Genomic DNA, 144,179 nt, shown 5'->3' with positions numbered 1-144,179 from the left:
AGAGGGTGCAGATCGAGAGGATGAGGAGGGTGCAGAAGAGTAAGGCTGAGCGAGCCACTCAACCAAGTCTGGTGCATCCTTTAAAGTAATTGAACGCACCTTCTGCAACTTCCCACTTTGGCTCAAGCCTGTTGCTCCTGCCCTACCCCTACCACCCCTGCGGAAGGGCCTGCCTCTTCCTCTGCCTGTCATTTTTTAAATGACCCTGTGACAAAACTCTTAGTCCCTATACCGATGAAGGACTGCTGCAGTATAGGGCAGCAGTCAGCAGTGGTGCACGTCAACCCTATCTATTGTGGACCGATAGCGGTCCTTACAGAACAGCAGACTGTACCGCACTCAAGCCTATGTACCGTAGCACCCTATACCAAGTTACCAGTCCTTATAAGAACTTTTGTGGACCAAGCAGGTTGTGTATTAGTGTTTAGCAGACTGTACGTCAGTCCCTATACCGCTGAAGGACTGCTGCAGTATAGGGCAGCGGTCAGCAGTGGTGCACGTCAACCCTATCTATTGTGGACCTATAGCGGTCCTTACAGAACAGCAGACTGTACCGCACTCAAGCCTATGTACCGTAGCACCCTATACCAAGTTACCAGTCCTTATAAGAACTTTTGTGGACCAAGCAGGTTGTGTATTACTGTTTAGCAGACTGTACGTCAGTCCCTATACCGCTGAAGGACTGCTGCAGTATAGGGCAGCGGTCAGCAGTGGTGCACGTCAACCCTATCTATTGTGGACCGATAGCGGTCCTTACAGAACAGCAGACTGTACCGCACTCAAGCCTATGTACCGTAGCACCCTATACCAAGTTACCAGTCCTTATAAGAACTTTTGTGGAACAAGTGAGTTGTGAATGTTTAGCAGACTGCAGCAGAAGGGCAGCAGTCAAGTATAATATCCTTTCTATATTTGGAAGAAAGAATATTATACATGTACAAGCCTATTACTGTACCACTGATACCAGTCCTGAAAAGAACCTTTGTGGAACTAATAATAACAGCAAGTCTTTAAAATTACCCTCACTGCCTGACAACACTGCTTCCTTCCTGTCCCTATACAAATTGGCAAAAAAAGAGAACGATTAGTGGTTACTGGAACAGCTCTTTTGTGGACCTTGATAGTAACAGCTAATGATGATGATGATGATGATGATGATGAAAGACTAATCTGGCTGTCCCTGTAGCATACACCGTCCTTTCCCTTTCTCTAAACTAACAAAAGACACTCAGGCTGCTGCAAGAATCAGCAGCACAGCAAACCTATCAACACCTAACACCTATACCAGTCCTGAAAAGAACTTTTGTGTACCAAATAGCTAGTGGTTTATCTCTCCCTACTCCACACAGGAACCTGTCCCTATCGTAACAGAAGAAAGAATGTAAAATGGCCACCGGATCGGGTGTATTTATAGGTTAGGGGGAATGTCCAAGTGTCCATGTGCTGTCATGTCTCAATTGGCTGTCCTGTATCACATGATAAACGTGTCACCAAAGGTTAAAGTTCTTGTATACATTAAACACGTAAGTCCGCCGCGGCGAACGACGGAAAAAGGCGTTCGAACGTGCGGACCGCGAATGTCGGAAATTCGCCGCGAAACGACCGCCGGGCGAAACGTTCGTCCATCACTACTGCTGGTGCCACCACACTGCAACCTCTTCCATATACTTTAGTTTTATTGCAGGAATTAGCCCTGCTGCAAAGCATTGCATCAAAAATTGTACTTAAACGCCCCTGTTAAACAGGGGCAGAAAAATTGGGCCTTAGGCACTGGTGCTGGTGCCACCACACTGCAACCTCTGCCATATACTCTAGTTTTATTGCAGGAATTAGCCCTGCTGCAAAGCATTGCATCAAAAATTGTACTTAAACGCCCCTGTTAAACAGGGGCAGAAAAATTGGGCCTTAGGCACTGGTGCTGGTGCCACCACACTGCAACCTCTGCCATATAATTACAAATGACATTTGTTCTGCCTATGAAGCAATAAAATATTAATTTAAGTGGGAGTTTAATGTAGTGGTACTGGAGAAAAGAAAGAAGAATGCAATAGGAAAATAATTAGAATGCATAATTTGCTGGATCCATTGGGCTCCCAAAATGTTTTCTCTACCTCTTCATTATTTGACTTAAATACCCACTATCTTTTTCTATTAGGCCTTTTCCCCCTTACTGTGTGAAGCCAGATATACCCACGTAAATCCCCAAACTAGATCCCACATCCCCACTGTTAGGAGTACCACCGACCCAGGGGACCACCAGTCTCCTCCAATCCTCTCTGCTGACGTCTACCTTTTTTTTACCATAGCCCATCCAATAGGAAATGGCTACAACAGGCAGGGGTGTGGATTTTATCTCTGAGAGGGGCTTTAAATGAAAAGTATAACATACAGTGGCAGTGCGTCCGTAAAGGGCGCAGGAGCGCTGCCCCCTCTCTTCTGTCACCGCTCTATCACCATAGATAGATTCATGCCTTGCATGAATCTATTTATAGTCCCCGCTGACACCCCCTATTCAGGTGTCTGGCCCCTTTTCTGGCGCTGGGCACCTGAATTATAGTGATGTTTTTTTTTTTTGGAAGCACCTGATTAGAGCCGTAGACTCTAATAGGCACCCAAAAAGGTGAACAGCGGGTGCAATGCTGTGCGTTTGCTGCTCACTCAATTGTTTGTTAGCAAAGCGAAGGAATTCACTTTGCTAACACTGAACCACCTCTCAGCCAATCAGGTGCTCGGGTCTGTTATCTGTCACCTGATTGGCTGAAACATCAGATGCTGTGATTGGACGCCTGATAGAGAGGACGGAAGAAGACATCAAGGAGCACGCAGGACACCGCCACTGACCCGCTGTGAGACAGGCAAGTGCCGGGGTGATACACACTGCCAGCATTTGATGGGGCACAGTTGCAGCGGCAAATGATGGGCACACTGGCAGCATTTGATGGGGCACAGGAGCGGCAATTGATGGGTACACTGGCAGAAATGAATGGGCATACTGGCAGCAATGGATAGGTATGGTAGTTGGCACAATGGCTGCTCTTGATGGGCACAGTAGCTGCCTTTGATGGGCACAGTGGCTGCGTTTCATGGGCATAATGGCAGCATTTGATGGGCACAGTGGCTTGCGTTTGATGGCACAGTGGCTGCATTTGATTGGCACAGTGGCGGCGTTTGATGGGCACAGTGGCTGCGTTTGATAGACACAGTGGTTGCATTTGATGGGCACGGTGGTGGCAATTGATGGGCACAGTGGCTGTGGTTGATGGGCACAGTGGTTGCATTTGATGGGCACAGTGGCTGAACTTGCTGGGCACAGGGGCTACGCTTGATGGGCACAGTGGCTGCGTTTGATAGACACAGTGGTTGGGCTTGATGGGCACAGTGGCTTAGTTTGATGGCACAATGGCCGCAATTGATTTTCTTTTTTCAGTTTGTTTGCGCCTCCCCAAAAATTTTGAGCACCAGCCGCTAGTGGCACCAGTAGCTGCATTTAATGAGCACAGTACTTGCGTTTGATGGGCACAGTGGCTGCGCTTGATAGGCACAGTGGCTGCGCTTGATGGGCGCAGTGGCTGCGCATAAAGATCAAGTAGGCTTTGTCCATTTAAGGGGTACATGAGACAGCATTTGCAGAGCGATCCAATTGATTGATATTGCAAAATCCTACTCTAACTCAGCACGCATCTCCTAACACTACTGACTGCAAGCTCTATTATAAAAGATAGATCACTAGCTATATAGGTGAGGTGAATATAGCGGTGTATACTGCGGTCAGGGCACACAGACAATAACCACTACACAACAGCAAGATAGAAAATCGGCCGAAAACAATCGGTGTGTACTGTGTTGAAGGTACACAGAACACCCACTGCTTCAGACGCCAACACACTACACGAGGCCGCCGCGATGGCGGCCTTATATAGTGTGGGGCGTGCACTACACAGCCTGAGCTATGATTGGCCATAGGCATCCTGCCTGTGGCCAATCATGGCTCTCCTCGCTGCTGGCGCTGCGATTGGCCAAGCATGCGGGGTCACAGTGCATGCTTTGCCAATCATGAGCCAGCAATGCACTGCGCCATCGCACACGAATTTGACGTGAACGGACCAAAATGTTTGGATTTCGCCGAAGGGACGAACAGCCAATGTTCGAGTCGAACGTACGTTCGACTCGAACACGAAGCTCATCCCTAGCCACAACATTGTAAGCCCTCAAAGTGACTCTTGGTGGGCGCTGGAGCGCACTGCTGTGAACGATTATATCAAGAATTGTAATTACATGCCATTGTTGAACAGTGGTAGAAAAATTGACCTTTGGTGGTTGTGGTGCTGGTGTCACAACACTATAAGTCCTCACAGTTACTCTGGGTGGGCACAGGAACGGGCCCTCCTGTTAAATATTATATCAAGAATTGTAATTACATGTCCCTGTTAAACAGGGGCAGAAAAATTGGGCCTTAGGCACTGGTGCTGGTGCCACGACACTGCAACCTCTCCCATATACTCTAGTTTTATTGCAGGAATTAGCCCTGCTGCAAAGCATTGCATCAAAAATTGTAATTAAATGCCCCTGTTAAACAGGGGCAGAAAAATTGGGCCTTAGGCACTGGTGCTGGTGCCACCACACTACAACCTCTCCCATATACTCTAGTTTTATTGCAGGAATTAGCCCTGCTGCAAAGCATTGCATCAAAAATTGTACTTAAACGCCCCTGTTAAACAGGGGCAGAAAAATTGGGCCTTAGGCACTGGTGCTGGTGCCACGACACTGCAACCTTTCCCATATACTCTTGTTTTATTGCAGAAATTAGCCCTGCTGCAAATCATTGCATCAAAAATTGTAATTAAACGCCCCTGCTAAACAGGGGCAGAAAAATTGGGCCTTAGGCACTGGTGCTGGTGCCACCACACTGCAACCTCTCCCATATACTCTTGTTTTATTGCAGGAATTAGCCCTGCTGCAAAGCATTGCATCAAAAATTGTAATTAAACGCCCCTGTTAAACAGGGGCAGAAAAATTGGGCTGATGGCATCACCCAGAACCAGAAATGTTCTTCCAACATATCAGCGGAGGAGGAAGAGGGTAGACAATCAACATAACAGGACAGTCACTCAGCATCAGCATAGGCAGTCTTGAAGGGATGTGATATTTCAAAAAAAATTATTCGGTTACATCAGCTTCAGGTGCTTGGTAGCTGTGGGTGATCCAAGACTGATTCATCTTGATGAAGGTCAGTCGATCAACTGATTCGGTGGACAGGCGCACCCTGTGATCGGTAACAAAGCCACCAGCAGCACTGAAGGTGCGTTCCGAAAGAACGCTGGATGCAGGACAGGCCAGGAGCTCAATTGCATACTGTGCAAGCTCTGGCCAGTGATCCATCCTCAAGACCCAGTAAGCCAGAGAATTTTCGGTGGGAAAGGTGCCCAAGTCTGACCTTGCCCCTAGGTATTCCTGCACCATGTAAATCAGTCGCTGGCGATGGTTGCTGGAACCGATCATACCTTGGGGCTGCGGACTAAAAAATTGTCTGAAAGCATCAGTCAGACGGCCACCTTCTCCACCGCTCCTTCTGACCGATGCCTCAGCAACACATTGTCCAGGACCAGGAGTTTGTAACCTCCCAGTCTCTGGGAACGCGTTGCACAGACCTTTCTGCAAGGCCTCCCAGAGATGTCTTATCCTCTGCTCCCTCTGCGATGGCAAGATAAGGTCGGCAACCTTACCCTTGTACCGTGGATCAAGGAGAGTGGCCATCCAGTAATGGTCCCTCTCCTTGATCCGAAGAATACGAGGATCCTTCCGCAGGCTTTGCAGGATCAGGGAGGCCATGCAGCGTAGGTTAGCTGAGGCATTCGGTCCGGAGTCCTCTGGGTCACTAAGGACAACATGATCCACAGCTACCTCCTCCCAGCCACATACAAGTCCACGTGTTTCTTGGGACTGTAAATCATCCCTACAAGACTGCTGCTGCTGATGCTGAGTGCCAGCCTCCACCTCCATGCTGACACAATCATCCTCCTCCTCCTCTTCCTCCTCCTCATCCTCTTCCTGTGTGATGGGTGGCACAGCAGGAACACTGTCTGGATAAAGGGGGCCTTGAGAGGCAAGGAAGTCCTCCTCTTCCTGCATCTGTTCTGCCTCAAGTGCCCTGTCCATTATTCCACGCAGCGTATGCTCCAAGAGGTGGACAAGAGGTACAGTGTCACTGATGCATGCACTGTCACTGCTCACCATCCTTGTGGCCTCCTCAAACGGTGACAGGACAGTGCATGCATCTCTGATCATGCCCCACTGGTGTGGTGAGAAAAAAACCGAGCTCCCCTGACCCTGTCCTGGTGCCGTAGTCACACAGGTACTCATTGATGGCCCTCTGCTGCGTGTGCAGCTGCTGCAGCATGGCCAACGTTGGGTTCCACCTGGTGGGCATGTCACATATAAGGCGGTTCTTGGGCAGGTTCAACTCCTTTTGGAGCCAGCCGAGCACAGGCATTAAATGATCAGCGGAAATGCACACAGACTTTCCTGGCCTGCTTCAGGACATCCTGTAAGCCCGGGTACCTGCCCAAGAACCGCTGCACCACCAGGTTAAGGACATGAGCTACACAGGGCACATGGGTCAGTTGTCCCTGTCGGAGGGTGGAGAGGAGGTTGGTGCCATTGTCGCAAACCACCATTCCTGGCTTAAGCTGGCGTGGCGTCAACCACCTCTCGGCCGGCCCCTGCAGAGCTGACAAAACATCCGCCCCAGTGTGGCTCCTGTCCCCCAAACAAACCACGGCATGGCATCGTTTTGCCTGCATACTTGCGTAGCCCCTGGAACGCCTATGGAGCACCGCTGGTTCTGAGGACAGAGCACTGGAAGAAGCCATGGAGGAAGAAGAAGAGGAGGGGGTGGAGGAGAGAGGTGTGTCACAACCAATAGTAGCATTTTGGAGGCGTGGTGGCGGAACAACCTCCAACACTACTGCACCTTGTCATGCATCCTTCCCAGCTGCCAGAAGAGTGACACAATGGGCCGTGAAAGACAGGTAACGTCCCTGTCCATGCCTGCTGGACCATGAGTCAGCGGTAATATGCACCTTACCGCTGACCGCCCTGTCCAGCGAGGCAAGGACATTGCCTTCCACATGCCGGTAGAGAGCCGGAATCGCCTTCCGTGAGAAAAAGTGGCGTTTGGGGACCTGCCACTGAGGAACCGCACATTGTACAAACTCACGGAAGGGGGCCGAGTCTACCAACTGAAAAGACAGCAGTTGAAGTGCTAGCAATTTAGCCAAGCTAGCATTCAACCGCTGGGCATGTGGATGGCTGGGAGTGAACTCCTTTCGCCGGTCCAGCAGCTGGGGCAGGGACATTTGCCTGCTATAATCGGACGTGGGTGTACTGCTAGCAGAGTGCCCGGAAGCACTTGGCTGTGACACACCTAATTCTACACCTTCATTCCTCTCAGAGCAGGTCTCAGAGAGGACTGAAGGTCTAGTGAGGTTGGAGATGCCAGCTGATGAGGAGCAAGGAGAGGTCCGCTTTGTTCTTTGGTGTGGGTCTTTGAGGTACGCTTGCCAACGAGCTGCATGGCAGGTCAACATATGTCTGGTCAAGCATGTGGTGCCCAAGCGGCTGATGTTTTGGCCACGCGAGATACGCTTGAGACATATGTTGCAAATAGCAGCGGTGCGATCTGATGCACTCGTCTCAAAAAAGGCCCATGCCAAAGAACTTTTAGAATAACGCACAGAGGCAGCGCCCTGCACAGGTGGAGCTCTGCGGTGTGATTCAGTCGGTGTGCTGCCCCTAAGCTGGCCTCGTTGTACATGTGCCTCCTCCTCCTCCTCCTCTCTCCTACCAGGCACCCAGGTGGAGTCAGTGCCCTCATCATCCCCTCCCTCTTCATCGCTGTAGCAAACCTGGCAATACGGTGCAGCTTGTGGAACATGACTGCCAGATTGCTGTCCTTCTTGAGCATCCCCTCTCTCTGCATTCACGCTACTGCCTTCCTCTAGCTGAGTGTCATCATCAGAGCCTACAAAACACTGGGCATCCTCCTGGAGCATGTACCCAACACTGTGCTCAAAGAGTTTAGGAGACTCCTCAGGAGGACGTGCTGGGTCTAGGGAAGGAGTCACTGATGATAACATTGAGACGAGGGAAGACGATGCGTTGGCAGCTGCTTTGCTAGTACCCTGAGACTGGGTGAGAGAGGATGAGGAGGATGAAGAGGGCTTGGTTATCCACTCTACCAAGTCGTTGGCATGTTGCGGTTCAACATGTCCAGCTGCCGAAAAGAAGGACAAGCGTGTTTCATGGCCACGTGCTGATGACAATGCACTGCGTCCACGACCAGCACTGTTGTCTCTAGACACAGAGCCTGCTTGCCCTCTTTTATCGGCTCGCGCCTGTCTGCCTCTCCTTGCTGGCCTTCCAGACATGGTAATGGCCTGAAGGGAGTTGGGTAAAACAGCAGTTGGGTAGTGTATATTGTGCTGGAGGCACACAACACCCACTAACTCCTGCAGATGCCTTTATTATAGAACACCAGAGATAAAGGGGTATACTGTACTGGAGGCACACAACACCCACTAAGCCCTACAGATGGCTCTATTAGAGAACAGCAATATTATAGAACACCAGAGATAAAGGGATATATACAGATGTATACTGTGCTGTGCTGGAGGCACACACAACTTCCAATAACTCCTGCAGATGGCAGATGGCTCAAATAGAGAAGAGCTATGTAGGTGGATATAGCGGTGTGTACTGGATACAGAGCACGCAGACAGCACTCACAAGCTCCTAACACTACTGACTGCGAGCTCTATTATAAAAGATAGATCACTAGCTATATAGGTGAGGTGAATATAGCAGTGTATACTGTGGTCAGGGCACGCAGACAACAACCACTACAGAAGAGCAAGATCGAAAATCGGCCGATAACGATCAGTGTATACTGTGTTGAAGGTACACCGAACACCCACAAACTGCTTCAGACGCCAACACACTACACAAGGCCGCCGCGCTGGCGGCCTTATATAGTGTGGGGCGTGTACTACACAGCCTGAGCTATGATTGGCCACAGGCATCCTGCCTGTGGCCAATCATGGCTCTCCTCGCTGCTGGCGCTGTGATTGGCCAAGCATGCGGGGTCAAAGTACATGCTTGGCCAATCATGAGCCAGCAATGCACTGCGATGACGCAGTGCATTGTGGGCCGTGAGCGCCACACGAATTTGGCGCGAACGGCCCATAATGTTCGGAATTCGCCGAATGGGCGAACAGCCGATGTTCAAGTCGAACGTATGTTCGACTCGAACACGAAGCTCATCGCTACTCAACTTCTTTGGTCAACCATGGCGAGGCCTGTTCTGAGTGGAACCTGTCCTGCTAAACCACTGTATGGTCTTGGCCACCATGCTGCAGTTCAGTTTCAGGGTCTTGGCAATCTTCTTATAGCCTAGGCCATTTTTATGTAGAGCAACAATTCTTTTTTTTCAGATCCTCAGAGAGTTCTTTGCCATGATGAACCAATAAACACCTTAAGGACCAGAGGTCTTTTTGCAATTTCGCACTGCGCTGCTTTAACTGGTATTTGCGCGGTCATGCAATATTGCACCCAAACGAAATTTGCGTCCTTTTCTTCCCACAAATAGAGCTTTCTTTTGATGGTATTTGATTGCCTCTGCGATTTTTTTTTTTTGCGATATAAATTGAAAAAGAGCGAAAATTTTGAAAAAAAAGATATTTTCTTCTTTTTGTTATAAGAAAAATCGAATAAACTAAATTTTAGTCATACATTGAGGGCAAAATTTATTCAGCCACATGTCTTTAGTAAAAAAAAATGTCAATAAGCGTATATTTTTTGGTTTGCGCAAAAGTTATAGCGTCTACAAACTAGAGTACATTTTCTGGAATTTACACAGCTTTTAATTTATGACTGCCGATCTCATTTCTTGAGGTGCTAAAATGGCAGGGCAGTACAAATCCCCCCCAAATGACCCCATTTTGGAAAGTAGACACCCCAAGGAAATTTCTGATGGGTATGTTGAGCCCATTGAATATTTATTTTTTTGTCCTAAGGGATTGAATAATGACAAAAAAAAAAAAAAGTTGTCACTAAATGATATATTGCTCACACATGCCATGGTTATATGTGGAATTGCACCCCAAAATATATTCCGCTACTTCTCCCGAGTATGGGGATACCACATGTGTGGGACTTTTTGGGAGTCTAGTCGCGCACGGCACCCCGAAAACCAATCACCACCTTCAGGATTTCTAAGGGTGCAAATTTTTGATTTAACTCCTCACTACCTATCACAGTTTCGAAGGCCATAAAATGCCAAAATAGCACAAAACCCCCCAAAATGACCCCATTTTGGAAAGTAGACACCCCAAGCTATTTACTGAGAGGCATGTTGAGTCCATGGAATATTTTATATTTTGCCACAAGTTGCGGGAATATTACAAACTTTTTTTTTTTTGCACCAAGTTGTCACTAAATGATATATTGCTCACACATGCTATGGGCATATGTGAAATGACACCCCAAAATACATTCTGCTGCTTCTCCTGAGTACGGGGATACCACATGTGTGGGACTTTTTGGGAGTCTAGTCGCGCACGGCACCCCGAAAACCAATCACCACCTTCAGGATTTCTAAGGGTGCAAATTTTTGATTTAACTCCTCACTACCTATCACAGTTTCGAAGGCCATAAAATGCCAAAATAGCACAAAACCCCCCCAAATGACCCCATTTTGGAAAGTAGACACCCCAAGCTATTTACTGAGAGGCATGTTGAGTCCATGGAATATTTTATATTTTGCCAAAAGTTGCGGGAATATTACAAACTTTTTTTTTTTTTGCACAAAGTTGTCACTAAATGATATATTGCTCACACATGCTATGGGCAGAAGTCAAATTACACCCCAAAATAAATTCTGCTGCTTCTCCCGAGTACGGGGATACCACATGTGGGGGACTTTTTGGGAGCCTAGCCACGTACGGGACCCCGAAAACCAAGCACTGCCTTCCGGATTTGAATATAAAATGCTACCAAAAAACCTGTTAGCGATGGCAGGGATCAGGCCTGACTCTGCGATCGCTGCAGTTATGTGTTTAGTGTTTTGTAAGTGACAGTGATCGATCGATACTGCACTTGGGTGGGCTGGGCAGAGGGGCAAAACGCAGGTGCTAGCAGGTATTTGGGCTGATCCCGCTAACAATGCGTTTTTTTGGAACCCTAAACTGCTGGGGACGCTAGTATAGATCTGATCAGATCAGATATTGATCTGTTCAGATTCTATACCACTACGGGAGGTGTATGCTTTGCGTGTGGGTGTTAGCGGTACTGGCACTAACCTAGCGCTGCCTGGGGCGACGCAGGCCCTGACCCTAAAACCTAATTGATATCACCCGCCGGGTGATAGTTTCATAGTTTCATAGTTTCATAGTTAGTAAGGTTGAATAAAGACACCAGTCCATCCAGTTCAACCTGAGTGAGTGTCTACAATTGTCCCCATCCCTGTACCTGTACACTCACATCGGTCCCTACCCTCAAGGAGCCCACAATCCTAGGTCCCCATTCATATACTAGGGCCAATTTTGGACAGAAGCCAATTAACCTACCTGCATGTCTTTGGATTGTGGGAGGAAACCGGAGTACCCGGAGGAAACCCATGCAGGCACAGGGAGAACGTGCAAACTCCAGGCAGGTAGTGTCGTGGTTGGGATTTGAACCAGCGACCCTTCTTACTGCTAGGTGAGAGTGCTAACCACTACACCACTGTGCTGCCCGTGATCAGGGGGTTAAACCTTTATTGGGTAATAAATGGTGGGTGCCCTGATGCTATAAAAAACAAACTAACCAGAGTCACCCGTAACACTTATACGGTGATCAGTGGTGAAAGGGTTAACTAGGGGCAATCAGGGGGTTCAAATTTTTATTAGGTAGTATATGGGGGTCCCTGGCGCTATATAAAAACCTGACGGGGAACCTAAATAACTAACTGGCTAACCAGCGTCACCAGTGACACTTATACTGTGATCGCTGGTGAAAGGGGGTGAAAGGGTTAACTAGCAGCAATCAGGGGGTTAAAACCATTATTGGGTAGTATATCGGGGTACCTAGCGCTATAAAAACCTGGCGGTGAACCTAAAAAAATAACTAGCTACCTAGCGACACTAGCGACACTGATGCAGCGTTCAGAAAAATTATCGCTTAGTGACACTGGCAAAAGGGGGTGAAAGGGTTAACTAGCGGAAATCAGGGGGTTAAAACCATTATTGGGTAGTATATCGGGGTACCTAGCGCTATAAAAACCTGGCGGTGAACCTAAAAAAATAACTAGCTACCTAGCGACTGTAGCGACACTAATGCAGCGATCAGAAAAACGATCGCTTAGTGACACTGGCAAAAGGGGGTGAAAGGGTTAACTAGCGGCAATCAGGGGGTTAAAACCATTATTGGGTAGTATATCGGGGTACCTAGCGATATAAAAACCTGGCGGTGAACCTAAAAAAATAAATAGCTACCTAGCGACACATGCAGCGATCAGAAAAATGATCGCTTAGTGACACTGGCAAAAGGGGGTGAAAGGGTTAACTCTAGGGGCAATCAGGGGGTTAAATCTTTATTGGGGGGTGATAGGGGGCTACCCTGGACCTAACACTAACTGTCCTGACAGTTTTTACTGTCACAACTGACACTGAATGCATTGATCAGTAAAGAAATGATCAATGCAATCAGTGACACTGTGACTGGGGGGGGAGGGGGGGCGATCGGGGGGGGGATCGGGGGGGGGGGTTTGTGTGCCTGTGTGTACCTACATGTCAGTGTAGTGTTGGTGCACACTTACTATTAGTCTTCTCCTCGTAGTCCGGTCAAAAAGACCGCCCCGAGGAGAATGACATCACTTCCTCCTTCCTGTGTAAACAATACACAGGGGAGGAAGCTTCTCATTGGCCAGGAGCGATCCAGAGGGGGTGGCCGAAAACCAACGGCCATCCCCTCATCACGGAGCGCTCCTGGCCAATGTATTCTTTTTTTTTCTTTTTTTTCCCCTTTAACCACTTCAGGACCGCCGTATTGCCAATGTACGTCAACACAATGGCACAGGCAGGCACAATCACGTAGATCTACGTGATTGTGCCTGCCTGTGCCATTGTGTTGACGTACATTGGCAATACGGCGGTCCTGAAGTGGTTAAAGGGGAAAAAAAAGAAAAAAAAAGAAAAATAATATAGCATGCACAATTGCAATACAAGTCATATTGTAATTGAATGTTATTAAAAATTACCTTTCCTTTTCAATCTGCAGCCGCTGTAAATTTCTATATATGCAATGCAATATGGCTACATGGAGTTGTTTTGTACACAGAAGTCTGCGTACGATACAAGTAAGATTTCCGGCATCCCCTGCAACAAAAATGTCATTTTTGGTGAGATATTTCCAAAAGGGACACGTCTCAAGGGATGCAGGGCCAGTAGCTTCCTCATTAGAGCCCTGCAGCTGTCACAGCTGACAGATAATTATGAAACCACTCCCATTAGAACCACTCAGAACAGAGGCACAGACAAACACACAGGGATTTTTTCAGAATAACAAAAGGTAGGAATCTGCAACAAAGGTTGTTATAATCCTTGCCATGTACATAGATCACCCAGGGGAATGTTTTTTTCTCAACATAGGTGGAGTTACGCTTTAAGAAAGGTAGCCTATGACTGCATACATATGTCTGTGTACACGTGACCTCAGAAGGATGTTTCTCATACATTTTAAAACCAAACCCGAAGTGTCCAAGGCCCCTCAAAGTCTAAATCTGGCCCTGTGTGGTACCTTATATTTTTGGTTATCCTGCAACCTTAACCCTCCCTCACAACATTATTCAGAAAATAAAATTGCAACAAACTAAAGTGAGTACTGCTCAATTGGTTTCACCCCAATCCTGAGTGTTAAAGTAGAACTATAAACAAAACGTTTTTCCATTTTGGATAGAATAAGGGAAGGCTATAATCCTAGTCAGTTTTTTAGCCATCTGTGTCTCATTGGGGAGATTTACCTTCACTTCCTGTCACATAGCCAAACAGGAAAAAAGAGGAATAAATGTAACCAGAACTAGTGTCCTCCATTGGAAGAGATACTCTTTAACCCTTTCATGACTAAGCCTATTTTTGGCATTTGATGTTTACAAGTTCAAATCCATTTTTGTTGCTAGAAAATTATTTAGAACCCCCAAACATTATATATATATATTTTTGGGCAGAGAATCTAGAGAATAAAATGGCAATTTTATGTCACACGGTATTTGTGCAGCGGTGTTTTAAAAGCAACTTTTTTGGGAAAAGGGACACTTTCATGAATTAAAAAAAAACGAAATAGTAAAATTTGCCCAATTTTTTTGTATAATGTGAAAAATGATGTTATGCCGAGTAAATAGATACCAAATATGTCACGCTTTATGTCACACACACGTGGAATGACGACAAACTACGGTACCTAAAAATCTTCATAGGCGCCACTTTAAAAAATATTTTTCCGGTTACCAGGTTAGAGTTACAGAGGAGGTCTAGTGCTAGAATTATTGTTCTCGCTCTGATGATCGCAGTGATACCTCACATGTGTGATTTGAACACCATTTACAAATGCGGACGAGACTTCCATATGCGTTTTCTTTGCTGCGCAAGCACGCGGCGACGGGGGAAAAATGTTTCTTATTTATTTTAAAATTAATAAATTGTTTTTTTTTTTTTTATGTTTTTGATCACTTTTATTGCTGTCACAAGAAATGTAAACATGTAAACACCACATAGGTGGTGACAGGTACTCTTTATGGAGGGATCAGGGGTCTAAAAGATCTCCAAACCCTCCTTTGCACTTCAAAGTATTCAGATCACCATTTTCGGCGATTCTGAATATTGTATCGTTTTTTAAAACTGACGCCATTGGCAGCCGAGTAAACGGGAAGTGACGTCATGGCGTTGCTTCCGTGTTCACAATTTAGAGGCTGGAATCAAGCCATTCCAGTCTGTCCCTAGCTGCCAGAAGTGACGGTTTGTTGATCGGGGCTCCCGATGGAACGGGAGCCCCGGTAAGAGCGGCGGGAGGTGGCGGGAGGGGGGTATGTCCCCTCCTGTTCCTCCGGTATAACAGCCGAGCGACTTGTAGCACCATCGGTTGTTATAGCTGGAAAGCCAGCTCTAAAAAATAGTATCGGGATGATGCCTGCAGCTGTGGGCATGATCCCGGTATAACCCCCAAAAGCCGAGTACGCACATCTGCGTACGATCATCGGCAAGGGGTTCATACTTTGTTGAGGACATAGTTACATAGTTGTCTGGTTCAAAAAAGACACAAGTCCATCTAGTTCAACCAATAAAAGGAGAAAAAAAAACAAAAAAAATCATACAATCCTATACGCACAATCCTATACATGCAGTTGATCCAGAGGATGGCAAAAAAACCCAAATAAAGCATGACTCAATTTGCTCCAGCAGGAGAAAAAATTCCTTCCTGATCCCCCGAGAGGCAATTGGATATTCCCTGGATCAACTTTACCTATAAATGTTAGTACACAGTTATATTATGTACATTTAGGAAAGAATCCAGCTCTTTTTTTAAAGCAATCTCCTTGGCTGACCAGAACCAGCTCTGAAGGGAGTCTATTCCACATTTTCACAACTCTTATTGTCAAGAAACCTTTCTGTATTTGTAGATTAAATCTCTTTTCTTCTAGATGTAAAGAGTGCCCCCTTGTCCTCTGTGATGATCTTAAAGTGAATAACTCAACACCAAGTTCACTATATGGACCACTTATGTATTTGTACATGTTGATCATATCCCCCCTTAATCTCCTCTTCTAAAGAGAGAATAAATTCAGTTCCTCTAATCTTTCCTCATAGCTGAGCTCCTCCATGCCTCTTATCAGATTGGTTGCTCTTCTCTGCACTTTCTCCAGTTCCCCGATATCCTTTTTGTGAAATGGTGCTCAAAACTGAACTGCATATTCCAGATGAGGTCTTACTAAGGATTTGTACAGGGGCAAAATGATATCTCTCTCTCTCTGCTGTCCATACTTCTCTTAATGCAAGAAAGAACTTTGCTTGCTTTGGAAACTACAGCTTGGCATTGCATGCTATTATTAAGCTTCTGATCTACCAGAACACCCAGATTCTTCTCCACCATTGATAACCCAAAATTAGATATTTTTTTACTTTCACTTTGGGCAGAAGTAGCAATAAAAACAGTTTTACCAATTCATCTCCACTTCGTCCAAAACAAAAAAAAACAGTTTTGCCATAAATTTTTTATTTTATTTTTTTAATCAAGACAAAGCTTATTAACAAAAGGAAGAACAAAAGAAAAAATATATATTTCAGTGTCTATACAGTACAAGGCACTTTTACTGTTTCAAGTAAAACAGTATACAAAAAGTTTATACAGACTGATATGAATGGTTTCAGAAAGAACACTTTCCCATACATCTGTAAAGTAGTGCTTGTCCTATAATACCAAACCTAACGTCCCAAATACTGCCAAACAAATAATATCCTCTTACATTAGTAGTCTAATACTAAATCCACTGGTGCTACTGTGTTGTACTTGGACGAACAACATTGGTGTTGATATAACACGTTCATATTGCAATGTGATATTCAGGTGGTCAACCCAAACCAAAAGGGGGAGTTGCAGGCTTCCAGTGAACCAGAAAAAGTTTTTGGGCTTAGAAAAGGACTCTGGAAACTGCCTCTCTGGTATGTGTTTCTTGCACCACATCATAAATTATGTCTAAAGCCCCATACACACGGTCGGACTTGTACAAACTTTTCCGTGGACTTTTGTACAAAGTGTGTTGTCCACAAGTTTGTATTGCATACACACGGTCGGACTTTTTGACAACAAACACGAACGTAATGACGTCACAACGTACTGACGCCGCTTCAAAAGAGGACGTTCAATGACTCCAGCGCCACCTTTGGTCAACTTCTGTATTGTAGTCTGATCGTTTGCAATGGTTCTGAGCATGCGTGTTTGTACCTTGTACAAAAGTCCGATGCTTTTGCGTACACACGGTAGGACTTTGCTCCATCGGACTTCTGTTGTCAAAAAGTTTGTCCGTTCGCAGAGCCAACAAAAGTCCGATGAAAACAGAAAAAGTTTGTCCGATGGAGCGTACACACAGTCGGATGTTGCTCCAAAACAGCTAATTTGCATGTTTGTTGTCAAAAAGTCCGACCGTGTGTACGGGCCTTAACATTATCGTAGTCTGAAATGTTCAATTATTGCGCCACATTTAGTGAACAAGAGTGGACTGATTTTAAAGCCATTTCCCATTGTTTTCAAGGTGCCCACCCCAGCCTTCCATTTCTCTAGAGCCGAGCAAGGGGAATTCTCTAAATGGTTAACAAGCAACATCTGGAGATTAATCCTTTGGTAGAGGGAAGGGAAGTTGAAAACCTGAGCTGGGAACAGGTGTAAAGCAACAAAGGGTTTTTGGGCCAGGATCGCTGGCTGAAGTTGTAGGTAATATAAATGCATATTGGTTAACCAAACTGTGATTGTAGTTGAGTGAATTATAATAGTCTGCCTCCACTAAAAATGTGGCACTGGTGAGTGATGCCATATGCCATAGGCCTGCCATTTAACTGCATATTGTAATGTGACCAAATCTGGGTAGGAGTGGTTTCTCCAATCACGACTAAAAACAGTACAACCTTTGACATGTTGAAGCTGCTTCTCCTTAGCCCATACCTAATGCATGAGCCTGTATGTGAGGAAAACCTTACATAGTTATATAGTAAGGTTGAATAAAGATACCAGTCCATCCAGTTCAACCTGAGTGAGTGTCTACAATTGTCCCTATCCTTGGAATCCCATGTACCCCCAAATCCTCCCATGTACCCCCAAGTTCTATCTTCCCAAAATAAACACTAAAAACCAAAACCCCTAGACTGTTTCTTGAGTCATCGGAGAGTGTATGGAAAATTCCTTTTGCCCAGCTGTGGGAACTATCAGGGGAAATAGGCTTGAAATGCAGCGGCTTCAGGGGTAGTACTTACACATGTATGGTCCTTCCTGCATGGTGAAATGTTGATCTAACAATTGACTTCTGTTGAATGGGAACATTGGAAAACTCTTGTCGATCAGCAGCTGCAGCCACTGATCAGTTTATTCTGGCAGCAGAGGGTCAGCTTGTGTGGATGTGAGAATTCATTCATATTTTTTTGATCAGCCCCCTGGTTGATCTAAAAAAAAAGATGTGTAATCTATAGTCAGCTTTATCCTACCACACCATCTTAGAGTTCATTCCAAATCACCATAAGGTTAGCAGTGCTACATGGGCTTTAAAACATCTGTTTAAAAATGTTTGAATGTAAAACAGAATAAATAAAACAAAACTGACCCCAAACCATTATAAATTGTACAATGTGTGTTTATTTTTTTATTTTTTTTTAGTAATCTGCAACAATGGCATTCCCACTGGATACAGCAAATGGACCTGTCACAGTGACTACACATATTAATGATGATACACAATCCATGACCCCACCATTTTACCAAATGTTCCTAAAAGGGCAACCAAAGGCCCTAGGGGTAAGGTTTTGCTTGTTCAACTATGGTTTATAGTTCAACAACTTTATTTTTCCGCTGATTGAATGAAAATTTTTCAACATTTGACAAATGTTGTTGGTTATACTGATTGAATTCTGTTGAGCAGAAATGGCCATAGATGGATTGAAAATTGTCCATTCCTTGCCTTAATGCAACACACGTTAACATGCCAGAACAGACTGCCAAGGTGTGAATGGCCCCTCATTTCCAGATAAGTTGCAGAAAACTTACAGGAGTAGTATTTCAGATCCAGCAGAGTTGTCACCTTGTGGACCCATTAAAATCTTTAAGCAGCTACAGCAAGAGTGTTTTTTTTCTCTTTTGTAAAAAAGATTTAAGCTAAATTAATAAAAGCTGATCATTGTAAGCAACCCCTCAATGTTGTATGGTTTGCCCGAGCCCTGTAAGCAGTGCTTTTGAGGGACAGTTTCGTCTGTTACAGTGGGAACAAAATAGCTGGCAGGATTAATAGATAATATAAAGTATCTATGTTATGGTAGTTGGGGGAGGGGGCTCTGAATGAAAAACTGAAAAATTCCTATCAAATGCTTACCGTAATTTTCCTTTCCTGATAGACTCCATGGCAGCAACGCGTGGGTTAACCCGCCTCCATAACTACCCTATAGGACACCTCTTCCATAAATCTTTGCTCTGGGCTATTATTCGTGTTCTGTAACTAGCCTACTCTTGACATTTGGGAGGGCAGTCCTGCTGCCATGGAGTCTATCAGGAAAGGAAAATTACGGTAAGTATTTGATAGGGAATTTTCCATTTTCCTGACAGACTCCATGGCAGCAACATTTAGAAAATAACTCGCCATACACACCCTGGTGGGCAAAATGTTAAGCAAAGAAACCAAAATGTATTTAACACCATCAACCGACATTACTTGCAAACCAAAATTAACAGATGACATGGCAGCTGGTTCAACACAGTAGTGAGACACAAATGTGTTAAAAGAGGACCAGGAAGCCGCTCTACAAATTATTTCAGTAGCGACATGTCGAGAGCTGCCCAAGAGGTTGAGATACTCCGAGATGAATGTGCTGTTACTGCCTCTGGAGGAGCCAAGCCCTTTGCCATATAAGCCCTTTAAATGGTCTGTACGATCCATGCAGCAATGGATCTAACTGAGGCCCACATTACTTTGTTTTTCCTGTGGAGAAGGATGAAAAGAAAAACTGATTGTCTAAATGGAGCCGTGAACCTCCAGGTAATGTTTCAGATTGTGCCCCACATCAAAAGGATGGACAACCTGATTTTCTGTTGACCTAATGGTGGGAAGCACAATCTGTTTGTCAGGGATACCCTGTGACAAGGCAGGCGCACGGGCGTGCGCGCATGCACACATGTGTTCCTGCGAGAAAGAGCCACACTGGGCAGTGGCGCATGAACGCGCGCAGAAGCGGCAGGCGCGCGCACGCAGGAAGCATGGCAAGCGCACGTGTGCGCAAGCAAACTCGGCTTGGCGCCAGTTCCCCTTTAAAAAGACAACAGCTGCTCCAGTACAGCTCTGTCTGATGTGCAGCTTTACCTGAGTCTGATCCTGTACCTGCTGTTATCTGATCCTTCTTCGTCTGACCACTGCTGCCTTCTTCTCTCCTGACCCGGCCTGAAAGAGGACCTAAGCCACCGGAACCTGTTCTGATTGAGTCAAATGAGGAGTTTGAAGTGGAGACTATCCTGGATTGCAGGAGAAGGCAAAATCAGGTACAATTTCTGGTTAAATGGAAAGGATACGGCCTGGAGGATAATATTTGGGAACCCACATGCAATATCCATCCAAGAAGGTTAGTTTGTGCCTTTTTTCTCGCTCACCCTGAAAAGAAGGGCCTGTTGGGCATCCGGAGGCTGCCCCTTGGGGGGGTAATGTCAGGGATACCCTGTGACAAGGCAGACGCACGGGCGTACGTGAGTGCGCACATGTGTTCCTGCAAGAACTAGCCGCACGTGTACCAGCTACCATGGATCATACAGGCACTCCTACCTCGCTGCGTTCCTGTACCACTGTTACAACCCCAGTGGTCCCCAGTGGTCCCTGAGCCAGGGCTGTAAGGGAGGTCTCCTTCTACAATTGGCTCTGATACCAGGTAAGTGACACTCTTGATTGTCATGGAAAACTGTGGTCAATTTAGGGTTTGACCCCAACATGGGAATCAATACTGCTTGTCTGGAAAAAAGTTAGAAAAGGCTCCCTTGAACCCAAGTTTCTGATTCCAGACACTCTTTTAGCTGAAGTGACAGCTACTAGGAAGGCTGTCTTGAGTGTGAGGTCTTTCGCTGAGAGACCTTTGTCAGGATCTGATCCGAGATTAGAAAGGAAATGCAGAACAATAGGGAGGTCCCACTTGGGGAACCATGGCTTCCTCTGAGGTCTAAGCCTGATAGCACCTTTGAAAAACTGGCGAACAAGGGAACGATTTGTCCTTGAAACTCCTGTGAATGGTGAGATGGCGATACTTGAACCCAAAGTGAGCTTACTGCCTTGTGTTGTGCCTTGAGACAGTAGACCCAGCCTGAGAGGCAGAGGAACTGGGTCTTGATAACTGAGGAGTGTTAAAAATGGAAACCATGGCCTGTTAGGCCAGAAAGGAATTACCGCTATGACTTCCACCATCTCTGTTTTGAGCCTCCGGAGAAACTTGAGTATCACCAGCACTGGAGGAAAGGTGTAGGCCTTATGGAACCTCCCCTGGTCAATGAGAGCATCTATCCCATACGCTTGAGGATCTCGAGTAGTATTTGGACAACTTGCAGTTGCACAGGGATGTGAAGAGGTGGTTGACTTCTGGAGATACTCCCAGGGTCAAGAGACATTCGAACACCTCACCACTCATTGTTGTTCATCAGAAAGGAAGACCGCTTGTACATTCTGGATCCCAGGAATGTAGACCGCTGAGATGTTGGACAAGTTCCTCTGAACCCAGTTCATGAGTGGTTCCACCTCCTGTAGCTGGGACTAGCTGGGAATTCCACCCTGCTTCCTTATGTAGGCCACCACAGTTGTATTGTCCAAACTGAGCATCACTGAAGAGTTCTCTGTTAGACGGCAGAATGATAGAAATGCCTGAAAGGCAGCTTGCAGTTCCAGGATGTTGCACACAATCCCCAGAGAAGGAAAATTCCATCTGCCCTGAGCCACTTCCGATAGGCAAGGAGTGCCCCAGCCCCAGTTGCTGGCATCTGAGGTTATCGTGACCCATGTGATGGGAATGATTGAGTGGCAATTGCAAAGGTTTTTCACCTGGAGCCACCAAAGGAGAGACACTCTCATGACTGGAGTAAGGTGGATGCACTGGCTTTTGCTGGAGGAATTCCATTGTTAGAGGAACCCTTTCTGGAAGGGCCGTGTGTGCCACTGTGCCCACTTCACCACACCATGGGAATAGTAGCTGCCATAGTGCCAATCACCTTCAGACACTGGAGAGGGGAGAGGTGAGACGAAGCGAGGGTTGAGTGAATTTTGCCTCGTACTACCACAATCTTTTCCTCGGGCAGCGAGATAGTGCCTTCCAACGTGTTGAAATGAGCACAGAGAAACACGAGGGACTGTGCTGGTTCCAGGTGGCTCTTCTCCAAATTCAGGAACCACACAAACTTTTGAAGGAACAGGAATGGCTGCACCTTGCTCCAATAAACAGTTTATGTAAGCTAACAGGATCTGCCTTTTTTCTTCTGAACGTGGAAGAGTCGTAGGAATGAATCTGAGTGTTGGGGCACTGTTGAGGACCCAGGTGTGACATGAGGAGACCATTTTGATGGTCCAGAAGTCCTATATTGAGGCCGTCCAAACATGCAGAAAGCAGAGAAGAAGAGCCCTACCTGGCATACCTGAGCGGGCCCAATCTCAAAAGGACTTAGTGGAATCCTCGTTGCCGGAAGACCCACCTTTAGTGGGTTTCTTAAATGAGGACTGCCTAGCTTTCCAGGATCTTGAAAACTCCCGGCCAGGGTTACATATCTAACTAGTCTCATCAGTGCTGCATCCACCAAAGGAGCTGATTTGGATCTTTAACCTCTTCCTCCCTGAAGGGATATAGCTTCAGGATTTTTGACTGCATGGAACTCTTTTGTCCATCTTGCCCCACTCATCAGAGATTATATCGCCCAGTTCGGTGAGAAAGGGAAAGTATTGATGGTCCTTATTGAGCTGCTTGAAAAATAAATTCTGCTTTTGGAGGAGAAGTTACAGGATCTTCCCAACTCAAGGTTTCCCTTACAGAGAGGTACCAAGGAATATTCAAAGCCCATTCCCGGATCCTCTGCCTCCGACTCACTTTCCGAGGTAGGGGTGGATGGACGGCTTGGCTGGGAGGATTCCCATGTTTTGCGGGCCTGCCCTTCTCCCGGTGGAGAGCATAGTGGCTCTGACGAGGGTTCACGAGGCTGATGAGCCTCTCTCTCCTGCAGAGATTCTTTCATGACCCGCTTCACCAAGGATTCAAGGCACAGGACTTCACCCTCCCTCTCATCTGCTGCTTTTGAGAAACAGTGGTCACATAGGGATTTCCCGACAGGGACAGGAGCACCCCCAGCATGATTTCTCTGGCCCTTTGCTAGAGCGAGATGAGGGGGGGAGTGAGGAAGATCACTACTATGCTGTCTGGATCTGGAGGGAGATCCACGGTACTTGGACCTGGAGAAAGAATGGTGTGACTTTGAGGACCCACTTCCCTTGCGGGAACTACGTGGTGGATTGGACCTAGACGGATAGTGAAAACAAAAAACAGAGCAGAAAGAAAGAAGACAGGTATTAAACTGGTGCCCTGGTACCCTACTCTCTCCCCTCTCCCAGCAGGCAGAACACAGGGAAAACCTAAGACATACCTGCTACAAGAGGGCTGGCCACCAGGAGGCAGTAAAGGCTGCATGAAGAAACACGAATCAGCCTACCCACACCATATAGAGCCAGTGCTTACCTGGGAAAGCCAAACCAGGAGTCTGGGGAAGTCGCCATAAAGCCCACGATCATTCCCGGGCTTTACAGGCTTTACTCAGCATCAGGTACAAGAGGCTCGCTCGCATGCACGAACCAAGTCTAGTTATTGTTCCAGGTGTGTGCATGCGCAGAGCATACGCTAGGACCCGGAAGAGAGAGAGAGAGCGGCGGCTGGAACACTGGAAAAACCAGCCGCCATGCACAGGGGCAGGATACACCAGCGTAGAGAAACAGAAAAAAAAGAGCAAAAGGTACAGACAATACATAAATATAAACACTGCTGCCATATATGCTGACATTAGTCTTACCACTCCACCTGCGATCTTCTGGGCCGAGGTAAACATACACACACACCAGACTTTATGGCAGATAATGGCCGCCTACTAACGGCTAGGCAAACAGGCTGTGTGTGCTAGCCTGCTGTTGTCCAGGCTTCCAGCTCTTCAGTGCTACTCTGCATATACACTATGTAGCGGCAACACTTTGGAAAAGGTGTCTGTTATATACAAATTTCGTTTTTTACCTCAGAACAGTAAAGGGGTTCTGTGGGCTGATTGTGTAGGTTTTTTTTTAAATGTATATTTATTGAAAAATTTTTTGTAAACAGTACAAAAATGTCATAAATACGGTACAGTAGTCAATAACATTGGTTAGACATAGTAGGGGCACCATATTGTAGGTTATAAATAGGTTAAGTGATAGGATACACCATGAAGCTGTATACAATGGTGATGGCATAACTGAAAAAGGAAGATAGAACGAGCCAAAACATTGAAAACCAGACGTGTGGGTAAGTATGGGTGTTTTTGGTCTGATACGGTATAATACAGTAAACAGGATATCAAATCTCCCTAAGGTTACTTAAGGAAGGGCTGGCAAAAGGGGCAACAAAGGATTCTGGGTTGAATATGGAGGCATCCCATGGGTCCCATGTCTTAAAAAATTTAGGCAAGGAATCCTGAGCTATTGCCGTCAAATGTTCCATCCTACGCATGTGAGCAATGGACGAGACCACATGTGCTTGCGTGGAAGGTATGGGAGATAGCCAATGAGCCGGTATTACTCTCTTGGCAGCTAGGAGTATAAAAGCCATCAGTTTTTTAGCATATTTAGGGAGATCTAGGATCGGAAGGCCTAAAAGGTAATGTGTCGGAGTCAGTGGGATATCTCTTTTCAATATTGATTGGAGAATGGATTGGACCATAGACCAAAAAGATGTGATACGTGGACAGTCCCAAAAGATATGAAGGTGTGTGCCGATATCCTGTAGGCACCTCCAGCATAAATGAGACAGTGAGGGATCATACTTATGTAAAACTTCGGGGGTCCTATACCAAAACATTAGTACTTTATAAGCAGTTTCTTTCTGTTCTACACATCTCGAAACTTTGGAGATGGAAGTCCAGATCTCCTGCCATTGAGGGAGAGAAATAGTAGCGGGTAGGATTTTGGCCCACTTCCGCATATAAAGGTGAGAATCTAGAGTGGGAGGTAATGAGTCATGAAGAATCCTGTAAATAGAGACCCTTCTGGTGTGAGCCCTGTGTGCACAGAATTTCAAAGGCGTTAGGTTTCTCCAGGCTCATGGCAGGAGATATGGAGCAAAAGTAGTGTTTAAATTGAAGGTAGGTGAAAATGGACCGTTGTGGAATGTCGAATTTGTCTTGTAAGTCTGGGAAAGATAAAAGTTTGCGGGACACTGGGTGAACTTAGTGGCGAAGTTGGAAAATGCCTGCTTGAGTCCATGGGGTCATAGCCACTGTGGACAGACTGTCAGGTATGTCCGGGTTGTGGGTAACATTTAAAAGGGGTGGACAGGGGGAGGAGAGAGAGAATTTCTTGTGGCATTTTTTCCAAATATCCAGAGTAAATAGCATAGGAGCAAGGCAAATACGTCTGAGTTGTGATATAGAAGAGGATAGGTCAGACCATAGCATAGAACAAGGATGGACCGGGTCAGTGATACTCATTTCTATCTCCGCCCATCGACTTGTCGCAAAATAGGAGGACCAGGAGACCGTCGTAGATAAGTGAGTCACGTAATAATATCGTATAATATCGGGAGCTCCCAGACCCCCGTGTGAGCGCGGTGCGAAGACAACCGTATGGGCAATTCTATGTGCTTTGTCACCCCATATGAATTTAGTAAAGGCCCTCTGGATACTGCGAAGCTGGGGCATGGGAATGGCAAAAGGTAAAGTTTCGAAAAGATACAAAAATTTAGGGAGTATCACCATTTTGAGGACATTTATCCTACCTAAAAGAGATAGGGGACATTCCATCCATTTACGGAGTGGACTGTGCATTTCTGAAATTAAAGAGAGAAAGTTAGCCTGGTATAGTGTGCGATAGGACGCTGTTAAATGAATGCCTAAATATTTGAGTGAGTCAGAGCGCCACTGGTAGGGAAAGGTGTTGCGTAAAGCGGCGAGGAGTGGGGGAGGGATGTGAATGGGAAGCGCTTTGGTTTTAGCTGTATTAACTTTGTATCCTGATATATTACCGAACGTTTCTAGGAGGGCATGGAGGTTGGGGAGTGAGGTGTGAGGTTTAGTTAAAGTAAGCAATATGTCGTCTGCAAACAAGGACAGCTTGTATTCTTTCCGTCGTAAAGAGACTCCCCTGATGTCCGAGTCTTCCCGAATGCGTGCTGCCAGAGGTTCAAGGCACAATATAAATAACAAGGGGGAAAGGGGGCAGCCCTGTCTAGTACCATTGCTATGTGTAAACGTTGGGGATTTGAAGGATGCCAATTGAACTTGTGAGGTGGGATGGGAATAAAGGGCTTGAAGAGCCGATACAAAGGAGCCTGAAAAACCGTAGCGTGCAAGTGTGGCAAACATGTAAGGCCATCCAAGCCTATCAAAAGCCTTTTGGGCATCTAGGCTGAGAATAAGAGCAGAGCGGGAGGTTTTATCGAGCATGTCAATTAGATCAATGGTACGTCTGGTGTTATCGCCCGCTCGTCTACCTAAAACTAAACCCACTTGATCGTTATGAACAAGGGTGGGGATTATGGAAGAAAGTCTGTTGGCTAAAATTTTAGTAAAGATTTTATAATCTGAGTTCAGTAGGGCAATGGGCCTGTAATTATCTGGCAGGATGGGGGTTTGCCCGGTTTCGGAAGGACTGTGATATGAGCGTGTAGGAATTGCGAATGTGGAGTGACCCCTTTTTGTAAGGAGGAGTAGAGCTTTAATAAGTGGGGGCTGAGGATGGGAAGGAAAGTCTTATAATATTGATATGGTAGACCGTCAGGCCCAGGGGACTTATGTAAGGGCAGTTCCTTCACTACTGCTGCTAACTCTTCTGTCGAGATATCTGCATTAAGGGTGGCTACCTGTGACGGTGATAGTTTAGGCAACTTTAAAGGGGAGCAAAAAGAATCAAAAGCCTCTTGAGTGAATAAGTGTTTAGGGTCAGAAGCTAAACAGTTGTACAATTTGTCATAAAACGAGCCAAAAACTTTGGACATCGCCAAAGGACAATGGGTCGGCGAGCCGTCAGCCTGAAGGAGGAGTTCAGGATAAGATTGAAAAGGACGCGGTTTAAGCTTGTTTACTAGCATCCTGTGGGGTTTGTTAGCGAACTCATAAAATTTCTGCTTTGCCCAAATTATGGCCTTAGAACATTTTTGCATATCTAGCGATTTCAAACGCTCACGGAGGGTTGTGACTGTGCGCAGACGGGGTCACCGTAGGGGAAACCAGAAGCAGATCTTCAGCCTTACGGAGCTGTAAGAGGGTGTCTTGCCTCTGGGCTGCCGAGTCCCGCTTTAAGCGGGAACCGTCAGAGATACACGCACCTCTAAAAAACGCCTTGTGGGCTTCCCATAGGGTAGACACCTCCGCCACTGAGCCCTCATTCAGTTGAAAAAATTACGATAAATTTTGGGACAGTTGAGCCTCGACAATGGGGTTGCGGAGGAGAAAGTCATTGAGTCTCCAATGACAGGTTCTCGGCATGGAGCAGGCAAGAGCCAAGTCAAGCTGAACCGAGGCATAATCTGACCATGTTATGGGGTTCAGCTCCGACGCCACCGCCGATGTCAGTAAAGGTGCTGATATAAAAAGGTGGTCAAGTCTGGAGTACATCTTATGTGGGGGGGAGAAAAATGAAAATTGTCTGCTAGTGGGGTGTTTGATTCTCCATATGTCCAACAAATTATGGGTTCTAATTAGTTTACGAAATGTGGTGGACTGACGTTCCACTTTAGATGAGGGATTGGAAGGAAAAAGTGTCTGTCTGTCTCTCCTAGGAGACATGACCATGTTGAAATCCCCCCCCCATGATCATGAAGGGTTGAGCGTATTTACCTAAGCTGTCCAATAAGTCAGAAAGAAATTGGATTTGGCCCGAGTTAGGAGCATACACATTAATCACAGTAAGAGAGCGTGAGAGATATTCGCAGTCCAGGAGGATATATCTACCATGGGGATCTATAAACGAAGATTTTACCCTTAGCGGGCAAGATTTCTCAATCAGGATTGCAACCCCTGCTTTGCCAGAGGGGTCAGAAGCCAAAAAAGAATTTGGAAAGTGTTTAGCAGCAAATTTAAGAGAACCCCCGGGGCGGAAATGAGTCTCCTGGACCAGGACTATGTCTGCAGCCGAGGATTTGAACTCTTTCAGAGCCAGCCAGCGCTTATAAATAGAGTTCAAGCCTTTAACATTATAAGTAAGAACCCTTAAAGCCATCTTTATGGATTGGCATTAATGCAATGTAAGCAGAACAAACATGTAGTAACCAAAAATACCCGTAAGAATTAACTAGGCAATATAAACCATGGTGTATCCTGTGGGATAAAAGCAGACGTATGCATGCAACATCAACTATAAGGAAAAAGGCTACACAGTACCTTGAGCAATGGAGGTCAAAAACAGCAAATAGGCCAAAAAAAAGGCCTATAACAAGAAAAAAGAAAGAAAAAACCAGGGAAAAAGAGCCTGGGGGGTAAAAACCACCCAGGAGTCCACGGCCAAGGCCGCGGAACAAACGGAGGCACACAAGGGGTTCCATCTCATCTGGAGTGGCTCCCCTCGCCACCTTCCGACAGCGCCTAAAGATAGCCAAAAAAAAAAACAATTTAACTTGGCTCTAGTCCATAGGAGTGATGAAAGACCCATAATTACGGGCAAGGCTAACCCCAGAACAGGGGAAACATGGTGACATAGGGGCCGAAGTCAATCCCAACCAGGGTTTGGGGAATGGGTCCATCTCAAGGAGGGTGTCTGGCAAATGGTGAGCATTGAGGGGTAGAAAAGTTCTTCTGCGACCTCTGCCGAGCGGGGGTCCAGAGCCGTCCTGGGATGGAAGTGGGTTTAGGCATCACGGGAAGAGGAGTGGGGTCTTCATCTGGAATCGGTGGTAGACCAAGGCTGCGGATAAATGCTTCACTTTCCTGTAAGTCTCTCATGGAGTATTGAATTCCATCTTTTGAGGCGGACAGGTGGAAGGGGAAACCCCATCGGTACGGGAGTTGATGATTCTGTAGGTACGTAGTCACCGGTCGGAAGCTTCTGCGTTTGGCAAGGGTGATCGGAGATAAGTCGCTGAAAATCTGTATCTTCGCCCCCTTAAACTCTAGGCGGGATTTGTTGCGGGTAGCCACTGTTAAAGCCTCCTTACTGTCATAGTAATGAAAGCGTACTATAATGTCTCTGGGGTTGGCACCTGCTGGGGGCTTGGGGGCCAGGGATCTGTGTGCCCTATCCAGTCTCCAGTCAATGTTCGGAATCCGGGGGGCCACCACATTGAACAAGCTGAGAAGATAAGGTCTAATCTCTCCCTCGCTAACGGTCTCCGGCACGCCTCTGATACGTAAATTTTGACGGCGTTCCCTGTTCTCCAAGTCCTCTTGCTGGGATTAAAGCTGGGAGATTGATTGTTTCAGGCCAGCATTATCTTCTTCCAATACGTGAATGTATTGTATCAGATCATCAGACTTCGTTTCCAAGACATCGGTGCGCTCACCAATTTCAGCTATCTCTCCCCGTAGTTCGTGTGCAAGCTTTCCCATTTCTTTAGAGACGTTGCTGGTCAGATCTTGCAGTAGGGCCTTAAGTTTGTCGTCAAGGACTTCTACCGTGACAGGGGCGGCCATTGTTTCTGGTGCGGCGTCTGAGGAAAGCTGAGAAGCGTTTCGCGTCACCCCTTGAGAAGGCGTTTGTGCGGACAGGGTGGCTGTCAAGGTTGGGGAAGGGGATGTAGGTCTGCTCAGAAAGCGATCAAGTGTCTGTGAGGGTCGCAGGTCTGGAGATTGCGACTGAGTGGGATGTTTTGGCCCGTATTTCACCATGAGGCGTTTGGACTAGAAGTCAGACAATTGTGCTGTCCCCCGTTGTAAAGATGCTGGTTATACATTGTAGGGGGAGTAGGAAGGCGGCTTAGGGCGACATATAATAGTTACATGGCGTTCATCCTATGGGACCAGAGGTGTGGCCCCCACAGCAGAGAATGAAGCACATGAGGTAGAGGGACCACACGGGTATAGAGGGTAACGTGGGGCCCCTAAATGAGGAAGAGGATTCCAGGGGGGTAGAATGCGCTGGTGAAGTGGAGGGATCAGGGAAGGAGGTAGGAGCAGAGCTCACTGAAAAGGTCTCGGGAGTCCCAACATGGCCGCCAGATAGGCCAGAGCCTCAGTATGCAGCTGGGGGTAGTGGTAGGGGGAGAGGCAGAGGTCTGTTGCCCTGCCTGTGTGCTCAGAGTTCAGAGCCAAGCCAGCGGGGGTAACTGGAACAATAAACTCCCAGGGCGTCTCCTCACCTTAGGCCCTGGGTGTAGCAAGATGGCCGCCGGAGCTCACCAGGAGCATGAAGAGCTACTTCTCCTCGACACCTCCTGATAGGCCGCTGTGGACGCTTCGCCGTCGGTGCGCTCAGCCTCCGGTATGCGCGGTGGTCTTGCGGTGGGCATATGCGTCTGCCTGCTCGATGGAGCCCGGATCCTGCAGGGCCCATCGGAGGAGGTAGGCCGCAAGATGGCGGCGACGGGACTCCCACTGTGGCGCCGGCCGTGCGCTAGGCCGCGGATGGTGAGAGCGCCGATGGGTGAAAATACCGCCCGCAAACCGAGCCGGGTAGCTTCCCCACTCAGGATGAGCCGTTTTGGGGCCTCGGCAGACAATCCTGAGTGCGGATGGAGGTGGATACAGACGGGGATACACGGAGCTCTTCTCCAGTGCGTCCGTCCACCTCGGCTTCCGGCCACGCCCCCTGATTGTGTAGGTTTAACTTTGACATCAGTTTGGCTAGGCTGTGTTAGAGTTCTGCCAGGTCATGTGTACAGTTAAGTGCACATAACAGGCCCATAACCAGGCCTGGTTGGACGCTTTAGGTATCGGCATTCCCCGGAACCCATCAGTGGGTGCGTCTGGCCCCGCTGAGGAGTCTGGGGAAGGGTACTTAAGATGTTGAAGTCACGTGTTCATGGTTCGTTCGTGAGGCCAAAGCTGCCTGTTCCTGGACCGGGGTAGCCCCACAATATGGATCGTTGGACTACCCCCAATAGACCCGCCTGGTCTGGGGTAAGGATCCATCTGTTCCTGAGTCTCGGAACCGGCTGGTCCTAGGGGCAGTAACTGAGGGAGGATTCAAGGCATCCAGGTGTGCTCTCAGCTTGGAGGTGCACCGCAGTTCATGTAAGTGACTGGGGGAGGACTCTTTGGAGGAGGGTCAACAAGCTGGCATCCCAAGAAGTGCCTGGTTGCTGGGTTGCGACACTAATGAATCCACACTTTTCCAATACTGCCAAGGAGACAGAGAACGTTCCAGGTACCAAGGAAAATGTTCCTGTTCACTTTCTGTTACAAATTATTCAAGGTCAGAGATTTCACAAGTTCTGAATTAAAGTGCTGACTGCCATAATCTCTGGCTAGAGATTTGTTCAGTTTTGAGGCACCCAGCTGTGAGTGGCTACTCTCTGGGTTGTATTAGAGACTTCTTGATGATTAGGAGTTTTTTCACCCTTGCTCTCTGTTCCCATACAAGACTGTGTTTGTTGGATGTTACCCCTGCAAATAAAAACCTTTCTAAAGGACTTTTATGGTGTCAGCATCCAAAGTTGTTGGGTACTAACCCTGGGAACCCCTAGACCTGGAAGAACAAGCACAGCGGAGGTAACCGGTAAGCCCAAAAGTCAAGGCCGCCCTATCAAGGGTTATGGCCGCTACAACTACATACCCTGCTTAACAGTCAAGGCCTAACGGAGGGACGTGACAATCCTGATCTCAGGGGAATCATCTTCAGGTAGGAGAACCAACAATTTGGTCCTACAAAGGAGGACAAAAAAGGAACTCGGATAGTAGCCCAGAGCAAAGATTTAAGGGAGAGGTGTCCTATAGCGTAGTTATGGAGGCGAGGCTAACCCACACGTTGCTGTCATGGAGTCTGTCAGGAAACAAAAACTTTGTGTGAATGCTTTTGACAAACTGCACTATATATGTAATTTTTTTTTGTCCATAGTTTCACTTTATTTAGTCCAGGGCAGCTGTTCGGAAAGTATTATATTAAAACATATGTCCCGGTGTCATATATTAGGTTTTATACTGTTATGACTACTTTGGCAATTTTATATTTTTGCCTTCTTTGTGCATACATATGATTAGTTTGCTTTTGTTTCTGTTTTTTCTACAGTATGCATCCATCGTATGCAGTCAATATTATGTTATTAATGTTATTTATGCATTATAGTCAGTTTTTCTTTTTTTATTGTTACGTTAGTTATTTTTCATATTTTCCGATTTTGAGTTTGTTTGTTGTAATTAGCATGATTGTTTTTTTTTGTTTTTTAATGTATTTAAATTTAGTAATAATTGATGTATGAAACATATTCTCATCTTTAGGGGAAGGGCACTTGTGAATGGTGTTTTATTTTTTATGTTTGTACTGTACATGCATTTTGTATGTTTGTTGGATAGGATATACAGTAGTATACAACATGTTATAAAACCCAGTTGAAGTCTCACGGCTTTTTATTTCTCTTTAGCACCATTCTCTCCTGCATGGTATGATTTGTGAAAGATTTTTGATTGTCAATTCCCCAAAAAAACTTTTTTAACCACCACCTCCCATGGGTATGCTCTCACCTTATCTTATTGACATCTAAAATAAAAGGTCTTATGAGCATATCTCTTTTAGAGCCTGGACATGGCTGTCACTCAAAAGATTTTTCTAGATCTTATCAAGGACCAATTTATATAAAGAGAGATACAAAAGGAAACACCATAGTGCTCTCTGCAAATCAAAATATTTATTAATGAATATAAATGCACTTATATGAAGTCAGACTTTCACTTTACATCACACATGCTGGGGAGACAAACTCTGGGGCAAGACAATGAGCCTGCCACTGCTATACAGCCTTCCTTTCAGCTCATCTCTCTTGAAGCACAGGACAGCACCTTCTCATACCAGCAACCTCCTTTTGCTTTTTCAAACATGTTTAAGCGTCACAATGTCTTATATCTCATAAAACCACCAAAACACAACAAACATCTGTGCATGTGTTATACGGATCATAATGAGCACCCTGTGGTGTGAACCTGATGGGGTTCTAATCCTTCCTAGTGCTATCCAAAAGTTAAAGAAAAAGGTGTTGGCTTGACATACTGGGGTTTATTTACTAAAGTTGGAGGGTGCAAAATTAGCTTCTGCATAGGAACCAATCAGCTTCCAGGTTTTATTGGCGAAACTTAATTGAACAAGCTCAAGATAGAAGCTGATTGGCTACCATGCACAGCTGCACCAGATTGTGAGTGCTCCAGCTTTAGTAAATCTACCCCACAGTGCCTTGAAAAAATATTCCTACCCCTTTGAAATTTTCCACATTTTGTCATGTTTCAACCAAAAACGTAAGAGTATGGCACAACTGCAAACCTACCAAGAGATGGCCATCCACCTAAACTGACAGGGCAGGCAAGGAGAGCATTAATCAGAGAAGAAGAAAAGAGGCCCATTGTAACTCTGGAGGAGCTGCAGAGATCAACAGCTCAGGTGGGAGAATCTGTCCACAGGACAACTATTAGTCATACACTCCACAAATCTGGCCTTTATGGAAGAGCGGCAAGAAGAAAGCCATTGTTGAAAGAAAGCTATAAGACATCCTGCTTGCAGTTTACAAGAAGCTATATGGGGGACACAGCAAACATGTGGAAGAAGGTGCTCTGGTCAGATGAGACCTGAACACACCATTCCCACCATGAAACATGGTGGTGGCAGCATCATGTTGTGGGATGCTTTTCTTCAGCAGGGACAGGAAAGCTGGTCAGAGTCGATGGGAAGATGGATGGAGCCAAATACAGGGCAATCTTAGAAGAAAACCTGTTAGAGTCTGCTAAAGACTTGAGACTGGGGTGGAGGTTTACCTTCCAGCAGGACAATGATCCTAAACATATAGCCAGAGCCACAAAGGAATGGTTTAGATAAAAACATATTCATGTATTAGAATGGCCCAGTCAAAGTCCAGACCTAAATCCAATTGAAAATCTGTGGCAAGACTTGAAAATTGCTATTTACAGATGCTCTCCATCCAATCTGACAGAGCTTGAGTTATTTTGCAAAGAAGAATGGGCAACAATGTCACTCTCTAGATGTGTAAAGCTGGTAGAGGGGGAGGGGTATGCCTATATATCAAGAATAATGTATAAGTGAATGTGAGAGACGTCATCACTAGGGGAGCTAGGGAGGAAGTGGAATCCTTATGGGTAGAGCTCCAAAGGGATCAAGCTAAGGGGAAAATAATACTGGGAGTATGCTATAGGCCCCCTAACCTGAGGGAGGAAGGGGAGACAGATATCCTATCACAATTTGGATTAGCAGCAATGATGGGAAATGTTATCATAATGGGAGATTTTAACTATCCAGACATAGACTGGGCAGAGGAAACCGCACACTCATCTAAGGCTCGCCAGTTCCTAAACGTCTTACAGGACAATTTTATGGGTCAGATGATAGACGCACCAACTAGAAATAAAGTGTTACTGGATCTACTGATTACCAACAATACAGACCTGATCACGAATGTGGAATTATGGGGCAATTTAGGTAACAGCGATCACAGGTCAATTGGCTTCAGTATAAATCACACAAATAGGAAACATAAGGGGAATACAAAGAAACTGAATTTCAAAAGAGCCAACTTCCCTAAACGACGAACCTTGCTAGAAGGCATAAATTGGGATAAAATCTTAGGAACAAAGAACACAGAGGAGAGATGGGTTTGCTTTAAGAGCATATTAAATAAGGGCATTAACCAATGCATCCCATTCGGTAATAAATTTAAAAGAGCGAACAAAAGTCCTGGATGGCTTAACTCCAATGTAAAAATGCATATAAAAGCAAAGGAGAAGGTCTTCAAAAAATACAAGGTTGAGGGATCATCATCAGCATGCAGACTTTATAAAGAATGTAACAAGAAATGTAAGGGTGCAACAAGGATGGCTAAAATAGAACACGAAAGACACATAGCGGAGGAGAGCAAAAAAAAATGCCAAGAAATTCTTTAAGTATGTAAACAGTAAAAAAGGGAGGACAGACCATATTGGCCCCATAAAGAATGAGGAAGGACATCTGGTTACAAAGGATGGGGCGATGGCGAATGTATTGAATTTATTCTTCTCCTCAGTCTCCCCGAGGGAATCGGGGGGCTTCAGTAACCAAAACTGCAGTGTTTATCCTCATGACACACCACAGGATGCACCTCCATGGTTAACAGAGGATAGAAAAAAAATTAGACTTGGGAAACTTAACATTAATAAATCACCTGGACCAGATGGATTGCACCCGAGGGGACTTAGGGAACTCAGTCAAGTAATTGCCAGACCATTGTTCCTAATTTTTACTGACAGTCTACTAATTGGAATGGTACCAGCTGATTGGAGAAAAGCCAATGTAGCACCAATATTTAAAAGGGGCCCACAATACATCCCTGAGAATTACAGACCAGTTAGCCTAACATCAATATTATGTAAACTCTTGGAGGGGATAAGGGACTATATAAAAGATTTTAGTAATGAGAGCGGTATCATTAACAGTAATCAGCATGAATTCATGAAGAATCGTTCTTGCCAAACCAAACTATTAACCTTCTATGAGGAGCTGAGTTGCCATCTAGATAAAGGAAGGCCCGTGGACATGGTATATCTAGATTTTGCAAAAGCATTTGACACAGTTCCCCATAAACCTTTACTGTACAAAATAAGGTTTGTTGGCATGGACCACAGGGTGAGTACATGGATTGAAAACTGGCTACAAGGGCAAGTTCAGAGGGTGGTGATAAATGGGGAGTACTTAGAATGGTCAGGGGTGGGTAGTGGGGTCCCCCAGGGTTTTGTGCTGGGACCAAACCTATTTAATTTGTTCATAAACGACCTGGAGGATGGGGTAAACAGTTCAATCTCTGTATTTGCAGATTATACTAAGCTAAACAGGGCAATAACTTCTCCGCAGGAAACCTTGCAAAAAGATCTGAACAAATTAATGGGTAACTACATGGCAAATGAGGTTTAATGTAGAAAAATGTAAAATAATGTATTTGAGTGGCAAAAATATGAATGCAATCTATACACTGGGAGGAGAACCTCTGGGGAAATCGAAGATGTAAAAGGACCTGGGGGTCCTAGTAGATGATAGGTTCAGCAAGCTGCTTCTAACAAAGCAAACAGAATATTGGCATGCATTAAAAAGGGGATCAACTCCTGAGGAAACTCCTGAGGAAAGATATACCGGAAATGGAGCAAGTACAAAGAAGGGCAACAAAGCTAATAAAGGGTCTGGAGGATATTAGTTATGAGGAAAGGTTGTGAGCACTGAACTTATTCTCTCTGGAAAAGAGATGCTTGAGAGGGGATATGATTTCAATATACAAATACCATACTGGTGACCCCACAATAGGGATAAAACTTTTTCGCAGAAGGAAGTTTAACAAGACTCGTGGCCACTCATTAAAAGTAGAAGAAAAGAGGTTTAACCTTAAACTACGTAGAGGGTTCTTTACTGTAAGAGCGGCAAGGATGTGGAATTCCCTTCCACAGGCGGTGGTCTCAGCGGGGAGCATCGATAGTTTCAAGAAACTATTAGATAAGCACCTGAACGACCACAACATACAGGGATAATCAATGTAATACTGACATATAATCACACACATGGGTTGGAATTGATGGACTTGTGTCTCTTTTCAATCTCACCTACTATGTAACTATGCGAAGCTGGTAGAGACATCCCAAAAAAAGACTTGCAGCTGTAAAATTGCAGTGAAAGGTGGTTCTACAAATATTGACTCAGGGGGCTGAATACAAATCCACATCACACTTTTCACATATTTAATTGTAAAAAATTTTGAAAACCATTTATCATTTTCCTTCCAATTCACATTTATGTACCACTTTGTGTTGGTCTATCACATAAAATCCCAATAAAATAAATGTATGTTTTTGATTGTAAAATAACAGAATGTGGCAAATTTCAAGGAGTATGAAGGGGGTATTTCAAGGCAATGTGCATAACAAACGTGTGCTGGTATTGCATTAGTTGTCACCGTGTACTGCATAAATATTTACAGGGAAGCACAATTACTGTGCAGCACTACTAAGCAGTAGTAGTAGTTGCCACCATGTAAATAAGTATATGCAAACTATTCAGGGAAGCAGTTATTTAAAACGTAACACTCTGTAATGTGATTATTTAACTGATCACATTAACTTTTTAAACTAATAAAACTAAAGATTGCAGTATCACTTTAAACACAATTGTGTTGTAAACTCTTTTCTTTTTTTCATAGGCAATCCAAATCCCTTTGGGTTGTGTTCAGTTTGCAGTGGAAACTATTGTGCTTTGTACACTGAGTTCATTTACATCAAACGTAGCTTGGAGCTTCATTGGATATTGGGGAGGAATATTTGTAAGTTTTGGTCATTATCGTGTTGTGTTTTTTTTGGGTTGGTTGGTTTTGTACATAGCTTTGTAAGCTGGCCCTAAAGATTCAGGCCTGTGGTGATTAGACTTCAGGATTAGCCTGTCTTCAAATCAGTTCGCTTGTATTATTAGTAAGAGATAGGTTGGGTTCTAAATGAGCAGACTAATAAGAGGTACACAGTGCCAACATAATCCAACAGTCTGGGCTTTTTTTCTCAAACAATAGGTGCTGGAACTCAACCACGACCCCCCAAGACCCCTCCACACACACACACCCTCCAAATCACATCAAATAGTGGGTGTGGTCAGTCACATTTCACGAACAGTAGGAGGGTCTTAAAGGGGCATTAAATACCAGGATTGCATTACATACAGAGTGCAGAGTTTATGGGGGTTACACACAGAGTGCAGAGCTGTCACTTGTAAACACAGAAACCGGACTTCTGTGTTTACAAGTGATTGTGGTGAGCAGGCACCCCCCAAGGGTCTGAGCCAGAGGTGGTGGAACTGAGTTCCACCAAGTTCCCCCTGAAAAAAAGCCCTGCCAACAGTTACCATTTTAACAGCAGTATTTAAAATTTTAAATCCCAAAGGGGCTGTTAAATAATACCCATAATCAAAATCCAAATTTTGACCAGAGTGCTGATGGTCAGATATTTTTTTCCGCACCGCTGAAGCTTATTGGATCATGCTTTATTGTTTTTTTCGTTTGCCTTCCTCTGGATAAACTGTGGGTATAGTATTGTATACATGGAGGTTTTCTATTTGGGTTTTTTTCCGTTGGTTGAACTAGATAGACTAGTGCCCTTTTTCAACCTGAATGTGTAATTATGTAACTTAGAATTTCAGAAATACAGCATTCTGTGAATTTGATAGGAAATTGGAGATGCTAGGCTTCTTAAAAGTGTTCTATGGTCACAGCATACACTTTCATTTTATAACATCATCATTGTAATACCAATACAAAAATAGTTATATTTGACAATCCAGTATAAGCTTACTTATAAAATCTCCTTTCACGTGTGAGTTCTATCTGTCTGCTGGTCATCTCTACAAGTTACTGGACTCATTGCTCGCTTTGCAGCTTCCTCTCTGCTGTTTACTTTCAATTTCTAAGGACTACATATCCCATGATACCTTGCTGCCAGCAAGCAGTGATTTCTGTACTAACTCCTCCCCTCAGCACCTCTGTAGTTCAGAAGGCAGGCTCTGTGAAATGTGTAAAACAGCAGTGTCTGCTCACAGAAAGTGGATACAGGCCACGGAATTCAAGAAAGTAAACGTGTGGGGGTCGTCAATAAATATACATACTTCAAGCTCATTCAGTAAAATAGGAGCAGGCTGGAAATAATTAAAACTCAATTTGGAAATAAATATATGATTTTTAGGTTTGCAAACATTTTTGTAAACAATATTGGTAATGTTCGTGTCTGATGTAGAAGATCAGCTGTATTTAATATACTGGGGACTTTTTTAATATTGTTTTATATATATATATATATATATATATATATATATATATATATATATTGATATCTTTAATGTTTTTCAGTACATTATCTCAGGATCGCTGGCAGTGGCAGCAGCAGCAAAAGCATCTCATTGTCTGGTAGGTTCATAGTATATATGTTCGGAAGAAATAGAGGTTGAAAAAGGGAGAGCAGGAAGGAAAGAGAGCATGACAGAAATTTGGAAGGAGGAAAGTGAAAAGAAGAAAAAAGCAAGGGAATATAGAAAGGAAAGAGAGCAGGATGGAAGGTTGAAAGAAAAAAACAAAAAAGGAAGAAAGGGAAGGAAAGACTCTTGGTTGGTTATGGAGGAGTAAAAAAAATTTCCTCTCACTTGAAGGTTCATTTGAGAACTTTATTAAAGGTAACAGGTTATCCTACATGTTTTAAGAAATTGCCTCCCTCTTCCTTAGGGCTGAATTTCTAGATGTTTTTGGAACAGCAAAAAGACTTAATTTGGACTTTTTTAAAGCTGTTGGCACTGGTTGCGGCTGTAGAGTGTTGGAGTCCTGTGAATGGGATGCAGGGTGATCCCCCTGAAACATGTTGGCTAAACGTATTACCTTCAATAAACTTCTCAAATATACCTTTGAGTGAGATGATCTTTTGTTACCAGGCGCTGGTCTATGCCTGAACAAATGTCTCCTGCTGAAATGTCCTCGCTGTCGTATCAGAGAGGAAGCAGCCAAAGATCGTAGAATCCACTACCATGTGGGTATCAAACCCCAGAAAAAAGACCTTCCCCATAAATAAATGTATACATCAAATACCATACTTTGGTTCCATCAGTCCAGCGTTGTCATCCACACACACATCAGGGAAGGAAAAAGGAAGGAAGGAAGGAAGGAAGGAAGGAGTGGGTGGAATGAAAAGGAATGGAGGTAAATAAGAGGAAAAGAAAAGGAAAGGGAGGGAAGGGAAGGCAGGAAGAAAGAATGAGAAAATACGGGACACACATTTCCTCCTTTGTAGTAATAGACTGCATAATTCAATGTTTTATTTTTTTCTCATATATAACGAAACAAACATGAAGTAAGGAGGTAATGGACCCAGTTTCCAGCCAATACTAAGTGGGAAGGTAAAGGAAGTTCTTATTTCAGTTGACATGTTAACTGAACATTCTGTGGTTGACTCTCCAAACAGTAGAAAAGTGCAATAAATAAAACAAGCAAAAACTATTTACTGTACTGTAAATATTCCAGTCACTGAATGAGCCAGATTTGAACATCACATATTTCTCTCTTTCTCTCTCATCATTCCTCTCTCTAGATCAGAGGGGCTCTGGCCACAAATGCAATATCCACTTTGGTTTCTATCCTTGAGATTGGTTTGGCCATTTCTGACTTATTTCTGACATACTATAACATTTACGGGCCCTGCTATACACAACCTTGTTCTCTTTACCAAGACACCATTTATGTGAGTACATTGTCTGTTTTATTGATTTAGGTTATTAACTGTATACATGTTTTTATTGTTCTGGGAACATGCTTATTTTCAGGGGCTGAATGGATTGCAGCAATTTGTCTAAAAAGGGAATGAGGTGTAAATGTGTGGCCAGGCTGGGGATCAGAGCTGGGTGGTTCAGTCAGTGTCAGGTCGTGGATATGTGACATCTTTTTAACATTTGCTGAAGTTTTCTATGAGCTTTCATTTGGAAAACAATCGGTCAGAACTGATCAACTGATTTGTGTCTAAAAATCTGCCACTTGCAATTTAAGCTCTTTCCTGGTTTTCAGTGACAATAATACTGTACTGTAACTAAGCTGATCAAAATCACCACAATGCTAGTCCCAAAAACAATTTCAACTGTATTTTACCCATATTTAAGTGTCTAGTTGCTCAAAGTTGAGAAAACGTTCCAAACAGTTGATGATGGACTGCTGTGGACAAACCTTCTCAATGCATTCAGTTTTTTAATCTTTAAAGCTTATAAAAAAAAACTGGCTATGCAGGTAAGGCGCGCCTCTAGATACAAACAAACCGTGCAGCTTTGCCCTAGCTGTAGGTGTAGACCATTTATGTTCTTATTGATAACTGGCTGTAAAAAAACGGATTTCTGTTTTTACCCCCTTTCCTATCTTTTTTTTACCTACATGGAGGATAGGAAACAATTGCACAAGCTGTCCTCTAATGCAATGGGAACGTGGATACTATTGGTGTATGTTGGATAAATGTCATTTGGCAGTTTGATGCTTCCATTGTATTTTGTTTAAGTGATGCATTTAGGTAACAGAGATCAACAATAGCTTGACCTTTTGACATATATGACCTAGACATACAGTATCTCACAAAAGTGAGTATGCCCCTCACATTTTTGTAAATATTTTGTGTGGCCACCATTATTTTCAAGCACTGCCTTAATCCTCTTGGGCATGGCGTTCACCAAAGCTTCACAGGTTGCCACTGGGGTCCTCTTCCACTCCTCCATGACGACATTTACACACAGCTGGTGGATGTTAGAGACCTTGCACTCCTCCGCTTTCCATTTGAGGATGCCCCACAGATGCTCAATAGGGTTTAGGTCTGGAGACATGCTTGGCCAGTCCATCACCTTTACTCTCAGCTTCTTTAGCAAGGCAGTGGGCGTCTTGAAGGTGTGTTTGGGGTCGTTATCATGTTGAAATACTGCCCTGAGGCCCAATCTCCGAAGGGAGGGGATTATGCTCTGCTTCGGTATGTCACAATACATGTTGGCATTCATGGTTCCCTCAATAAACTGTAGCTCCCCAGTACTAGCAGCACTCATGCAACCCCAGATCATGACACTCCAAGTCATGCAGACCAATTTGATGCAGTGTGAGGCTTATGGTCTGAGCACTGACAGGCTGACCCATATCCCCTTCAACCTCTGCAGCAATGCTGGCAGCACTCATACGTCTATTTCCCAAAGACAACCTCTTAATATGACACTGAGCATGTGCACGCAACTTCTTTGGTCGATCATGGCAAGGCCTGTTCTGAGTGGAACCTCTCCTGTTAAAACGCTTTATGGTCTTGGCCACCATGCTGCAGCTCAGTTTCAGGGTCTTGGCAATCTTCTTATAGCCTAGGCCATCTTTATGTAGAGCAACAATTCTTTTTTTCAGATCCTCAGAGAGTTTTTTTGCCATGAGGTGCCATGTTGAGCTTCCTGTGACCAGTATGAGAGAGTAAGAGCGATAATACCAAATTTAACACACCTTCTCCCCATTCACATATGAGACCTTGTAATGAGTCACATGACACCAGGGAGGGAAAATGGCTAATTGGGCCTAATTTGGACATTTTCACTTAGGGGAGTACTCACTTTCGTTGCCAGCGGTTTAGACATTAATGGCTCTGCGTTGAGTTATTTTGAGGGGACAGCAAATTTACACTGCTTCAATAAAAAGATATAATAAAATATTTATAAAAATGTGAGGGGTGTACTCACTTTTTTGAGATGCTGTATATGACCTATGGCATGTATGATGAAACATTGCCATCTAAAGGTGGAGTTGGGAAATGTTCAGCCATACAAATTTAAGCAAAAAAGGATATGCCCATGTGGGATTGTCTAGCTAAACTTTCCAAATAAAAGGCCAGCAACATAAGCTGAATAGAAGACTCCCTAATGAAATAACACCAAGGAAGGTCTGTGCTAGAAGAAACTGTGATGGATGGCGGTATCGCCCAAATTCCATTAATAACTCATAGATTAGAGTAGAGCTTGGGATCCTGGTTGCCTATGGAGATCGGGAAGCTGCTATAACCTAATCTAAGTAACTTTTATCATATTCTTATTGTACACTGACCATTATTTCTGCTTATTCGCTATGAAATATAGGTATTGTATGCGCATGCTTGTTGTATGTATATCTGTCAGTCTTGTAATATATCCCTATAACTGTAATAGTGTGTATGTACAGCATTTTGTTTAGTAAAAGCACATATGTCAAATTCATCCATTCAAGTCAAGCCCTGGTGACCAGTGCCATCAGATGGAATATGATAAGAAACCTAAAATTTTAGAGTTGACACTTGAACAAGAAGTAAAGATAGATCTTCCATCAGAATGCCTCTTAATAGATGTCTAAAAGAGGATATTGCCTGGTAGAGTTTTCCATTCATTTCTTGTCTTTGGGAGAGTAAGTGTGAGGAAATCTCCTACACAATACACAGAGAGCAAAAAAAATATACTAAAGGTTTTTAACCCGTTTAAAAACCCTCAATTTAAAAGAAAATGTTTGGGCTATACAGTATATACACCACAAAATAAACCTTCTTGAGAAAATTCTAGTTGTTAATTACTGAACATGCCAGTTGCCTGACTGTTAATGTTTTTCAGCTACTAATCCAGAATATGTTCTGGTAACTTTTACATTTATCCATTTATTGATACATGAAATTATATATTTGTTTTTGTTTGGTGGCTTTTAAAATGCTAGAGAATTTGAGAAGCTCCATCCTTGTACTACGCTGTATTCTCTAACGGTATTACCATTGTCTGCTTCCAGGTCATCCAAGTGATTAGTAACATCTTACTCATCTTCATTGCTGCCTTTCAGTTTTGTGTCACCGTGTCATTGCTAGTATTCAGCATTCGCTCCTTGAAGGAGAAGTCTCAGAATGTTCAACAGGTAGAATGTTTAAGATATTGACAGGAGAGAATTTGATGATGAATAACCAATGTAGTGGGTGCACAGGTAACAGGGTACCAGGAGGAAAGGGGTTAAAGTGAACTATGGGTACATTTTCACAGTAGTTTTTGTTTTTCTGAGCCTCTCTGTAACACACTTTTATTACCTTTTGGTCCTGCCACTAATTCTATTTTTTTCACTTTAGCTGGATGACAACTCTGCTTGATGTGTAGTGAATAGTGCAGCAGTGTTATCCTTCTGTGGTCAGGGAACTCTTATGCCGTGTACACACAATCAGAGTTTTTTGTCGGAACAATCTTTGATGGTTTTTCTGATGGAATTCCACTCAAGCTTGGCTTGCATACACACGGTCACATAAAAATTCTCTGAACTTTCGACCGTCAAGAACACGTGATGTACAACGCTAGGAGGAGCCGAGAAAATTATGTTCAATGCTTCCGAGTATGTGTCAAATTGTTTCTGAGCATGCGTAGGAAATTTGCACGTCGGAATTGCTACAGAGGATCAGAATTTCCGATCTGAACTTTTTCCGAGAGAACATGCTCTCAATTTTTTTGCTGGCAGAAATTCCGCCAGCAAAAGTCCGATGGAGCATACACACGGTTGGAATTTCCGACCAAAAGCTCTTATCAGACTTTTGCTGGCGGGATTTCCAATCGTGTGTACGGGGCTTAAGAAAAAAAGAACAAGAAAAACTCAATGGGATTTTCGTTGAGGATACATCTCACTAGACATAACAAAATTTGTACTCGTTAAAAAAAATCTTCACTTTTTTTATCAATAAAAACCATGCCAATAAAAAGCATCATAGCAACCGCATGGATGATGTTATATAGTCCCATTGTATCTCACATGATTATAGTGCATATAGATAAAGAAATTCTTTACAAATCATAGTCCACAATTTATTTGTTATGATATTACTGCCTCTGGATTAGCCATAAAAATCTTCACGCTTGTTCTCCAGCTAGGCAAGTTATTTCTCAATGCGTTTCGTGATGATCTTTATGGGTAATCCTGTGGAAGTACTATCATATTAACAACTTTCAGAAGGAATGGCTCAATTGTATGTTCCATATCCCTTTATGGATAACATATTGTTGAAGAAGACAAAAAATGGTCCCGCCATTCTTTGTCTTCATCAACAGTATGTATCATGTCAAACACATTATGTACTATAATTTGTAAAGAATATCTGTATGAAACCTTAGAAATGTCTGGTGCTAAGCCAAGAAGTAGCAAATTTCGGTGACAATATAGTGCAATAGAGTAGTCCTTGGCTGCTGTTGCCCCTAATGTCATTAAGTGATTGAATAATGACACAAAAAAAAAAAGTTTACAAAAAGTTGTCACTAAATGATATATTGCTCACAGATGCCATGGTTATATGTGGAATTGCACCCCAAAATATATTCTGCTGCTTCTCCTGAGTACGGGGATACCACATATGTGGGACTTTTTGGGAGTCTAGCCACGCACGGTACCCCTAAAACCAATCACTGCCTTCAGGATTTCTAAGGGTGCAAATTTTTGATTTCACTCCTCACTACCTATCACAGTTAAAATGCCAAAATAGCCCAAAACCCCCCCGAATGACCCCATTTTGGAAAGTAGACACCCCAAGCTATTTACTGAGAGGCATGTTGAGTCCATGAAATATTTTATATTTTGCCGCAAGTTGCAGGAATATTACAATTTTTTTTTTTTTTTTGCACAAAGTTGGCACTAAATGATATATTGCTCACACGTGCTATGGGCATAAGTGAAATTACACCCCAAAATAAATTCTGCTGCTTCTCCTGAGTACGGGGATACCACATTTGGGGGACTTTCTGAGAGCCTAGCTGCGTACGGGACCCCGAAAACCAAGCCCCGCTTCAGGATTTAAATATAAAACGCTACCAAAAAAAACTGTTAGCGATCGCAGGGATCAGGCCTGACTCTGTGAATGCTGCAGTTATGTGTTTAGTGTTTTGTAAGTGACAGTGATCGATCGAAACTGCACTTGGGTGGGCTGGGCGGAGGGGCAAAACGCAGGTGCTAGCAGGTATCTGGGCTGATCCCGCTAACAATGCGTTTTTTTGGAACCCTAAACGGCTGGGGACGCTAGTATAGATCTGATCAGATCAGATATTGATCTGTTCAGATTCTATACCACTACGGGAGGTGTATGCTTTGCACGTGGGTGTTAGTGGTACTGGCACTAACCTAACGCTGCCTGGGGCGACGCAGACCCTGACCCTAAAACCTAATTGATATCACCCACCGGGTGATCAGGGGGTTAAACCTTTATTGGGTAATAAATGGTGGGTGCCCTGATGCTATAAAAAGCAAACTAACTAACCAGAGTCACCCATAACACTTATACAGTGATCACTGGTGAAAGGGTTAACTAAGGGCAATCAGGGGGTTAAAATCTTTATTAGGTAGTATATGGGGGTCCCTTAAGTGGTTAATAAAGCTTACCTGTAGGTACATGGAATATCTCCTAAACGTGCACCATTTAGGAGATATTCAATGTCCCTGTCACAAACGGTGATATTTCCGGCATATGCGCTCTGAAGGAACAGCATACCCCTGCAGGGGGTGGGTCTGGTGGAGGCTGTGCCTGAGCTTGTGGTGTGATGTCATGGTGCAAGGAAGCCAGGCGGAGCAGTCGGAGCCTCGTATGCTGGTCTGCAGCAAGGCAAGCCAGGAGTGGGACTGTCAGTGCTGTTTGGACTGGAGTGGATTAAAGGGACCACCTGGTGTGGAGAGAGACTGTTACTGTGACTCAGGAGGGGACGTGTCATGTCGGTGAGGTGTCATCATCATCTGTGCCACTGTGAGAGTCAATTTCATGTGTGTGTGCCTGCCCATTCTAATTTATTGCCCTCCTGAGTAATGTCCCTGAGCTACTTACTATATTGAAAATAAAATAAGAAAAAATCTTTTTGCCTTAATAGCTACCTTAGATCATAGTGCTAATTGCATATTGTACAAGTTTGGAGCCTATATGCTGAAAATCTCACTTAAAACGGTAATTTTGTAACTTTTAGAAATGCCAGCAAAAACTTGGCTGTGCCAGTAAATTTTAGGTGTTGCATCCTGATAGGATGGCAACACTGGATGCAATGGGGGTTATTTACTAAAGGAAAATCCACTTTGCACTGCAAGTGCACTTGAAAGTACACTTGGAAGTAAAGTCGCTGTAGATCCGAGGGGGACATGCAAGGAAAATAAAAAACAGCATTTTAGCTTGCACATGATTGGATGATAAAATCAGCAGAGCTTCCATTCATTTCAGATCTACCCCTTAGATTTAGAGCAACTGCACTTCCAAGTGCACTTGCAGTGCAAAATGGATTTGCCATTCTTAAATAACCCCCAATGTGACTGTGTAATATCAGCCATAAGTTTTCTTAATCATGTTTTTTATTATATTTTTTTGGATTAATTAAAAAATGAAAAGCTTTTAATGAGTAAAAATGTTGTCATGTCTCATGTGATGTACCCTCAGCAAAAGATTTTTATCAGGGGGCTGTAATAGCAGTAATCTCAAGTAGTCATATGTATCTCCAGTAAATGACTTACTCTTAATGCTTGTCCCCAGCCTCCCACAGCTACTATAATCGCCCATCTCCTGCAGCATGTATGTAGTCCCTGACCACCTCTTGTAGCCTGGACATGGACTTTGACTATCTCATGTTGTATATATGCACTCCCTGGCAGGCTCGGATTTACTCCCTTTGCCGCCCCAAGGCCAGGTCCTTCAATAACGCAACCTCCCCCCCCCCCCCACACACACACACACACCACCATTCTCATCCTTTATAGATGACTTCTACAATAGATCAATTAAAAACATATCTCCACACACAAGAACACTGAAAATAACTGCCTTTAATTGTACAGATTGAAAATACTTTGTAATGCAGAAAATGCCTTTTAAAGATTATAGCAGTAAGAAACTCCCTACAATTTTCACCTGCTGCGCTCGCCCCGCTGACCTCCCTGACACATACACTGACCTACCCACTGACATACATGACTGACCTGACTATTGACATACATAACTGACCTACCTCCTGACATACTTGACTGACCTGACTACTGACATACGTGACTGACCTACCTGACATATATGACTGACCTGACTACTGACATAAATGACTGACCTACCTGGCATACATGACTGACCTGACTACTGACATACATGACTGACCTACCTCCTGACATACATGGCTGACCTGACTGCTGACATACATGACTGACCTGACTACTGATATAAAGATTGTTGCGGCTCAGTCTTGCCTGTCCTGTAGTGTGCGAGTACACTCATCCCGGCCTCAGCATTCACCGTCCACATCCATCACTCAGATAGCCCTGCAGGCAGGCAGAGCCAGGATAGAAGAGCCACCCGCCCATTTACACAGGGCGAGCGGCTCAGCGTGGATCTCACAGTGCCCAGCGCAGGCACGGCTATGCAGTGTCATTCCCGCCTCCTCCTGGATCCGGTGTTACAACATATTTGCCCACCTATCGCAGTTTGCTACAGAAGTGATGTTCCATTGCCGCCATCTTGCTACACCCCACACCCGTCCACAGTAAGGATACACTAAGAAGGGGGAAAGCGGACATGTTGTTACACCCACCGGAGTTTTGCATTTTAGACATATTTATACCAGTGAAGTGAAATTCTATAGTGAAATACAGGACTTAGAACTCCGTCTGACTGCTTAGATGTTGAATTTTAAAAGCAGCAAACTTCTGTCAGATTAGCAAAACTTTGAGATGAGCAGGGTTGCCGCTGCTTTGAAAATTCAAGATCTAAGTAGTCAGACGGTGTTGTAAGTCCTGTATTTCACTATATAAACTCACTTTACTGTTATAAATACATGTAAAATGCAAAACTCCGGTGGGTTTAACAACATGTTCGCTTTCTCCCTTCTTAGTGTATCCTTACTATGGAGAAGTGTGGGGTGTAGCAAGATGATGGCGACGAAATGTCACTTCCATAGAAAACTGCACTGGGTTGCTGAATATGTTGTTACACTGGCAGCATCCCAGGGGCTATGTATGTTAGTACGGGGGGGGGGGGGGGGCGGAGGGCGAGAAGTCGCTGCAGGAGCGGCGCCGCCCATGCACCACTGCCTTCGCAAGGCCTGGCCTCGGTGGCCTTGTGGGAAATTCAGCCCTGGTCCCTGGCAGTTTTCTTTAGCATTCAATTCATTGAGTATAATGTGAAGCCTATATCAAGAACATTGACCACCACTGGCTTACAGGTGTCAGGTTGTTCAATACAGTATGTTAACAGAAACTCAGAGAGCAGTCATGCTTTTCCAATGATCATTTTTTCTTTCCTTCTGTTGGGAGAGTTGGACAGATTAAATTATATTGTTGCAGATTTGACCATGCCTTACATCTTATCATGAAGCTGAAGGAAGTAATTACATTGTCTTGATCCTTTATCAGGGCCTTATCTTACAGACTGATAACCTAAACTCAGTGGCCATTCCTCCTGTCAGCACAGCGCCTGTGAGCACAGAGGTGACTAATAATTCAGATTCCATGCCAGCTCAAAACCACTGACAGCCTGAAGACAATAACCAAAGTGAGAAGAGAATTCTGACTTTTCCTGCCCGCCTGTCTGCATACTCAGAGGCCAAGACACCTGGATGGGTGAAGTCATTGTACAAACTTGATATTAAAAGTTCTGACAAAGTTGAATTATGCAGTGTTTTTTGTGACAATTATAGGAAAAGGCAAATAGTTCAGTAATTTGTTTTTGCTATCTACGAAAGTATTTGATATCTTTTACCAAAGTGTTAGTAATAAACCTATATTTGTTTTACAAACATCCCCAAAAAATCTTGCATTAGGGCTGAAACACAGTTTGGTCCTGGGGTATGTTTTAGTAACACATGAGCATTACCGAAATGCACATTATCTCACATACATGCATTAGAGTATTGCAGTGCCATTCAATCTAAATAGCACCCCAATGCACAGTAATGCACCATCATGTATTTTGTAATACTTTGTATATTTTAAATGTATATTTTAAATGTGTGTATGTATGTACTGTGAAGTGATCTGCTGCCCTCTAAGGTCTGCATTTGTAAATAGATGTTGCTTGTTCATTTTTAGGCCCCTTCCACTTAGGTCGGGCTGTGTCAGAGTTCATCTGCTCAGCAGGGAATCTGCCGCTGATCCCCGTTGAGCAGGGGTAAGCTGGTCTGTGTCCACTTTGCTTATACAGATTAGACACAGACACAGCTCGACCTCCTCTATGGGTGGTCGGATAGAAACTGACCGTCTGTACATTTACACCCGCCTACCATCCTATCCACCAGATGCCGTCACTGATCCCTCCGTTCTTAGCGGATTGGATGTTAGCGGGTGTCAACAAACACATATTCCACACTCCCTGGAGGAGACTGGATGGTCCGATTGGGTCCGCCTAAAAAAACTGACAGGTGGAGCCCATCGGTTCGATAGTGTTAAAGGGGCCTTACAGAGATATTAATAGGGCAGATTATTAGGCAAGTGTTTCTGTGTTTAATAGTCTATTATTGTTGCCAATAGCTTCTGAGTGTGTGTGTATATATTGTAGTGGGGTGCCTGTGAAATAAATTTAAATGGCAGGAAAAGTGATTGGCGAGATATATGTTCCTCCACGGATTGTTCAATTTGCAATCTATGTTAATGCCTGCAGAGATTTCTTTATGTTGGAAGTACAACAGCATAGTTGCTAATAAACTAACAATACTCTATGCATTATATCTATCTATCCAGCAGGTGGCACTGCAGTGTTATAGTGTGTTATTCTTTTTTATTTATTTTTTTGCCCCATGTTCAATGCTGCTCCAATGTTCTTTTACTTAGGCTGCTTTCACACTGGGGCGGTATTCAGGCGTTACAGCGCTAAAAATAGCGCCTGTGTAACGCCTGAAAAAAACCGGCCCCTTTAACTCCAGTGTGAAAGCCGGAGGGCTTTCACACTGGAGCGATGCGCTGACAGGACGGTGAAAAAAGTCCTGCTAGCCGCATCTTTGCAGCGGTGAAGGAGCCGTGTATTCACCGCTCCTATACCGCTCGTACCCATTGAAATCAATGGGACACCGCGGCAATACCGCCGGCAAAGCGCCGCTGCAGCGGTGCTTTGCGGGCGGGTTTAACCCCTTTTCGGCCGCTAGCGGGGGTTAAAACCACCCCGCTAGCGCCCGCACACCACCGCTAAAACGACGGTAAAGCGCCGCTAAAAATAGCGGCGCTTTACCGCCGACGCTGCTCCCGCCCCAGTGTGAAAGCAGCCTTAGTGTAATTCTATTCTTGTTGTTCTTTCACCAATGTAGAACTAGGCCCTTAGTGCCTCCGCGTAGCTCCATGTTTTTTTTTACCAAGGATTGTCAATGATTTTTTCCAACACTCCCATTTTTCCTTAACCCCCACACTTTTTTCCTCTATGTTATACCTCAAACATTCCATATTATATGTTTATTCTATTGTGTCTATCCACTCCCAAGTAGATGGGCTTTCCACTTCTCACCATTTCTTGGGGATGAGTCTTTTTGCTGCATTTAGTAGATGTGGTATTAATGAATCTTTATATTGCTCAACCCCTCCTTTCACTCCATGCAGAAAAATAACCCATGGATCGTTCACTATTTCTTTTTTAGTGATTTCTTTTATGAGAGCTGAGATCTTTACCCAGAACTTTTTGATTTTTAAGACAGTTCCACCATAGATGGGCCATTGTTCCTATCTCTTTACATCCTCTCCAGCAATCCGCTGATTTGCCGGGTTGATATTTACAGGTTTGTCAGAAGTTGCATGCAACCTGGTTAGGCATTTATAGCTCATTTCCGCCATTCTACTGTCTACTGCTGAGCTGTGGGTTAATTTCAGTATTTTTCCTATAGTGATTTTATCTATCTGTGAGCCTAGTTCCCTCATTTTTTTCACAGCATACTTGAACCAACATCCTGGGGAGACATAGAAAAATTGCCAAAATGTGAAGCCAATAAATAGAGAAAAGCAACAGAAGAAGAATTATGCCGCATACGCTCGACCGGACTTTGCGGCAGACTAGGTCCGACGAGATTGGTCCATCAGACAATCAGATCGTGTGTGGGCTAGTCTGACCGCTTTTTATAAAAAAAATCAGACGGACCTAGAAATAGAACACGTTTCAAATCTAACCGATGGACTCAAGTCCGACGGACTAAAAATTGGGGAAAACTGTTCGTCTGTGTGCTGGTCCGATGGACCAAATACGACGCAAGGGCAGCTATTGGCTACTGGCAAGGTCTCATTGACATTCAATATTGCCCATCAGAGGAGATGACTGCTGATGCACTCACCAAGCCTTTGTTGAAGGAACGTCATAGTTTTTTTCCCAGAAGAAGCTGAATATACTTCGACAAAGCACATTCTGTTGAGAATGGGTGTTGGGAGTACCACAGCATAGTTGCTAATATACTGACAATACTGTATGCATTATACCTATTTATCCAGCAGATGGCACTGCAGTGTTATAGTGTGTTATTCCATGCAAATGTGATCACAGGATGTTCTGTCTATGTTCATTGTACGCACTTGTATGCTCCTTGTTCTTGTTTTAGGTTTCTAATGCTGTAAGACATAATCTAACATCCTCCATAAAAGTAAAGCCATTTGCTTGTATCTAAGAAGCTTCCAGCACTTAATTGCAATACTCTGCATAACAGTTTACCCTGTGTTATTAAAGTCTGTTCTGGGGCTGGTTTTACTAAGCGTCTGATAAAGATCTGGGTGGGACAGACTCCCAACTTCATGGACCACAGTTTGATGTGGTCTTAGCTCTCGAGGAGAGTGTGTGGTGTCTCCATGTAGGAGGCAACTAGGAGCATGGCTGCATATAACTGAACTTGGATACAATTGCTTGCTTTATAAAGGACACTTACCTTAAACCAGTGTTTCTGAATTCCAGTCCTCATGGCCCACTAACAGGTCATGTTTTCAGGATTTCCCTCAGATGAAACAGCTGGGGTAATTACTAAGGCAGTGAAACTGATCAAATCACCTGTGCAAAATAATGGAGAGCCTGAAAACATCACCTGTTAGTGGGCCATGAGGACTGGAATTGAGAAACACTGCCTTAAACCAAGGACTTTGATGTACTACGGACACAGTAAGGCCGCGTACACACGCGGGGACTGTTCGCTCAACTTTGTCCGTCAAACAGTTTCAGCGGACAGTCCGCTCAAAATTAGCATGGACGGACTTGCCCACACACGACGAACGAACAGTCCGCTGAAACCGTGCGCGATGACGTGAACGGCACGTACGACGGGACTAGAAAACGACGTCCTATACACTGCAATGCAACCTTCGGCGTGTAAATTCTTTCTGAGCATGCGCGAGACTTAGTTTGACGAACAAGCCTACACACGGGCGCACTGTCCGCTCAAACCAAGTTTCAGCGGACAGTTTTTCGGAATTTCCGAAAAACTTTGTTCGTCAGACTGTCCGCTGAAACTGTCCGCTGAAAGCCCACACACGAGCGGACTGTCCGCCGAAACACTGTTCAGCGGACAAAGTTGAGCGAACAGTCCCCGCGTGTGTACGCGGCCTTAAGGCCCGTACACACGGTCGGACTTTTTGACAACAAACATGCAAATTAGCTGTTTTGGAGCAACATCCGACTGTGTGTACGCTCCATCGGACAAACTTTTTCTGTTTTCATCGGACTTTTGTTGGCTCTGCGAACGGACAAACTTTTTGACAACAGAAGTCCGATGGAGCAAAGTCCGACCGTGTGTATGCAAAAGCATCGGACTTTTGTACAAGGTACAAACACGCATGCTCAGAACCATTGCAAACGATCAGACTACAATACAGAAGTTGACCAAAGGTGGCGCTGGAGTCATTGAACGTCCTCTTTTGAAGTGGCGTCCGTACGTTGTGACGTCACCACGTTCGTGTTTGTTGTCAAAAAGTCCGACCGTGTGTATGCAATACAAACTTGTGGACAACACACTTTGTACAAAAGTCCACGGAAAAGTTTGTACAAGTCCGACCGTGTGTATGGGGCTTTAGGCTCAGTAGAGGAGAAGTTTACTTTCTTATGATTTGTAGCAAGAGGTCTTTGCCTTCTGCTTATGAATATCCTTTGGATTAAATATGACACTTGTGTTAAGCAAACTGAGTTGGTCCCTGCTTTGAGTCTGATCCCCTACAACATATATACAGTATATTATCACATGCACTATACCAGATAGTTCAGTCTGTGACACAGGGGTTGATTTACTAAAGGCAAATAGACTGTGCATTTGCAATGGGCAGTTGCACTCTGCAAGCGCAGTTGCTCCAGAGCTTAGTTAGTGAGCAGAAGCTCTGCTGACTTCCATCATCCAATCATGTGCAAGCAAATATTATATATATATATTTTTCTTGCACATGATTTGGTATTCTTTGCAAAGTGAAGCTTTACCTCATTTACTAAGCTCTGGAACAACTGCACATTGCAAAGTGCACAATATCTTTGCCTTTAGTAAATCAACCCCACAGTGTGTGTGTGTGTGTGTGTGTGTAGTGGTCATCTTGCTGTATCATAGTAGGTGAACCTGTTTATTACAATAGAGTTTATATGCAGCTCCTGTTATTATAGTAAACCCTGTCACTTCTGATCTGGGATTCTATGGTTCATTTTAGCTCAGGACTCAATAACTGCTAGAGCCAGGTTGGGCATCCGATGACCCACAGGTAGTTAGAGGTCCTGTTGCGTGATAAATTAGACACTGCTAAGGACTAAGATGAAGATGAAGCGTAGATAGGCAGATTCTGAGTTCCAGTGTTAGATCACAATTTCTTCTGGTGAAAAGCTACATTACAGGCTGGTCATACATTGATTGGAGGATTTCACCATCATCTCAGATTCTGTTTTCTGATTTTTGACACCAAGGTGGCGCATCCGGATCATCATCAAGGGCCCCTGGAACTGGACTTTGCTGCAACATTACCAGAGGTATCTTTATTGATAACTATATATACCCAGGTATATGTGCACAATTCCAACAGCGGTCCTGTCAGACCGATGCAGGTAACACCTGTTTGTACATTCTACTGTTATTAATCTTTTGTTAAATAAAGCTTGTGTTATTTCTATACTGATGTGCATCTATATATTTATGCTTAAAGTTATATTCTGGCTGCAGTAGTTCATCTGCTCCCAGTTACTTTAATTAGATTACTCATTAATTTCACAGGAAGGGAATCCTCTCTGTTCACAGAGGTCCCATCCTGGGTGGAGGCACTGCCACCTTTTTTTTTAATCAAACCCACTATTCCACTCAGCGGAGATTCTGGTTCTCTTGTTACCTACAGGCTTAGCACAATATCTTGTTTGGAAATGGCCATTTATCCTAACCCATTCCTCAAAAGAGGGTTACAACTGTATCTATGAAGGAGCAAAGTTGTCACTTAAGTACAGGAAATGTACTACAATTGTAGAATACCTCCCACTTTCTTCATCTCCATGACATAGGGGAGGTGTTAGATAGCAAGAAGAGAGAAGGACTGGATAAGGCTGATAACACTGTATAAGACAGCAATGCAAATATAACAAAACACAAGACACCACCAGATTTCTGGCAGGATAAACAGGTAATTTTTTGCAATTATTAAAGAGATATAATAAAGTGTTTTTGATGGCCTGGACAGCCTTGGAGTTTGGCCCCACCCCTTTTCCGTGTCACTGATGTACTGGTGTCCTCACACATACACCAAGGGAGTGGCACTACAGGCTTTGATTAAGTGTCACCGAGCCATGGTGTCACCCAGAACTTTAAGGGCTATTTAGTAGACTATAAGCCATTAAAAAAAATAATTGAAAATAACCATTAGTAACTTCTCATTCCCATAATGGCTAGAGAGTGAATAGTTTAACTGTAGTCCTGTGATGTTTAATAATACCTTCTCTATCATCTCCTAAACCAGTGAAAGAAAACAGATTGGCATAGACCATGTCATTTTTATTATTATTATTAACTGTTCGAAAAATTTGAATAATACCACCTTAAAAAAAAGAAGATGGGTATTTATTTATTTATTTTGTTTTTAGGAATGCTGTCTGCATGGTTTTAATGTACTCACAATGCTTTTGTTCTGTAAACTAAAATAATTTATTCAGAAATTATTCTATGCAATTAGCATATTATCACTACATAGTGACTGTAATGGTCATGCGTACTGCATAGCTGTGTGGTCAGTGGCCAATTTGTCATTGTGCAGATCATCTCAGCCATGTTGTCCAGTGAAGGGCACACCACAGTGACCTTGCCCCCACCTTTTCCTTTAAGTTATCCAATACACAAATTGGTGACTGAGGCCAGGACCTTATCAGTCCATTGATCGGACAGAGTTTTCCATTACCTAATCCACAATTTAAGGCTGGAAACCCTAATAAAACTGTCACCCTCTCAATCCAGAGAACCAACAGATCCCTGTCGAAAATAACTCAATCCACATAAATTTCAGACAGTTTAGTATAGTTCTGAAACTTCAGCAAGTTTTATAACTTCCAAAATAAGAATAGCACAGCCATAATATGGACATATTTAGTTTCCTCAGATAATTTGTAACGTTTCAAGTCCAGACACCCCTATGTCAGATCATATGGGGAACTACTGGCACCACTTATTTCTCCCAGGTAAAATAGACATTGGAAACATGCCATGTTTATATTTTTTTAAATCAAATGTCAGGCTGGACCATAATATGGATGCTAGCAGTCTGTAAACAGTAGAGAAGCAGAGATATGAATATTTATCCCAAGCTGTATCTGGCACATGGTCATGAATGTAAAGACCTCCCAGCAACCAACCCCTAGAGAAGATGACCAGACAATTGGCCAAAAGCATCTGTCCACACCCCTTTGATCCCAAAGAAAAGGAAGATGCCAGGACAGTTAGGGAGTTCTCCTTTACCATCAAATAAAGAGCATCTGTCAAGTTTGAGAACCGACCACACCTGGCTCATCGACCTAAGCACATTGCAAGTATACTTCCTCGTTAATTCTACCTTCTTTTTTTGTTGCTGAATTCTCTTTTTTATGTTTTTTCTGTAAATATTTTATTTGCACCTATTTTGACCTTCATTATGAAAACTTTATTCTGAAAACTGTTAACCTTGTCCCTAAGCTCTTAACCTCCCTGGCGGTATGATTCAGTCTGGTTTTTTTTTTTTTTCAAATATAATCTTTATTTATTTAACTCCAGAAGGGGTGGTGCCCCATGATACATACAGGAAAACATACAGAGCTATGACTACAAATATCAGTATGACAACAAATATAACAGAGCAGTGTACAAGTCATGAGAGAACAATCAAATAAACGATCGGTCACTGCTCAGATCAAAAGCAACAGCAACCTACGTCATAGCTCAGGTAGAAGATTTTGAAATGGGGGTCGACCCCTGCGCCCCCCATGCACAGTGTGAGGGGGGGCATCCAGGGCTGTCAAAGAGAAGGAGTGAAGGGAAAAGGGATGACAAGAGGAAAGAGGGAGAGGGAGAAGAAGAATCAAGAAAGAAAGAGAAGAAAAGAAAAAAAAAAAGAGGAAAAAGGGGGGGGGGTGAGAAAATAGAGAAGGCGGGCTAGGGAGAGTCAAGCGGATGTGCGTGGACATGGCGGTGGCCTGAGATACCAACCCTGCAGGGATGATGTGGTAGGGTCAGGTCATCAACAGACGCTGACCTTCGTCTGAAAATATAAACATACACCATATATCCCAGGTCTTCTTAAAGACCTCCTGTTTATGTTGGGCCGTGAGGATTAAATCTTCTAGTTTGCGTACTTCTTCCACTTTCCGCAGCCAATGTGCCACAGTCGGGGGAGAACGCTGTTTCCAGTGAAGAGGAATACATGCTTTAGCTGCATTGAGGAGGTGGCAGATCAGTGATCTCCTGTATCTTTTAACGGGGGTTATAGAATGATGAAGCAGAAAAAAGGCCGCCTCTTCCGGGACAGCATGCTCCGTAAATTTCTGGGTGATGCGGCGAAGATTCAGTCTGGTTTTAGGTGCTGAAAGCGGTACAATTATTTTGCATGGAAATTTGGCGTCTTATATTGTAGTGCTGTAATTCTTAGGAATAACTCTCTTAAATATGTTCAAACCAGAGTCTAGCAGACATCCCGGGTATGATAAAGTTTATAATAAATAATAATAATAAAAATTATTCAATAATGTAATCAAATCCTAAAACACTGAAAAAGGGACACTTTTTGGTTGCTATGGACAATCTCCAAATTTCAGGCAGAAAAAACAGTATTTATAATATAAAAGTGCCTGCAGGGCATTGCACAGACCACTAGGGACAAAGGGGGTGTGTATTTTTTAATACAGTACTGTAATCTGTAAGATTACAGTACTGTGTGTGTTTTGCGTTTTTTAACTTTTTTGAATTTGCCGCCGTTCTCCGCTCCCGTGCGCCGTAACGTCGCAGGGAATGGAGCTTGGCGGCATTCGGCACTGTGAATTGAGCGGAGGACAACTTGATCACACAGCACTGAGGACATCGCTGGATCCAGGGGACAAGGTAAGTAACTCTCCCTGTGTCCACCCCTGCATCCAGCGATGCAATCCAGAGTCTGGCTCAGGGTTACCGCTCCTGTTAGTAAAATCCCAACCCGAGCCAGACTCGGGATTACCGCTAGGGGGGTTAATGCAAAATAAACAACAACCTGTCTCTTGAAGAGTGCTACTGTATAGGATAAATCCTCTGAACGTCCCTGTCTGTGGTGACAGTGTGTGTTACAGACGATTATTCGAAAATCATAATTGGTATTGCTAAAACTACGAGTTTCCTCCTGCTCGATCCAAAAGAGGGGGTGCTGGCAGTTAAAGGGTTAATTTCTTAATTAGCCCAGTGAAAATCGCTCTCAGGCTGCTGGCACTTACATTGTGGTCCCGTACACTGTCAGGAGTTAGTGAGGAGGGCAGGGATCTGATACCCGCGTTTGTCACAGTGACTAAAGCAGGTATACACTGAAAAACATGATTGGGGCTTTTCTTGGTTGGGTGGTCTTTCTTCTGAGATACTCTGAACTGGCTTTTGGTGATATTTTCTGAGGCTTCCTTAGGCAAGATCTTCTGAGATATCCTAATGCCCTGTACACACGACCAGTTTTCTCGTCGGAATAGACTCTGAAGGTTTTTCTGATGGAGTTCCGACGCAATTCCACTGAAACTGTCTTGCGTACACACGATCACACCAAAGTCAGACCATCAAGAATGCGGTGACATACAAAAGGAACGACAGGACTAGAAAAGGGAAGTTCAATAACCAGTAGCCAATAGCTTCCGTCTCGTATTTGCTTCAGAGCATGCGTCGTTTTTGGTCCGTAGGAAAAGCGGACAGAAGAGCGGTTTCCCTGATAGGAATTGGTTCCGTTGGAAATATTTAGAACATGTTCTCTTTTTAGGTCTGTCAGAACTTTCTAAACAAAAATCCGATGGGGCATACACATGATCGGAATATACGATGAAAAGCTTCCTTCTGACTTTTTCTGTCTGACATTCCGCTCGTGTGTACACAGCATTAGATCTGTTTATATGGCACATTTTGAACTTCCATGCTGTTATTTATTAGGTTTGTGAATTAGACGTTTACCCTACTATGGCAAGAGGACCTTCTTATTTAGCCCTTCTGATTTCCTAAGAACAGACATTCTAATCCAAGCCTATAGGTTTCTTGGGAAGAAAGCCAAACTCTTTGAATCACTTAAAATTGAATCCCAGGCAAACAGATTAAAATTCAACCTAAGGAATTAGACAAAATCTACCCTTGCAATGTCCTCCCCCCAACACACACGTACACACCGCAAGAGTAAAATACTCACTGGGGTTGATTTTCTAAAACTGGAGAGTGCAAAATCTGGTGCAGCTGTGCATAGAAATCAGCTTAATTTACCAAGCTGAAGTTAGAAGCTGATTGGCTACCGTGCACAGCTACACTAGATTTTGTACTCTCCAGTTGTAGTAAATCAACCCAATTAGGTCTAGGGAGTAGAGCAGGGGTCTCAAACTGGCGGCCCTCCAGCTGTTGCTAAACTACAAGTCCCATGATGCATTGCAAGGCTGACATTTATAAGCATGGCTCCCACAGGCAGAGGCATGATGGGACTTGTAGTTTTGCAACAGCTGGAGGGCCGCTAGTTTGAGACCCCTGGAGTAGAGGAGTAGAGGAACAGGCAGTACTACTTTCCCTGACTTCCTTACTCTGATGTCGTCCTCTTCTCCCCAAATCTCTGGGCTGTGGGCAGTTCCTTGGTGTCATCATGCACAATTCAGGGTTATTAACAGTTATTGCAGATTCCCTTTCACTTACCGGTCTCCCCACCCTCACCTTGTAACTGGAGTTGAGAAGAAGGAGCATGCTGATGAACTTATCACTCACTTTGCTTTTGTCTCCTATCAGCATACCCCTTCCTTGCCATGCAACATACCTGACTGGCTATTTGTGCCACTAATCCCTCTCTCTGTCTGAGCTCTGCAGCACAGGTTACAACGGTCTGATACCAAGTCAATTTCAAGTACATACACTACTTTCATTAAAAAAATATACTTTTCATGATGTATTAATGATTGCAGAGCTGCATTAATTTGAGACTGTTATATATGCTGGGCGTTCAGCGTTAAAGTGATTGTAAATAATCACCTTGTAAAACAACCCATTCAGTTTAAAAGAGAAATGAAGGCAAAACATTTTTGTATAGATATAGAAAAACATTATAAATATTTTTTTTCCCTTTTTTTTATAAGTGATCTCATATCCTCTGTTCTCAGCTGCATAAGAGCTTGGGGAGGAGAAGCAGCAGCACACTGAGCTTCCCAGTGAATGGCCATGCAGCAGGGGCGTCTCAGGACAAGTCTGATCATAGAAGGAGAGCACACTGAGTTCCCAGCACAGCTAGAGAACTGACCACGATGTGCTCTCCTGCTTAATGTGATCAGTTTTTATTAGGAATGCAAAGGGACTGGCAGGAACACCGGGGATTTCACACAAAGGAAGCAATACAAAGTGTGTTGCTATGGCCAATTTTGTATATTGTCTTGATAGCCCTTCCCCCTCCATTGATATGTAAATAAACCAGATGGATAGGTTTTGGAGCTGAACAAAGGAAGTTGGTGTGTGCAGGAAATGGGTGGGAGGAGCATGGAGAGAGTTTGCAAGAAACTTGTGTTCGGACAACAGATGGTTGTTGGGAGGACAAAGAGGAAACATGGCTGCTGGAAGCTGGAGAACTTTGTGAGTTGGACTGACCAAAGGACCATGGAGGACATCTTGACCCCCTAAGTTGAGTAATTGTTTGGTTTACTTAAAGTGTACATGTTTATATGTGTAGGCATATATTTTGTAAGCTATAAGCTGTGTTGTATTGTTCATCCTACAGTTTGTATGTGCAGATTTTTCCCTGTTTAGTAAAGCATTGATACACGTCAGAAGTCTAAGCTTCCTTGGTTTTACCACAAGAACTTAAAGAGGAAGTAAACCCTGATGAGTTTACTTCCTCTTTTTTTCCCTGCAAAGGTAAAGCATAATGGACTACTATGCATCGCATTAGTAGCCCATTATGTGTCACTTACCTGACACAGGAGCCAGCGAAGTCGCGCTGTCCCCTGTAGTCCGCCGCATCCATGTGGCTTGTGGCGTCTCGCAGCTCCGCTGCTGTCATTCAGCGAAGCCGCGATGACGTCACTCCCACGCATGCGCACGGGAGTCGACAAATGCGGCAGCTCCATTTTTGGAACTGCCGCGTTCAGTGCGCCTGCGCGCCGCTGTCTACGGCGCATGCGCCGTAGACAGCGGTGCCTGTCTTCAGGCAAATATCTCCTAAACCGTATAGGTTTAGGAGATATTGCTTGGACCTACAGGTAAGCCTTAATCTAGGCTTACCTGTAGGTCAAAGTGGTTTGTAAGGGTTTACAACCACTTTATTAGATGGAAAGCATTACAAAAGAGAACAGGATACTTTCCATACACGTACATAATACAGCAGGCACCTATCAGGAATATGAAGTGTTGGAGCAACAAACCCTTAGAGTAAGGTTTTCTGAAGCCAGCAGGAGTATTTCCACATTTCCACATATTTCCACACAGTCTTAAGCCTCGTACACACGACCGAAGTTTCCGACAACAAAACTGTGGAATTTTGTCCGAAGGTTGTTGGCTCAAACTTGTCTTGCATACACACAGTCATACAAATGTTGACCAACAATTAGCGCCACCCTTTGGGCTCCTTCTGCTAATTTCGTGTTAGTAGAAGTTTGGTAAGTGTTGATTCATGCTTTTTAGTTTGCGCTTTTCATTTCATGCTTTTCAGTTTGTTTCTGAACAGCCATTCGTCAACCAACCATGTTGCGGAATCAGAGGAGATAACGTGTTATTTATTATTGGCCTTGGCATTATTACTTTGAAATTTTTTTTTTGGGTTGAATAATGATTTGATTTGGTATATTTTCTATATTTTTGGATGCATAGAATGCACTTTTTGGTTAAGTTCTATTGGCAGATAGTATGTCCATTTTTCTTTTTTTTCTTTTAATGCACAATAAAAAAATTGTGGAGAATAATACTTGGCTATGTGTTTTACTTCAAATGACAGTTTGGGAGTAGGCAGTTACATTTAAAAAAAAATACAATGTAAAATTGACAAGGGACACCAACATAGTTGTATCTTTGATCTTAAAAACTATAGGATAAAGTGTTGTGGTTACTTGCACAAATAAAAATAAATAAAAAAAAAGCATTAATATTATCTGATATCACTAGAAAAAAAAAGCCTTTGAAAATTTGTTTGCAAGAAATCTATCAGTATCACCAGCAAAGCGGCTTCATTATTATCCCATTAAAGAAGAAGAGAATTGTGCGCTGCATTTGGAGATTTCAGAATTTGCCACGTCACGAATGTTAATTCTCCATTCCGAACGCTAGTTTACAAGACTGACCGCTTCTGCTTCTGAGCATGCGTGTTTGTACTTTGGACTTTTGTCTGATGCACTTGTGTACACACGATCAGAAAGTCAGACAACACACATTTGTTGGCGGAAAAAAAAAGAGAACATGCTAGCCAACATTTGTTGGCGGAAAGTCCGCCAACAAATGTCTGATGGAGCATACACACTGTCGGACTTACCGCCTCACATCCAACATTTCCCCTACGGAAAGTCTGATCATGTATACTTGGCATTAGTCTAATTCCAAAAAATTTCCCAATCATGAATCTATTTTCACGTGTAATTTACTATTAGTGGTTAGTATTCCTTCGTAGAGCTGTCATAAACAGGACTCCCATCATATTTTGACATCTGATGAATTGCTGCTGGGGGTCAGAGGATTGTAATTTGGGTTTTCATTGGCTGTTTGTGGCATTTCACAGGATATAAAATACTTATATTCATTGTTTACAGCAAAGACCTGCAAAATAAGAAATAACAAGATGGTATGATCACTATGCGAATAGCACTAGATTAAACAGACAGTATTAAGTATATGCAGAACCCCTATATAAAACAATGTAGCTACCACAGACCAATTTCATTGTACCTCTATATTTGACCACAGTCTTCAGGGTCATACAGTCTAATGCCGCGTACACACGAGCGGACTGTATGGCCTACTTAGTCCGCCGAAACACATTTCAGCGGACAGTCCGCTCGTGTGTGGGCTTCAGCGGACTTTTTCAGCGTGCAGTCCGGCATACTAAGAATTTCGTTTTTTTCGAAATTCTGTCCGTCGTACTCGCATTTCGGCGGACAATCCGGCCGTGTGTATGCCAGTCCGCCGTACTTTTGAAATGAGCGGACTTTTCCCGCCCGGAGAATAGTCCGCTCATTTCGAGCGGGTATCCAGGTAGGGGGGCCCGCGAAGGAGACGTCGCTGGCCCCGCCGCCTGGTATGGACTTAAAGGGGAACCCCAACGCCGAAAAAAATCGGCGTGGGGGTCCCCCCCCCAAGTCCACAACAGACCCTTGTCCGAGCACGCTACCCGGCCGGCCAGGAAAGTGGGGCGAGCGAGCGCCCCCCCCCCCCTCCTGAGCCGTACCAGGCCGCGTGCCCTCAACATGGGGATGCCTTGGGGAAGGGTGGGCCGCGCGGCCCCCCCACCCCAAAGCACCTTGTCCCCATGTTGATGAGGACAAGGGCCTCTTCCCGACAACCCTGGCCGTTGGTTGTCGGGGTCTGCGGGCGGGGGGCTTATCGGAATCCGGGAGCCCCCTTTAATAAGGGGGCCCCCAGATACCGGCCCCCCACCCTATGTGAATGAGTATGGGGGTACAATGTACCCCTACCCATTCACCTGTAAAATAAAAGTACAAAAAAAAACACAACACACGAGATAAAATACTTTATTGCACAGCTCCGGGGGTCTTCCGTCTTCGGGGGTCTTCTCGCCGGACTCCTCCGCTATCTTCTTGTAGCTCTTTTGCTAGCGGAGGAGTCCGGCTTTCTTCCTCGCCGCCGGCCTCTTCTCCCGACTTCGGGGGTCTTGTCCCCCTCTTCGGTTCTTCTGCCGGGCCACCGCGCCTTCTTATAGCTCTTTTACAGGCGGTGGCCCGGTCTTCTGTCGCCGTCGCCGCCGCCGCCTTCCGTTCTTCTTCTTCTTCTTCTTCTTCTTCTTCAGGAGATGTTGACTCGACGATCTCTCCGGCCACAATGCCAGGGCCGTGCTGCGCTGCCACTTATATAGGGACAAGGGGCGGTGTCACATGGCTTTATGTCACATGAGTTGGTGTCACATGGTGACCCCGCCCCCTTACGATGTCATAGTCCCCATGTGACATCAACCCATGTAACCAACCCATGTGACATCAACCCATGTGACATAAAGCCATGTGACACCGCCCCTTGTCCCTATATAAGTGGCCGCGCAGCGCGGCCCTGGCGAAGAAGAAGAAGAAGAAGAAGAAGAAGAAGAAGAAGACAAGACCCCCGAAGTCGGGAGAAGAGGCCGGCGGCGAGGAAGAAAGCCGGACTCCTCCGCTAGCAAAAGAGCTACAAGAAGATAGCGGAGGAGTCCGGCGAGAAGACCCCTGAAGACGGAAGACCCCCGAAGCTGTGCAATAAAGTATTTTATCTCGTGTGTTGTGTTTTTTTTTGTACTTTTATTTTACAGGTGAATGGGTAGGGGTACATTGTACCACATACTCATTCACATAGGGTGGGGGGCCGGTATCCGGGGGCCCCCTTATTAAAGGGGGCTCCCGGATTCCGATAAGCCCCCCGCCCGCAGACCCCGACAACCAACGGCCAGGGTTGTCGGGAAGAGGCCCTTGTCCTCATCAACATGGGGACAAGGTGCTTTGGGGTGGGGGCCAAGGCACCCCCCATGTTGAGGGCACGCGGCCTGGTACGGCTCAGATGGGGGGGCGCTCGCTCGCCCCCCTTTCCTGGCCGGCCGGATAGCGTGCTCGGACAAGGGTCTGTTGTGGACTTGGGGGGGCCCCCACGCCGATTTTTTTCGGCGTTGGGGTTCCCCTTTAAGTCCATACCAGGCGGCGGGGCCAGCGACGTCTCCTTCGCGGGCCCCGCCTACCTGGAGACGCGCTCGAAATGAGCGGACTTTCCTCCACGTGTGTGGGCGAGTCCGTTCATTTCAAAAGTAGGGCGGATAGTACGGCGGACTTAGTACGCCGTATTAGTCCGCTCAAAAAGTGCCGTGTGTGGGCAAGTAGCCCGTTCGGAAATTCCGACGGACAGTCTGGCGTACTTTTCCGCCAGACTAAGTACGTCATACAGTTTGACCGTGTGTACACGGCATAAGGCTTCATTCACACTTGTGTGACTTGTCATGCAACTTTGGAGATCAATGGTGCATGACAAATCATTCCCCATGTTTTCCAATGATAACCATTCTTATATGAACGACTTCAAGTTTCAGCAACTTCAAAGTAGTTCATGCGCTACTTTGGTCCGACTGTCATGCAACTTGAGGTCCATAGACTTCAATGTTAACCCTCAAAAGTTGCAAGAAAGTCTTACCTGAATGTTATACAATGCCACTTGTAAGAAAGAGTTGTCCATTATCACTGGCCAAGGTCAAAATTGTATCCAAGTTGCACCCATATAAATTTGCACTCCAAAGTGTGAATTGAGCCTTACACACTTTACGTGATAGAAACCTGGATGGAACACATATTTTGCTCTTTGGAAATAGCTTGGTAAAAAGGTAAGATGATCCATTCATATAAATCTGTATCAGTAGCATACATGGTAAGATGAACAGTACTGATCGCGGATATGTAACTTGTCACTTCTAGGGCAAGTTTATTCAAATACTGACTTTCAGAAAGTTTAACCACTTCAATATCCGGACATAGTCATACGACATTCGCAGATGGGATTTTCTATGCTGGGTGGCCATTATATGACGTCCCAAGCTTCCTGTTGGAGTAGGGGCCGCGTCACAGGGGAGCTGATGTGCACGCCTGGCGGCCGCAATGCCTGCTGGGCACCCGCGATCACTCTTGACAGAGCAGGAATTTGGATCTGTGCGTGTCAACACTCCACGTCTTGTCAGGGGAGGAGGCAGATCACGTGTTCCTAGTATATAGGAACACAGATTGGTCTCCTCCCCCAGTCAGTCTCATCCCCCCACAGTTCGAATCACTCCCTAGGTAACACATTTAACCCCTTGATTACCCCCTAGTGTTAACTCCTTCCCTGCCAGTGACATTTATACAGTAATCAATGGCTATTTATAGCGCTATATAAATGTCAGTGGTCCCAAAATGGTGTCAAAAGTGTCGGATCTGCCCTCCGCTATGTCGCAGTCCTAATAAAAAACGCAGATCACTGCCATTACTAGTAAAAAAACATTTTTTTTAAAAATGCCATAAATCAATAACCTATTTTGTAGGCACTATAACATTTGCGCAATCCAATCAATATATGCTTATTGTGTTTTTTTTTTTTTTACCTAAAATATGTGGAAGAATACATATCGGCCTAAACTGGGGAATTTTTTTTTTTTTTTTTAAATTTGGGATATTTATTATAGCAAAGTAAAAAATATTGTTTATTTTTCAAAATGGTCGCACTTTTTGTTTTATAGTGAAAAAATAAAAACCGCAGAGGTGATCAAATACCACCAAAAGAAAGCTCTATGTGTGTGAAAAAAAAAAATATCAAAATTTAATTTGGGTACAGTGTTGAACGACCGCGCAGATGTCATTCAAAATGTTACAGCGCTGAAAGCTAAAAATTGGCCTGGGCAGGAAGAGGGTGAAAGTGCCCGGTATTGAAGTGGTTAAATAGAACATTCTGAGTTCCAGTGGCACTATCAGAAGCTTTGCTACTCTAACAAAAGCTTACTCCTGTGTTGTGCAATGAAGCATTGTATTACCTCTGGTGTGTAATCCTCCTTGGCACTCAATGCTCTTTTGCCGATAACCAGCAGGTAAATGGACATTCCGAGCTGCCCCAGACAAGCAATAAATAGGAATGCCAAAGCTATCCCATGCAGCTGTTAAAAAAATTGTAGACAATGTTAATTGTATGCTGATAATATATCCTTGTACTATAGTAGTATTACCTATACATACTATAGATAATTTAGTAAAAGTGGAGAACCTTCCCATAGTTCCCAACTTTGTTCCTGTCTACCTGGGTGTGCTGTATGTCTCAGCTCCTCCTGTTACATGTTCCACAATATAAAAAAATAAAATGTAGCTAAGATGGTGGGAACCCCAGATAAGGTTTGCAAAGATGGGAACTCAGTACAGACATTTCAACTTTAGAGGAGTCCCCAGGAGATAGAAAAAAAAAAAAAAAATGTATGTGCTTTTGTTTTCCTTGAAAGTGGAGTTACCCTTTAAAGCTTTAGTTACGGTAAAAAAAAAAAAAAAAAAAAAGGCTTTGTTTTCTGTTAAAAAAAATGTTGCAAATAAGTAAGTTTTCTCCTTCACTGATGAGGCAGTACTGATTAGCACTGAAAATGATGAGGCACTTATATGCAGCACTGATAGGTGGCATTGATATGCAGCACTGATGGACACTCATAGGTGGCACTGGTGTGCACTTATAGGCGGCACTGGTGTGCACTTATAGGTGGCACTGATAGACAGCACTGATCAGGAGGCACTGGCAGGCATCACTGATCTCTAGTAGGCACTGACTGGCACTGAATGGTGTTCTCCAGTGTGCATCCTCAATAGGTCTGCACTAATAATCAATGTGCTGATTATCAGTGCAGACCCCCCCCCCCCCCCCCCCCCCCCCCACCAGGAGAGCAGCCACAGACACAGATGTCAAAGGAAAAACCTGACAGGGGTTATAACTCTCTCCAAAAATGAAAGAAAAACGTTTTGCCTTTAGTTACACTTTAAACATTCAATCTGTATGAAGTTTGCTTTGGTATAGTATATCCCTTTTGGACTCAAGCACTAAATGTTAAAGAGTCCCAGGAGGTAAAAGCTATACTTGGCCCTAGAAAAAAAATAAGCATCAGGTTTGCTTTAAACCCCGTCCCCTGTATCCCCATCAACATATACGCAATAATGATATATACTCATATATATAACTTTCCTTCACTCTTCCAACACTCTGTTGAGTTGCTGAAAATATCCATTGCATGGAGGAGCATGTCACCTTTCCTTATTATGACAGCACAGGGGCAGATCCCCCCGAAATAGCACTGACTGATGTGACAACAGTGACATGACATGTCTGAGTCGCACTTCAGGTGCTCTACGGCTGCCGCTGCCTCTGCTGAGTCTCTCTCACATCAGCCGATCAGCGGGGTAGAGAGAGAGAGACTCGATAACAGCAGGAGGAACAGGTGGGTGGAGCCTCTTGCCCTGCACTCATTGCAAATGCCTGGGCCGCCTGTCGTCTAGCAACGAGTGACGTCAGTGAGTCACTTCGGACTCCAGTCTCACTTTCAGAGCCGACGAGACTCACAGTCACTGTATGGAGCGTTGGAGCTGCTGGATAACAGGCCAGGGAGGGAGTGGAGAGAAGTTACTTGCAGTCACATATCCAGTGGCTGGTGTCCACATGAGGCAGCACGCTTGAGGCAGCACTGATAGAGCCGCACTGGTGGTGACTGATGAGGTCGTACTGGGGGAGACTGATGAGGTCGTTACGGGGGGAGACTGATGAGGTCGTTACGGGGGGAGACTGATGAGGTCGTTACGGGGGGAGACTGATGAGGTCGTTACGGGGGGAGACTGATGAGGTCGTTACGGGGGGAGACTGATGAGGTCGTACTGGGGGAGACTGATGAGGTCGTACTGGGGGAGACTGATGAGGTCGTACTGGGGGAGACAGATGAGGCCTCACCGGTGGCGACCCATGAGGCCCGCACCGGTGGCAACCGATGAGGCCCGCACCGGTGGCGACCGATGAGACCCGCACCGGTGGCGACCGATGAGGCCCGCACCGGTGGCGACCGATGAGGCCCGCACCGGTGGCGACCGATGAGGCTGCACTGATGGGCACTGATAAGGCTGCACTGATGGGATCTGATAAGGCTGCGATGATGGGTGGTGATATGCTTCATGTTAATATTGTTAAAGTTGTTAATATTTATTGTTGGATCTTAATTCTGCATAAAAACATTTAACAGTGCAATTTCATGAGATAATTTAAGATTGGACTTAGGGGCGGAGCATGGGTAGGGGTTGGGGGGGGCAAGTGGTGGAGAATAACTCTTAAGGCCTGGCTAGTGGCTAAGGACTTGAAATTTTGAGGCCTGCATTGTACATTCGCAGTCTCAGCCCTCAGGGAGCTTACAAATAGGCACTCAGTACCCGCTTTTAATGTACAAAAAGGAAAAGGTGGAGCCTAAAGAGGAAGGGGTGTGGTTTACAGATGATAGGGCGGGTCTTAAACTGAAATGGGTGTGGCCTTAGCAGGAAGGGATGGGTCATATTTAAGTTAAGGGGTGCACGAGTTTAGTCAGGCCTAGGGCAGCACAAACCTGTAAATACACCACTGCAACCAGCCCTGTGTTCCGCAGTGCAGAATGTTCTAACATTCCCGCTTGCGCCCGCCCCGCTGCACTCTTGCCAAGTCCCTCTTCTTTGGCTCCAGCTAGAGAGCGTGTTTATCTCCCTAGCAGGTCCTGCCAAGACTGAGGACAGGTGGTGGGAGAGGTGGTTGTAAGCAAAGAAGGAGTTGAAGAGACACCAGCGGCGGCTGACTTGGATGGAGGTGAGGGGAGGGGAGGAGATAGGGGAGGAGGGGGTAAGACCAACTCACAGAGGAACAGAAACAGGAAGGACACAGAGTTCGGAGGCAGTGGGGAGAAGGCGGGTCTGTGCACCAGGAAGGAAGAATGTTCCCCGTAGTACTGGTTATAATTCCACGCAGTACATGACCCGCCTCCTCCATTCAGCAGCCCCGTCTCGCCTGTGTGAAGGGGAGGGGAGTGGTCTGTCCTGTCACATACTGGTATCCAAGGTTATCCCCGCCGCCAGCACAGAGACACATTGACATCGGATCAAATGTGAGAGGGAGGCCGCACCGGCTCCCCTGGAGCATGTACTGAAACTGCAGCTGAGGGTCACCACCTTGGTTGTGTTGTCAGAAGCCTCAGCAGACACAGAGATATCTTTATATCATATCCCCCTCCTTCCTCCCTGGGTAACTAAAGTTACGCCAGTACAAGCATTAATTAGACACTCTGTCAGACTTTGCGTACCTGACTGACGAGCCCGAGATAGCAGGGTAAGGTCTCCCTTACGTGTCTGGTTCGCGGCCCCTGGCAGTATGGACAGGACGCAAGGGAGCACAGACTGGTATGAGAACCTGGCGGGTTAGATGCAGGAGAAGAGGCCCAAGGGCCTGATGCAGATGGGTAGGAGGTATCCAGACAGCTGGATGTTGGCAGCGGATGCAGAGTAAGAGCTGGTGAGTCAAGTCCAGTCACAGGCACGGTCGGCAACAGGCAGGTGGTGCAGTACAAAGGGTCAAGCAAGTTCAAAGTCCAGGTCACAGGCAGGGTTGGCAACAGGTGGGCAGCGCGGTACAGAGGAGCAGGCAGGTCCAAGGTCACAGACAGGCTGAGGCCAAGGGCAGGCAGCAAACAGGACGATCCAAGGGTCAAGCCGAGTAATCAGGAGATCAGGAGTTCCAAGCAAGGTTACAGGTACTAGGGCACTGGGAGATGCAGATCGGACAGCACTGAGCACACGGCGGGGGACGTCGAAATAGGCCACTTGGCGGCAAATGCCATGGGCATGCGCGCACAGGAGCACAGGCACACGCGCGTGCGCCCATATATTAGTGCGCACAAGCGCACCAGCGCACCAGTGCACACCGGTGCACCGCAGAGCGCCCAGTCGCTTGTCTATTATGGGAATTTCTCTGACACACTCCCAGTAGATGGTTATGTAGGCAGGTGCAGCGGCAGTGCAGAGAGAGAGGAAGTCAGGAGAAACATGGTTTCACTATGGTTTCCTGAGTCATTGGGCCTTTAAGTATAGTAGAGTCTATTTAAGACCCTGGCTCCTGGATTTGGAGCGCATTTGCATGCCGTCAGCATAGGGGCAGGTTACCTGTCTGCTAGGGACAGTATTAGCAGCAGGGAGAAGTTCTAGACAAGTAGGAAAAGCTTAGTACTCCACACTCTCCTTGCACACCTTTCCTGTTCTGGCTCGGACCAGCCAGGCTGCATTCTACCCCTCCAGACAGACGCTGTCAGTGCGCCTGAAACCTGCTCTTCTACACTCTGTTGGCATCCATGAGTGTTTCCAGTTGGGCCTCCTCCCACTGGGTTTTTTGTGAACTGTTTTGCTATTACTCCAATACAAGTTCCATTATTTGCACTTGGACCGTGTGTGTCATTGCTGCCGCACCATTCTGTACCCACCCAATACTATGATATGGCAAGAGGGAGGGGCCTGTGCTAAAGAACTGACTCTTCCTGAACAAGTCACATGATCATTTGGTAGTATATTTATTTGCATGTTAAAAGTGAATAAAACATTGTTTATGGAGAGGAAACACTAGAAGTGTAGCACTTCCTCCACAGGATTTGCTGAAGTTAGGGTTGTCCACTGCTGCACAGGCAGTCACACTGCATTTCTTTCATTTGAACACGGAAAATCAGTCTTTGGGTTGTTTTGTTATTTTATTATGGGATGATAACTTGACTAGGGTAAGGGCCGGTTCACACTGCAGGCGAGGCGAGGCGACACCGACTTGCCTCGCCGCGACCTGCCGCGACCTCAGCGGCAACTTGCAGATGACTTCTGTATAGAAGTCAATGCAAGTCGCCCCGAGGTCGCCCAGAAGTAGTACAGGAACCTTTTTTCTGAGTCGGAGCGACTCGAGTCGCTCCTCTCAGAACGGTTCCATTGTACAGAACGGGGGCGACTTGCGAGAGCGAGGCGAGTCGTGTCGCCTCGCCTCGCATCGCCCGCAGTGTGAACCGGCTCTAAGGGATTATGGGATGCCTAGGATGACAACAAACAGAACTTCAGGGACAACTTCCTTCCTATATACAGACTCCTATTCTTACCACCTCCTGCACACAACTCGTTCCTCTATGTACAGATCTTCCTGGATCACTCCCGAGAGAACTAACAGTATATCCCTAGTTCAGCAAAAGCCCATTACAGGTAAGTACTCTCAGTCCATTCATTAAGCACAAAATTGGAGTGAACAGCATAACACCTGATTCCTGTGGCCACTGATCCCAGTTCCATTTGCTTGCAGAATGCTAGCCCACCTGGCTGTCACCAACCATGCCTGGCTGTTTCTCTTCCCAGTCTTCCTGACTGACTCTGCACCAGTTCTGCCTGACTGACACACACACAGATGGTGATTCCCCAGGGCAAGGTTGGATGAAGACTTGCTCTCTCTATTGCCTCCCTGGCTTGAATCACAATTTCTCAATGAGATTAAGGTCTGGGCGTTTCCTGTCCATGGACCCAAAATTTCGATGTTTTGTTCCCCAAGCCACTTCGTTATCACTTTTGCCTTATAGCAAGCTGCTCCATCATGCTGAGCAGTGTTCGTTTTCAGCCACATGTAGCGTTTTGCTGTTAGACCAAAAAGTAAATTATGGTCTCCTCTGACCAGAGCACCTTCTTCCACATGTTTGCTGTGTCCCCCAAGTGGCATCTCGCAAACTACGAATGGGATTTCTTATGGTTTTCTTTCAACAATGGCCATCTTCTTGCCACTCTTCCATAAAGAACAGATTTGTGGAATGCACTACTAATAGATATCCTGTGGACAGATTCTCCCACCTGAGCTGTGAATCTCTGCAGTAGGGTGACCACATTTCCAAACTGCCATTCCGGGACGCCCCCCCCCCCCCCCCTTTCGCATACGCCCTCACGTCAGACCAAAAAAAGATGATTTTTTTATACTTTTTTTGCCAATTTTTGGAAAAACAAAAGCAAACAGTAGTCACCAGTTTAGACAGGTGGTATACGTTTTTTAAATATATATTTTTTGTTACCTACATACTTGTCAGCTTCATTTTTTATTGCCCCCACTTGTCACCTTAATTTTTTATTGCCCCCCCCCCCAATTGTCAGGCTATTTTTTTTATTGTCTCCACTTGTCAGCCCCAATTTCATTGCCCCCCCCCCCCCCCAATTGTCAGCCTTATTTTATTAAAGCTGACAATGTAACATACTGTATATGTTTTTTGTTGCCCCCACTTGTCAGCTTCCTTTTTTATTGCCACCACTGGTCAGCCACATTTTTATTGCCCCCCCCCCCCACTTGTCAGCCTCACGTTTTATTGCCCCCACTTGTCAGCCTCATTTTATTGCCCCCCCTTATCAGCCTCATTTATTGCCCCCAATTGTCAGCTTAATTTTTTATCCCCCCCCCCCAGGGGCCCCCCCCCAGGGGCCAGGGAACTACTTTTTTTATGGCTTATTACTGTACTGTCCCCAGCCATAGTGCCCTGACTTGTCACCTGACCTTCTGCAATCAGGTTCCATTTGCTCACCTTCTAATCTGGACTGGTCTGGTGAGAAGTTGAGCGCCGGTCTTTGTTCCCTGGTCCAGGCTGGGGGCCCCTCTCAGGCAGTCAGGCAGCTCTGAGGAGGGGAGGTCGGGCAATGTGCTGCAGGAGTCGGGGCAACTGAGCCGTGGATCTAAGCCAGCCAGCACTGCAGAATGGCGTTGCCGGTTGGGAGGAAACTGAAGACTGGAGGAGTCAGGGCTCAGGAGGAGACACAGTGAAGACACTTTGGCTGCTCTCTCTGGGTGTTGCTGCCACAGCCGGAGAAGGAGAGGGGGTGGGTGGGCTCAGAACGCAGGGCTGCAGTAGGTAAAGGCCTTGCTCCTCTCGGCCCCGCTCTGAGAATCTGCAAATGTGACGTCACTGGTTTAAATTTCTCCACAACTTTATCCATGACCTGTCTGGTGTGTTCCTTGGCCTTCATGGTGCTGTCTGTTCACCAAGTTCCTCTAACAAACCTCTGAGGGCTTCACAGAGCAACTGTATTTATGATGAGATTAATTTACACACAGGTGGACTCTATTTACAGGTGACTCCTGAAGGCAATTGGTTCCACTTGATTTTAGTTAGGGGTTTCAGAGTAAAGGGGGCTGAATACAAATGCATGCCTTTTTTTTCAGATATTTATTTGTAAAAAGTTTGAAAACCATGTATCATTATTTTCCTTCAACTTCACAATTATGTATCACTTTGTGATGGTCTATCACATAAAATCCCAATAATATACATTTACATTTTTGGTTGTAACATGACAAAATGTGGAAAATTTCAAGGGGTATAAATACTTCTTATAAGCAATGCATTACTCAATACCAGTAATATTCTTGTTGTGCCTCCATAGGCAAAAGGATGGGAGACTAATAAAGATGTTGACAGAACTGGTAATAGGACTCCAGCACATGAATATAATGTTGCCTGCTATATCATTAACAAGATACTTCACTCCTTTTAACCTGCTGGTACATACCTTAGCCACATAGTCCCCGGTCCAGCAAGGATTCCATGGTGGACAGCTATAACTATTAACGTCAGTCAAATCCACACAGATTAAACAAAACTCTATTGAAGACATCAAGCAGCAGATGGCAATAAATGCTAAGGTCCATTTTACCTGCATAAAGACATAAAAACTGTTACACACTATAAGATTAAAAGCTCAAAATATCTGGATCATCTTCTGTGGTGACTCACCAAGGTTAGACTAGGCTTGATCCCAACAGTAATACACAAGCCTCCTGAGACCAGATACTGCAGGAAACAAAGTACATATGTTACGTTAATATATATATATACATATACATACACACACATACATACATACACACACACACGGCATTTTTTCAATATTTAAGGTGAACATACTGCACAATTAAAGGTATTATTGCAGAGTTGAAACTAGAGACCTTAAAGTGGAGTTCAACCTATTTTGTATGTTTCCTCTCTTGTAACAAAATCTTGTGATCATTGGAACTTCCGCTGACGCTATTATGGCAACGTGTCAGGGCTCAGAAAGAAAGAGCGCCGCACAGTGGCAATACTGCATAGGCGCGAGATCGGGAGGTGTATGCTGGGTAGCCAGCTGCACCAATTCTCGCAATAAGAGAGAAGAGGGCTTCAGATGCCCACAGTGGAGATGGACCCTGCCAGCTTCCTAGATCCAGGTACTTTTATTCAATTCAAACATAAATAAAAAGGACTACTTGAATAACACTATCTAAAGATTGCATATAGAGTGGGTCAAGTAAGAGTGGAGTCTTAAAAAAATAAATCAAATTGTGGGACTGAAACTCGGATTTAAACAAAATTTTTGATGGAACATTAAAATGTCTACATTTATACTTTTCCATATTTTTTATTTTGTGTCAAATGTAGAAATTTGCAAATTAGCAACTATAGTTTGGGTAGATTAGTCACTATGTTGACTCCCTGCTTATTAACTGTTGAGATAAGATATCAGTCAGGCAAATGATAAGCTAGGTAAATGATAAATTGATCAAGGACAAGTAAAGCGGACCATGCAAGGATCGAAAATCAGCTGATTTAGCAGGGAATCGACATGGATTTGATCCATGTATGGGCATGCTGATTGTGTTGGCAGAGTATTGAAAGGATGCACTGGAAGCTTGTTGAATGTAGACAATAACTTTACTTTCATGGAGGATTAAAAATTTTGTCTTTACAGCATGGAGACAGGAGCACAAACAAGTACACACTTGATGAAAGAAGGTACTTCCTCTGATTACATCATATCATTGAATACATGCACATTACACGATAACACTACAGCATCACCTGGTGTATAGATAGGTATAATGCATACCGTGTTGTCAGTTTATAAGCAACTTTGCTGTTGTACTTCCAACACCCCTCCTCAACAGCATGTGCTTTGTCAAATTACATTCAGCTTCTTCTGGATATAATTACAACGTTCCTTCGGCTATAGCTGCTAGTAGTAATCATTTTGTTCTGCTGGCCATGACAGTTCAACGGGCCCCTTGCCAGCAGAACATAATCGCGCTGTGCTAAGCATTCCCACATAAACACTATGGTGGAAGGAAAGAAAATCAAGTCATCTATGGGCTTCTTTAAGCCAGCCATACATGGATAAAAATTTGGCCAGTTCAGCAGGGACTGACCAAAATTTAAATCCATGTATGGGCTAACTGGTTGTACACAAGTCGATCTATCAATTGACTTTTACAGAACCAGCCTGTTGGGCTTTTCCAAAATGATCAGTGCCAACAGCTATACCCAGCAACACTGATCATTGTATTCTGCCGATGGGGATTGCTCCCCTCTCGCAGAATACAATAGCTCAGGAGGGTTTGCCCCTATCCACATTGAATGCGTGAATCGGTTAATTTTTTAAAATTTTAACCCATTGGTTGAACGAATAAAAAAGAATCATGTATGGTCAGCTGAATGAAACCTTAAGATTGTCCATATTTGAACTGAAATGTGTTTTGGATGATCAGACAGAATAAGTGTAACTTTCAGGTTACTACCGGTAAGCAGGTAAGAATTAATAATGCAAAACAGGGCCAGAATGCATTCACTGCAGAATAATATACAACAGGATAAAAAAAGCTGCACATACATGGACTCTTCACAGTAATGGAACAACCCCACTGGAAGTAGATCACATTGGTAGCAATTGGGAAGGGGCTACCTACAGTAACCAGGTGGGTCTCCAAGAGAACTTGCATGCTATTAGGCTCCTGCCTGGCTACCTGAATGACATTTCTAACTGTGGAGGTCCTCTCACCTGGCTGCAGATCACTTGCTCAGCTTCTCCTGCCTTATCAAGTGTGGCCTCTCTGAGTTGCTGAAAGAGGGAAACAAACTTTTCTTTCCTGTATGTGTCAATAACCCAGAGAGTTCAGGATGTTGTTAAAAGGAATGAAATGGCCCTGCTTCTGAACATGGTAAATAAATAAGTGCTCCACTACAGCAGCATGGAGAAGGTAGCAGAAATTACATCATGGGTCTCCAGCCAGCACAAATATTTTGGTCACCAAGAATGGTATGGAAATAAAGAGGTAATCAACCAGCTGATGTCAGGCAAGGATGTACAAAATTTATCTTGGCTGGAGAGATACATTTTCAAAATATACCATTGGCTGGAAAGACGTATTTATTTTGTGGGGGACATGCAAAAACAAAATATTAGGTCTGTTAATTTTTTCTGAGGTTAATGGAATGTTACATTCCAACTTGGTGAAACAGTAGGGGCACAGGGGCGCCGCCCCCCCCCCCCCACCCTATCCTAATATACATGCAGGGTGCCAGATGCTTGGATTCTAATGGTTTTTTTTGTTTGTTTTTTAAGCACGTGATTAGAGCCAGATTAGATTAGACCCAGTTGTGTGACAATAGTGACAATTGTGACAATAGTGAAAATTGTCCGAGGAGGAGGGAGAAAGAGCATGGCCGTTGTGATGCAAGGGAAGCCGTCGCACGGAAAGGAATTGCTGCCTGCTCCATAGATGGGGTAAGTGTGGGCCTGACAGACCGCCTGACCAACATGGAGGGTGCGAGTGCGATTGATCCGATCGACCCGTGGGGGGGGGGTGGCTGTTGTGCATTTTTTGCCCCCCCCCCCCAAAACACCAGCCACCGTTGGTAAGACTTAATCCACCCTGTTTTTATATATAGAATATGTGGACTGCGCCAACCTTACAAAAAATAAAATAAAATAAATAAAAATTATATTCCACACCTCTACTGTAAATCAGTGTGTTTATACACCTTTTCTCAATCAAACCAGCTAATCCACACTAGTTGTAATACACCTTTTACAATATACTTATTGTATCAAATATTTACGCGACCTCGAAAAAAAATTGCAAAATACCACCAGTGAGTTTACAAACACCTTAAATATATTAATACATTAATTATTAACGATAAATAAAATGATAAATTATAAAATTGAAAATAAATATTAGATAATCCCTCTATATTAGGTAATTCCTCTCTGTGAGAGCACAATTCATGTGTTGTAAATCTACTTAAAGCATAACCTATTATTAGTGACACTCCATCATCACAAAGAAGGAAAAGTGAAAAAAAAAAAGTTGCATAAATGCAGTTCCAGATAGATATCCTCAGTGAACGATCACCGACTCCTGTTTGTTCCTATGTTAATCGTGCAACAAAGACTTCACCCTTATGTGCCACCACCACCTTGTAGATTGGCCACTCACCAGATATAGGTGAATGCTCGCCTTTGATTCATTAAACGGATAACTACTCCTTACAACAAGTCGTCCGTGCACTCGTCAAGCAATATACTACTGGATATAGCACTCGGCTAATTCTCATAAAAGATATAGAAAGCCATCATAGTGTAGTAATTTTCGATTATTTTATTAAAAGATTACAAGTTAGTTGCACTCACATCTTATGGTGTCAGTTTGCCGACACCAAGCTTATCCAGTCATGTATGTGGGGTCCGGAGTACCAGCGTGTAATCCCCTGTACTACATGCGCTCCAAGCCTCCCTACCGTGTGGAAGGCATCCACGTCTCAAAGTCCCAGCAGCCTCTACGCGTTTTGAAAATTAAAATTGCGTCATAAGGAAACTGCTGGGTGAATATCCACCATTGTATTTATACCATTGTTGATTAAGTTAAATTCATTAATTAAATTACTCTATCCCGTTGCGTATGATCACTTTTTTCAAATTTCTGGAAGTGCCGGATCCGCCATCTTAGTTCTGGAAATGGCAAATCCACCATCTTAATTCCTGGCCAGCGTAGTCAACCCATTCCCTTAACCCTGCCCCTCTATATCCCCCGGAAATAGGAATCCACCATTTTTAATGCCGGCTGGTAGTCACCCTTTCCAATCTAATCCAAATTGTGCTAGTAAATATATACAAGCAGGCAATATCTGTTAAATATGGAGTTCCACAACCTATTCTTTAATGTCCCCCCCCTTACCTCGTAGCACTTTCAGTTATTCAACTCCTTCTATATCTCCCGCCTATCCATCCATTTACTGTGGTGTCCCCAATACGAAAAAGGTCTCACTTCCTCATACAATAACTATAGTTTTTTTTGCCAGTGGTATGGTGTTCCCACACACATAGCTGGAAAAACTTTTACATAGTCAACGCTTAAAATCAACATTCCATAATCAATTCCCTAAAAGTTTATTACATATATCTAAAACACGTTCTTGTATAATACATATATAGGGGCTGCTACAACCCACCATATGGACCCCCACAGTGGCAGGGGGAATGGAGGGATTGAAGAGAACCCTACAGACCAGCGGGGGGGGTGGAACAGATTCCCACGGGACAATGGAACAAACAGATTCCCACAAGAGAATGGAACCAACGGAAACATACAAGGAGGAGAGGGTGCAGAGGGTGAAAAAGAAAAAGAGAAAGCTAGGGGAGGGTATTTTCAACCTAACAGAGGTGGTGTTCTCACAAGAGAAATTATTGGTATTAGATAAAGGGATTAAGTACGCACCAAATAGGGCCTTTAATCAATTTGAAGCATTTATTGATTTACAAAAATTTGTAAGGAAGCTTAATTTGAAGAAACACTTCATGGAAAAGGGGGAAACTGTTACACAGCCTAGTAGCACATTATATTTACACAGTCAACTAAAAACAAGTCCACATTTAATCCTAAATCTAGTACAAATCCCCACATTAAGGTATTTAAAAGAATGATGGAAAAGGAAATTAAGAACATAAAACCTGATAAACCTGGAACAATGCATAGGGTATCGCAGGGGATAAGAAAGTTAGAAAAACGTAGAAACATAGTGATTAGACCTGCCGACAAAGGAGGGGGTTTGGTGATTTTGACAAAAAAGGACTATGAGCTGGAACTAGAAAGACTGGTTAGAGATGAAACTACGTATCAATAATTAAAGAATCCCAGCAAAGAATTGAAATCTAAATTAAAGGAGCTTTTAAATGGGGGCATTGCAGATAAAATACTGAACAAAAAAGAGGGGAGATACCTGTTGCCGGAGGCACCAAAAGTACCAATTATATATCAAGTTCATAAAAATAAAACCAAACCACCAGGGGAACCTATCATAAGTGGGATTGGGTCAGTACACTCTAGACTGGGGGAATATCTTGACATCTTTCTCCATCCTCTAGCTAGTAAAGGGACGGCTTTTATAAAGGATAGTAAAGATGTGATGAAACAACTTAGGGCCACTAAGGTAAATTACTCCACGCTATTGGTGACAATAGATGTGGAGTCATTGTACCCCAATATTAAACAAATGGATACCCTAGAGGCAGTTGCATGGTCCATAAAGCGGTCCTTAAATATAAAATCAAAACAAAGACGGTTTATATTGGAAAGTTTAAGAATGGCCATGGGAAATAACTATTTTTGGCATAATCACAAACATTATAGACAAATTAAAGGGGTGGGTATGCACAATAAGTATGCCCCTAGCGTGACCAACATCTTCCTGAATAAATGTGAAGAGGAGATATTCGGAAGATGTTGGCCTCAGCTACTAACTTATAAAAGATTCATAGACAATATATTGATTGTTTTGGGAAGGTGCTCAGGAGGACCTAAACAAGTTTGTACAGCATATAGGTGGAAACCAATATGGTATTAAATTCACGGTGAATGTACACCAGAGTAATATAAATTTAGAAATATTTAAAAACAAGGACTGCTTCCACACTAGAACACATTTTAAAGACACCGATAGAAATGGTTATATACCATTTAGCAGTTGTCACCACCAACACTTGAAGAAGGCCATTGCTAAGGGTCAATTCATTAGGATTTGACGCAACTGTAACCTATTAGCTGACTATTATACACAGACAGGGATTTTGGTTGAAAGTCTTATGGATAAAGGGTATAACAGGGTGGAATTGGAGAAAATTAGGGATAAAATAGGGCGCAAGAATAGAGAAACCTTTTTATTAGATAGAAATAGGAGTCCCCAAAAAATGGATAATATACCGTTTATTACAGGTTTTAATAATCAATATAAAACACTGGAAGGATCTGTCAAAAAGTATTGGCCTATTATATGCAATGACCCCCATTTGAACAAAATCCTTCCTTCTAGGCCAACATTTATATATAGGAGATCTAGAAGGTTAAGGGACCAAATTGTTAAAAATGTTCCCGACCCCCCAAAGAAAATGACCACTTTTTTTGATCAGAAGGACTTTTTCCGGTGTGGCAAATGTAAACCTTGTAGGCTCACTAACAAGGAGACAAGAAAAACATTAGAATTCCAATCTTATTTAACAAAACAGAAGTTTAAAATAAATAAGTTGATCGCGTGTCGCATCACCCACGTGACATATGTCATGGAGTGTAGCTTCGGATTACAGTACGTAGGAAGGAACACAAGAGCATTATCCGTCCATATAGGTGAACATATCAGGAACATTAGGAAAGGCTATAAGCACCATATTATGTATTAGAGAAATACATAATAGAGACCCACAACATCTGAAGTTTTATGCTATTGAAAGAATAGAACAGAATTGGAGGAATTTAAGTTAGAGGCGAGAAGTTTCATGTAATCAAACTTATTGGATATATAAGTTAAATACAATGAAGCCATTAGGATTGAATGTAAATTGTTTCATAGAGGATTTTTGAGTTTTTTTTTATTTAAATTTTTTTACATATTTTTATTTTTTATACTTGTTATTTTTTATGAATATTTTTTATCAGTATTAGTTTAAGGATATGTATTATACAAGAACGTGTTTTAGATATATGTAATAAACTTTTAGGGAATTGATTATGGAATGTTGATTTTAAGAGTTGACTATGTAAAAGTTTTTCCAGTTATGTGTGTGGGAACACTGTACCACTGGCAAAAAAACCTATAGCTATTGTATGAGGAAGTGAGACCTTTTTCGTATTGGGGACACCACAGTAAATGGATGGATAGGCGGGAGATATAGAATGAGTTAACCGAAAGTGCTGCGAGGTAAGAGGGAGAACATTAAGGAATAGGTTGTGGAACTCCATATTTAACAGATACTGCCTGCTTATATATATTTACTAGCAGGGGATATAGAGGGGCGGTGTTAAGTAATGTAAGAGAATCGGTTGACTATGCTGGTCAGGAATTAAGATTGCGGATTCGCCATTTCTGGAACTAAGATGGTGGATCCACCACTTCCAGAAATGAGAAAAAAGCGATCATACACAACTGGATAGAGTAATTTAATTAATGAATTTAACTTAATCAACAACGGTATGGGGGATATTCACCCAGCAGTTTCCTTATGACGCAATTTTAATTTTCAAAACGCGTAGAGGCTGCTGGGACTTTGAGACATGGATGCCTTCCGCACGGTAGGGAGGCTTGGAGCGCACGTAGTACAGGGGATTACACGCTGGGACTTTGTGACATGGCTGTCTTCTGCACGGTAGTGAGGCTTGGAGCGCACGTACAGTAGTACAGGGGATTACACGCCGGTACACTGGACCCCGCATACACGGCTGGATAAGCTTGGTGTCGGCAAACTGACACCATAAGATGTGAGTGCAACTAACTTTTATTCTTTTAATAAAATAATCGAAAATTACTACACTATGATGGCTTTATATATCTTTTATGAGAATTAGCCGAGTGCTATATCCAGTAGCATATTGCCTGAAGAGTGCACGGACGACTTGTTGTAAGGAGGGGTTATCCGTTTAATGAACCAAATGCGAGCATTCACCTATATCTGGTGAGTGGCCAATCTACAAGGTGGTGGTGGCACATAAGGGTGAAGTCTTTGTTGCACGATTAACATAGGAACAAACAGGAGTTGGTGATCGTTCACTGAGGATATCTATCTGGGAAGGCATTTATGGAAAAAAAAATTTTTTCACTTTTCTTTCTTTGTGATGATGGACTGTCACTAGTAATAGGTTATGCTTTAAATTGATTTATAACACATGAATTGTGCTCTCGTAGAGAGGGATTACCTAATATAGAGGGATTATCTAATATTTATTTTCAATTTTATAATTTATCATTTAATTTATTGTTAATAATTAATTTATTAATATATTTAGCGTTTGTAAACTCACTGGTGGTATTTAGCACATTTTGCTAATTTTTTTCGAGGTCACGTAAATATTTGATACAATAAGTATATTGTAAAAGGTCTATTACAACTAGTGTGGATTCGTTGGTTTGATTGAGAAAAGGTGTATAAAACACACTGATTCACAGTAGAGGTGTGGAATATAATTTTTATTTATTTTATTTTATTTTTTGTAAGGTTGGAGCAGTCCACATATTCTATATATAAAAACATTTCATAGCCCTCTTAAAGGGGTTACTTTGACTGCAGCGGGCCCAATTGATAGTATATATCTGTGCGTCGGTATCTCTTTTTCAGATATCTATCTTAATCCACCCTGTAACTGCAGATATTGCACGTAACCTGGTCACATTGAATTAGCTTTTCAAAATTTTACTTACATTTAAAGAGGAAGTAAACCCTGATGAGTTTACTTCCTCTTTCATTCCCTGCAAAGGCAAAGCATAATGGACTACTATGCATTGCATAGTAGTCCATTATGTGTCACTTACCTGACACAGGAGCCAGCGAAGTCGCCGCTGTCCCCTGTAGTCCGCCGCATCCATCTTCTCGGTGGGTCTCGCAGCTCCTCCGCTGTCATTCGGCGAAGCCGCAATGACGTCACTCCCGCGCATGCGCACGGGAGCTGACACACGCGGCAGCTCTGTCTTTGAGAATGCCGCGCTCAGTGCGCCTGCGTGCCGCTGTCTACGGCGCATGCGCCGTAGACAGCGGTGCCTGTTTTCGGGCAAATATCTCCTAAACCATATAGGTTTAGGAGATATTTCTTGGACCTACAGGTAAGCCTTAATCTAGGCTTACCTGTAGGTCAAAGTGGTTTGTAAGGGTTTACAACCGCTTTAAGCCTGGTACACATAGCCCGAATATCAGCTGGTTCAACAGAAACCGACCAACATTCGACCCATGTGTAAACCAGCCTGTCTGACAGAAGTCGGCTGAATGGCCAACTTCTGTCAAATGGGCATGCTGGAAAACCAGTATCCGATTGTATCAGACGGATAGCCAGCGGCTGCCAGTGCTGATCAGTGTGTTCTGGCGAGGGGGTTATGGCAATAGCTCAGTGAGGAGATCACTGTAATAACATCAGATAGATAGTACAGCGAGCTCCTCAGTTTTTGTTTACCCTCAGCCCGCTGGGTCAAACAAAAAAAAACAAAAACGCCTGTGTACATTAGGCATTAGGGTCTCCTTTCACTAAGTAATATTGCAGCAAATAAGGATCTTTAGTCATTTCAAAGCAATAAAAAGGGCGGCACAGCTGGCAATTGCCCAACTGACCCTTGAGATGAAGACTCTAGTGTTATCATGAAGTGGGTTGTATATTATACAGGAATTAGCAAACAAAGGGAGTAGCATTACTGATGTAATAATATAGGACTGAAAGTAGAAATACAGACTTCCAAACAGCCTAAACTTCCATGACTTGCATTTGCCTAATTGCGCTCTTTTGAAGGTACAGTTCTATTTTCAAGGATCTAATATCAAATGGGGTAGTAGTGTACATTTTGGACTACTCAATCGCTAAATAGGAGAAACTGCCGATAGGTTCATGACTGAAAATACATTACATACTTAACCACTTCAGCCCCGGACCATTTTGCTGGTCTAAGACCAGACCACTTTATGCAATTCAGCACTGCGTCGATTTAACTGACAATTGCGCGGTCATGCAACGTGGCTCCCAAACTTTTTTTTTTCTGTCCTTTTTTCCCACAAATAGAGCTTTCTTTTGGTGATATTTGATCACCCCTGCGGTTTTTATTTTTTGCGCTATAAACAAAAATACAGCGACAATTTTGAAAAAAACGCAATATTTTTTACTTTTTGTTATAATAAATATCCCCCAAAGATATATAAAAAACATTTTTTCCCTCAGTTTAGGCTGATACTTATTCTTCTACATATTTTTGGTAAAAAAAAAAAAAAAATCGTAATAATCGATTATTGATTGGTTTGCGCAAAAGTTATAGTGTTTACAAAATAGGGGATAGTTTTATGGCATTTTTATTAATAATTTTTTTTTACTAGTAATGGCGGCGATCAGCGATTTTTATTGTGACTGCGACATTATGGCGGACACATAGGAAATTTTTGACACATTTTTGGGACCACTGTCATTTATACAGCAATCACTGCTATATAAATGCAGTGATTCCTGTGTAAATGACACTGGCAGTGAAGGGGTTAACCAGTGGGTGGCAGTGTAGGGGTAAAGTGTTCCTAGGGGTGTGTTACTAACTGTGTGGGGCTGGGCTTTCATTTAGTGAACACTGATCTCTGCTCCAATCACATGGAGCAGAGATCAGCGTCACTAGTTGCTAGGCAGAATGGGGAAATGCTGTTTACAACAGCATTTCTCCATTCAGCCGCCCCGTGAGCCGATCGCGGGTATGCCCACGGCGATCGAGTCCGCGGGACCCGCGACAGGACTCACGGGGGTCCCAACCGACACCCGAGCGCGCTGCCGGCGGCGCGCTCGCGATGGCAGGGCGGCATTAAAGATTGAATGTACCTGTACGCCAATATGCCTACCTGTGCCATTCTACTGAAGTACATCGGCGTGCGCCGGCCGGGAACCTGTTAACCTACCCAAGTGTTGCCCAACTAAGGACAGCTGTCGGCATTTTATGCCATATTGACACTTGGCAGCAGCTTGTTGTTCCTTCCCTGCAAGGACTCACTGATCACAGGAAGGGGGACAACGGATGGACACTGCTTGGTTGCGGTTGCAGTTGCAGCCAGGGACAGAGACCCATATCTAGAAACCAGAAAGAGTGGGCTCCAATTGGTCACTGGCTGGATGTGTAGTCTCGTCCACAGAAGAATGAAGTACAGTGCATGAAGGGCCCTGCTAGGGAATGTAGTTCACTGGAAGGTACAGTCCTAGCATGGAGAGAGAGAAATGGACTTCACCTCCCAGAGTGCTCAGAGACAGGGGTCAAGTCCTGGAGAAAAAAGTGTGGGAACTCCCACCCAAGATCCACTCCCCCACCAAAAAAAAAAAAAAAAATGATACGGTCATATGCACGAACACTTCAAAAGCGGTATTTTTCATCCAATTTTCGTATTGTGTGTATGAAGCTTAACTGTTAGTACATTAAAAAAAATTCTCAATAAACATAAATACGGTAATTTTCCGAATAATCAGCATTCATTCAATTGTGCTTCCATGCAAATGTGAACATCATATTCTGGTCTTTATTGGGGAATGTTATTTTGTATATAGAGTGTTTATGTGGTGAGTTTACACTTTTCATTGAACAGAGTTTGGATAACACAGGGTTAAACGGAAAGGTCATAAATGAACTGCACTTTATCTGGACAGAATGCTTGGGGAGATAGTGATGTGTTCCTGCTTAGGAGATGTATGTTAGCTTGGGGGGGCTGCAAACTCTGCAGGGCTCCAACACACACTCGCTGCTATTCCAACCCTTCACATATTTCCACATAAACTTCCCTCCTGGCATTAAACTTTGCCAGGTATTGTGCTCAGCTTACCACCCCAAACTGATGTTCCTCCCTCAGCTCACCTCTCTCCCTGCATGTCCTGTGAGCAGAATAGCTGTGCTCCTCCTCTGGGTTCTCTCAACATATGGCACTGAAGATAGAGGAGGTGGGGATTCAGCGGGACACACAGAGCAAGTATGCAGGAGACGGGGGGGGGGGGGGGGGGGAGACAGAAAATCAGGAGGGGGCGGCGGGGAGGAGCGCATCACGAGAGGTCTGACTAAATACAATCTCTTAGCAGCAGGGACCTGATCTACCCATCAGCTAGCTGTGATTGGCAGTTAGATCGGAGAGGAAGCTGTCATGGGGCCCCCTATTGGCAATGCCTAAATAGTCAGTCCACCCCTGGTGTGCGGCACTTACTATTGCACGCTGTGTCAGCGGCAACTGGTGTAGCACCCGCCGCACAGCTTGCATACTTCAAAGTCTTGCAGGATGTGACTGCTAACGGGAACTGAGTTCCTGTTGTGGAAAATGTACAGGAACTCTGTTCCCATGCGTTCCCGCAGGACTTGAGCCCTGCTCTGAGATCAAAAAAGTGTAAGTGTGGTCTGAGGGGAGCTGGAGGATGAAGGCAAGAGAGCAGAGACTAGCTGCTGTAACCTGCTCTGTGCGGTCCAGAGTCTGCTGATTCCAGAGGAATGAGGGCAAAATGCAGGGCTAGAGAGAATGAAGACTATGCTCCAAGGACAAGATTGAGCCAGGTGTACAAGGCTGCTGGGGAGGAGACACTCTACTTACAAGTTAAGACTCTTGCATGCTTGTACTGATACACCTGTAGGAGCCATACGCCTTTTGGGTCTTCTGCTCTCTCTAGCCCTAGGCGAGGCCACACCCTTTCTGACAACTCCAGAATACCTTGCATGGGATCTCCCATCAGACCTACAAGAATTGCACACACTGCACTTTGAGGAGAAGCTGATTAAAGTCACAATTAAAACAGAGCAGATTGGTACATCAACATTAATACCCATTTTACACCATGTGTGTAGGCATTAAGGTTTTTTGTTTTTTTTTATCTGCAGTTTAAATGGCCCTATACACACAGGTGTGTACAGGGCTGCTGTTAGAAATTACAGGGCCCCATACAGCCTACCTGACAGGCCCCCCCCACCAAAAAAAATTATCAAATTACATTTTTGCTAAAATGCAATGGTAGCAATGCCGTTTTGCAGCCATCGCAGAAATGATACCCTTGCTACTACTGCCTCCTGACACCTGTATTTTGTTATAATTTTTTAAAATTGCTGAATAGTAATTTTTCTTTGTGAGACTGGCTGCAACTGTGAGCAACTCTTGGCTGCAACTGTGAGCCAAGTGTTTGCAGTTGCAAAGTGGCCCCATTGAATTCAAGGGGACGTTTGATAGGTGGTGCTGCCTGTCAAACTCTGCAGCCTGTGTTAAAATGCCGCAGCTGTGTAGTAAAACATTGCAACTACATAATGTGTACAAAATAGTGGGCGTGGCTTACATGGGATGTGGTTAGAGTCTGAGATGAATGCAGGATAGAGAGGGAAAGGAGGGGGATGGAGAGAGGGAAATGAGGGGGATGGAGAGAGGGAAATGAGGGGGATGGAGAGAGGGAAATGAGGGGGATGGAGAGAGGGGGGAGGGAAAGGAGGGACAGCAGCCCCCTGATCCTACACCACAATAGCAATATGTGTTTTCCAGAGTTTGACAATCAGCAGATAAAGATACTCCAAATACCTGGTGTTGGCGCTTCAATCATCCCGGCGCCATGATTGTTATGGTGTCAGGGTGATTGAAGCGCATTATTTCTATTATTACATTGTAATATGAAATGAAATCATTCCACTCACCATAATGCAGAATCAGTGGTAGCCATGCGCTCGTCACTAGCCACGTTGCCTGCCACCAGATGCCATCAGGTGTCCCAAGCGGAGTCTGTCCTTACATCAGGTGCCCCATCAGAGGTACCTTCCTCACATCTGTGTCCATCAGCGGAGCCCCTCCTTACATCTGGTGTCCCTCTGACATCCACAGACCGCCCCCCCCACATCCTGCACAGACCGCCCCCCCACATACTCCACAGACCGGCCCCCACATACCACTGGCCCCCCAACATCTACAGACTGGCCCCCCACATCCACAGACTGGACCCCCACATCCACAGACTGGCCACATACCATGACTGTCACTGGCCCCCGACATCCGACTGGCCCCCGCCCCACCATCCACATCTCCAGACTGACCCCCGACATACCACTGGCCCCCACATTCACAGACTGGCCCCCACATTCACAGACTGGACCCCCACATTCACAGACTGGCCACATACCATGACTGTCACTGGCCCCCGACATCCGACTGGCCCCCGCCCCGACATCCACATCTCCAGACTGGCCCCCGACATACAACTGGCCCCCCACATCCACAGCCTGGCCCCCCACATCCACAGACTGACCCCCCACATCCACAGACTGGCCCCCACATCCACAGACTGGCCCCCGACATACCACTGGCCCCCACATTCACAGACTGACCCCCACATTCAGAGACTGGACCCCCACATTCTCAGACTGGCCACATACCATGACTGTCACTGGCCCCCACATTTACAGACTGGCCCCCACATTCAGAGACTGGCCCCCCACATTCTCAGACTGGCCACATACCATGACTGTCACTGGCCCCCGACTAGCCCCTGCCCGGACATCCACATTGACAGACTGGCCGCCGTTGCCGCCACTGTGGCCCCACCCACCGCCCTTCACTGACACAAACACACACTAGCAGCGGGGGTGGGCGGCGCCACAGGTGTAGACCAACCTCTAGCGGCCGGCGGCAAAAAAACGGGAAATTCAATTTCCCGTGACAATCCGAATTCCGCGGGACATTTCCTGGGACAAAATTAATTTGGGACAAATGTCCTAATGGCGGGAATGTCCCGCGAAATTCGGGACAGTTGCCAACTATGCCAACCATGTGAAAGAGTTCTTAGGCTACATTCCCACTTTGTATTTCCTGACGGTGTGACAAAGGGTAAGGGAAACGCATGCTTTGCATGCATTTAGGAAATGCACTGCAATCTCGCATAGTGCTTGTGGTGCCGTTAATTGTTAATGGCATCCCAAAAACAGCTTGCATTTTGTCATGTGACAAACCTCCAAAGCTGCATGCCTGAAAATGTTCTAGAACTTTTATGGTGTGTTTGTCAAATATAGGGCACCCATTCAAGTGAATGGGCTGCCCTATGTATAAACAATCTAAAATAAATAAATAAATAAAAAAATAAAAAAATGCAGGAACATGTGTTCTCGCTATGCTAAGTGTGAATGGGGCCTCAGGAGTGGCATATAGAAATAGCTGGTGCATTGTGGCTGGTGGAAATGTTTGTCAGCTGGAATTCTGAACTTTCTGCAGCTTCACCCCCCCCCCCCCCTTCTCAGTCACCCCTTTCCATTAGAAGCACTACAACATTCAAACCCTACAGCCACAATTCACAGAGCACGGAGTAGAGGTCAGGAGAGCAGAGCTCAGGACTCATCAGGGAGGAACAGGCAGAGAACTTCTTACCTTCAATCTTTCTTCTTTGCAAGATAACACTGCAAAGGGGGAGGGGAGGGGGAGTTTAAGGGCTGGTTCACACAGCGAGGCGCGGCGAGGCGTCTCCGACTTGCCTCGCCGCGACCTGCGGGGACCTCAGCGGCGACTTGCAGAGGACTTCTGTATAGAAGTCAATGCAAGTCGCCCCCGAAGTCGCCCCGAAGTAGTACAGGAACCTTTTTTCTGAGTCGGAGCGACTCGAGTCGCTCCTCTCAGAACGGTTCCATTGTACAGAACGGGGGCGACTTGCGGGAGCGAGGCGAGGCGAGCCGTGTCGCCTCGCATCGCCTCGCTGTGTGAACCGGCCCTAAGGACCCACAGAACACCGGCAGTGTAATGATTTCAAGGCAGAAGCAGAGAGAGACAGTGTGCAGCTGTCCCTGCGGCTCTAAAATCAGGATGCAGCCCGAGAATAAAGCCAGCATGGGACAGCTTGCTAAAGAAAAAAGGGACTGTAGGCAAGTAAGTAGAACATAGGGATAAAGCACAGGAGTCACAAGGCAGAACAGCCAGCTCTCCTCTCCTGCAGTTGTCCGGGCCCCCTTTTGGACTGATGAGGCTCGGGCCCCCTACTGGAGGGCTGGCTGATTAGTGATGGGAAGTCCGGGTCTTTTAACTGAATCGGTTCATTTCGCTCTACTCAGTGAAATGAACCGATTCAATGAACTGATTCTTCGGTTCACTTGCTGAGTCTACTGACAAGCAAGTGAACCGAAGTTCTCACTCAACCTTCTTAAATGATTAGATTCAAAAGAATGATTCTTCTCAGAAGGCTGGCAGGTCCTGGGGAGGTTTACTTGCATTTAGTTCCTTGCTACAATCACAATCACAATCCTATTATTCTGTCAGACCACAGTTTGTCAGATCAGCCACCGTCATCAATTTTGGTGACACGCATAAAGCTGTGAAAATGAAAAGCGGATTTTTGTGCATGTGATGGGCCAACTACACAGTTAACATTGCTAGACATCAGATTTTTCCGTTCTCTTTACAGTGCATGCACAGGAAAAATGATTGTATTTTACTTCCGCGTGCAGGCGAAGTATCCACGGTAGTAAAATCCAATCGTTAGGCTCCTTTCACACTTGTGCGACTTGAAAGTCATGCAATTTTTGCCACGATTTTTACCGTGACTTTGATGCGATTTTGATGTGACTTGAAGGAATACTTATGTAATCTTGAGGTCTCTGCCTCAAGTCACATCAAAATCGGACCAAAGTAGTGCAGTAACTACTTTGAAGTCGCTGTGACTGGAAGACCCACAGATATGAATGGTACTCATTGGAAATCTTGGGGTACGACTTGTCATGCGACTTTGTAGTCCCAAGTTGCATGATAAGTCACACAAGTGTAAAAGGAGCCTCATTATGCACTGTAAAGACTACGGACAAATCTGTTGGCTAGCAATCTTACCTGTGAAGTTGGCCCATCAGAATGCAGAAAACACACACAAAAACATGCTTTTCGTTTACACAACTGTTTGTGCATCACCGAAAGTCGCAATATTGGCTGCTCCAATAGATTGCTTGATCTGACAGAACACCTGCTACCCAGGTTACTGAGCACAATCCTATACTCATATAATCATATACCAGACACCATATGCAATAAAGAGAACCTGTCATTTCAACAAACTATCACATAGGGCTTGTTAAGTGAAAAAATTAATAAAATAAAAACTAAAACCATCCCCACCAACCCTGATATCTGCATGTGAATAAATGTGCATAGGGCATGCACGTGTACATAAACGACGATTGCTTCACACGTTAGGTGTCACCACAAACGCTAGAGTGACTGCAATAATTCTAGAAATATAATTCATGGTTAATGAATGTACTGTACAGGCTTTTAAATTGTCATCCATTGAGAATTTAACACTTTCCTTCCTTTTTGATCAGTATGATCAGAGTTATAATCAATTGGATCATAGGGAAATGTGTTATAACTACTGGTGGTGACTCGTGGTTCTTTCAGTGTACTGTGTTCTAAAAACGGATATGATTCTTTAACTCGGTAACTTGTACGATTCTTTAACTCGGTGTACTGTTCGATTGTTTAACTCGGTAACTTGTTCGATTCTTTAACGCGGTGTACTGTGTACTCCTGGGTCTTGTTTTAAGTTTGTATCAAGTTCCTGAGTGTCACTGTGCTTCGAGTCAGCTGATTGGTTGCAGGGAGGGGCGGAGCTGCTCTGCTATGTACTGAGTGCAGAGTGAACTGTTTCAAACGAATCAGTTCACTGAAAAGAATCGATTCAAAAGAAAGATTCGTTCATGAACTGGACATCACTACTGGCTGGACTGCCTTATCAGCGGCCCTGGGTGTATACATTTGTGCTACGTATTGATCAGTTGAAAAAAAAAAATCTGCACTGTTGATGGGTATTTTTAACATATAAAGCACACCAAGAAAAGCTAGAAGAATTTTTAAATGTGTATACACACGTGTTTCTTCACAGTAATGCCCCGTACACACGACCAGACTTTTCAACATCAAAAGTCTGACGGAATGATTCCGGCAGACTATTCGATCGTGTGTGGGCTGCAGCGGACTTTTGATTTGCAAAAGTCTGACAGACTTTAGAAATGGAACATGTTTCAAATTTTTCCGACAGAACTCCGCCGGACCCAGAAATCCGCTCGTGTGTGTGCTAGTCTGACGGACTAAAAACGACACTAGGGCAGCTATTGGCTACTGGCTATGAACTTCCTTATTCTAGTCCAGTCATACGTCATCACGTTCGAATCCGTTGGACTTTGGTGTGATTGTGTGTGGCCAAGTCCGTTCATTCGGAAAGTCCGTCAGAACTCTGTCAGAACTCCGTCAGAACTCCGTCGAAAGTCTGCTGGACTTAAGTCCTGTCGTGTGTACGCGGCATAAGAGCTGTGAAAATGTGCAATAGAATACCCGCAGAGGTGGTTCTGGCCAGCTCAGTAGATTGCTTCAAGAAAGGCCTGGATTCTTTCCTAAATGTACATAATATAACTGTGTACTAACATTTATAGGTAAAGTTGATCCAGGGAAAATCTTATTGCCTCTCTGGGAATCAGGAAGGAATTTTTTCTCCTGCTGTAGCAAATTGGATCATGCTCTGTTGGGGTTTTTTGCCTTCCTCTGGATCAACTGTGGGTATAGAATTGGGTATATGGGATTGTATGATATTGTTTTCTTTTTTTTTGTGGTTAAAATGGATGGACTTGTATCTTTTTTCAACCTGACTAACTATGTAACTATGTGTGTTTTACAGCCTGTTCTGTGTTTTCATGCAGGAACTTTTTACCAGAAATATCTGATATTCATATATCAATACATCATTACCATGTGCGAAAAACTCTTAATGACAGAACAGTGATTATTGAGCTAAGATGCAGAGGAAGAAATTGTGTGGTGCCGTTACCAAATGAACACTGACTTGAGAGGGGTGAGCCCCAGTTATGTGGGGCATGACCTTTCATCTGACCATTGAAGGACCAATCTGGACCATCTTATGTGAAGGGAGGCCTGTTGGCCACCTATGTTTCCCTTATTCTAGTTCAGCGATCAAACAAGAGAAACTGAGCCCAAATGCTGGCAGAGTGTCTACTGATTCAGTGGCCAATGGCATGTCTATGAGGTCTTAATGCAAGGGGAAACACAGATGGCTCAGTTCCAATCTACTTTGCAGCAAGTCGCTTCACTAAGATTCAGAAGACAGTTTTGCAAGTGGCAGAGACATAGACAGGAAAGCAAGTCTCAAACTTGGATACTCTTACTATTCTTACTTGGCTACTCTTGAATGTGGAAATCGAGATTCACACACAGTTGTAAATGCTTTGTTGTTCTTTCCATCATACAATGCATTATGCATAGTACTGATTATGTCTGGTTCTTTGCTCCCCCATATTGCACCATACTATAATGTAGAACATATATAGAATATATTGTTCTTCGTGTCTGTTCCAAACTTTTAATTACTTTTCAGTGGACCCTTAAGGTCACTATCCTCATTTTATGTAATTCGGATCTATAAAGATATATGGGGGGTATATTCACTTATTTCCATCTCCAGAGTATTTACTCATAGCTTGTAGTATTATAGGGTGTGTGTATTTAGCAGTTGCAGCTGCAGGTCTTTTTGGGTATGTCTCTACCAGCTTTGCACATCTAGAGAGAGGGACCTTTTTGCCCATTCTTCTTTGCAAAATAGCTTAAGCTCTGTGAACAGCAATTTTCAAGTTACAGATTCACAATTGGATTTAGGTCTTGACTTTGAATGGTCCATTCTAACACATGAATATGCTTTGATCTAAACCATTCAATTGTAGCCCTGGCTGTATGTTTAGGGCCGTTGTCTTGATGGAAGATAAACCTCTGCTCCAGTACACACGGTCCGATTTTCCAATGGAAAATGTTTGATGGGAAATTCCGACTGTGTGTAGGCTCCATTGGACATTTTCCATCGGAATTTCGGTCACACAAAATTTGAGATCTGGATCTCAAATTTTCTGACAACAAAATCGGCTGTCGGAAATTCCGTTCGTGTGTACAGAATTCCGGCGCACAAAGTTCCACGCATGCTCCGAATCAAGCAGAAGAGCCACCCTGGCTATTGAACTTCATTTTTCTCGGCTCATCATACATGTTGTACGTCACAGTGTTCTTGACATTTGCAATTTCCGACCAACTTTGTGTGGCCATGTGTATGCAAGACAAGTTTGAGCCAACATCTGTCGGAAAAAATCCATGGATTTTGTTGTTGGAATGTCCAATCAGTGTCAGATCGTGTGTACGGGGCATAACAAGTTTTCTTCAAAGATTGGCCTGTATTTGGCTCCATCCATCTTCCCATCAACTGAAAAAAAGCATCCCCACAACATGATGCTGCAACCACTATGTTTCATGTTGGGGATGGTGTGTTCAGGGTGATGTGCAGTGTTAGTTTTCTGTTAGTTTTTTGCTTTTAGGCCAAAAAGTTCAATTTTGGTTTCATCTGACCAGAGCAACTTCTTCCACCTGTTTGCTGTGTCCCCCACAAGGGTTCTCGCCAACTGCAAAGGGGACCTCCAATGGCTTTCTTCTTGCCACTCTTCCATAAAGGCCAGATTTGTGGAGTGCACGACTAATAGTTATCCTGTGGACAGATTCTCCCACCTGAGTTGTGGAAGAGTTACCATGGGCCTCTTGGCTGCGTCTCTGGTTAATGCTCTCCTTCCCCGGCCTGTCAGTTTAGTTGGATGGCCTTGTCTTGGTAGGTTTGCAGTTGTGCCATACTCTTTCCATGTTCCAATGGTAGATTGAACAGTGCTCTGTGAGATGTTCAAAGCTTGGGATATTTTTTTATAACCTAATCCTACTTTAAACTTCTCCACAACATTATCCCTGACCTGTCTTGTGTGTTCCTTGGCCTTCATGATGCTGTTTGTTCACCAATGTTCTCTAACAAACCTCTGAGGGCTTCCCAGTACAGCTGTATTTATACTGAGATTAAATTACACACAGGTGGACTCTATTTACAATTAGGTGACTTCTGAAGGCAGTTGGTTCCACTAGATCAGGGGTCTTCAAACTATGGCCCTCCAGCTGTTGCAGAACTACACATCCCATGAGGCATTGTAAAACTCTGACATTCACAGACATGACTAGGCATGATGGGAATTGTAGTTCCTGAACAACTGGAGGGCCGTAGTTTGAGGACCCCTGCACTAGATTTTAGTTAGGGGTATCATAGTAAAGGGGGCTGGAAACAAATGCAACACTCTTCAGATATTTATTTGTAAAACATTTTGAAAGCCATTTATCATTTCCCTTATACTTCACAATTATGTGCCACTTTGTGTTTTGGTCTATCACATAAAATCCCAATAAAATACATTCATGTTTTTGGTTGTAATGTGACAAAATGTGGAATGATTTCAAGAAGTATAAATACTGTTTCATGGCACTGTATATGTATGTATACATGTATATGTGTGTACTATCGTATGATTACATTTTTCCCAATCATCATTTTCTTGCAAAATATGTTGATCTTGTATGGTCTGTGTATACAGTATGTATATGGGCATTTTTGAATTTTATGCTTTCTATTTATTTTACTTATTTACTTATTTATACCTATTGTACATGCGGCGGAGCCACTGGTCATTGTGGCCCTCTGACCGTGGCTCCAGCTAAATGCTATAAATGGTTCCATAAAGTAATGCCCCCAATAGGCCTGTAGAAGGAGCTAGATGCTCCGGGAGCGTAGCCTCTCTCTCGTCTGGTCATCCCATCCTTCTGGTGACCTCACTTCCGCCATGTGTTCTACGCTTGTTGGCATGATTTTCCAGGGCTCCTCCAGGCTCTCGAGCTGGCCATCACCATGCTAAGCAGCTGGAACTGAGGCCAGCAGTCCTGCAGAGCGGATGCAGGAGGGACCGACATCTACATCCATGTACCTGATGAGCATATTATAGATTTATCCTTTTGTGAGTGTTTTTAATCCATTGCTAATAAACTTTTTTACCTGGGATACTACACTTATTGTAGCTGATGCTTCCTTCCTTCGCTCTCCCTATGTTGAATTTGTATGGTCTGTGTATACAGTAATTTTACCTTTACATATACATGTGACTGTGCAGGTATATGTATGATATTGTATATATGTGTGTAAATTTATTACCATATGTCTGATTATCAATTTGCTTTAGATTATATCTAATCTATATGCTATGTATACACAGTATGTATATGGGCATGTTTGAATTTTATGCTTTCAATTTATTTATTTCTATTGTACATGCGGCAGAGCTCTGGTCATTGTGGTCTTCCGACCATGGCTCCAGCTAAATGCTATAAATGGTTCCATAAAGTAATAGGAGCTATATGTTCCGAGCGCTTAAGATTTCTCTTGTCTGGTCATCCCATCCTTCTGGTGACCTCCCTTCCGCCATATGTTCTACACTGGTGGACATGGTTTTCCGGGGCTCCTCCAGGCTCTCTAGCTGGCTATCACAATGCCCAGCAGCCAGAACTGATGCCAGCGGTCCTCCAGAGCAGATGCAGCAGGGACCAACGTCTACATCCTTGTACCAGATGAGCATATTTTTAATTTATCCTTTTGTGAGTTTTTTTAATCCATTGCTATTAAACCTTTTTACCTTGGATACTACACTTACTGTAGCTGATTCTTCCTTCCTTCGCTCTCCCTATTTGGTTTACACAGAGCCGGTTACAACTCTGAGGATAGTAGCGGCAGGTGGTCTCATGCCTCCTCTTATTTCTCCTACAATGGATAGGAGATATTTATGGACTTGTTGTAACCCAGAGAATCAGGGTCATGGATATTTATGCTGGCTGGACATTATATTCTATGTGCTCCAGAATTTGTTTCCTTTCAAACTTGAATACAGAAACCTCTCACTGATTTGGCTGGCAATTCTGTGTTTTCCCTGGTTTCAAAAGGGAATGCTTTAGCTAAATCTAAATTGAGTACTGCTCCAACACTGCTGAAAATAGATGTTGGGGGCATGAGGAGTCTGGAAACTTTAAAGCGCAGTGCCCAAGAATTAGACCCCTTTAAGATGCTGTCAAACATCTCTTAAAGATGTTACAGGAGATAATAGCTGCATAGCCAGTGATACTGCAAGTGAGAAAGAAGAAGGCAAGGCCTGAGCCCTTTTAGCAGAACCTCACCCTGCATCCCAGAGGTACAAAAGCCTCCCACTGCATCAGGCTTCCTGTCATGGGGGAAAAATGCACACCAATCACCAAGACATCAGCCTGAAAATCATCCAAACTATTCTCGATGAAAGCAAGAAGTGCAAGCTCAGTCAGCTGGAACCATGGCTTTTTTTCTCAGAGAATAGGTGCTGGAACTCCTGCATTTTTACTCACCCCTTGTCTCCGCCTATACCCACCTCCGAGCAGGTTGCTTGGTTCCGTCCCCTACCCACCTCTCAGTACTGCCTTTTTAGAGAATACAGAACCAATTATGATTTTTTTGGTTATGGAATTTGTTAATGATGACAAGAAAAGCAATAAAATAGATCCCCTGCAGCTAGCAACAATAGACGCCCCCCCCCAACAACAATGGACCACCCGCAACAAAATATCCACTCAGCAACAATAGACCCCCTGCAGCAACAACAGATCTGTCTGTAGCCAGCATCAATAGACCCTCTAACAGCCAGCAACTGATTATACTCAAATTGGCACAGCCATCTCACTTATTCCTTTTCCTGACAGTCATCTTCTTCCTCCTCCTGCTGATCCCCTTACTGGAGATCATCTATGGCTATCTATGTTGGCATTCAAATTACTTCACTTGAAGGCAAGACATGGTTTTGATGCTAGGTCTTCAAAGACCCTGCATTTGGGTCATACAGGAAGCACAGGTGATTTAAGGCTGGAAACGCTATAGGGTTGATTTACTAAAACTGGAAAGTGCAAAATCTGATGCAGATGTGCATGGTAGCCAATCAGCTTCTACATCTAAGTCAATTAAGCTTTGAAAAGAAAAACTGGAAGATGATTGGTTCCTATGTACAGCTGTACCAGATTTTGCACTCTCCAGGTTTAGTAAATCTGCCCCTATCATTCAGATAGCTAACCTGAGAGGCAAAGAAAAGAAGCCACTTGAGCCATTCTCTTTAGAATCTTCCTAAACCAGTCTGCATAGCCATTGTGGGTCATAGCTAATGTCTGATTAACAGGGATGCTGAAGGCCAAGTCCACTGGCAGTCCCAAACATGTTAATGTGGCTGCGATTATGCCACTCAGGTTTTGGTCCCCTTGTGAACGATAAAGGGTTGTCCATTATTTCTGAATGCTGTAAAGTTTCCGGCAACAGCTTAATGAGTCTGCTTTCATAGTCACTGCCTTGATCTTTTGTTAAGATATCCTGGGTATATTAGGTGAAGTGGTCAGTCACCACCAGGATGTTCTCTCCATAGGATCTTGACTTTGAAGGTGGCATTATGGGGCAGCTCTGGAGGGCATATTCTCCCTCTGCATGCATAATAGAAAGAAATGTCAGTAGCTTTTACCTTCGGTCATCATACAGGACCAGTATAAATGATCCCTGACCAGTTTAAAAGTTCTCTCCTGTCCCTGGTGACAGTGGCCATTGTGAAAAGATATTTGTACTGTATCTCTATGCATCTTAGAGAAGAACAGTTGGCACTTGTCTTCGTGATTGCTCCTGGGGGCCCTTTATAAATCAACTCATCACAAAGCCATAATCAGTCCCACTCAAACAGCTTGCTCTGGGGGCACCCAAGTTACCATGGGCCTCTTGGCTGCGTCTCTGGTTAATGCTCTCCTTCCCCGGCCTGTCAGTTTAGTTGGATGGCCTTGTCTTGGTAGGTTTGCAGTTGTGCCATACTCTTTCCATGTTCCAATGGTAGATTGAACAGTGCTCTGTGAGATGTTCAAAGCTTGGGATATTTTTTTATAACCTAATCCTACTTTAAACTTCTCCACAACATTATCCCTGACCTGTCTTGTGTGTTCCTTGGCCTTCATGATGCTGTTTGTTCACCAATGTTCTCTAACAAACCTCTGAGGGCTTCCCAGTACAGCTGTATTTATACTGAGATTAAATTACACACAGGTGGACTCTATTTACAATTAGGTGACTTCTGAAGGCAGTTGGTTCCACTAGATCAGGGGTCTTCAAACTATGGCCCTCCAGCTGTTGCAGAACTACACATCCCATGAGGCATTGTAAAACTCTGACATTCACAGACATGACTAGGCATGATGGGAATTGTAGTTCCTGAACAACTGGAGGGCCGTAGTTTGAGGACCCCTGCACTAGATTTTAGTTAGGGGTATCATAGTAAAGGGGGCTGGAAACAAATGCAACACTCTTCAGATATTTATTTGTAAAACATTTTGAAAGCCATTTATCATTTCCCTTATACTTCACAATTATGTGCCACTTTGTGTTTTGGTCTATCACATAAAATCCCAATAAAATACATTCATGTTTTTGGTTGTAATGTGACAAAATGTGGAATGATTTCAAGAAGTATAAATACTGTTTCATGGCACTGTATATGTATGTATACATGTATATGTGTGTACTATCGTATGATTACATTTTTCCCAATCATCATTTTCTTGCAAAATATGTTGATCTTGTATGGTCTGTGTATACAGTATGTATATGGGCATTTTTGAATTTTATGCTTTCTATTTATTTTACTTATTTACTTATTTATACCTATTGTACATGCGGCGGAGCCACTGGTCATTGTGGCCCTCTGACCGTGGCTCCAGCTAAATGCTATAAATGGTTCCATAAAGTAATGCCCCCAATAGGCCTGTAGAAGGAGCTAGATGCTCCGGGAGCGTAGCCTCTCTCTCGTCTGGTCATCCCATCCTTCTGGTGACCTCACTTCCGCCATGTGTTCTACGCTTGTTGGCATGATTTTCCAGGGCTCCTCCAGGCTCTCGAGCTGGCCATCACCATGCTAAGCAGCTGGAACTGAGGCCAGCAGTCCTGCAGAGCGGATGCAGGAGGGACCGACATCTACATCCATGTACCTGATGAGCATATTATAGATTTATCCTTTTGTGAGTGTTTTTAATCCATTGCTAATAAACTTTTTTACCTGGGATACTACACTTATTGTAGCTGATGCTTCCTTCCTTCGCTCTCCCTATGTTGAATTTGTATGGTCTGTGTATACAGTAATTTTACCTTTACATATACATGTGACTGTGCAGGTATATGTATGATATTGTATATATGTGTGTAAATTTATTACCATATGTCTGATTATCAATTTGCTTTAGATTATATCTAATCTATATGCTATGTATACACAGTATGTATATGGGCATGTTTGAATTGTATGCTTTCTATTTATTTATTTCTATTGTACATGCGGCAGAGCTCTGGTCATTGTGGTCTTCCGACCATGGCTCCAGCTAAATGCTATAAATGGTTCCATAAAGTAATAGGAGCTATATGTTCCGAGCGCTTAAGATTTCTCTTGTCTGGTCATCCCATCCTTCTGGTGACCTCCCTTCCGCCATATGTTCTACACTGGTGGACATGGTTTTCCGGGGCTCCTCCAGGCTCTCTAGCTGGCTATCACAATGCCCAGCAGCCAGAACTGATGCCAGCGGTCCTCCAGAGCAGATGCAGCAGGGACCAACGTCTACATCCTTGTACCAGATGAGCATATTTTTAATTTATCCTTTTGTGAGTTTTTTTAATCCATTGCTATTAAACCTTTTTACCTTGGATACTACACTTACTGTAGCTGATTCTTCCTTCCTTCGCTCTCCCTATTTGGTTTACACAGAGCCGGTTACAACTCTGAGGATAGTAGCGGCAGGTGGTCTCATGCCTCCTCTTATTTCTCCTACAATGGATAGGAGATATTTATGGACTTGTTGTAACCCAGAGAATCAGGGTCATGGATATTTATGCTGGCTGGACATTATATTCTATGTGCTCCAGAATTTGTTTCCTTTCAAACTTGAATACAGAAACCTCTCACTGATTTGGCTGGCAATTCTGTGTTTTCCCTGGTTTCAAAAGGGAATGCTTTAGCTAAATCTAAATTGAGTACTGCTCCAACACTGCTGAAAATAGATGTTGGGGGCATGAGGAGTCTGGAAACTTTAAAGCGCAGTGCCCAAGAATTAGACCCCTTTAAGATGCTGTCAAACATCTCTTAAAGATGTTACAGGAGATAATAGCTGCATAGCCAGTGATACTGCAAGTGAGAAAGAAGAAGGCAAGGCCTGAGCCCTTTTAGCAGAACCTCACCCTGCATCCCAGAGGTACAAAAGCCTCCCACTGCATCAGGCTTCCTGTCATGGGGGAAAAATGCACACCAATCACCAAGACATCAGCCTGAAAATCATCCAAACTATTCTCGAAGAAAGCAAGAAGTGCAAGCTCAGTCAGCTGGAACCATGGCTTTTTTTCTCAGAGAATAGGTGCTGGAACTCCTGCATTTTTACTCACCCCTTGTCTCCGCCTATACCCACCTCCGAGCAGGTTGCTTGGTTCCGTCCCCTACCCACCTCTCAGTACTGCCTTTTTAGAGAATACAGAACCAATTATGATTTTTTTGGTTATGGAATTTGTTAATGATGACAAGAAAAGCAATAAAATAGATCCCCTGCAGCTAGCAACAATAGACGCCCCCCCCCCAACAACAATGGACCACCCGCAACAAAATATCCACTCAGCAACAATAGACCCCCTGCAGCAACAACAGATCTGTCTGTAGCCAGCATCAATAGACCCTCTAACAGCCAGCAACTGATTATACTCAAATTGGCACAGCCATCTCACTTATTCCTTTTCCTGACAGTCATCTTCTTCCTCCTCCTGCTGATCCCCTTACTGGAGATCATCTATGGCTATCTATGTTGGCATTCAAATTACTTCACTTGAAGGCAAGACATGGTTTTGATGCTAGGTCTTCAAAGACCCTGCATTTGGGTCATACAGGAAGCACAGGTGATTTAAGGCTGGAAACGCTATAGGGTTGATTTACTAAAACTGGAAAGTGCAAAATCTGATGCAGATGTGCATGGTAGCCAATCAGCTTCTACATCTAAGTCAATTAAGCTTTGAAAAGAAAAACTGGAAGATGATTGGTTCCTATGTACAGCTGTACCAGATTTTGCACTCTCCAGGTTTAGTAAATCTGCCCCTATCATTCAGATAGCTAACCTGAGAGGCAAAGAAAAGAAGCCACTTGAGCCATTCTCTTTAGAATCTTCCTAAACCAGTCTGCATAGCCATTGTGGGTCATAGCTAATGTCTGATTAACAGGGATGCTGAAGGCCAAGTCCACTGGCAGTCCCAAACATGTTAATGTGGCTGCGATTATGCCACTCAGGTTTTGGTCCCCTTGTGAACGATAAAGGGTTGTCCATTATTTCTGAATGCTGTAAAGTTTCCGGCAACAGCTTAATGAGTCTGCTTTCATAGTCACTGCCTTGATCTTTTGTTAAGATATCCTGGGTATATTAGGTGAAGTGGTCAGTCACCACCAGGATGTTCTCTCCATAGGATCTTGACTTTGAAGGTGGCATTATGGGGCAGCTCTGGAGGGCATATTCTCCCTCTGCATGCATAATAGAAAGAAATGTCAGTAGCTTTTACCTTCGGTCATCATACAGGACCAGTATAAATGATCCCTGACCAGTTTAAAAGTTCTCTCCTGTCCCTGGTGACAGTGGCCATTGTGAAAAGATATTTGTACTGTATCTCTATGCATCTTAGAGAAGAACAGTTGGCACTTGTCTTCGTGATTGCTCCTGGGGGCCCTTTATAAATCAACTCATCACAAAGCCATAATCAGTCCCACTCAAACAGCTTGCTCTGGGGGCACCCAAGCAGGCACATCCCGATTGTGGCTTTATGTGTCCATTCACACATTGACTCTGTTCCGCCCCCTCTGTCTCATGATTGTCTCACTGACTGTCTTTTACAGCAGCACCTGCAGCTGGTTCCCGCTGCTGCCAAAAGTCGATCAGGAGCTAGTTCCTGGAGAGACAAGGCCCTTGTGGACAACACAGGATCGAGAGGGGGTTCAGGTAAGTATTGGAGGGTACTGCACACAGAAGGTAAAAAACCTAGTGCCTTTACAACCACTCTAAGAAGGTAGGGATAAGCAGAATCATAGTCAATAAACAAGCCAAAGGTCAGTAACAAATGGAAGTGACGATATGGACAGCAGCAGGAGAGAAAAGAGCAAGATATTGACTGGAGAGGGTACAATAATCTGGCAAACAGGAAGTGCAGAAACATGGCTTACATCAAAAAGGAGGAGCAAAGAGTTAATGAAAAAACAACATACAAGTCAAATTTGTCTAACAAATCTAAAAGGAGCTTTCTAGCATCTCAAGTGGCTCAGCAAGAAGTTACTGCTAGATAGAGCAGAGCTCCCGGGTTCAAATTCCCTCTAGCATCAGTTGTGCCCATTCTTCTACAGAGACTCCAAAATCAGGAGGTCTTCTGGACAAGATGCCTTCATCTCTGTGTCACTGCTATTTCAGACTGAAGCAAAGTCCAACAGAGCAGCAGCCACAGACGCACTGTAGCATCTATCCTGGTGATTGTCAGTGTACTGTTGTCTGTCTCCAATTTTCTTTACAGCTAGTCTACAATCAAGGAACTGTAACTAGTGAGTGGGGCATTCTTCTTGGTTGGCCTCGGATCCCCGCCAAAACTCATGGTACAGCATTCCGCCAAGTCCCTCTCTACTTGCATCCACATGCAATTCAGATGATCAAGCAAGATCAGCATAAACCAAAATAGTGGTGAGTCAGGATGAACCATAGCTTAAAAAGACCTGTTCACAATGATCAATTCACTTTCCTTGTATTAAATCTTGTGGATTTCAAGGTCTTTTAGCTTGAGAAGTCAAGTCTGGTGGCTTCGAACCATCTTTCTCTGCCTCTGTCCTCAAACTCATTGTGGGGTCAGGCTATTTTGGCAAACTCTTACACAAATTGTCTGTAAAAGAAGAAGAAGCAGAGCAACAACCTCAGCTTTGTGACATTTCTGGGTCTCCGCCAAGAAATGAAGACCTCCAACTTCTAGGGGTTGGTGACCACTCCCTCAGTGAAGGCAATGTGCCCCAGATAAGTGACAGATGGCTGGCATAACTTACCCTTCTCTAAAGAAAAGCCCCTCTTTATTGACCAGTTCAACACTTTCTCTAGCCATTGCTTGTGTTCTTCTAGTGTCCTACCTAAGACTATTAAATCATCCAGGTGTACAAGCAGTTCTATTAGGTTCGCATCCCCTACAGTTTGCTCCATTAGCATCTGAAAATTCGTAGGGGCCTCAGTCAAGCCTTGTGGTATTCTTTAGAATTCATAAACCCTAGTGGGCATATGAAGGTGGCCTTCTCTCTTTCTTCAGGGAGCATGGGCATCTGGTGGTATCTGAGGATACCTGCTCCTCAAATCCAGCACACTTAACCAGTTGGCCCTTTACAGTCATTTGAGTACTGTCACTAGGAGTGAGGTGGCAGAGGTACGCTGGACTGGTGGAGAGGGCATGGGCCCAACAATGTCCACCCTAAATGCAACATACATCACAGAACACTGTGTAGTTACATGGGATAGTACTTTTCAGAGGAACTTTTATTACTGCACACAGTGACACGGCTCATCTCTAAGTTAAGAAATTACCTTAATGACGTGACTGCAGTCCCTGCCTGGTCCGAACATCTATGAGTGTGTTCATGGCAAAAGGCACTCCCACATGCAGGGCAAGTGGCTCTGATCACAACTGGATATAATACTGGGTACTCTGCAGTCCCTTTATAAAATTCCATACTTGGAGAATAACTTGCCATTTCAGAAGTTGGTCTCTCTCTTTAGCCAATATTGGAGTATTCACTTTTGGAAGCAATCTGCAGAGAACTAATCTTCGGCATTCCCCACCAAAACAGATGGGTGTAGTTGAGCTCACCTACCCAAGTAATATTTAGGCACTTAACTTTACAGGGTAGTCAGTGGTGTTGCAGACACTGACTGTAAATCTTCCTTAGGCCCTCTGAAGTGCTATTGTTGGGATTACTTCTGAGATCAAATCTATCCTGTAGTCTCTCCCCATTCAGAAAGTTTCTATCTCAATGTAAGGACTTGACTGGTCCTAGCTTAACTTCATTGAAGCTTGAAGACAGGACACATCTCCTGGCTGTGGAACATTCTCCATATTTTACAGCCACTATATTCTTCTCACTTCCTTTGCTGGGGCCTTTTGTTCTTGAACCATGCACCGGTATACTGGCTGCAGCATGGGGTGCAGATCCACTGATGGAGAGAAATAGTTTGAGTTAATAGGGGTGGAAGCCATCTCACCAGATCTATGTTCATAACAATGATCAATAGCTTGTGGTGGACCCTGAGAGTCAATGACTAGTGTGTTTAAGGTCCCTGATTGTTCAATGACTTAGAAGTCAAACGACAACTTGATTTGTAGATATCCATCACAGGGAAACTTCTCTGCTCCAATGCTTCAGATCACTAAATCTTTCAGTGTCTCAGATGCTCATCATGGAAGTCTCTGCAAAAGGGTCACTTGTGCACCCGAGCTGAGGATAACTTCCACTTACAGAAGCACAATGGGTGAGCGACCTACCAACCTATTCAGAAGTTTGGAAGGAGCAGATTTGGCTGTAGTTCCAGCCAGGGCTTATTTCAGCAGGAACGCGGGGGAAGATTCATTGCATGAATCTATCTATGGCCGCCGCTGCCACCCCCTATTCATACGCCCGACCCATGTTTGGGCACAGGGCGCCTGAATTACTGCATGAGGGGTGGTTTTGAATCACCTGATTAGAGCCATAGGCTCTAATAGGCATCAAAAAAAGATGACCTGCGAGCGCCATGCTGGGTGTGGGCTGTGTTAGGAAAGCAAATATTGACTCACTTTTCTAATACTAAACCGCCTCTCCGCCAATCAGGTGCTCGGATCTGTTACCCATCACCTGATTGGCTGAAACGGCAGGCACTGTGATTGGACGCCAGGCATCCAATCATAGCAGAGGATGGGAGAAGACATTGAGGAGCTGTCCCACCGAGACAGGTAAGTGAAGACGGTGGGCCGGCGGGGGGCACACTGGCAGCATTTGATATGGCACAGTGGCTGCGTTTGGTAGAGCACAGTGGGAGCAATTGATGAGCACAGTGGCGGCAATTGATTGACACAGTGGGAGCAATTGATGGGCACAGTGGCTGTGTTTGATGGGCACAGTGGCTGCGTTTGATGGCACAGTGGCGGCAATTGATGGCACAACTGCTGCGTTTGATGGCACAGTGGCTGCATTTGATGGCACAGTGGCGGCAATCAGTGGCGGCCCGTCCATAGGGGGCACTCGGGCGCTGCCCTCCCCCCCCCCACCCCCGGCAGTCAAAAAAAAGTTTAAAAAAATACATATTTAAACATGTTCCTTTAACTAGATGCCGACCGCCGGCTGTCAAATCACGGCCAGGCGGCGCACCTATTGTGGCGGGAGGCCGTCATATGACGGCCTCCCGTTTAAACAGGGAATGCGCGCGCATGTTTCTTCGGTGGCGGCGTGTCACAGAGACACCGCTCGCCACCGAAGGGGGTGAACAGCCATTCGTTATGGCTGTTTACCACGTGATCGGCCGTGATGAAGTCACGGCCGATCACAGATGGTCACACCCCGAACGTGCACGGCGCATGCGCGCGAGCGCTCTGCGCGTGCACGTCGGTGGCGGCGTGTTCCCCGGGAACACTGCTCGTCACCGACGCTGGTAAACAGCCATTGGCCGGCTGTTTACCCACGTGATCGGCTGTGATCCTTTCACAGCCGATCACTAAAATGTAAACAAACCGCGGTAACGGGATGTTACCGGGTTCTCCTCCTCACACACCGATCGTGTGTGAGGAGGAGATTGCGGTAACATCTCGTTACCGCATACAGTGTACACCAATCATACTGATTGCCCCCCCCCAATAAAGAGGACCTGTCACCACCCCTCATAGTACCTGTCAATCACAGTCCATCAGAGTACCTGTCACAGTCCATCAGAGTATTTGAGTACCTGTCCCAGCCCATCAGAGTACCCGAGTACCTGTCCCAGCCCATCAGAGTACCCGAGTACCTGTCCCAGCCCATCAGAGTACCCGAGTACCTGTCCCAGCCCATCAGAGTACCAGAGTACCTGTCCCAGCCCATCTGAGTACCCGAGTACCTGTCCCAGCCCATCTGAGTACCCGAGTACCTGTCACAGTTCATCTGAGTATCCGAGTACCTGTCCCGGCCCATCAGAGTACCCGAGTACCTGTCACGGCACATCAGAGTACCCGAGTACCTGTCACGGCACATCAGGGTACCCGAGTACCTGTCACGGCACATCAGGGTACCCGAGTACCTGTCAGGGCCCATCAGGGTACCCGAGTACCTGTCACGGCCCATCAGGGTACCCGAGTACCTGTCACGGTCCATCAGGGTACCCGAGTACCTGTAACGGTCCATCAGGATACCCGAGTACCTGTCACAGTCCATCAGGGTACCTGTCACAGTCCATCAGGGTACCCGAGTACCTGTCACAGTCCATTAGAGTACCGAGTACCTGTCACAGTCCATTAGAGTACTGAGTACCTGTCACAGTCCGTCAGGGTACCCGAGTACCTGTCACAGCCCATCTGAGTACCCGAGTACCTGTCACAGTCCATTAGAGTACCGAGTACCTGTCACAGTCCATTAGAGTACCGAGTACCTGTCACAGTCCATCAGGGTACCCGAGTACCTGTCACAGTCCATTAGAGTACCGAGTACCTGTCACAGTCCATTAGAGTACCGAGTACCTGTCACAGTCCATCAGGGTACCCGAGTACCTGTCACAGCCCATCTGAGTACCCGAGTACCTGTTCCAGTCCATCTGTGTACCAGAGTACCTGTCACAGTCCATCTGAGTACCCGAGTACCTGTCACAGTTCATCTGAGTACCTGAGTACCTGTCACAGTCCATATGAGTACCTGTCACCGCCCTTCAGAGTACCCAAATACCAGTCACCAAACCATCAGAGTACCTGTCACCAGGCCATCAGAGTACCTGAGTACTTGTCACCAGGCCATCAGAGTACCTGAGTACTTATCACCAGGCCATCAGAGTACCTGAGTACCTGTCACCAGGCCATCAGAGTACCCGAGTACCTGTCACCAGGCCATCAGAGTACCCGAGTACCTGTCACCAGGCCATCAGAGTACCCGAGTACCTTTCACCAGGCCATCAGAGTACCCGAGTACCTGTCACCAGGCCATCAGAGTACTCGAGTACCTGTCACCAGGCAATCAGAGTACCCGAGTACCTGTCACCAGGCCATCAGAGTACCCGAGTACCTGTCACCAGGCCATCAGAGCACCCGAGTACCTATCTCCAGCCCATCAGAGTACCTGAGTACCTATTTGCAGCCCATGTCTCATAGAATATACGTTGGGGTGTTTGCTTTCCAAAATGGGGTCATTTTGTGGGTAATTTCACTGTCCTGTGGTCCAGGACCTTCAAAAGTGTGATGGGTAGGAATGAAATGAGATGTGTCATTTATGCTCCTAGAACGCCTGAACGTACTACTTCAATGTTCGGCCTCTCTATGTGGCCAGGCTGTGTAAAAGTCCTACACATGTGGTATCGCCATACTCGGGAGGAGTAGCAGAATGTATTTTGGGGTGTAATTTTTGCTATATACATGCTATGTGTTAGAAATATCTTATAAATTGACAATTTTGTGTAAAAAAAAAAAATGCGTTTTAATTTTTTTCCACATATTCCAAAAACTTCTGGAAAAAAATGAACCGTTCAAAAGACTCATTATGCCTCACAGATTATACGTTGGGGTGTTTGCTTTCCAAAATGGGGTAATTTTATGGGAAATTCCATTGTCCTGGTACTCCAGGGCCTTCAAAAGTGTAATAGGTGGTTGAGAAATGAGATGCGTAATTTTTGCTCGTAGAACGTCTGAAGGTACTACATCAATGTTAGTGCTCTGTATGTGGCCAGGCTGTGTAAAAGTCTCACACACATGGTATCGCCGTACTCGGGAAGAGTAGCAGAATGTATTTTGGGGTGTAATTTTTGCTATATACATGCTATGTGTTAGAAATATCTTATAAATTGACAATTTTGTGTAAAAAAAAAAAATGCGTTTTAATTTTTTTCCACATATTCCAAAAACTTCTGGAAAAAAATTAACCATTCAAAAGACTCATTATGCCTCACAGATTATACGTTGGGTTGTTTGCTTTCCAAAATGGGGTAATTTTATGGGAAATTCCATTGTCCTGGTACTCCAGGGCCTTCAAAAGTGTAATAGGTGGTTGAGAAATGAGATGCGTCATTTTTGCTCGTAGAACGTCTGAAGGTACTACATCAATGTTGGTGCTCTGTATGTGGCCAGGCTGTGTAAAAGTCTCACACATGTGGTATCGCCGTACTCGGGAAGAGTAGCAGAATGTATTTTGGGGTGTAATTTGTTGTATGCATATGCTGTGTGTGAGAAATAACCTGATAATATGACAATTTAGTAAAAAAAATAAAAAAAAAAATCTTCATTTTGCAAAGAATTGTGGGAAAAAATGACAACTTAAAAAAACTCACCATGCTACTTACTTAATACCTTGGGATGTCTACTTTGTAAAAAGGGGTCATTTGGGGGTTATTTGTACTTTCCTGACTTGTTAGTGTCTCAAGAAATGAGGCACACCTGATGTACTGAAGGCCTGATCAGAAGTGATCAATTTTCAGTGATTGGCACCATAGTTTGTAGACTCTATAACTTTCACAAAGACCAAATAATATATACTAATGTGGGTTATTTTTACCAAAGATATGTAGCAGTATAAATTTTGGCCAAAATTTATGAAGAAAAATTACTAATTAGCAAAAATTTATGACAGAAATTAAGAAAAAGGCATTTTTTTCACAAAATTTACGTTTTATTTTATTTATAGCACAAAAAATAAAAAACCCACTAGTGATTAAATACCACTAAAAGAAAGCTCTATTTGTGTGGAAAAAAGGACGCAAGTTTCATATGGATACAGTGTTGGATGACTGAGTAATTGTCATTCAAACTGTGAGAGCGCTGAAAGCTGAAAATTGGTCTGGTCAGGAAGGGGGTGTAGTTGCACTGTATTGAGGTGGTTAAAAAAAAAAATGTAAATGTCCTTATGTGCACTGTGTCCCACGGCGCCAGGCAATATGGGAAGCGCCACATCGATGCAATCACAAGATTGCAGACGAGGCGCTTAGTTTGGCCCAAAAAAGTCGCTCTGTGGCGCGGTCGATCGTGCCACAGCTTTCGGTGTGGTCGATCGCGCCACAGCTTCGGGTGCAATGGACTGCCCGGGTGAGTTCAGTTTCACTGAGCAGCGCTACCGGTAGTGATATTGGCACTCGAGTAGGAAGCTCATACAGTTGATGTTCAGCGGCACGGACTTAAATGTAAGCAGAACAGTAAGTGGAAGCTCAGACAAGACAGACTAGATGACAGCAAGCAGACCCCCCCCCCCCCCCCCGCTTACACAACACCCTCACCCTTCATTTTTTTTTGGTGGTCGGCAGCACCAACCCCCCCTGCCCCCCCCGAGGGGATCTCACTTCAGTGACCTACAATTCTGTGATCTGCTTTCTGTACTATTGATTGCTGCCCAGGGCTGGAGAGGATCCGAAAACAAAAAAAATAAAAATAAATAATAAAGTTAAAAATGCAGAGGTACTCCAAGGAGAGTCAGAGGAGCAATCTGAGGTTTGTCTAAGAGCCGTTACTCATAAATTTTTTTCGGTGGGCAGACGGCAGAACAACCCCCCCCCCCCCCCAGCTTATCAAACTCATTCATTTTTTTTTGAAGGTTGGACGGCAGCACAACATGCCACCCCTCCTCCCGGTATATGATGTGCAGAGCCCTGTGCATAATGTACAGCCTGGTATATGATGTGCAGAGCCCTGTGTATAATGTGCAGCCTGGTATATGATGTGCAGAGCCTGGTGTATAATGTGCAGCCTGGTATATGATGTGCAGAGCCTGGTGTATAATGTGCAGCCTGGTATATGATGTGCAGAGCCCTGTATATAATGTACAGCCTGGTATATGATGTGAAGAGCCCTGTGTAAATGTGCAGCCTGGTATATGATGTGCAGAGCCCTGTATATAATGTACAGCCTGGTATATGATGTGCAGAGACCTGTGTATAATGTGCAGCCTGATATATGATGTGCAGAGCCCCGTGTATAATGTGCAGCCTGGTATATGATGTGGATTCTATAAGGGGTGTGGCTTATGAGAAGCGGGAGGGGCCAAATGTGGAGGGGCGGAGTTTTGCCCCATCCTAAAACGTCACCAGCCGCAACTGGCGGTAATTGATGGGCACAGTGGCTACGTTTGATGGCACAGAGGCGGCAATTGATGTGCACAGTGGCTGCATTTTATGTGGCACAGTGGCTGTATTTTATGGGGCACAGTGGCTGTATTTTATGGGGCACAGTGGCTGCGTTTGATGGGCACAGTGGCTGAGTTTGATGGGCACAGTGGCTGCGTTTGATGGGCACAGTGGCTGCGTTTGATGGCACAGTGGCTGCGTTTGATAGGCACAGTGGCTGCGTTTGATGGCACAGTGGCTGCGTTTGATGGGCACACTGGCTGCATTTGATGTCACAGTGGCTGCATTTGATGTCACAGTGGCTGCATTTGATGGGCACAGTGGCTGCACTTTAGGGCACAGTGGCTGTGTTTGATGGGCACAGTGGCTGCGTTTGATGGGCACAGTGGCTGCGTTTGGTTGGGCACAGTGGTGGCAATTGATGGGCACAGTGGCTGGGATTGATGACGCAGTGACTTCAATTTATGGGCACAGTGGCTGCATTTGATTGCACAGTGGCTGCATTTTATGGGGAACAGTGGCTGCATTTAATGGCACAGTGGCTGCGTTTGATGGGTGCAGTGGCTGCATTTGATTACACAGTGGCTGCATTTTATGGGGAACAGTGGCTGCATTTAATGGCACAGTGGCTGCGTTTGATGGGCACAGTGGCTGCAATTAATGTGCACAGGGGCTGCGTTTGATGGGCACAGTGGCAGCAATTGATGGGCACAGTGGCTGCGTTTGATGGGCACAGTGGTTGCGTTTGGTTGGGCACAGTGGTGGCAATTGATGGGCACAGTGGCTGGGATTGATGACACAGTGGCTGCAATTTATGGGCACAGTGGCTGCATTTGATTGCACAGTGGCTGCATTTTATGGGGAACAGTGGCTGCATTTAATGGCACAGTGGCTGCGTTTGATGGGTGCAGTGGCTACATTTGATTGCACAGTGGCTGAATTTTATGGGGAACAGTGGCTGCATTTAATGGCACAGTGGCTGCGTTTGATGGGCACAGTGGCTGCAATTAATGTGCACAGGGGCTGCATTTTATGTGGCACAGTGGCTGTATTTTATGGGGCACAGTGGCTGCGTTTGATGGCACAGTGGCTGCGTTTGATGGGCACAGTGGCTGAGTTTGATGGGCACAGTGGCTGCGTTTGATGGGCACAGTGGCTGCGTTTGATGGCACAGTGGCTGCGTTTGATAGGCACAGTGGCTGCGTTTGATGGCACAGTGGCTGCATTTGATGGGCACACTGGCTGCATTTGATGGCACAGTGGCTGCATTTGATGTCACAGTGGCTGCATTTGATGGGCACAGTGGCTGCACTTTAGGGCACAGTGGCTGCGTTTGATGGGCACAGTGGCTGTGTTTGATGGGCACAGTGCCTGCGTTTGGTTGGGCACAGTGGTGGCAATTGATGGGCACAGTGGCTGGGATTGATGACACAGTGACTGCAATTTATGGGCACAGTGGCTGCATTTGATTGCACAGTGGCTGCATTTTATGGGGAACAGTGGCTGCATTTAATGGCACAGTGGCTGCGTTTGATGGGTGCAGTGGCTGCATTTGATTGCACAGTGGCTGCATTTTATGGGGAACAGTGGCTGCATTTAATGGCACAGTGGCTGCGTTTGATGGGCACAGTGGCTGCAATTAATGTGCACAGGGGCTGCTTTTGATGGGCACAGTGGCAGCAATTGATGGGCACAGTGGCTGCGTTTGATGGGCACAGTGGTTGCGTTTGGTTGGGCACAGTGGTGGCAATTGATGGGCACAGTGGCTGGGATTGATGACACAGTGGCTGCAATTTATGGGCACAGTGGCTGCATTTGATTGCACAGTGGCTGCATTTTATGGGGAACAGTGGCTGCATTTAATGGCACAGTGGCTGCGTTTGATGGGTGCAGTGGCTACATTTGATTGCACAGTGGCTGCATTTTATGGGGAACAGTGGCTGCATTTAATGGCACAGTGGCTGCGTTTGATGGGCACAGGGGCTGCAATTAATGGGCACAGGGGCTGCAATTAATGGGCACAGTGGCTGCGTTTGATGGGCACAGTGGCAGCAATTGATGGGCACAGTGGCTGTGATTGATGGCACAGTGGCTGCGTTTGGCACAGTGGTTGCGTTTGATGGGGACAGTGGCTGCGTTTGATGGCACACTGGCTGTGTTTGATGAGCACAGTGGTGGCAATTGATGGGCAAAGTGGCTGCATTTTAAGGGGCAAAGTGGCTGCATTTGATGGCAAAGTGGCTGTGTTTGATGGGCACAGTGGCTACGATTTATGTTTTTTTTTTTAAGTTTGTTTGCGCCCCCCCCCCCCCAAAAAAAAAATTTTGAGCACCAGTCGCCACTGACTGAGACACACACCTAGTAATGGACTACATCTCCCAGAGTGCTCTGGTAGGAGAGCAGGAAGGAGTGAATACTGACTGAGGGTAACTCCATAGCTCTCAACTGCACAGTGGCTGCAATTAATGTGCACAGTGGCTGCGTTTGATGGGCACAGTGGCAGCAATTGATGGGCACAGTGGCTGCGTTTGATGGGCACAGTGGTTGCGTTTGGTTGGGCACAGTGGTGGCAATTGATGGGCACAGTGGCTGGGATTGATGACACAGTGGCTGCAATTTATGGGCACATTGGCTGCATTTGATTGCACAGTGGCTGCATTTTATGGGGAACAGTGGCTGGATTTAATGGCACAGTGGCTGCGTTTGATGGGTGCAGTGGCTACATTTGATTGCACAGTGGCTGCATTTTATGGGGAACAGTGGCTGCATTTAATGGCACAGTGGCTGCGTTTGATGGGCACAGTGGCTGCAATTAATGTGCACAGTGGCTGCATTTGATGGGCACAGTGGCAGCAATTGATGGGCACAGTGGCTGGGATTGATGGGCACAGTGGCTGTGATTGATGGCACAGTGGCTGCGTTTGGCACAGTGGTTGCGTTTGATGGGGACAGTGGCTGCGTTTGATGGCACACTGGCTGTGTTTGATGGGCACAGTGGTGGCAATTGATGGGCAAAGTGGCTGCATTTTAAGGGGCAAAGTGGCTGCATTTGATGGCAAAGTGGCTGTGTTTGATGGGCACAGTGGCTACGATTTATGGGGTTTTTTTTAAGTTTGTTTGCGCCCCCCCCCCCCCAAAAAAAAATTTTGAGCACCAGTCGCCACTGACTGAGACACACACCTAGTAATGGACTACATCTCCCAGAGTGCTCTGGTAGGAGAGCAGGAAGGAGTGAATACTGACTGAGGGTAACTCCATAGCTCTCAACTGCACAGTGGCTGCAATTAATGTGCACAGTGGCTGCGTTTGATGGGCACAGTGGCAGCAATTGATGGGCACAGTGGGTGCGTTTGATGGACACAGTGGTTGCGTTTGGTTGGGCACAGTGGTGGCAATTGATGGGCACAGTGGCTGGGATTGATGACACAGTGGCTGCAATTTATGGGCACAGTGGCTGCATTTGATTGCACAGTGGCTGCATTTTATGGGGAACAGTGGCTGCATTTAATGGCACAGTGGCTGCATTTGATGGGCACAGTGGCAGCAATTGATGGGCACAGTGGCTGGGATTGATGGGCACAGTGGCTGTGATTGATGGCACAGTGGCTGCGTTTGGCACAGTGGTTGCGTTTGATGGGGACAGTGGCTGCGTTTGATGGCACACTGGCTGTGTTTGATGGGCACAGTGGTGGCAATTGATGGGCACACTGGCTGCATTTTAAGGGGCAAAGTGGCTGCATTTGATGGCAAAGTGGCTGTGTTTGATGGGCACAGTGGCTACGATTTATGTTTTTTTTTTTAAGTTTGCTTGCGCCCCCCCCCCCCCCCAAAAAAAAAATTTGAGCACCAGTCGCCACTGACTGAGACACACACCTAGTAATGGACTACATCTCCCAGAGTGCTCTGGTAGGAGAGCAGGAAGGAGTGAATACTGACTGAGGGTAACTCCATAGCTCTCAACTGCACAGTGGCTGCAATTAATGTGCACAGTGGCTGCGTTTGATGGGCACAGTGGCAGCAATTGATGGGCACAGTGGCTGCGTTTGATGGGCACAGTGGTTGCGTTTGGTTGGGCACAGTGGTGGCAATTGATGGGCACAGTGGCTGGGATTGATGACACAGTGGCTGCAATTTATGGGCACAGTGGCTGCATTTGATTGCACAGTGGCTGCATTTTATGGGGAACAGTGGCTGCATTTAATGGCACAGTGGCTGCGTTTGATGGGCACAGTGGCTGCAATTAATGTGCACAGTGGCTGCGTTTGATGGGCACAGTGGCTGGGATTGATGGGCACAGTGGCTGGGATTGATGGGCACAGTGGCTGTGATTTATGGCACAGTGGCTGCGTTTGGCACAGTGGTTGCGTTTGATGGGGACAGTGGCTGCGTTTGATGGCACACTGGCTGTGTTTGATGGGCACAGTGGTGGCAATTGATGGGCACACTGGCTGCATTTTAAGGGGCAAAGTGGCTGCATTTGATGGCAAAGTGGCTGTGTTTGATGGGCACAGTGGCTACGATTTATGGTTTTTTTTTTAAGTTTGCTTGCGCCCCCCCCCCCCCCCAAAAAAAAATTTGAGCACCAGTCACCACTGACTGAGACACACACCTACCGTGTTTCCCCGAAAGTAAGACAGTGTCTTACTTTCTTTTTATCCCCAAAAGCCCCACTATGTCTTACTTTCGGGGTATGTCTTATATTGGAAAAAAATTGTCGAATTTTTTGTTTTAACCATAAAATTAACATTTATTAACAACCTGAACAGTATTGTATTCACCACAAAACAGTTTTATAAAAGGAAGTGCCAAGAATATCTTGTTACAACATTGCATAACATGTAAAACAATGAAAAATGGTAAGAACGAACAGTGGAATACTGGAAGATAAAACAGATTTATGTGCTGATACCCACTGGGTTACATACAGCAGATGATACCCCAGTATGCCAGTGTGTATGTTTTACTGATGTATGATTAATACTGTGTGCATTACCGTATTTTAAGCAGGAGGCGGCAGTGACAAGTGCAGGGGACGGCGCGGTGACGTATGGAGAGGGGGACGGCTCAGGCGTGGGCAGGAGGCGGCGCTCATTAAGATCAGAGGGAAATGGCAGACACGGCGACGTATGGAGAGGGGGACGGTGCGGACGTGGGCAGGAGGCGGCGCGCAGCTAGATGAGAGGGAGGCGGCAATACCCCCGTGTTTCCCCGAAAGTAAGACATATGTCTTACTTTCGGGGTATGGCTTATATTAGCCGACCCCTCTGAAACTCCCGATATGTCTTACAATCGGGGGTGTCTTACTATCGGGGAAACAGGGTAGTAATGGACTACATCCCAGAGTGCTCTGGTAGGAGAGCAGGAAGGAGTGAATACTGACTGAGGGTAACTCCATAGCTCTCAACTGCCCCTGACTTTAAAGGACTGTCCCTGATTTGGAACAAAGCCCCCCCCCCCCCCCCCCGTTCCTCCTTCCTCCTCATTTGTCCCTCATTTTGGTCTGATCTATATAGTTGTATATAAAATGCACTTTTTATCTTCCAAAAAGTGTCTCACAGTAGTAAACCTTTCATCCAATTTCTCTGAATTTGTAAATTTCAAAAGCCAATATAAAGGAATAGTAGTCGTAAACAAAGCACTAATCATTTTTTTTTTGTATAATTCTCCTTTAAGGTGAGCATGGCAAGGGGTATAGGTGTCCCTCGTTCCCATGGCAAAAAGGTGGGAAGTATGTAACTCTGGAAGGAAGCTGCAGAGGAGAGACTGGCTGCTGTGACCTGTGTTGTGCTATCTAGAGATTGCTGACTCCACTGTTGGGAGAGCCATGTGCAAGGCTGCAGAGAAAGGAGACTCTGCTGCCAGGTCAGTGCTGAGGTGGGTGTTCAAGGCAGCTAAAAAAGAGGGATGAGGACTCCTGAGTGCTGAAAAAAAGAGCAAAGGGTCTGCAGGAAGCTAATTGACAGTGAACACAGAACAGAGGAGAGAGATGGGCCTGCTTAGAACATCTGTGACAGATAAATGCAGGTCAGAACCACATAAACAGAGAGCTGCAAAGCTGTTCCGGATTTTCAAGGGTGAATCCTGACTTCAGTCCCCAGGTGAAAGAACTTTACGTTGTTACTGAATGACGCCGGATTCAGAGTAGGGTCTGTATGTGTTTATTGGGCGTGACCTTTTACCTGGCCTTCATGGGGCTCAAGGACCATCTTAAAGAGGCCTATCTTTTGCACTATTGTAGCTGAGTGCTCCAACACGAGAACTAGGGCCCCAACATCAGCAGACTCTATACTGACCCATTGGCCAATGCCATAGGGTAGAGCCTCTTGTTTACAGTTAGGCCATTCATTTAGGACCTTTTGCTTTTTTGTAGCAGCGCCTTGTCCAGAAACTGTTAAGACTATGTGTTGTATGTATACTATTTAACTATACTTTCCACCTTAGGGTCGGTTCACACTAGGACGACTTGTCAGGCGACTTAGCCGCCTGACAAGTAGCGTACCGCTCTGTACAATGGAACCATTCTAATTGGAGCAACACAAGTCGCTGCGACTTAGAAAAAGGTTCCTGTACGACTTTGGGGGCGACTTGCATTGACTTCTATACAGAAGTCGTTTTGCAAGTCGCCGCAGTGGTTGCGTCTGGGTCGCCTGAGGCAGTCGCACTGCAAGTCGTGCTGCCTCAGTGTGAACTGACCCTCAGGGCTTTGCCTTTTAAAAAGCCCTCATTTGAAACTATTAGTTGTGTCAGGGAGTTGGGTTCAGTCAGGGTGGGTCATCATGGAAGAGGAATGGGCAGGAGGATCCATCTATCCAGTAGTTTCATAGGGAGTTACACTACACAAGTTATTGTCATTTAGGCCGCGTACACACGCGGGGACTGTTCGCTCAACTTTGTCCGTCAAACAGTTTCAGCGGACAGTCCGCTCAAAATTAGCATGGACGGACTTGCCCACACACGACGAACGAACAGTCCGCTGAAACCGTGCGCGATGACGTGAACGGCACGTACGACGGGACTAGAAAACGACGTCCTATACACTGCAATGCAACCTTCGGCGTGTAAATTCTTTCTGAGCATGCGCGAGACTTAGTTTGACGAACAAGCCTACACACGGGCGGACTGTCCGCTCAAACCAAGTTTCAGCGGACAGTTTTTCGGAATTTCCGAAAAACTTTGTTCGTCAGACTGTCCGCTGAAACTGTCCGCTGAAAGCCCACACACGAGCGGACTGTCCGCCGAAACACTGTTCAGCGGACAAAGTTGAGCGAACAGTCCCCGCGTGTGTACGCGGCCTTATTATATGTTTCCTGGTAATCGACCGGTAATTATAATTTAAGATTTTTATTTTTATTTTTTTATTTAGTGGCTTTGGAAGGAAAGTGATTCTCTCAATTCTGAGACAGCTTGGAGTTTTGAATGACTTGAATATTGATATTTAGAGTCAATTTTTAAAGTTGTATTCTATTAAATTATCGTATAGCCATACCAGTCTGATCATTTAAAGGAAGAAACAACAGTATACACTAAGATCCAAAAGAAATACCATACATAAAATTTTTGGATTTTGTATATAAAAATACCTGAACTGAAGGGTGTGGGGGAATTTTGGAGGAAGTGGAACAGGGCAGAGGTAGGGAAGTTTTAGGAAAATATGGGGAAGGAAAGTGAACACAAACAATTAGAAAGATGAAATAATGTATTAAGTGCCAAAAAAGTATTCTTTTTTTTTTTTTCCTTCTACTTTCCTTTATCAGCTTGAGCAGGCTTTCTCAACCAGGGTTCTGTGGAACCTTAGGGTTCCTTTAAAAGTTGCTAGGGGTTCCTTGGGTAATGATCAACTTTTGCCTCTCAGATAAATAACTGACATGAATAATCTTTTAGTTATCTGTAAAGGTGAGATTCTTCCCAATGACCATAAATTTAAAGTGGATGTAAACTCAATAAAATGTTTTAGTAATAAAGACTTCTACCTGGTACAGCAGAGGATGACAGTTCATTTGTGCCCAGTCTTAACACGAAGAGTTAATCCAGGTCCGAGGAATACTCATGCTTTTTTTTACTAGGCCAAAAACCCACACAGAAATCTGTTTCGCCACATCCCCCACTGCTGTGATTGACATCTGATTTCTTTCTCTCATTCACGAGCAAAGGGAATGTTTCTATGATTCCGTCTTCACATCCCTCTTCCTTTCTTCTCAAGCTCTCTCAGGATTGGTGTGAGATCAGATGTCAATGAATACGCATATTGAATGGGGGCCGTGAACGCACTCTGCTTGTGCTATGCATGCAGTAAGGGCTGATCTGCATGCACTTTTCATTGTCCAGGCGCGAGCATCGGCTTTGCGATGCTGCCTGGCGAGGGGGAGTGTAGAAGTGGGCGGGGAGTTGTGTGATGTCACTGCTCCGCCCCCGAGCTCTGGCAAAGAGACCCACCTACTGATTCCTGAGTTTTGCGGGGCTCCTACAGCGAAAGGGGGCACGATTTTAAAGGTAAAGATACATGCAGGATGTTTATCTATCTACACTGCTTTATGTGCCTTTAGATTAATCTGGGTGATCAGTGGGTTTACATCCACTTTAAGGAACATTCTTCCCAATGATCATCATACAAATGTACGGTCAGCTGTAGATATAGTGTTTATTAACAGGGGTTAACCGAGACCTGTCGCTTTAATTGACAATTGCGCGGTCGTGCGATGTGGCTCCGAAACAAAATTGGCGTCCTTTTTTCCCACAAATAGAGCTATATTTTGGTGGTATTTGATCACCCCTGCCGTTTTTATTTTTTGCGCTATAAACAAAAATAGAGCGACAATTTTGAAAAAAACACATTATTTTTTACTTTTTGTTATAATAAATATCCCCCAAAAATATATAAAAAAACAATTTTTTTCCCTCTGTTTAGACCGATACGTATTCTTCTACATATTTTTGGTAAAAAAAATCGCAATAAGCGATTATTGATTGGTTTGCGCAAAAGTTATAGCGTTAATAAAATATGGGATAGTTTTATGCCATTTTTATTAATAATTTTTTTTTTACTAGTAATGGCGGCGATCAGCAATTTTTATTGTGACTGCGACATTATGGCAGACCCATCGGACCTTTTTGACACATTTTTGGGACCATTGTCATTTATACAGCAATCACTACTATGTAAATGCAGTGAATCCTGTGTAAATGACACTGGCAGTGAAGGGGTTAACCAGTGGGTGGCAGTGTAGGTGTTAAGTGTTCCTAGGGGTGTGTCACTAACTGTGGGGGGCTGGGCTTTCATTTAGTGAACACTGATCTCTGCTACAATCACATGGAGCAGAGATCAGCATCACTAGTTGCTAGGCAGAACGGGGAAATGGTGTTTACAATGGCATTTCTCCATTCAGCCGCCCTGTGAGACGATCGCGGGTATGCCCGTGGCGATCGAGTCCACGGAACCTGCGACTGGACTCACGGGGGTCCCGACCGGTAATGCGAGCGCACCGCCGGCAGCGCGCTCGCGATGGCAGGGTGGCATTAAAGATTGGACGTACCTGTACACCAATATGCCTGCCCGTGCTATTCTGCCAACGTACATTGGCGTGCGCCGGTCGGAAACCGGTTAAGAAAAGCTGAGTTAGAGCATACACACATTAAAGCTGTCTACTGAGCTCTGGTCAGTGAGAACCTTTATTAGAGGAGGGGAATCAAAGGCAATCTGCTGTGAGTGCTGTTTTCATTGGTACCAAATCATGTAAAAGTTATCGGTAATGAACACCTGTTAGCGTGTGAAACGCGTCTACCATTTGTACTGTCTGTAACACTTGGGATGTTCTTTATTAAATAAGAATTTTGATGGATCTTGGAGTGCAGCCATTTCTTCAGTGATGAACGTATGCGGAGGTGAGTCAAGGCGGCATCTGTGATATCATTAGGCTTCCTGTCTCACCTGGAGCAGCGAGTTCTTTTGTTTGGATAAAAGTTATTGGGACATCCTCTGGCCTCTTAGGCCAATTTGTAGCTAGGGAGATTTGGGGTTGGTTATAGTTAAATTGTCTAAATCTTTGCAGTTGCAAACCACTTCTTTGCATAGAAGAAAAGGAGGCTTTGGAGACTAGTGGCCTTGTCTAAATCTGATGTCCAAACACACCTAGGAGGCAAAGAGTATGATTGCATATATTGGGTATTGAGAGATTATCAGCAATACAGGCTATAAGTGCAGACCAGAAAGGCTTCAAGCTTGGGCAAGACCATATAGAATGGTAGAAATCTCCCCAGAGCCGGATTACCAAATAGGCCGAGCAGGCAGCAGCCTATGGGCCCCACCCCATTTAAGGGCCCCGCAATAATGGATCAAAATAATATTGATTTGATCTTGAAAGAAGTTTACAGTGAAGCTTTATTAGATTGTTCATGAAAAATACAAAAATAAATCAACTCAAAGAAACAAAAACTTTGCATGAAATATTCCATAGAGAAAATACTGTATTATGTAATGTACTTACTAAAAAAAACTTGAAGTACGTAAACCAGATATCAAGTTCACATTTCATTTTGTCTCTTAAAAGTTCATCTTCGTTCAGCTGTTAGTTTATAAAAAATGTTGGTGCAACCAATGTATATGTAATGTGCAGTACTCATGGTCATCTCCATCTGTGTACACTACTTAGTTCATTGTTATCCCACTAGAGCATTTCCATGTTAAAAACCTTCAGAAACCTGCAGGGACGCGCAAGGTTTCAACTGCCTACATACCTCCACAGAGTTTAATCCATCACCCATTTCCATATAGCATAATAAACATGTATGGGAGCCTAGATGGCCCATTTTATTTAACTTCCATGGGGTAATATAAATTCTATGAAATTATCTGTTTGAGTCTGTCTCTAGAGGAGATAACCATGGCGAAATGTGAGGAGAAGAAATCACTCCCGTTATTTGTAGAATGGTCTAGAATATCCTGGGACATGTAGCTTTTATGGTACTGGCATAAAGACTATTTCAGATAGAGGTTTAGTAGTACACAAGTTCACAGTTGATTACATTTAGTGATAAAGTACAGTTTGATAAAAAGGTTTATCAATTTGTCAGAGGCTATGTTGTGCAAGGGCCCATTTACTACTTTACTACTTCCCATGTGCATTAACACATATGTTAAATTTACATATTTTTCTGCATTGAGGCGCATTGGGTTAAGGTGTCCAATTTACTTTAAATTAGCAATTACTGAGCCTCAATGCATGGAAAAAATGTACGTGCTCTATTTTTTTATAACACAGCACACTACAAATGCCAGCATGTGCATTCATTGTGGTGTGCTGCAGTGATTTGTCCTGTACTGTAAATTGTGTGTTAGGGCTATTCAAAATGAATGGCACTGCAACACACCACAGTTCATCAAATAATGTGCCTTGCGCTAATGTGCACTACAATTAACATTTGCATAATTATCAATGGACACTCAATCAAGTTTTTATAACATTGAGAATTTAAGTTACCACTGGAATAACAGAAGTAGCTATCAACCAATAATGCGGTAAAGAATTTACTCACTACCACTGATGCCCAGTATAGAATTCCACAGTTTGCAGTTCTAGAAATCAAGTCTTCTGAAGAGGATGAGAGCACAGCCCCCAGGGACCAATGCAGGAGCACCAGTGTTATTTGGACAGCCTGAAAGTAATAATAAGCGTAAATTATAAAAAATGATAAATACTCCAGTTATATCTAAAGTAATAATATTTTAAAAATTGTGTTTAAGTTCCTAGGTCTAATGTGGCTCAGTATGCCAGTGACTATTCAAGAATCAGTTTCTGAGACTAATATAATTTGGTGTTCTCGGTAAAGGGTCTTAGAGTACAGTAATAAGAGCTATATAGACGAATGACAATAATGATAAAAAATTATAACTGAAGTAAGAACTAGACTAGCTAAAAGTTGGTTATCAGGGGTAATCTGATTCCTTTAAATGAAGTGGTCCAAAAAAAAGGATACTATTATCATGAGGAAGACATGGCCCGTGAGCCAAACTCCTATTGGTGGATTCAGGATAAGGTGCTCTGGCACTCAAGGCAAAAATGCCAAAGTGCATCCCCCATCCTCATAACTGAAGTTATGCCTGCATGAACAGTAGTTAGAAAGGTATAGTAAATCAAATAACAAGGGTGTGGCTTTGATGTTGTAATTCACACTGTCCTGAGAAGCTGATGCTTTAGCAGCAACACTTTCTGGGTTATTGACCCAGATCAAGAATAGATATAAGGAATTCTGACATTCATTTACAGCATCAAACGTATTAAAGCCTGTCAAAGCCAGGCAACTAGCCTTTTCAAAAGAGTATCAGCAATGGCAGTCCAGCCACTTTCAGCCAGAATAATTTTATTATATTATATATTTATAATTATAATGAGCATGTCAACTAGACAAGTCTTCATTAATATAATAACCACGAGAAAAATGTCTGCAGAGACCTATCAATCCAATTTGTGTGCTGTAAGATGATCAGTCATTTACACTGTAAAAAAAATAGCAAATAAACTTTGTGTGTGTAGCACTACCCCTGTAGAGTTTACAGAAGACTGGTTTCCCCACTCCTGCACAGCCAGACAAAGCATTTTCCACATTCATCCAGACACAAGGAACTTTTTTTTTGTTGTTTATTAATGGTAATATCTTGAATGGTTATAGGAATTATGGAATGCCTAGTTTGACTGCAACAATAACAGGGCCAACGTCCTCACTATGTACATACTCCAGAACTGTCCTCCTCCTGAGTACTGACATTTTCTGATGATCAAAAATGCAAAAGCCCCTTAAAGAGGAAGTAAACCCTTCCAAACAACTTGGACCTATAGGTAAGCCTAGATTAAGGCTTACCTGTAGGTCCAAGCAATATCTCCTAAACCTATATGGTTTAGGAGATATTTGCCCGAAAATGGGCACCGCTGTCTACGGCGCATGCGCCGTAGACAGCGGCGCGCATGCGCACTAAATGCGGCAAATCCAAGAATGGATTTGCCAAATTTGTCGACTCCCGTGCGCATGCGCGGGAGTGACGTCATCGCGGCTTCGCCGTATGACAGCGGCGGAGCTGCGAGGCGCGACTCCCGTGCGCATGCGCGGGAGTGACGTCATCGCGGTTGCGCCGCTGTGATTCGTCGGAGCTGCGAGACGCCACAAGCAACATGGATGCGGCGGACTACAGGGATCAGCGGCGACTTCGCTGGCTCCTGTGTCAGGTAAGTGACACACAATGAGCTACTATGCGATGCATAGTAGTCCATTATGCTTTACCTTTGCAGGGAAAAAAAGAGGAAGTAAACCCATCAGGGTTTACTTCCTCTTTAAGGACTAGGAACGACCAGTCCCTTAGAAAGTAGCACAAAGTGTTGCAGATTGCATCCAGGAGTATCTCCAACTCCACTGTAGACACTGATTCCAGCTCTTCTACCTGCAGGAACTACCAGCCCAAATGGCTGTTTCTTCACCAGCCCACCCTGCTGCTCCAAAGGTCTTCCAGGACAAGGGAAAGAAAATATTAATCACAGCACTGTCTTGCTGAAAAGCTTGCTACATGTGGCAGTCTCTCCCCTTGTAGAATAATAAGCCTCAGTCATTGGTGTCAATGGGATAAAATTAGTCCTAGTCATTGGTGTAAGTTAGATAAAATGAGCCTCAATCACTAGTGTCAGTGGATTTTCAAGTTCTAATCAATAGTGTTAGTGGGATAATAGGCCATAATCATTAATATCAGTAGGATAAAATGGTCCGCAAATAATTGGTGTAAGTGCATGGGAGCAAAATAAACCCCCTGCCCAGCATTGCCTGATCGCTCCCTCCTGCTCTAATCTGCCTCTTCTCCTTTGGGCTGGAAGTTTTCTGTGAGATCAGTCTACCCGACACATCATCAGCTTACTTAAAGTGCTTGGCTACTGAAGCTCAAGATATTTAGTCAAGCTCCCAGCACACCGCCGTAAAATATCACACTGGGAGACTTGACAGCTCTGTAATATTGTAAACTGTGTCAATATAATACTTTTCACCTTTTTTTTTACTACTATAAATAAAGCACCAAGGCGACAGAGTGTGCATATGGAAGGTTTCTATAAATGCAGATTTTTAATACGTGATTACTTGATAAGATTACTTAAAGCCGTTTGGTTTACGTGGGTATGTGTTATGGCAGTTGCTTTATTGGAATTGACTGTCAACATACCATAAAGGACTGAAAGTCACTCCTGTGGTATTTTTGGTAATGCGGGGCACCACAACACACGGTAGTGCATTACCATCAAAAACACAAATCAAAATCCCCTGAATGACAGACTCTACAAACTCTACTCTTTGTTTGAGTCCCATATATAAATTTTAATGCAAAAAAAACATATGATATATGATTGAGAAGTCACTTCCCAATGCGTACAAGCATTTTATTATATAAAGTACACATAATATACTTAATAACCATGGGACATTAAAATAAGACATACCACCATTTTTGTCATCCCTGAATATTATATATTATCCTGTGACCTCAAGTTTCCCCAACATTTAAGACAGTATACAATAAAATGCTGCCATTCTGCCCCAGATAACTGATTTACTAGTAACCCCCCCATTATATCTGTGAAATACTCCCTATAAATGCTAAGTCCTTTGGTATATATTTATGGTTGTAACATGAAATGCTGCGCAATATCAACATGTGTCTACTTGCTAAGGGAAGGTGTACCCACCCCCCCCCCCCAAAAAAAAAAAAATTTCACATCAATGACAAAAGTCAGCAAGGGGAGCTGAAACAAACGTGTGGCCATTGACTGGTTACGATGGTGATGTTGAAATGATGATCATTTGATAGGTTACTAATCAAGTGTTCTCGTTCCCGGTGGACACTGTGCAGCCCACCATTGGAGATCCAATAATCAACTGAGCATTGAGCTGCACAGAATATAAGTATTTAATATTCTCCTGCCATCAGGACCTACCTAGGAGGATGTTAATATGACCCCGTTACTAGGATCAGAAATTGTAACCTACAAGCCCCTGTAAAGAAACATTTGTATACTTATCTTTGTAGTCAGTGACTTTTCTTGTGAAATGGAGATGGGAGCCTCTTCTTTAGTGTGCAAGCACAAGTCCAATTCATACAATGCACAGGTCTCTATTCACCAAACTGTAATTCAATGTAAAATGAGGGCAAAGGGATGTGATTTAGGCAAAATTGATTTTGCTGGGAAATTACTGGTTTTGCTGTCTAAGGAAGAGATTATCAGTTTGCTCATTGTGCTGCTTAGGCAGCGTTTGATTAAAAAATTGACTTTTTTCTTTATTTAGAAAGTGTTTTCATTTAGAGTTATTTGTTTTTGTCATTTATATTTTGCATTTTTGATCATATTGTTACATAGTAGTTGAGGTTGAAAAAAAACCTTCAAGTCCAACCTATAAATGCCATTATGCATGGTTTTATTTTTCCACTATCTGTTTTCCTATTTTTGTAACAACAGTAGTGAGGCTATTAAAGGGACACTATCCACTTTGCCACTGCAGTGCTTGGCCAGCGGGAAGGTAGAGAGGGAGCTTAAAAAGTCATGACTTGACGCAGAGATAGGGACTCCCTCCCACTCCATCATCATGGTGTTTACTACCTGTAAATCACCAAATCACCAAGGGAAGTGACCTGCTCCTCATACTTGAAAGCAGTGGGTATTTATTTTCTCTTCTGGCTTAATAGAGGGATGAGAGAGTGAAGGAAAGGTGAATATGCATTGCCAGTGAGCCATCACGAAAGGAAATCATTGTATAGCTTCCCTTTGACTTACAAACTTATAATAGTAAATATCAATAAAATTCTTATTCTGTTTTTAAGAATTCATAACCTATAAATTACTCACCCCAAGAACTTTAGGGTGTCCCTTTAGGAAGATCTTGAAAAATTCTTGGTTACAAGGAACCACTGGGTAAAGGTTCTGCTGAGCCCCAAACATGGGTCCACATGGTGGAGACACTGGGAAATCCATATTCTGAACCTGATAAAAAGTTGAAGCCACTTCTTAAATGATGTTCAGTATAAATAGTTCAATAAACTTATTTCACAAGAAAAACCCTACCCTCAACAACTACCAACTCCTGTTCTCTAACAGGTTCTGGACCTCCAGGTGGATGTGCAAAGTAACAAGAATTTAGAAGAGGCAAACTATTTTCAGTGTAAAGATTTCCTACAGTTTATTATCTCAACAAATTTTAACAGTAGAAACCAATAAGCAACCAAGAGGAAAGATGGATGGTTTCTTGTTTAAGACAATTGCGGGGCAGAACCACAGAAAAGAAGGTCACATAAAGGATCATATAGCTTTTAATTATGTAAATATACCTTATTCAAAGATTATCAAAAAATTTACTTTGGCACAGATTATAAAATTGTTATACTATCACCTTTCCCCCTAGTTTAAAACCATATATGACAAAGGTGTCATATGTAGGATGTCCCCATACATGGTTTCTTGTTTCCTCAACTACGAAGAGTGTTCTGATTCCTCTTAATGTCCCCTGCATTTCTTTTCCCTATAGTTCTTTTGCTGCCTTTACTTATCAGTTTAATTTTGGGCATCGGTTCACAAAATAGATTTTCTAACGAGGGTGGGTGGGGAAATTAGTAGGAGGCATGGAGAAGCTTGGCTATGGGTAAAGGTTAAAATTAAAGGTATTGTTCTCCACTAAAAATGCTTATACCCATACATTCCAGGCTGCACGCTGGCTCCCCAGTGGTTCAACTTCAATACTGATAAAAATAAAAAATAAATAAAAAAGGAAGCCATACTTCAAATTAAAAGCCATAATTTATTACATAGTCCAGTGAGAGACAGACAACCTGAACTTCACCCTCTGATCCATTTATGACTCATATTGAGCTTATTCATAGTTTCTATGTAGATACTCTATAAATAAGCTCATTATGAGTGAAACACATCAGAGGACAGAGTTCAGGTGATCTGTTTTGCAATGGACCAGTCAATAAACCTTCAATCATGGCTTTAAATTGGGAGTATGGCTGGTTTTCCTTTTACTAGTACTAAATAATAAGCAAAGGTTCGCTGGATTTAGAATAATCCACAATAAAAAATGTGATGGAAGGGGGATATGATCGTCTTATATAAATACATACAAGACCCATACAATAAATTCACTGAACATTTGTGCATTTAATTTGAGCATGAACAACTCCTTTCTCCATTGGCCTTTGATGACCCTCAAAATGTTGTGCACGTTTTGTTTCACCTCATTCTGTTTGCCAGGTATACTATGATATACTTCACATCACTATATAAACTATGTAAGTAAATCTAACTGTTTTTGGGAAGATACCATACAGTGGATATAAAAAGTCTACACACCCCTGTTATAATGTCAGGTTTCTGTGTTGTAAAAAAATAACACAAAGATAAATAATTGCAGAACATTTTCCACCTTTTAATGTGACCTTGTGACCTATAAACTGTACAACTCAATTTAAAAACAAACTGAAATATTTTTCGGGGGGGGGGGGGAGTAAAAATAAAAAAAACGAAATAATGTGGTTGCATACGTGTGCACACTGTCTTATAACTGGGGATTTAGCTGTGTTCAGAATTAAGCAATCGCATTCAAACACATGTTAAAAAGGAGTCAGTACATACCTGCCATCATTTAAAGTGCCTCCGATTAACCCCAAATAAAGTTCAGCTGTTGTAGTAGGTCTTTCCTGACATTTTCTTAGTCACACCCTACAGCAAAAGCCATGGTCTGCAGAGACCTTCCAAAGCATCGTTATAAGGTATAAGTCAGGAAAAGGGTACAAAAGAATTTCCAAGGCATTAGATATACCATAGAACACAGTGAAGACAGTCATCATTAAGTGGAGAAAATATGACACAACATTGACATTACCAAGAACTAGACGTCCCTCCAAAATTGATGAAAAGACAAGAAGAAAACTGGTCAGGGAGGCTGCGAAAAGGTCTACAGCAACATTAAAGGAGCTGCCGGAATATCTGGCAAGTCCTGGCTGTGTGGTACATGTGACAACAATCTCCCGTATTCTTCATATGTCTGGGCTATGGGGTAGAGTGGCAAGATGGAAGCCTTTTCTTACCAAGAAAAACATCAAGGCCCGGCAAAATTTTTCAAAAACACATCTGAAGTTTCCCAAAAGCATGTGGGAAAATGTGTTGTGTTCTGATGAATCCAAGGTTGAAATTTTTGCCCATAATTCCAAAAGATATGTTTGGTGCAAAAAGAACACTGCACATCACCAAAAGAAAACCATACCCACCATGAACCATGGTAGTGGCAGCATCATGCTTTTGGGCTGTTTTTCTTCAGCTGGAACAGGGGCCTTGGTCAAGGTAGAGGGAATTATGAACAGTTCCAAATACCAGTCAATATTAGCACAAAATTGTAAAATAAATCACCGCGCTATATGTGATAATTAATGTTTGGACTTTCTGCTGCTGTACATGACATAGGTCAAAAAAAAGAAAAAAAAAAGGTATAAATACCACAGCGCAAACAAGCCTAGGTGGATATAGTAAAGTGCAAATGCTGTACATAGAATACAAGTGCAAAAACAATAAAATTGTGCAAAATGATATCAAGCATGTAGCCAGTGAAAGTTCAGAATATTGAGCAAAGTTTAGGTTGTAAGAGAGCCTGTTACTTCCTGGAATGAATTGACTGTTATTTGATGCCTTATACTTTTGCCCTCTACTACGGAACATTGTAAGATTGACTTTCATTGAATAAACAAGGCGTACTTTACTATGCAGGCTCTTTCTCCTTATGTCTGAGCCTGAACCACTCCAGGAAGGATTGCACCCTGGAGTTGGCGTTTCATCACACTGCTCACCATACTAAGCTTGTTTGACCCCGCAAAGCAGTATTGCTTGAGGGTCCATTCCATTGGGTCTGGTGAGTTCAACCATAAGGGGGGGGGTCCTGTGTTCACCTGAACTTTTACTGGCTAGATGCTTGATATCATTTTGCACAATTTGATTGTTTTTGCACTTGTATTCTATGCACAGCATTTGCACTTTACTATTTCGACCTAAGCTTGTTTGTGCTGTGGTATTAATACCTTTTTTTTCCAACATTGGCACAAAACCTTCAGGCTTCTGCTAGAAAGTTGAACATGAAGAGGAACTTCATTTTCAACATGACAATGACCCAAAGCATACATCCAAATTAACAAAGAAATGGCTTTACCAGAAGAAGATAAAAGTTTTGGAATGGCCCAGTCAGAGCCCAGACCTGATTCCCATTGCAAATCTGTGGGGTAACTTGAAGCGGGCTATGCAGGGGATGCCCTCACAATCTGATGGATTTGGAGTGTTTTTGCAAAGAAGAGTGGGCAAATATCGCCAAGATGTGCCATGCTTATATAGCAGAGTGCTGTAATAAAATCAAAAGGTGCCTCAACAAAATATTAGTTTAAGGGTACGCACACTTATGCAACCATATTTTATTTTTACTACTCTACACCTAAAAGATTTCAGTTTGTTGTTCAATTGATTTGTACAGTTTATAGGTCACAATAAAGGTAGAAAAAGTTCTAAAATTATTTATCCTTGTCAAATTTTTTTACCTCACAGAAACCTGACATTTTAACAGGGGTGTGTAGAATTTTTATATCCACTGTATGTACCATGTATACTCCATATATTATATTATTATGAACAAAAACTTTGTTTTGATGTAACTTACTGTAAAATCCATCCTGTGTGATTTCCATTTAAAATCCAACTCAGAACTATTTCTTTTATAGTATGGCCCCTCAGCAGCATTAAACAATCAGCACTGGCTGCTATACTGAGCCCCCCCTCCGATGCTGTCTCTCACAGTAACAAAAATTCTGCTACAAGATGTTTCCAGGTTTTTGGGTTCACTGACACCTAGCATCAATGAACCCAAAAGACCAAGGACATCCGATGAGTGCAGGGACCCATCATCTGAGGAGGCATCGCCATGGGCCCCTGTACCCAAAGTGTATTAATGCAGAGAGCAGTGCTGATGTCATAATGTCATGCAATCAAGGCCTGTCCTCCACAGGGAGAAGATTCCAAGAGGAAGAAGTCCTTGCACTTTAGGTAACAGTAAGTGGGGGGTGGGTCACAGTGTCACAGTGAAGGGAGCCTAGCATTTTTTTTGCTTTAAATGTATTTTTCTATGCTAGGACAGGACACAGCCTTCTATTTTTTTTGTTCATTTATAAAGCGTTCTGAATGCGGTTTTCTACTGACCTTGTTTATTTTAGCTTTCTGCTTCTTGTAAAAAAAAAGCCTTCCTGCAGTCAGTTTCCACTTGTTATTTGTCTAGTGCAATTTTCAACAAAGAATCTGATGGCTGGTACTGAAAACAGGGGACTTTTCCATTGAACAATATTTCTTTAGATCCATTGCCATGTGCATAGCCCCAAAAGGGGCTTTTCTATCAGAGTCTAGCTAGTCTTTAGTACTTCAGACAAAAATTTATTTTAAGCACAGGATATAAAAAGGTTAGAATTGGGTTAGAGTTAGAATTAGAACCTGGTCAGGTTTTCCTTTTGCTCTTTGTGGCCCCATTGGGGAGATTTTCCTTGACTTCCTGTCCTACTGATAGTGTTATCACGCTAACAGGGGCATTAAAACACTATTACTACTTTTCAAGCAAGGTCTTGATATCGTTTTTACTACTGTCTTGTGCCCCATTGGAGATTTCTGTCTTGGGGACAATGCTGTCACTGTAAAATGAAGTGAACAGGAAATCTCCCCAACAGGGACACAACAAACAATAAAAATCCAATGAAGGTTCTAACCTTTCCTCACATTATCCAATTGTAGAGTTATACTTTGACAGGGGTCTATAATATCTTACACGACTGTACCACAAACATACTATTAGTGTTCGGGTGCAAGGTTATACTAATACATTAGGGGTAGGTATCCTCATCCTTATAATGCATATAGTCAAGAAAGGGAGGGAAACGAAGAAGCGACTATTGTTCGCGAAACTAGTTGAGAGCAATTGACACCGTCATTGATTTTGGGCATCAATTTCCATTGTGGAGCACTGGCCTCTCCTGTACAACTAAGATTGGAGACGCCTCTGCATCATGGTTGTATACTTATATGAATGTGACAAAGCATTTTTTAGGCTCTGTAACTTTTAATCTCTCTATTTTTGTACTATATAATTCTGTTCTATTTGCTATGTAATAAAAATTTTAATTTTAATGTCTTTTGTGGTATCGAGATAGTCCTTCAAATATTGGGGCACGGCACATTTAAAAGCTTTTTTGGGGTTTTTTTTTTGTGCGCATGCCTCCCTTTCTTGACTGTACCACAAACATCTCAAGTTATATATCAAACGTGTGATTACAAAGTATTTCTATACAACAGGACCTATAAGGATATTACATTTTTATGTAAGAAAAAAAACAAACAAATATTCTTGAATTGGGAACATGGGTGAGACCCCCCCCCCCCCCCACCCCCGAGCTGCAACTGCCATCATCTTCTGTCTCAAATATACAAAATAAGGGTTTTCTTACCAGATAATGTGCGTTATGCTCAGTTGTGTTACTGTTGCTGAAGACAGTTGATTACATCAAAGGTCAGTGCATTTGTTTTATTTGCTTTGCAATCATAAATTAGGAAAAAAAAAAGTCCATAGTGCTAGATGATATGCAAATCAGTCAATAATTATACCGTCATGACCAAAGCGTGTTCAGGTGCAATTGCCTTTTTCTGTTTGCTTAGAGCTTAGTTACAGATCTTCTATGGATAAGTAGTAGTCTACAAGTGGATGATTGTATACAGCGCTAAAAGAAGAGAACTGGCAACTACAGAGCATGTCTGTGTTATTGTAGAATAAGGAGATCCATGGCATGGAAACTATTCACCATTTGTCATTTCAGTGTGGAGGTTGTAGGTGGGGTGCAGCATGTGTGGTGGCAATAATTTACACAGTCGGGTGCAATGTAAAACTTGTATTGAAGTAATGTAACAACAGTTCACAACATGCTAGTGGGAGCTACCCAGCCAGGTACACTCACGGTTTCCAGAAACGTGAAAGGAGTAGATTGCAGCCAGACCTGACAGCGTCTCTTGAGCAGGGGCTGAATGTGGCCTGGTTGCCTCCTGCCCAGTCGAGAAGGTGTCCATAAGAGATGAAACCCTATGCTTTCCCTACTCATCGGGAACCTTTCCCTAACACTAGTATATGTGCCAAACCTGGGAACCAGGGTCTTAAAAGGCTCTGCCTGACCCAAGATGGTGACCAGAGTCACATGGGCAGCAGAATCCAATCGAATCACTTCCCCAGTGACCCAGGAAACCAAAGAGGAACCATGTTCCTCCTGACTTCCTCTCCTACTGCAGTTCTTCAGGATAGCGCCACCTGCAGTGGAGAAAGTAGACTGCACCTGCTTACAAGCTCATCTAGTACCCTTTCTAAATCATACCCTTGTCCTGCACCAACCTAGACACTTCAGTCTACAACGCTTCCCTTTTAGTCTCCCTGGACACACTGGCCCCTCTCACTATACATAGAATTAGGCCCTGACCCCTTTAACCTTGGCAAACAGATGACACTAGAAGTCTGAAAAAAACACAACTGTGCTCTTGAGCGCCTGTGGCGTAAGACTAAGTCTCAGAAATATTTCAACCAGTATAAATCTGCCCTTCAAAAATACAATTCCTGCCTCCTCACTGCCAAGCAGACCTATTTTATCACTTTCATCAACAACTTATCATCCCGTCCCCGTCACTTCTCTACCTTCAACTCTCTACTTCGTCCTCCACTGCCTCCACCCACTAACTCAAGCACTACCGAGGAGATCGCCAATCACTTCAAACAGAAGTGATCCCTGCTGTTCCGATACCTTCCACGCCTTGCACTTAATGCCGACAGATACAATCATTACTTCCCTCAGTCAACCCCACTGCTATAGACGAGGTTGCTAAACTACTTGCTAGTGTCCAACTAACCACCTGCCCTCTGGATGCTGTTTCTTCACAAAAGCTACGTTCACCCTTTGACTCTATTTTACACTCTCTAACCCACATCTCCAATCTCTCCTTCACTTCTGGCATCTTCCCCAACTCTCTAAAACATGCACTAGTCAGCCCCATACTTTAAAAGCCTTCACTGAACCCAACTGTCGTGGATATTCCACTAAACTCTTGCACTAATAAGCCCCCTTCCACCATAATGGTATAATGCATCTATAAAAATACCCATGTCTCCCCCTTTCCCCAGTAAACAGACATGACCATACTTATGTCCTCATCTCAGCATCACTGCCGCCAAACAGTTTACTGGTTCTTTTATTCAAAGACAACAAAAGAAATTATAAACAGGAGGTCCTGGCTCCACCAGCCAATCGTCTCCTACACAGGACGTGACCTCACAGAATATGACCAAATAAGAATATGACCAAATAAGGATGTGACAACACAGGATGTAACAATGCAAGATGTGAATGTCAACACAGGATATCACCAAATAAGGATATGACCAAATAAGGATGTAACAACACATGTGAATGTCAACACAGGAAAAATTAATTTATACAACAACCAATGAAACAATGACTACAATTCCTGCTGATGAGAGATTATCTGTGTCATGTCACCTGAGAGCAGGTGACAGATGCACTCCGTAGGAGTCGGAAGTGCACCACTAAGATAGTGGACACCATGACTGACTGCTGCGGATAGTGCCCAGGGAGATTCAGGGCACAGGTCTACAGGATCACTAACACAGATCCCAATGGGAGCTGGAGCATAGATTCCCCAGGTTGCAGAGTCTAAGAGCCAGCAGGTGTTTGCCAGAGCCTCTAGTGGTGAGGATGGACTTCGCTGCAGTCTGGCTCCAGGTCGCGGCCCCTAGGGTCTCACAGCTCATGCTCACAGTAGACTACAGGAGAAGGAAACAGCAGGCTGGAACAACAAGGATAGTAAGGGGTTAAGGCAGAGGTCAGGGCAACTAGCAGACAGGAACAACAGAGTACACGCCAAAGGTTCAGGGTCACAGGCAGACAGGGATGGTCGGGGACCTGCCAAGATTGGTAACAGAGACAAACATAGAGCACAAGAGAGCCAAACACACAATGGATACACAATGGTTGATCAGCACCGCTGGCTTGAAGTGCACGGGTTCATATAGGGTTCCCTGATAGGGCCTAGGGTGGAGCAATGCTTAGAGGAGAGGTTATAAAAAACACCAGGTGGAAGTGGCTGGCCTCTTAGTCTGAACACATGAGGAGAGGTAAGCAAACAGAGGAAGATTACTGCATAACCATGACAGTGTGGCTGCAACTGGTGCGATAGGTTGAGGTTGTTGAACCGGGGGGCCTAATGAGGCCTGAACCTGTTCAAAACGGGATGCCAAATCCTGAAGGAATCGCATCACTTGGGTCTGATGTGATTCCTGGGTCTCAAGTCTGCGAACTAAGCCCTGCAACGGACCACCTGCGGGTAGAGGCACATCAGCCGGGTCCATGGCTGATCAAACTTTCAGGTCACCTGAGAGCAGGTGACAGATGCACTCCGTAGGAGTCAGAAGTGCAGCGCTAAGATAGTGGACCCTAGGAATGACTGCTGCGGATCGTACTCAAGGAGGTCAAGGAAGCAAGTCTACTGGATCACTAACACAGATCCCAGTGGGAGCTAGAGCATAGATTCCCTAGGGCGTGGAGTCTAAGCCCACATACACACGGTCGGAGATTTTGCCAACCAAATCCGTCGGATTGTGTCCGAAACTGTTGCATACACACGGTCGGGCCAAGTTGTCTGATTTAGCGGTTGCCAAGAACGCGGTGACGTAATTTCGTTACGATGGGACTACATTCAGGCTAGTAGCCAATAGCTTTGATGTAGGAATTTGATCTGAGCATGCGTGACACTTGGTCCGATCAAAATTCGCTAGACATGATCGGATTAGGTCCGACCGGCCCAGTTGGTCGGGAAATATTTCCAACATGTTGGAAAATTGGGTCAGACGGAGATTCGGACGGAATCAGTCCGATGCATACCACACACAGTCGGATTATCTGACGACACAGTCTGATAAGACGCATTCCGACGGATTCTCCGACTGTGTGTACGCGGCATAAGAGCCAGCAGTTTTCACCAGAGCCTCTAGTGGTGAGGATGGACTGCGCTGCAGTCTGGCTCCAAGTCACAGCCCCCAGGGTCTCACAGCTCACAGTAGACTACAGGAGAACAAAGCAGTAGGCTGGAACAACTAGGACAGTTAGGAATAAAGCAGAGGTCAGGGCCACTAGCAGACAGGGACAACAAAGTACACGCCAAAGGTTCAGGGTCACAGTCAAAAAGGTATAGTCCAGGACACGCCAAAAGGTCAGGGTCACAAGCAGACAGGAATAGTGGAGAACATGCCATGGTCGGTAACAGAGACAAACGAGAGCACACGGCAAGCAGAAAACAGGAAGCCAAACACACAAACAATACACAATGGATGATCAGCAAGGTTGGCTTGCAATGCCCAGGTTAATATAATGTTCCTAATTAGATGGTGAGGTGGAGCTATGCTGAGGGAAAGTTATTTAAACAGTCAGGTGAGGGTGACTGGTCTCTAAAGAAACACAGAGAAGGTAAGCTGACAGACACACATCACTGCATAACCATGACAATCTGCAGGTGTATGCTCATGGCACCATAAATATGTTGGTCAGGCATACAGGGGCGACATAAGCGCACATCAGCTAAACTGATAATGTGTCTGCAGAGCGAACACATCCCCCCAGACCATTGTTCTGTACACTGCACAGGGGTCCTTCGCTGGTGGACATATCCCCACTTCGCAAACACTTCTCTACATCCCCAAGGAGCTTTCCACTACCAAACAGATCTCAACCAGCGTCAGTCTGCCTCAGTCAGCTCTTTAGAGCGGGTTGCGGGAGAACTAACACTGGGAGACACTGTGATAATACATATTAAAATAAATCTTCATAAAATTTCCACAACACAACCAATCTTAACAACCAAAGATCCATCTCCTTGCTCCCCTTTCTATCAAAACTTCTTGAACGTTTGGTCTACAACTGAATGAGCAACCTTGCCGAGAATAGCATTCTTGATCTTCTTCAGTCTGGATTTCATCCTCAACACTCCACAGAAACTGCTCTCCTCCTAAAACTAACAAATGATCTACGAATGGCCAAAACCAATGGACACTATTCTGTACTTCTATTCTTGGACCTTTCTGCTGCATTTGATATGGTGGACCACCCTCTCCTCCAAAAACTCCACGACGGCCTGTTGGTCTCCGTGACTGTACTCTTCGCTGGTACTCTTCCCTACTTTTCCAACTGCACCTTTAGCGTTACTTACAACTCTACTTTCTCCTCTTCTCTTCCTTTCTCTCTTGAGGTCCCCCAAGGTTCTGTTTTTGGGCCTCTCCTATTTTCAATCTACACCTCTTCCCTGGTTCAGCTGATAGCCTCCCATGGCTTCAAATACCATCTCTACGCCAACGACACCCAAATATTTTTCTCTACCATTCAGCTCACTCCCTCAGTATCTTCACGTATCACTAATTTACTAACAGATATATTACCATTTCCTCAAACTCAATGTATCCAAAACAGAACTTATAATTTTTCCTCCAGCACGTGCACCTTCCCCTGATCAAAATCTGTCAAAATCGATGGCAGATTTTGGGCAGCACAGTGGTGTAGTCGGTAGCACTCTTGCCTAGCAGTAAAAAGGGTCACTGGTTTGAATCTCAACCATGACATTACCTGCCTGGAGTTTGCATGTTCTCCCTGTACCTGTGTGGGTTTCCTCCAGGTACTCCAGTTTCCTCCCATACTCCAAAGACATGCAGGTAGGTTAATTGGCTTCTGTCCAAAATTGGCCCTAGTATATGAGTGGGGACCTTGGATTGTGGGCTCCTTGAGGGTAGGGACCGATGTGAGTGTGCAATGTACAGGGAGAGGGACAATTGTAGACACTTACTCAGGTTGAACTGGGTGGACTGGTGTCTTTATTCAACCTCACTAACTATGTAACTATGCAACTATCAGCGCATACCAAGGTCCTAGGTGTAGTCCTGGACTCTGAACTCTCCTTTAAGCCTTATGTCCAATCACTGTCCAAATCTTGCCGTCTCAACCTCCGCAACATCTACACATACGCCCCTTTCTAACCAACAGCACAACAAAGCTTCCTTGTCATCTCCCTGTCAGAAACCATGAAACAGACTGAGACAGAAGTACAATCAAATCACACGTGTTTATTAATAAAAGGTAAATAGAAAAAAGCGTAGTCATGCATAGCCAGAGTCCAGTAGCCAGATCGGGTAGTCAGCCAATCCAAAGTTCATAAACCAGATCGGGTAATCAGCCAGGCCAGAAGTTAGGGATCCAAGGAGAGCAACTGCAAGCAGGATAAGAAGCCAGGAGGGATGTCAGCAAGCCAGTCTTGAAACAGCAGGAGATGGTTCCTTGTGATGTGACCAACGCGAAGGCAAAGGAAAGAGTGAGCTGGAATGCTTTAAATAGGCAGGTCAGACGAACATCATCAGGAACAGCTGGTAACTGTGGAAAGAGAAGAGAGCTGGCAATTAGCCCACAGCTGAGTGGCCAGCCCAGAGGAGGAAGGGCTAAGCCACCCCTGACACTCCTGCCTCGATTACTGCAACTCCCTACTCCCTACTCATTGGCTTACCTCTACATAGGCTACCCCCCCTTCAATCCATCATGAATGCTGCTCTCAGACTCATTCACCTTACCAATCACTCTGTGTCTGCTAATCCTCTCTGTCAATCCCTCCACTGGCTCCCGCTCATCCAACAAATGAAATTCAAAATACTAACAACAACTTACAAAACCATCCACAATTTAGCCTCCAGGTACATCACTAGCCTAGTCTCAAAATACCAATCTTTGTTCCTCTCAAGACCTCCTGCTCTCTAGCTCCCTCGTCACCTCTTCTGTTGCTCGCCTCCAGGACTTTTCTAGAGCCTCTCCAATCCTATGGAACTCCTTACCCCAACCTGTCCAATTATCTCTTACTCTATTAGCTTTTAGATGATCCCTGAAAACCCTCCTCATGAGTGAAGCCTACCCTACCCACACCTAACAACTGAATTTTTATTTTCTACATCAGTTCATACCTTACAGTTATTACCTTCTGTTTCACTTGACCCTCCCTTCTAGATTGTAATCTCTAATGAGGAGGGTCCTCTGATTCCTCCTGTGTTGAATTGTATTGTAACTGTACTGTCTGCCCTCATGTAAAGCGCTGCACAAACTGTTGGTGTAATTTGAATCCTGTATAATAATAATAAAAAAATAATAAATAAACATAGGAAAGCACTAAACTGGTCTTATCTTTGTTTTCATTTTTGTATTGTACTGAGAATCTGGAGTGGAGTCATTTTTGTGGATCTATCAAAGAGATTGTCCCAAGGCACAGTTGCTGGTTTATCCTAATTTAAGACTTTCCATCCATATGCAGAGAGATAACTCGAGGCCCTTAGAAACCTAAAACAGAAGGGTGTCCTTTTATGGAAATCTAAAAAGAATTAACCGAAAAAAATTATAAAAACACACGCGTATCAGTGCTTCCAAATGTATTACTGCCATGGTGCGGTTGCAAAAAGAAAAGCACAGTAGCTATACCAGTAAATAGACATTTAGTTGTTCTGGGTTGTGCTTGGCCAGTTTTTACAGTTGTCTTCACAAGATGTCTCTTATTGGTCAAGGACACACCCGGTGTCTGAGAAGATCATCTAAAGCCCCGGGCTAACATGGGAAATTGCGCCCCCCCCAAGATGTATGAGCATTATGTATCCACCCTCCTCCCAAAAAAAATGAGCGCTAATCTGCATGCTGAACTCAAATGCTCTCAACCCCAAATCCCTAAGTTCCCTCCTAGAACAAATTCCCCCTCTGAACATAAATCCCCTCCACCCAATCTCCTTGTGGTGCTCCTGAACCTCACAGTGCCCAGGGCAGCCAGCCCTCCTGCCCACCCTTTGTCCTGGCCCTGAACACACCCCCTCTTCTACTTAGCACTAAATTATAGTTCATACGATCCATGAATATATCACTTTTCTGTCACATGATACTGACAAGTATTCACTTTCCTGGGATGTTGAGTTTTTTTTATTTCTATTTGTAGTCAGAGTCTTCCAGAAAATCGCAAAAGCCTGGATGACTACAAAGGGGATTACGTATTCAACAGCTACAACAAAAAGAACTCCAGCGCCCCATGTACCTGATGATGAAAGAAGGGACCCCCTGTTTGGGACTCACAAAAGTTGCCTCCGATCTCGACGAATATCCAGAAAAAGGGGTTTAGGACATGAGCCTAATATGGAAGGTATACCTGGACATGAGAACGAACAGTTTGTGGTGAAAGGATGCATGGAGTAAGGGAGAAAGCTGACCAGAGGAATATTGCAGAGAAGGACGTAAACTTAAATCCGATACTGTTCCTGTGGTACGGTAATGACCATGAAACTCCTGGCTTGTCCCTTTATACTAATCATGGAGAAGTTGTAAGCGTAGCAAAAGGGAATTGCCTAGAGCACTAACTGGTAACTGTGCCAAGGGTAGGAGACAGGAAGTCACACACCACAAAAACCTGGCCAGTAACTGGTAGCCGTGCCAAGAACATCCCTAACTACCCTTCTCATAGCTTAGAGAGGGTGAGCTGCAAAAATGGACAGACTGACAGGAGTTTGTAGGGGCCTGAAATGCTGGCGACCCAATAGATACTTGATAGAGTTGGCAGATGGCCAAATTGCAGAGACAATAAGCAGCGAAAGCTGGAGACATGAGCCTATGAAACCTTTATACCCTTGGTAGAAGCCCTCGGAATACTCTGGATAAAGAACCATTGGCCAGATTGATCACCTGTGACTAGGCTAGCCCCTAGTTCCACATGACTTTGTGAAGAAATGCCAACATCGCCTGCAGGCACCCAGAGAAGAGCAAAAACCGGGGTCGCTGCTGACACCTCCGCTCTAGCCAAGCGGGTTATGATCCCCTCCATCCTGCCTAACAAATATGGCATGGACGTAAGAGCGTATTAAGTATCACATGAAACTGGGTTAAGAATCATGCCTAGAAACATGTTCTGCTGGTGGATGGAAGAGGTTGGGACGGAGTTAGGAATAACAGCCTGAAAATACTGCCCCCCCCCCCCCCCAGCTGAGGTCGGGAAAGGGATAAACCAGAGATAAAACTCAGCTATGAGTTTGGTATGGTCCCACCCCTACCTGATGGGGTGCTACCATGCACTGAAACCCCCATGCAACGATGGAGAGGAAATGCAAATTTGTCGCTACAGGAACGTGCATCATGCCCTGATCTAAGGAAACACAAACTAGAGAAAAAAGAACAGACAACTAACCAATGAACAACATCCCTTCGTACCAGACAAATATGAGGATGTAGGTGCAGAAATGACAAGACCAACAGTGCGTGAATGTGAACCTAATGGCAACACCACCCTAGTGTATGCAGTAAGCGAGCCCGAGCAACCTGCAGCACCAAGACAGGTACCGTATTTATCGGCGTATAACACGCACTTTTTCCCCCTTAAAATCGGGGGGAAGTCGTGGGTGCGTGTTATACGCCGATCCCCACTGTCTGTGAGTCTAAAATACTGAGCGCCGCTGAAAAAGACCGAGCGCCGCGGAAAAAGACCGAGCGCCGCCAAAAAAACACCGAGCCGACTGCTCGGCTCCGCTCGTAGTCCCGCCTCCCTGCTGTTTCTGGAGCGAGCGCTGCCGAAAAAGACCGAGCCCGACTGTACTGTGTACTCGGCTCGGCTCGGCTTGCAGTGCTGCCCATACTGGCCAAGCCGAATACACAGTACAGTTGGCTTGGTCTTTTTGGCAGCGCTCACTCCAGAAACAGCAGGGAGGCGGGACTACGAGAGGAGCCGAGCAGTCGGCTCGGTCTTTTTCGGCGGCGCTCGCTCGGTCTGTCTCGGCGGCGGGAAATTTAAATATGGGCAAGGCTGCAAATGACACTGGCAAGCTGCAAATGACACTCTGCAAGGCTGCAAACGGCGCTGGGCAAGCTGCAAATGACACTGTCAAGGCTGCAAACGGCGCTGGGCAAGCTGCAAATGACACTGGCAAGGCTGCAAACGGCGCTGGGCAAGCTGCAAATGACACTGGCAAGCTGCAAATGACACTCTGCAAGGCTGCAAACAGCGCTGGGCAAGCTGCAAATGATGGTGGGCAAGCTGCAAATGACACTGATTATTCTGCAATGATGGACAAGGCTGCAGATGCACACTGATAAGGCTGCATTGACAGGCATTTAAATGTAAGTTTTTTTTCCCTTAAACTTCCCTCCTAAAACTTTTTTCCTTAAAATGGCCTCCTAAACTTGGGGTGCGTGTTATACCCTGATAAATACGGTAATTAAAAATGAACACTCAGGGCTGATGTACCGACAGACCATGGTGGGTAGTAGTGTAACGGTCAATGTGCATGTGTGATGTATGGTATACGGGCGAGAAGATTGTGGGATGACAATCAATTAAAAATGAAACCTCAGCCTGTATGGATCTGTAGACGTGACAGACCCTGGATGTGAGCACTAGCTATGAGAAATGCTACGAAACTAAAGGCTATGACAGAAAACAGAGACAGATCGCAAACTGAAAACCTTCAGGGCTAGTGTACCCACAGACTGTGGTGGGTAGTCGTACAGAAGAAATGAAATGAACGTGCATCATATGACGTATGTTGTATGGGCGAGAAGATTGTGGTCAAACATTTTAAACTAAACTTTAGCCCGTATGGATCTGTAGACATGGCAGACCCTGACAGTGGGCATTAGCTTACAGGCAATGCTACGAACTAAACGCTATGACAGGACAATGCTATGGAAGAAAGCTACCCAGGAAACTGCTACGACAGGAAAATCGCTACAAATGAAAACTACACAGGAAATGCTATGATAGGAAAAACGCTACAACAGGAAATTGCTACGAATGAAAGCTACACAGGAAAATCGCTACAAAAGGAAATCGCTATGAATGAAGATACACAGGAAATCGATACGACAGGAAAGTTGCTATGACAGGAAAAGTGCTACGAATTAAAACGACACAGGAAACGCTACAAACAAAATTTTACGAAAACTA

General features: G+C 44.4%; 1 protein-coding gene and 1 long non-coding RNA gene across 3 annotated transcripts; one reads left to right on the top strand and one right to left on the bottom strand.

Annotated features, from left to right (window-relative positions):
* Window positions 1-62,184: 62,184 nt before the first annotated feature.
* Window positions 62,185-133,727, bottom strand: LOC143930418 (membrane-spanning 4-domains subfamily A member 8-like). Of its 2 annotated transcripts, XM_077454725.1 has the most exons (8): window positions 133,589-133,648; window positions 129,702-129,817; window positions 127,920-128,054; window positions 123,583-123,702; window positions 74,733-74,789; window positions 74,509-74,652; window positions 66,957-67,076; window positions 62,185-63,028 (listed from the first exon to the last, which is right to left on the bottom strand). In XM_077454725.1, exons 3-8 carry the CDS (start codon window positions 128,043-128,045, stop codon window positions 62,906-62,908), a joined length of 690 nt encoding a protein of 229 aa, XP_077310851.1. In that variant the 5' UTR covers window positions 128,046-128,054; window positions 129,702-129,817; window positions 133,589-133,648; the 3' UTR covers window positions 62,185-62,905. The 2 variants fall into 2 exon arrangements, with proteins under 2 accessions (XP_077310851.1, XP_077310850.1); XM_077454724.1 differs by lacking the exon at window positions 129,702-129,817 and having other exon boundaries at window positions 133,589-133,727.
* LOC143929916 (uncharacterized) lies at window positions 130,658-131,617 on the top strand. Its single transcript, XR_013262644.1, has 2 exons — window positions 130,658-130,971; window positions 131,171-131,617. It is a non-coding gene; the product is annotated as an uncharacterized LOC143929916 (long non-coding RNA).
* Window positions 133,728-144,179: the final 10,452 nt, after the last annotated feature.

Source organism: Lithobates pipiens, unplaced genomic scaffold, assembly GCF_037356315.1.
Source record: "Lithobates pipiens isolate NorthernLeopardFrog02 unplaced genomic scaffold, aLitPip1_a1.2 Scaffold_25, whole genome shotgun sequence".
NCBI classification, from domain to species: domain Eukaryota; kingdom Metazoa; phylum Chordata; class Amphibia; order Anura; family Ranidae; genus Lithobates; species Lithobates pipiens.
The sequence above is the reverse complement of the archived record's forward strand: the minus strand, read 5'-3'. Positions and strand labels throughout refer to the sequence as shown.

Coding starts and splice junctions, on each gene's coding strand:
- LOC143930418 (XM_077454724.1), bottom strand. CDS start 128,045: ATGGATTTCCCAGTGTCTCCACCATGTGGACCCATGTTTGGGGCTCAG. Junction 123,703..127,919: donor GACACCCTAAAGTTCTTGGG/GTGAGTAATTTA, acceptor TATTACTTTCAG/GCTGTCCAAATAACACTGGT. Junction 63,029..66,956: donor AGGAGGATTACACACCAGAG/GTAATACAATGC, acceptor CTTATTTTGCAG/GTCTTTGCTGTAAACAATGA.